At 44.9% G+C, this 121,896-nt stretch overlaps 2 protein-coding genes across 2 annotated transcripts; both read right to left on the bottom strand.

The window, feature by feature from the left end:
- Positions 1-4,346: 4,346 nt before the first annotated feature.
- Positions 4,347-100,176, bottom strand: agmo (alkylglycerol monooxygenase). The gene is made up of 13 exons (XM_083989786.1): positions 99,752-100,176; positions 92,196-92,326; positions 90,315-90,466; positions 75,376-75,479; positions 74,608-74,703; positions 71,544-71,610; positions 71,159-71,224; positions 68,514-68,593; positions 68,004-68,138; positions 66,355-66,471; positions 63,519-63,601; positions 61,384-61,489; positions 4,347-4,885 (listed from the first exon to the last, which is right to left on the bottom strand). Exons 1-13 carry the CDS (start codon positions 99,869-99,871, stop codon positions 4,805-4,807), a joined length of 1,338 nt encoding a protein of 445 aa, XP_083845912.1. The 5' UTR covers positions 99,872-100,176; the 3' UTR covers positions 4,347-4,804.
- A 3,533-nt stretch (positions 100,177-103,709) lies between these two features.
- Positions 103,710-113,913, bottom strand: meox2a (mesenchyme homeobox 2a). The gene is made up of 3 exons (XM_083989793.1): positions 112,819-113,913; positions 108,123-108,295; positions 103,710-104,003 (listed from the first exon to the last, which is right to left on the bottom strand). The coding sequence occupies exons 1-3, from the start codon at positions 113,396-113,398 to the stop codon at positions 103,785-103,787; spliced, it is 972 nt and encodes a 323-aa protein (XP_083845919.1). The 5' UTR covers positions 113,399-113,913; the 3' UTR covers positions 103,710-103,784.
- Positions 113,914-121,896: the final 7,983 nt, after the last annotated feature.

Below are 121,896 nucleotides of genomic sequence, written 5' to 3'. Positions count from 1 at the left end.
GCAGGCTTTTGAGGAGTGTAAGAAGTTGCTAACAAGTGACAAGATTTTCCTGCACTATTATTCTAACCTACCCCTCACTCTGGCTTCTGACTCCTCAGCTTATGGTATAGGAGCTGTCATTCAGCATGAGAGGCCAACAGGAGAAACCCGTCCCATGGCTTAGGCATCACGGACGCTATCCCCTGCTGAGGACAAATATTCTCAGATTGAAATAGAAGGACTGGCATTGCTTTTTGGAGTCAAAAAGTTCCATCAATATTTATGGGGAAGGAAATTCAAGCTTGTCACTGATCATAAGCTTTTGCTGACTCTTTTTGGAGAACACAAAAGCCTGCCCACCATGGCTGCTGCCTAGATTCAAAGATGGGCAATCATCCTCTCTGCTTATGACTATTGCATTGAGTACTGTGCTTCAGAAAAACACAGCAATGCACACGGACTGTCAAGGGTTCCTTTACCTGACACAAGCGATGTAGGGACTGAAGCCATAGCGCAGAACATTCATGCATGTTCTATGAACTGAACATTTGATGCAAGTGCCAGTGGATGCTGATCAAGTTGCACGTGCCACATGCACAGACAGTGTGCTAGCCAAGGTTCTGAAATACATTACGAATGGTTGGCCTGATGATGTGGACAATAGTCTGAAACCCTTCCACACACGCAGATATGAACTGTCAGCTGAACGTGGATGTGTACTCTGGTGCACCAGGGTGGTTTTGTCTGAGAAGCTCAGAAAAGTTGTGTTGAAAGAGTTGCATTCTAGTCATCAAGGAGTTGTGAAAAGCTCTGGCACGCAAATATGTATGGTGGCCTAAGATTGCTGCAGTCACAGTTCGCAGAAAGCAGTACATGCAGAAGTTCTATCATGACCAGCGGCCAGTGAGCAGATCTTTCTCTTTGCAAAATACGGCAGGGGGGGGGGGGGATTCCTGGAGTTATAGAGCACCAAACAGGACCAGTGTCCTACAAAGTGCAAGAGACAGACACAGACATAACATACAGGAGACATGGGGATCAGTTGAGATCCCGTGTCACAACTGATGGACTCATTTTGGATACTGACTGTACAACCTCTAATACTGACACACCCACGCAGCCAAGTGTGCTCCAAGACAACGTGTCAGCCGGTGCTGATCTTCTGCATATGGACAGTGTAGAGGTGCCAGCAGCATCTCCAATGCTGCGCCGCTCAGTCAGAGAAAGGAAGCTGCCTGAGTGCAATGTGCAGATTGTTCTTTACAAGCAGGTTGACACTTGGACTAAGTTGGTCAATATAATAATAATGTAACTACTGTTTTCAGTTCAGTATAGCTTTGTTACATTATACCTGTCTTAAAAAGGTACAGAATAAAATAAAAAAAAAGCAAGACAAGGGAGCTTGTTAAATTAACTTGTATGAGTTTGTATGGTAATACAAGGCACTGATATTTTAAGTCATGGTGTAACAAAAGTGTACTTTCATTTAAAAAAAAAGGGGGGGGGGGGGGGGGGGGTGATGTATCAGATTTTGAGTTTTGTATTCTGTGTGACCGTTGTGCCGTTGTTATCAGTGTACCAAGGAATGCTGGGATATGTATGTGAAGTTCCGGTTTTGCACGAGCTGAGTAAAGGTGCCATGTGCAGTAAGAGTCACTGCGTCCTGTTTGTTATTAGGGAAATACACAACACTAACACTATTATTTTCCATTATGCAGTAATGACTTGACCAAAAATAAATTCAAGTGGGTGTATACAGTATATATTTAAGGTGTTCTATTTCAATTTAAACTGATTCTACTGGATATTTGTTTCCATATGAACTATATAAGGTGTCATCATGAAATATGCTATTATTTAATGTATTATAAAAAAAGAGTAGCACTTACCCAAAGTTACTTGCTTAGGTTGCAGTAAGATTGAACTGGTCAACATTCTTGTCACCATTGATAATGGGCTGTGGAGACTTGATTATGTTAATGTTTCACTTTCTTTCATTTGGGACACCTCATACATTTGGTGATGTATTCTGCTGACTATGCATGCTATAGTCACATATTTGGTATCACTGGATTCTGCACAAATCCATCTTTCAAACAAGCCATGATATGTGTTTCTATGACAATCCCTGGCTGAGCAACTACAAAGTAAATGAGAATATTCTGCATAGATATTCTTTTTTTGTATGTCCGCTTATTTAAAGCAAGTGTTTATAGGTCTCTATATGTTACACACATCAAGATATTCACATCCAGTTTTTTCTAATAGGTAAAGGAACTTCCTGGCCACAATTATGTCAAGTTTCAAAGCTGTCAGAGCTTGTGTTATTAATCTACATGAGTTTATGTGTCTTAACTCCCATACGGCCAGGCTGTATTTTTGTTCTTTTTTAAGTTTGGGGTGTATGACAATATGTATCAATTTAACAATGTTTGCAGTAAAATATTTTAACCTAAGAATCCATTTCATATATGGGAGACCTTGGAGATGAGGAAAAACATTGTTAGATTTTGTTCTACCTCCGGTAGGGGTATCTCAAAAACTAAAGCCCTTTTTGACAGTTTGTCACTAGCCTACAAAGGGAGACACTAAAATACACAAGGGAAGACACAGGTGGTGCAATCAGCACAGGTGAGACACATTAGGTAATCACAAGCAGGGAGCAGGAGCACACAGGACGACAGTACAAAATAAAACAGGAACTCAACAGGGACCAAAAGACACAGGAAGACAGGATACAGAACTTCAAAATAAAACAGGAAACAACTTAACTCAAGAGGGGAGCACATGACAGGTGTGAGCTATTTTTAGAACGGCCAAGCTGAGCCGCAAGCTATGCTACGGAGGCTAATGGGATTTATCTTGGTTTTCAAACTCATCAAATACACAATCCAACAACTCCAAAACGCTCTGGTGGACAAGCTGTAACCTGCACATTCACCACGTTATGAGATGATAACAGAACGTTACCAGACAGAGTTGTTTTAGAGGTAAATTCATGCAAAACCGCTGATGCTCCCGTCGTGGACAGTTTTTCAGCAAGCAGTCTCTGCATTACCTCTAAACAACTCTGTCTCGTAACGTTCCGTTATTATCTCATAGCGTGGTGAATGTGAAGGTCACAACTTGTCCACCAGAGCGTTGTGGAGTTGTTGGATTGTGTATTTGATGAGGGAAACCAAGAAATCCCATTAGCCTCTGTAGCGTAGCTCTGAGCAGCTCGCGGCTCTGCTCTGCCATTCTAAAAACAGCTTGCACCGACAATTAAAGGTAATGAACCTACTCCTAAAACTATAGGGATTATGGCAATGGGGCAATTTGGCAAACTATCCCTTCCCTCATTTAAAAAACTAGAATCCACAAATAAGCTGATTAAGTCACTTTGTACAGTGTTTGCACAGTGTATCAAAAGTTACTGCCAGTGCCCACACTCCCCTTTGCCTCCATTTTCTAAGCACATACTGTAGTGATAACGGACACAATCCGCCATAATGAGACACAGAGCATGTTTAAACCATCTGGCCGCGCCCCCAATCTGTGATGTCACAGCAGGTGACTCAATACCCAGGTTTCCCTTACAGTTCCACACACAACATGGAGATGATCTGGTTCTGCCAACTGTTCTCCACAGACTGTGCGATGATGAACATGTTTGATGAGGTGTCGGCTGTTATTTGACTGAACCCTCTGCTCCGTTAACGATCTGCACATATGTACGGTGGAGCAAAACCATCTGTGACTCATCAGGAACATTCACACCTGCTTCTGCTCTTTATTCGTCCCTGGTATTTTCATCTCATCAATATTAAACAATGTCACACCGGTATTTAATATTATTGCACTTGAATGATAACACCATGTGGATGTTATGTAACTGCACATAATTGGCAGCTTCCAGCGGGAAAGGTGAAGGTAGAAGGGGAGACATGGTGCTGTGTGTGATCACTGGTTTTATGTGTAATCTGCATAATGTGCTTTAAATTATACGGGTTATTTGTCTTTATAGAGTCAACACCTGTCAAAAAAAAACTCAGGTCAATTTAGAAATTCACCTCCTCTTCCTCTGATGTTACATCCTTCTGACTTCAGTGTATCAGTGGATTTCCTTGATGAACACATGAGCGGCGTGAAGCTGATTTAAATGAGGATGATGGTGGAGGAGAACAGCACCATCTGCTGTGGACTGATTGTCACTCCCACACATGATCCGGAGGTTGGAGGATGAACTGGTGTGAATAATCTTCCAGCTCAGAGCTGCCACGCTGCACAGCCTCCAGGCTTTCATTTACATTTTTATAAATTCTCTTATCCTCAGTCTGTCTGGCCTTTGTGCATTATCTAAGGAAATCACAAATGGAGACTGGAAATCAAACATTACTAATGTTTTATTGCAACGAGATGCAGAAAATAACAGTGTTGTGCAATGTCACAATCAAAAGGAAAATCACAGTTTAAACAGTATTTGCTCTACAAGAGGTATATATTGTTTTGTTAATGTGCACAGGGACTAGTGTTGAATATAAACATGCAGAGTGATTAGTAAATTAATCATCAGTGCAGCTTTTCTGTTATAACCTGGATTTTAACACAGGAAATTCTATATCATTTGATATAAAACTGTTGAGCACTTTGCCTTTTCCAAAGACAAAGTCATAAAGAGTCTCTAAAAAAAGCTGAAACAACCATTTTGTTGCAATTCTCCAGCAGAAGCTGATGGATGCCACATGTAAATGAGGCTGTGCAGTGTTAATGGTGATTAAAAGACGCTACTGTGGAATTATATCCACTCAGATTCCCGCGGCCATCAGTCGCCTCGTGTCCAGACTCAGTCCACCTTCTTCTTGATGCTGAGCAGCTGAGTGACGCTCTGCAGAGCCCAGTACAGCAGAGAGAGGGAGACAAAGGCCTGGGCAAGGGACAGAGAGACAGACAGAAAAAGAGAAAGAGAGAGGGTCAGAGGTTTAATGTGAACGTGTCTGAATCACAGTTAATGGCTGTGATGCCTCGTATAGGGAAGGGAAGATGTGGCTCTGCTGAGTCTGAGGTCGTCATGTGATCAGCATCGTGTCAACATGTTGGATTATCAGATATTTACATTTCATTTCACAAATCTGTCTGCAACTGAAGATTGTTTCATCATCGATTAATCTGCTAATTATCTCACTTTAACCGATTAATCCATTCAGGCTTATTAGTGTGAGAAAATGCTTTAAATGATCATTTCACATATAAAAAATGTGAAGTGACAGTTTCCCAGTAATCAGAGTTTTTGAGTTTACTGCCACAGACACTGAGGAACCAGTGCAAAGTTGTTTCATTTAGTTTTTCTGCTTTTGAAAATACTTAAATGACTCATTGTTTAATAAATTAAATGCATCTCAGTTGACTTATTGTTTTAGCTTTAAATATCTGGTAAGTGTGACCACAGAGACTAGCACCTTATTACACCTTAAACAGGAAATGTGAATTTGATTGATGCATTAACCCATTCACAATGCATAATATTAATATTTTTTATTAAATGCCTAATTGATCATAGTGTCTCTTCTATTCTAGACTTCTTAAACTGACTGCCCTGAAAGAAATGTAAATTTCATCGTTATCAACATCTAGGCCTACAGAGAAAATGTTTTATCATGGGTGTTAATGACTTAAATTGAAGGATTCATTCAACACCTCTCTAAACACACACATCTGACATCCTTCATGTTGCACCCCGTCTATATTTGTTGACACTGACTTGATATTTTCTCTCCTCTCTTTGAGTTTGGTGACTGGTTTGAGCTTAATTGGAAAATGCAAAATGTGAAAAAAAGAAATATTCCCACTGAGTAAATAAACATGGATAAGAAAGAGCCAAAAGAAAAAAAACAAATAAAAGTGCGACAGGTATAATTTACGATCAGTGAACACAGAGGAAAACACTGTGAGCCAATCTGTAATTGAAAGAAAACAGTGAGACCCCTCAGATGCCGCCGGTCCCGGGACGACGTAGAAAGTGGACCCGGGGGTCAAGGAGCGGGTCCCTCTCCCCAGATGCTCTCACGACGGGGTCAGAGGGGTCGCTGCCGTGGGGGACCTTCGCTATTCGCAGAGAGGAACAGAAACAGCCCTGGCCTCCTTCGCCTCCACCCCCCCCTGCTGCGTTCTGGCCCATAAACTGCATCCTACAACGCAACTCAAGCCAAAACCAGACCGCTGTCCATCACGGACAAAAAAGCCTGATGGGAAAAAAAGTAATGTTTCCTCCTGGACACAACAGCTGTTTTCCTCTGAGAGCAAGCAAGAGAGAGAGAGAGAGAGAGAGAGAGAGAGAGAGAGGAAGAGAGAGAGAGAGAGAGAGAACAACACACACCTCCTCTCTCTGGCTTTTCTACCTGCTCTGAAAGCACATCTACCTCCACTGAGGGAGAATAAAAGCTCGGCGAAGGACGAAACAAAGGAGAAGAAGGGATTTGTAAAAAGGATTCATGACATGTCCGCCCTCCTTTTTTTAGTGGCCCTGATCCTTTAATTGCCGACCGTACGTTTCCTTCTCTTTGTTGGCACAGACGTTACAGAAACATCCCTGTGTAATTTATACAGTTTTAAACTCCAAACCAACCAGCAAACAGATAAATCACAGCATAAACCTGTGTTCAGAGCAGAGGTGGAGTTTAACTTTACAGCACACTCACTTTCTTTAGACTTCTACCCCTGCACATGTTACAAAAACTCATGGGATTATAAAATGTAACATATTCTTATCAAAATTCCTGCTCAGTTAAAATTATCTGCACATCAAAAATGTTGAAATGATACAGAAAAGTATTAGCAAAAATAATATTCACCAACTTTGCTAATGAAAAACGTAAAGTGTCTGTCCTATCTATCTATCTATCTATCTATCTATCTATCTATCTATCTATCTATCTATCTATCTATCTATCTATCTATCTATCTATCTATCTGAGAAGTATTAGAACCAGTGGTATCATTTACAGCTAAAAAAGATTATATTGATAAAGTAGAAGAGTTGAGAGTGGATGTTTCCACTCTTCTTGCATTTTAATGTTGTCTTGTGCTGACAGCAGGGTGATGCCTATGGAGGCTAACTTTACCTCCATCAATTTAATCTGTCATTTCTTGTGATTTTGGGATTTGGGGTTTTTGTGGGCGTGGCTTAGTCCCGTGGACAATGTGGGGCTGTTTTTTCATCTTCTGGACATTTATGCGTTGAATATAATCGCAAGTTGTTTGACGGGTGAGCTTGTTGCTTCAGTTTCAGGTAATTTGTGATATTACGCATATTACCACACTCACATGAAAATCTATGAGAACACCTGCGCATTAGAGAATTATGTTGACAGTCATTTTCTCTAAGGTGTTAATATGCAACAGCAAATACACGAGCAACTCACATCGTCTCAGATCGGTATTAGCTGTCTGACTAATCTTTTAATTAGTTTAATTCATTTATTTTTTTATTCGTAGTTGCACATTGATGCTGGTTTGTGATGTGAATGTAATCAAGTAAAAAATGTCTTTGTACATGTGTTGTGTTTGTCAGTGTTTTAATGTTGTGGCAAGTCTTCTCAGATTTTACTTTCTATTTAATATATTTATCACTGTTCTTTTCTTTTCATGCACTGACAGAAGCTGGTGAGAAACTCTGTATGGAAATATTTAGGAAATTTACAACGTAGTAAATCTTAAATCCTGTTAGAAAACATACAAAGTTAAAAGTTAAGTTCATAAAAAGCCAGTGTGGATGAAACTTGAAATAAAATAAATAAAGCAGCAGTAACTGAGGCTGTGGAGGAATTATTGTTCTAACTTCTCCATCAGGTTTACATGAGCTTGAGGGTAATTGATTTACCTCACAGAGAAATGAAAAATAAATCCCAAAATTCAAATTGTATTGACATTTGTCTTCCGCTACAACTCTAATGGAGAAACCCGCTTCACAACCTGCTTGTCCTGGTTCAGTCCACTCAATCCAGCTTCAACACGAAGGCTACAGGTCTGAATTCCCTGAAGGAAAAACAGATGGACGATTACAAATACATGAAGTTGTGTCGTGTCCGTCTCGGAGACAGATTGGGATCGAGAGTTTTGGCAGAGCCTCGCAAATCACATTTCACTCACACAGACTGAAACATGACAGAGGTTTCTATCAAAGCCGCATGTCCAGGGCACCTATTTTTTCACTGTTTCCATTTCTCCTCATTTGCCCCACTACTATGCGCTACATTTTAATGGACTCTGTAGGAAATCCATGAGGAACAGATTACACAGTGGAAGGAAGCGGGTTTGATCGTCTACAAATAAGCACTCCGGCCAGACAGCAGTGGCTCCCAAAGTGGAGATCTCAGCGAATCAGCTCACACTCACTTGGTTTTGGGCAGAAGGTACTTTGTTAGTGGGAGTAATACAAAAAGCCACAAGGACTTTTCTCTCCACTCAGAGGCTCTTTCTCAGCACCGGACAGATCTGCTTCGGGTGAAAATGGTCGCACCGAGGTTGACAGTCCAGTGCCTTGCTCAATGTGAATCCACTCACAGGTGTTTCAAAAAGTAAATGCTGACAGTGTTGACCTGTCTAACTAACTCTTCTGTGTAGAATAGTTCTTATATCTGGATAAATATTGGATGGTTTGACATGAAATTTACCCTTCAAGCTCCACAGAGGACGAATTGTTTACTTTTCCTCTCACTTTTCATCTGTCCTGCTTGTCTAACACACTGACTAACCAACTTTAGCTAACATGCTAAACAAAAGGTTAACCTGTAAAAAATGAAAGAAATAATAATAATAAATTCATACAGCAGCTTTCACTAAAGGTATAATGTGTAGGAATTCCCCCCATCTAGCGGTGCGGTTGCATATCTGAACGTATTCTTGATGTTGCATTCATGTGAAATCGGGCAGACGTCAGACAGACAACAGACGCTGCATGTAACAGGATAAACAAGCATCTATGTAAACAAGTGGTCCGCCAGCACGAGGTAAAACAATACAGGCCTGACAATATGTTGTCATGGTGATGTGGTATTGTTTACCTGACCCACGTTTTACCGTCTTTCTCCCGTGGAGTAAAATGACATCCGGTTGGTTTGCCGACGGCCGTCTGCACCTGAATGCAACATCAGTGCCCCCGTCCTCTGGTGAGTTTCTATGGTTACCTACGGTCACGCTGCCACTCAACGTAAAACATGGCGATGCAACATGGCCGCCTCGGTTCGGTGCGTCGCCCACTTATGTATTTGTAACGACTTGTAACAAGTCATTCTAAGGTACGAGAAAGCTTTCATTTGTATGCGGGTCAGTGAAATACTTATTTATGAAAGATATACAGGTAATACTCAGAAAATTAGAATATCGTGAAAAAGTTCATTCACTTCCCCATGATTGCGAACTGTACTGAACCAGACAGAGAGCTTTTAAAGGCTCAGGAACCCTTTGCAGGTGTTTTGGATTAATTGGCTGACAATTTGAGCTACAACATTGAACTTTTTCACGATATTCAAATTTTTTGAGATTCTGATTTTGGGGTTTTCATAAGCTGTAAGCCATAATAATCAAAATTCTAACAAATAAAAGCTTGAAATATCTTGCAATGCCTGTTATGAGTCTAAATAATATATTCATTTCACCTTTTAAGTTGAATTACTTAAATGAATGAACGTTTTCACGATATTCTAATTTTCTGAGTATTACCTGTATTTGATTTTTGCTAATAAAAAGCTAAATAAGTTACATACTGGGGCTTTAACTAAATTACAATACAAAATTAAAGCCGCAAGCGGCTATGACGGGCCCTCGTTCCACGCCACTCGGCGTCCCCGCTGCCCCCGGGCCGCTCTTCGAAACCCCCGCGCGCAACCGGACGTGGGCGGCTGCGTCGAGGGCGGTCCCCTCGTCGAACACGTGAAGTTTCGAGCAAATCGGACAACGTACGATGGAGTTACGGCAGGTTTACGGTTCGTCCACCAGGGGGTGGTAACGGGATGTGGGCCGTTGCGTACGGGGTCGTGACCTCATCACACATGTGAAGTTTCGAGCTGATCGGACAATGTCGATGCAAAACACGACATTTCCTGTGTCCACAAGGGGGCGTCTTGAGCGAGCTAGCGTACGATCAAATGGAGGCGTAGAGGGCGGGCCTCTGATCATGTACTGAAATTTTGAAGTGACTACGATCAAGTATGTGGGCGTGGAAGGCAAACGTAATAGCATGGCGACTAAACGAGCTGTTGGCCAACTTTGTCGCCCCCTAGCAGCCACGCCGTTTGACGTAGAGAAAAGCTTTTAATAGTGTTTGACCAGCTTGGTCTCCTGATGATCTGTAGCGAATATGAAGTCAATCGGGCAAAATCCGTGGGAGGTGGCAGTTCACGATGGAGCGCTATTCCTGTCGCCTCCACAAGGGGGCCATTAGCCGTAGCGTCATAGCGTTCATGAAATACTTTCACCAACTTGTTCGGCATGTTTTAGAAGTGGAATGAAGTTGATGGGGTCAACGATGTATTTTTAATGAATTTTAGCGCACTTCCTGTTACCACCGGGGGGCGCTATGAGTGACGTAGGAAAATAATATGTCGGATCGTTCAGGGTCACGCCCTCATCATGTGCACCAAGTTTGAAGCAGCTGCGATCAAATCTGTGGGCGTGTTAGCATTTAAACCTTTTTAGCTGACTCGTGGGACTTGGCCGTGCCCTAGAAGCCACGCCCTTTGAGCTACACACCTGCGGAGCACAAGCCGTAATCAGCTTGGTCTGGAGATGTTCTCGACCCAATTTGAAGTCAATCGGGCGAACTCCCTCGGACGAGTTCGTTTTGCGTCAAAGAAATGCTAACCAAAATGGCCGACTTCCTGTTGGGTTTAGGGCGTGGCTGCAATTCAATTTTTTGTATGTTTGGGTATGATACAGGTGTGTGTCGAGTTTCGTATGTGTACGACAAAGTAAGCGAAATTTGTCTATGGAAAATTTCGGAAAAACTTCAAGGGGGCGCTATTGAGGCATTTAGCCACGCCCATGGGAAACGACTGTATCCGCTGAAAGAGCTCGCCATTCTTGACCTGTGGATGAAATTTCGTGAGGACACGACTTCGTTAAAGCCACGAAAAAGGCAAACGTAATTGTACGATAAAAAATCGCCAGTCGCCGCGGCGGCACACGGACGCCGTTCGTCGTATCTTCACAGTGTTCATAATGTAGCTTCAGCAACTGATTCTGCATGTATTAGAAGTGGAATGAAGTTGATCGGGTGAAGTATGGATTTTTAATTAATTTTTGCGTACTTCCTGTTACCACCGGGGGGCGCTATGAGCCAGGCAGGAAGTCGATACATCAAAACGTTCAGGAAGGAGCCAACGTCATGTCCTTTGAATTTCAAGTGGCTACGACGAAGTATGTGCGCGTATTTGGCAAACGTAATTTAAATTGGGAAGATACACATTCGCCGCGGCGGCACACGGACGCCGTTGCTCGTAGGGTCAAAGTGTTCATGATGTAGCTTCACCATCCGGGTCTGCATGTACTAGAAGTGGAACGAAGTCGATTTGGTCAACTACGTATTTTTAACGAATTTTTGTACGTTTCCTGTTACCACCGGGGGGCGCTATGAGCGACGTAGGCAAATAATATGTCGGATCGTTCAGGGTCTCTCCCTAGATTTTTGCACCAAGTTTGAAGCGTCTACGATCAAGTATGTGGGCATGAGAGCCGTTCGTATTTACATGGCGAGCACCGAAACAGTCGCCAAACTTCGGGGCACGCCAGAGGCCAAGCGCTTTGAGCTACAGACCTGCGGAGCACAAGCTAAGCTCAGCTAGGTCTGACGATGTTCTGGACCCAATTTGGAGCCGATCGGGCGTAACCCCTCGGAGGAGTTCGTTTTGCGTAAACCAACTTTGAAGCAAAATGGCCGACTTCCTGTTGGTTTTAGAGTATGTCATTTTATGAAATTTTTTGAAGATCTCGGGTTGATGAATACGTTTACCAAGTTTCGGACAAATCGGTGTCGCAGACCCTCATTCCCTATGCGCGGTCTAGGGGGCGCTGTGGTGCCATTTGGCCACGCCCACATGCGAGACCACCACAGAATCGCAATTTTCGGGCTTCCCCCCCTGCGTCTAAAATTTGGTGAGTTTTCGAGCATGGCAAAGGGGTCGAAATCGCGTTTTAAGATGGGGAAGCATAAAAATAATAATAATAATTAAAGCCGCAAGCGGCGATGGCGGGCCCTCGCTCGCCCATGCCACCGCGGGGCCTGAGGCACGCCGGGGCCGTGGCGCGGAGCAGAAATGGAGAAAAAACCCGGAAGGAGGCCAAAAATGCAATGTTTCGTTCACCCACCAGGGGGCAGTCACCGCATGTGGTCTGGTGCGTTCAGGGGCCGCCCCTCATCACTCGTGTGAAGTTTGGAGTGAATCGGACAAAGCATGAGGGAGTTATGAGCAGTTAAAGGTTCGTCCACCAGGGGGCAGTAATGGGATGCGTGCAGGTGTGTTCAGGGTCAGCCCCTCATCACACATGTGAAGTTTCTTGGAAATCGGACAAAGCATGAGGGAGTTATGAGCAGTTAAAGGTTCGTCCACTAGGGGGCAGTAATGGGATGCGTGCAGGTGTGTTCAGGGTCAGTCCCTCATCACACATGTGAAGTTTCGTGGAAATCGGACAAAGCATGAGGGAGTTATGAGCAGTTAAAGGTTCGTCCACTAGGGGGCAGTAATGAGATGCGTGCAGGTGTGTTCAGGGTCAGCCCCTCATCACACATGTGAAGTTTCGTGGAAATCGGACAATGTTGATGCAAAAAATGGCACTTCCGGTTTCCACTAGGGGGCCACATGAGCGACACCCCTATCAGATGGAAGAGGTCTCCACCCTGGACCTGTCTATCAATTTTCATGATGATACGAGTTCATTAAAGCCATCAAAAAGCCAAACGTATTTTCATGGCGAGGAATTGATGGTAGCCACGCCCCCACAGGGACGCCATTACTCGTAGCTTCACAGTCTTCATAATGTAGCTTCACCAACTGGTTCTGCATGTTTTACAAGTGGAATGGAGTTGATGGGGTGAACTATGTATTTTTAATGAATTTTTGTTCACTTCCTGTTACCACCGGGGGGCGCTATGAGTTACGTGGGAAGTTAATATATCGGGACGTTCAGGGCGAAGCCATCATCATGTCCAGCAAGTTTGAAGTTGATTGGAAGAAGTATGTGGGCGTGAGAGCCAATCGTATTACATGGCGAGCACGCCAAAGTTAATTGAGCGCTGGAAGCCACGCCCTTTGACCTACGGACTCACGGAGCACAATATAAGCTCAGCTAGGTCTGGAGATGTGGTGTACCTAATTTCAACTTGATCGGGCGAACGCTTTGGGAGGAGTTAATTTTAGGCGGGAAAAATCAAAACCAAAATGGCCGACTTCCTGTTGGGTTGAGGTCAAAAGGTCAAGAGGCTTTTTTGCATATCTGGGTATAATACATATGTGTACCGAATTGTGTTTGTCTACGCCAAAATAAGCGAAATTGTCTATGGGACTTTTTAAAATTTGTAGGGGGCGCTATTTCGCCATTTCGCGTCGGACATGCGCGACGACCCAAAAATATCGAATTTCGGATGAGGCCGGAGGGACATGCAAAGTTAGACAACTATTCCAGTTTGGGAAAGGGGCGAAATTGGGGAAAGAAAAGTCGCGTGAATAATAATAATAATAATAATAAGAATAATAAACATTACAATTTCAATATAGCATTTTTCCCCCTGGGTCTTCCATACCACATGATTACTTCACTACTTGATTACTTTGGGGTCACTTGCACTTTGGGGTCACGTGCACGTTGGGGCATGAACGAATTACAATAGGGCTTTCGCTCTGCGACTTGCAGTCGCCGCTCGGGCCCTAATTAAAGCCGCAAGCGGCTATGACGGGCCCTCGTTCCACGCCACTCGGCGTCCCCGCTACCCCCGGGCCGCTCTTCGAAACCCCCGCGCGCAACCGGACGTGGGCGGCTGCGTCGAGGGCGGTCCCCTCGTCGAACACGTGAAGTTTCGAGCAAATCGGACAACGTACGATGGAGTTACGGCAGGTTTACGGTTCGTCCACCAGGGGGCGGCAACGGGATGTGGGCCGTTGCGTTCGGGGTCGTTACCTCATCACACATGTGAAGTTTCGAGCTGATCGGACAATGTCGATGCAAAACACGACATTTCCTGTGTCCACAAGGGGGCTACTTGAGCGAGCTTGCTTTACGATGAAACGGAGGTGTAGAGGGCGGCCCTCTGATCATGTCCCTAAATTTTGAAGTGACTACGATCAAGTATGTGGGCGTGGAAGGCAAACGTAAAAGGCATGGCGACTAAACGAGCAGTTGGCCAACTTTGTCGCCCCCTAGCAGCCACGCCGTTTGACGTAGAGAAAAGCTTTTAATAGTGGTTGACCAGCTTGGTCTCCTGATGATCTGTAGCGAATATGAAGTCAATCGGGCAAAATCCGTGGGAGGTGGCAGTTCACGATGGAGCGCTATTCCTGTCGCCTCCACAAGGGGGCCATTAGCCGTAGCGTCATAGCGTTCATGAAATACCTTCACCAACTTGTTCGGCATGTTTTAGAAGTGGAATGAAGTTGATGGGGTCAACTATGTATTTTTAATGAATTTTAGCGCACTTCCTGTTACCACCGGGGGGCGCTATGAGTGACGTATGAAAGTAATATGTGGGATCGTTCAGGGTCACGCCCTCATCATGTGCACCAAGTTTGAAGCCGCTGCGATGAAATCTGTGGGCGTGCTAGCATTGCAAAGTTCTTAGCTGAATTCGGGAACTTGGCCGTGCGCTAGCAGTCACGCCCTTTGACCTACACACCTGCGGAGCACAAGCCGTAATCAGCTTAGTCTGGAGATGTTCTGTACCCAATTTGAAGTCAATCGGGCGAACTCCCTCGGACGAGTTCGTTTTGCGTCAAAGAAATGCTAACCAAAATGGCCGACTTCCTGTTGGGTTTAGCGCGTGGCTGCAATTCAATTTTTTGTATGTTTGGGTATGATACACGTGTGTGTCGAGTTTCGTATGTGTACGACAAAGTAAGCGAAATTTGTCTATGGAGAATTTCGGAAAAACTTAAAGGGGGCGCTATTGAGGCATTTAGCCACGCCCATGGGAAACGACTCTATCTGCTGAAAGAGCTCGCCATTCTTGACCTGTGGATGAAATTTCGTGAGGACACGACTTCGTTAAAGCCACGAAAAAGGCAAACGTAATTGTACGATAAAAAATCGCCAGTCGCCGCGGCGGCACACGGACGCCGTTCGTCGTATCTTCACAGCGTTCATAATGTAGCTTCAGCAACTGGTTCTGCATGTATTAGAAGTGGAATGAAGTTGATCGGGTGAAGTATGGATTTTAAATGAATTTTTGCGTACTTCCTGTTACCACCAGGGGGCGCTATGAGCCAGGCAGGAAGTCGATATATCAAAACGTTCAGGGAGGAGCCAATGTCATGTCCTTTGAATTTCGAGTGGCTACGACGAAGTATGTGCGCGTGAATGGCAAACGTAATTTAAATTGGGAAGATACACTTTCGCCGCGACGGCACACGGACGCCGTTGCTCGTAGGGTCAAAGTGTTCATGATGTAGCTTCACCATCCGGGTCTGCATGTATTAGAAGTGGAACGAAGTCGATTTGGTCAACGATGGATTTTTAACGAATTTTTGTACGTTTCCTGTTACCACCGGGGGGCGCTATGAGCGACGTAGGCAAATAATATGTCGGATCGTTCAGGGTCTTGCCATAGATTTTTACACCAAGTTTGAAGCGTCTACGATCAAGTATGTGGGCATGAGAGCCGTTCGTATTTACATGGCGAGCACCAAAACAGTCGCCAAACTTCGGGGCACGCCAGAGGCCAAGCGCTTTGAGCTACAGACCTGCGGAGTACAAGATAAGCTCAGCTAGGTCTGACGATGTTCTCTACCCAATTTGGAGCCGATCGGGCGTAACCCCTCGGAGGAGTTCGTTTTGCGTAAACCAAATTTGAAGCAAAATGGCCGACTTCCTGTTGGTTGTCGGGTATGTCCGTAATGAGATTTTTTGAAGATCTCGGGTTGATGAATATGTTTACCAAGTTTCGGACAAATCGGTGTCGCAGACTGTCATTTCCTATGCGCGGTCTAGGGGGCGCTGTGGTGCCATTTCGCCACGCCCACATGCGAGACTACCACAGAATCGCAATTTTTGGGCTTCCCCCCCTGCGTGTTAAATTTCCTCCGTTTCCCGGCTTGGGAAAGGGGTCGAAATCGCGTTCGAACTCGGGGAATAATAATAATAATAATAATTAAAGCCGCAAGCGGCTATGACGGGCCCTCGTTCCACGCCACTCGGCGTCCCCGCTACCCCCGGGCCGCTCTTCGAAACCCCCGCGCGCAACCGGACGTGGGCGGCTGCGTCGAGGGCGGTCCCCTCGTCGAACACGTGAAGTTTCGAGCAAATCGGACAACGTACGATGGAGTTACGGCAGGTTTACGGTTCGTCCACCAGGGGGCGGTAACGGGATGTGGGCCGTTGTGTTTGGGGTCGTGACCTCATCACACATGTGAAGTTTCGAGCTGATCGGACAATGTCGATGCAAAACACGACATTTCCTGTGTCCACAAGGGGGCGTCTTGAGCGAGCTAGCGTACGATCAAATGGAGGCGTAGAGGGCGGGCCTCTGATCATGTACTGAAATTTTGAAGTGACTACGATCAAGTATGTGGGCGTGGAAGGCAAACGTAATAGCATGGCGACTAAACGAGCTGTTGGCCAACTTTGTCGCCCCCTAGCAGCCACGCCGTTTGACGTAGAGAAAAGCTTTTAATAGTGTTTGACCAGCTTGGTCTCCTGATGATCTGTAGCGAATATGAAGTCAATCGGGCAAAATCCGTGGGAGGTGGCAGTTCACGATGGAGCGCTATTCCTGTCGCCTCCACAAGGGGGCCATTAGCCGTAGCGTCATAGCGTTCATGAAATACTTTCACCAACTTGTTCGGCATGTTTTAGAAGTGGAATGAAGTTGATGGGGTCAACGATGTATTTTTAATGAATTTTAGCGCACTTCCTGTTACCACCGGGGGGCGCTATGAGTGACGTAGGAAAATAATATGTCGGATCGTTCAGGGTCACGCCCTCATCATGTGCACCAAGTTTGAAGCAGCTGCGATCAAATCTGTGGGCGTGATAGCATTTAAACCTTTTTAGCTGACTCGTGGGACTTGGCCGTGCCCTAGCAGCCACGCCCTTTGAGCTACACACCTGCGGAGCACAAGCCGTAATCAGCTTGGTCTGGAGATGTTCTCTACCCAATTTGAAGTCAATCGGGCGAACTCCCTCGGACGAGTTCGTTTTGCGTCAAAGAAATGCTAACCAAAATGGCCGACTTCCTGTTGGGTTTAGGGCGTGGCTGCAATTCAATTTTTTGTATGTTTGGGTATGATACAGGTGTGTGTCGAGTTTCGTATGTGTACGACAAAGTAAGCGAAATTTGTCTATGGAGAATTTCGGAAAAACTTCAAGGGGGCGCTATTGAGGCATTTAGCCACGCCCATGGGAAACGACTGTATCCGCTGAAAGAGCTCGCCATTCTTGACCTGTGGATGAAATTTCGTGAGGACACGACTTCGTTAAAGCCACGAAAAAGGCAAACGTAATTGTACGATAAAAAATCGCCAGTCGCCGCGGCGGCACACGGACGCCGTTCGTCGTATCTTCACAGCGTTCATAATGTAGCTTCAGCAACTGGTTGTGCATGTATTAGAAGTGGAATGAAGTTGATCGGGTGAAGTATGGATTTTTAATTAATTTTTGCGTACTTCCTGTTACCACCGGGGGGCGCTATGAGCCAGGCAGGAAGTCGATACATCAAAACGTTCAGGAAGGAGCCAACGTCATGTCCTTTGAATTTCAAGTGGCTACGACGAAGTATGTGCGCATATTTGGCAAACGTAATTTAAATTGGGAAGATACACATTCGCCGCGGCGGCACACGGACGCCGTTGCTCGTAGGGTCAAAGCGTTCATGATGTAACTTCACCATCCGGGTCTGCATGTACTAGAAGTGGAACGAAGTCGATTTGGTCAACTACGTATTTTTAACGAATTTTTGTACGTTTCCTGTTACCACCGGGGGGCGCTATGAGCGACGTAGGCAAATAATATGTCGGATCGTTCAGGGTCTCTCCATAGATTTTTGCACCAAGTTTGAAGCGTCTACGATCAAGGATGTGGGCATGAGAGCCGTTCGTATTTATATGGCGAGCACCGAAACAGTCGCCAAACTTCCGGGCATGCCAGAGGCCAAGCGCTTTGAGCTACAGACCTGCGGAGCACAAGATAAGCTCAGCTAGGTCTGACGATGTTCTCTACCCAATTTGGAGCCGATCGGGCGTAACCCCTCGGAGGAGTTCGTTTTGCGTAAACAAAGTTTGAAGCAAAATGGCCGACTTCCTGTTGGTTTTCGGGTATGTCTGTAAAGCGATTTTTTGTAGATCTGGGGTTGATGAATATGTTTACCAAGTTTCGGACAAATCGGTGTCGCAGACCCTCATTCCCTATGCGCGGTCTAGGGGGCGCTGTGGTGCCATTTGGCCACGCCCACATGCGAGACCACCACTGAATCGCAATTTTCGGGCTTCCCCCTCTGCGTTTAAAATTTGGTGAGTTTTCGAGCATGGCAAAGGGGTCGAAATCGCGTTCAAACGCGGAGATCCAAAATAATAATAATAATAAACATTACAATATCTGGTGTTTTCGCTGCCAGGTCTATGCAGTACTTGGTTACTTGCTTGCTTACTTGTTGTTACTCGTCGGCTGGCACGTTGACTAATGTGCATGTCGAATTACAATAGGGTCCTCCCTGTGACGTTGTCACTGGCTCGGGCCCTAATAATTAAAGCCGCAAGCGGCTGTGACGGGCCCTCGTTCCACGCCACTCGGCGTCTCGCTATCCCCGGGCCGCTCTTCGAAACCCCCGTGCGCCACCGGATGCGGGCGGCTGCGTCGAGGGCGGTCCCCTCGTCGAATACGTGAAGTTTCGAGCAAATCGGACAATGTACGATGGAGTTACGGCAAGTTTACGGTTTGTCCACCAGGGGGCGGTAACGGGATGTGGGCCGTTGCGTTCGGGGTCGTTACCTCATCACACATGTGAAGTTTTGAGCTGATCGGACAATGTCGATGCAAAATATGGCATTTCCTGTTACCACCAGGGGGCGCTATGAGTGACGAATTAAATTAATATGTCAAATCGTTCAGGGTCACGCCATTATCATATCCAGCAATTTTGAAGCTGCTGCGATCAAATCTGTGGGCGCGATAGCATTTAAACCTTTTTAGCTGAATTCGGGAACTTGGCCGTGCCCTAGCAGCCACGCCCTTTGACCTACACACCTGCGGAGCACAAGCCGTAATCAGCTTAGTCTGGAGATGTTCTCTACCCAATTTGAAGTCGATCGGACGAACTCCATCGGAGGAGTTCGTTTTACGTCAAAAAAATGCTAACCAAAATGGCCGACTTCCTGTTGGGTTTAGGGCGTGGCTCCAATTCAACTTTTTGTATGTTTGGGTATGATACAGGTCTGTGTCGAGTTTCGTATGTGTACGACAAAGTAAGTGAAATTTGTCTATGGAGAATTTCGGAAAAACTTCAAGGGGGCGCTATAGAGGCATTTTTCCACGCCCATGGGAAACGACTCTATCCGCTGAAAGAGCTCGCCATTCTTGACCTGTGGATGAAATTTCGTGAGGACACGAGTTCGTTAAAGCCACGAAAAAGGCAAACGTAATTGTACGATAAAAAATCGTCAGTCGCCGCGGCGGCACACGGACGCCGTTCGTCGTATCTTCACAGCGTTCATAATGTAGCTTCAGCAACTGGTTCTGCATGTATTAGAAGTGGAATGAAGTTGATCGGGTGAAGTATGGATTTTTAATGAATTTTTGCGTACTTCCTGTTACCACCGGGGGGCGCTATGAGCCAGGCAGGAAGTCGATACATCAAAACGTTCAGGGAGGAGCCAACGTCATGTCCTTTGAATTTCAAGTGGCTACGACGAAGTATGTGCGCGTAATTGGCAAACGTAATTTAAATTGGGAAGATACACATTCGCCGCGGCGGCACACGGACGCCGTTGCTCGTAGGGTCAAAGCGTTCATGATGTAGCTTAACCATCCGGGTCTTCATGTATTAGAAGTGGAACGAAGTCGATTTGGTCAACTACGTATTTTTAACGAATTTTTGTACGTTTCCTGTTACCACCGGGGGGCGCTATGAGCGACGTAGGCAAATAATATGTCGGATCGTTCAGGGTCTCTCCATAGATTTTTGCACCAAGTTTGAATCGTCTACGATAAAGTATGTGGGCATGAGAGCCAATCGTATTTACATGGCGAGCACCGAAACAGTCGCCAAACTTTGGGGCACGCCAGAGGCCAAGCGCTTTGAGCTACAGACCTGCGGAGCACAAGTTAAGCTCAGCTAGGTCTGACGATGTTCTCTACCCAATTTGGAGCCGATCGGGCGTAACCCCTAGGAGGAGTTCGTTTTGCGTAAACCAACTTTGAAGCAAAATGGCCGACTTCCTGTTGGTTTTCGGGTATGTCGATACTGAGATTTTTTGAAGATCTCGGGTTGATGAATATGTTTACCAAGTTTCGGACAAATCGGTGACGCAGACCCTCATTCCCTATGCGCGGTCTAGGGGGCGCTGTGGTGCCATTTGGCCACGCCCACATGCGAGACCACCACTCAACGCTAAGTTGCCACAGGCCCCACGTGCGTGCAAAATGTCGTCCGTTTCTCGGCTTGGGAAAGGGGTCCAAATGGCGTTCGAAGTGGACAAAAAAGAATAATAATAATAATTAAAGCCGCAAGCGGCTATGACGGGCCCTCGCTCCACGCCACTCGGCGTCCCGCTCCCACGAACCCCCGGTAACCGCTTCCCCCGGGGCGCTCTTCGAAACCCCCGCGCGCCACCGGACGTGGGCGGCTGCGTCGAGGGCGGTCCCCTCGTCGAACACGCGAAGTTTCGAGCAAATCGGACAACGTAAGATGGAGTTACGGCAAGTTTACGGTTCGTCCACCAGGGGGCAGTAACGGGATGTGGGCCGTTGCGTTCGGGGTCGTTGCCTCATCAAACACGTGAAGTTTCGAGCAAATCGGACAATGTACGATGGAGTTACGGCAAGTTTACGGTTCGTCCACCAGGGGGCAGTAACAGGATGTGGGCCGTTGTGTTCTGGGTCGTTACCTCATCAAACACGTGAAGTTTCGAGCAAATCGGACAATGTACGATGGAGTTACGGCAAGTTTACGGTTCGTCCACCAGGGGGCAGTAACGGGATGTGTGCCGTTGCTTTCGGGGTCGTTACCTCATCACACACGTGAAGTTTCGAGCAAATCGGACAATGTCGATGCAAAATATGTCATTTCCTGTTACCACCGGGGGGCGCTATGAGTGACGTCTGAAAGTAATATGTCGGATCGTTCAGGGTCACGTCATCATCATGTGCACCAAGTTTGAAGCCGCTGCGATCAAATCTGTGGGCGCGATAGCATTTAAACCTTTTTAGCTGAATCGCGGAACTTGGCCGTGCGCTAGCAGCCACGCCCTTTGACCTACACACCTGCGGAGCACAAGCCGTAATCAGCTTAGCCTGGAGATGTTCTGTACCCAATTTGAAGTGAATCGGGCGAACTCCCTCGGAGGAGTTCGTTTTGCGTCAAAGAAATGCTAACCAAAATGGCCGACTTCCTGTTGGGTTTAGGGCGTGGCTCCAATTCAATTTTTTGTATGTTTGGGTATGATACAGGTGTGTGTCGAGTTTCGTATGTGTACGGCAAAGTAAGCGAAATTTGTCTATGGAGAATTTCGGAAAAACTTCAAGGGGGCGCTATTGAGGCATTTTGCCACGCCCATGGGAAACGACTCTATCCAGTGAAAGAGCTCGCCATTCTTGACCTGTGGATGAAATTTCGTGAGGACACGACTTCGTTAAAGCCACGAAAAAGGCAAACGTAATTGGACGATAAAAAATCGTCAGTCGCCGCGGCGGCACACGGACGCCGTTCGTCGTATCTTCACAGCGTTCATAATGTAGCTTCAGCAACTGGTTCTGCATGTATTAGAAGTGGAATGAAGTTGATCGGGTGAAGTATGGATTTTTAATGAATTTTTGCGTACTTCCTGTTACCACCGGGGGGCGCTATGAGCCAGGCAGGAAGTCGATACATCAAAACGTTCAGGGCGGAGCCAACGTCATGTCCTTTGAATTTCAAGTGGCTACGACGAAGTATGTGCGCGTAATTGGCAAACGTAATTTAAATTGGGAAGATACACATTCGCCGCCGCGGCACATGGACGCCGTTGCTCGTAGGGTCAAAGCGTTCATGATGTAGCTTCACCATCCGGGTCTGCATGTACTAGAAGTGGAACGAAGTCGATTTGGTCAACTACGTATTTTTAACGAATTTTTGTACGTTTCCTGTTACCACCGGGGGGCGCTATGAGCGACGTAGGCAAATAATATGTCGGATCGTTCAGGGTCTCGCCATAGATTTTTGCACCAAGTTTGAAGCGTCTACGATCAAGTATGTGGGCATGAGAGCCTTTCGTATTTACATGGCGAGCACCGAAACAGTCGCCAAACTTCGGGGCACGCCAGAGGCCAAGCCCTTTGAGCTACAGACCTGCGGAGTACAAGTTAAGCTCAGCTAGGTCTGACGATGTTCTGGACCCAATTTGGAGCCGATCGGGCGTAATCCCTCGGAGGAGTTCGTTTTGCGTAAAATAAATGCTAACCAAAATGGCCGACTTCCTGTTGGTTTTTGCGCTTCGCACGAAACAAATTTTTTTCATGTCTGGGTATGATACATATGTGTACCAAGTTTGGGCAGCCTGCGGGAAAAAAAATTTTGATCCCTATGGCCGGGGGTCAAAAGTTCTAGGGGGCGCTGTTGTGCCAATTTGCCCCGCCCACAAACGGCGATAGCATCAGACGTCAATTTTCGCAAGACCCGACGTGTGTCCCAAGTTTCGTCCGTTTCTCGGCTTGGCAAAGGGGTCAAATTGGGGTTTAAAGAGGGGGAATAATAATAATAATAATAATTAAAGCCGCAAGCGGCTATGACGGGCCCTCGTTCCACGCCACTCGGCGTCCCCGCTACCCCCGGGCCGCTCTTCGAAACCCCCGCGCGCAACCGGACGTGGGCGGCTGCGTCGAGGGCGGTCCCCTCGTCGAACACGTGAAGTTTTGAGCAAATCGGACAACGTGCGATGGAGTTACGGCAGGTTTACGGTTCGTCCACCAGGGGGCGGTAACGGGATGTGGGCCGTTGTGTTTGGGGTCGTGACCTCATCACACATGTGAAGTTTCGAGCAAATCGGACAATGTACGATGGAGTTACGGCAAGTTTACGGTTTGTCCACCAGGGGGCAGTAACGGGATGTGGGCCGTTGCGTCCGGGGTCGTTACCTCATCAAACACGTGAAGTTTCGAGCAAATCGGACAATGTACGATGGAGTTAGGGCAAGTTTACGGTTCGTCCACCAGGGGGCAGTAACGGGATGTGTGCCGTTGCGTTCGGGGTCGTTACCTCATCATACATGTGAAGTTTCGAGCAAATCGGACAATATCGATGCAAAATATGTCATTTCCTGTTTCCACCGGGGGGCGCTATGAGTGACGTAGGAAAATAATATGTCGGATCGTTCAGGGTCACGCCCTCATCATGTGCACCAAGTTTGAAGCCGCTGCGATCAAATCTGTGGGCGTGATAGCATTGCAAACTTCTTAGCTGAATTCGGCAACTTGGCCGTGCGCTAGCAGCCACGCCCTTTGACCTACACACCTGCGGAGCACAAGCCGTAATCAGCTTAGTCTGGAGATGTTCTCGCCCCAATTTGAAGTCAATCGGGCGAACTCCCTCGGAGGAGTTCGTTTTGCGTCAAAGAAATGCTAACCAAAATGGCCGACTTCCTGTTGGGTTGAGGGCGTGGCTCCAATTCAATTTTTTGTATGTTTGGGTATGATACAGGTGTGTGTCGAGTTTCGTATGTGTACGACAAAGTAAGCGAAATTTGTCTATGGAGAATTTCGGAAAAACTTCAAGGGGGCGCTATTGAGGCATTTAGCCACGCCCATGGGAAACGACTCTATCCGCTGAAAGAGCTCGCCATTCTTGACCTGTGGATGAAATTTCGTGAGGATACGACTTCGTTAAAGCCACGAAAAAGGCAAACGTAATTGTACGATAAAAAATCGTCAGTCGCCGCGGCGGCACACGGACGCCGTTCGTCGTATCTTCACAGCGTTCATAATGTAGCTTCAGCAACTGGTTGTGCATGTATTAGAAGTGGAATGAAGTTGATTGGGTGAAGTATGGATTTTTAATGATTTTTTGCGTACTTCCTGTTACCACCGGGGGGCGCTATGAGTCAGCCAGGAAGTCGATACATCAAAACGTTCAGGGAGGAGCCAACGTCATGTCCTTTGAATTTCAAGTGGCTACGACGAAGTATGTGCGCGTATTTGGCAAACGTAATTTAAATTGGGAAGATACACATTCGCCGCGGCGGCACACGGACGCCGTTGCTCGTAGGGTCAAAGTGTTCATGATGTAGCTTCACCATCCGGGTCTGCATGTACTAGAAGTGGAACGAAGTCGATTTGGTCAACTACGTATTTTTAACGAATTTTTGTACGTTTCCTGTTACCACCGGGGGGCGCTATGAGCGACGTAGGCAAATAATATGTCGGATCGTTCAGGGTCTCTCCATAGATTTTTGCACCAAGTTTGAAGCGTCTACGATCAAGTATGTGGGCATGAGAGCCGTTCGTATTTACATGGCGAGCACCGAAACAGTCGCCAAACTTCGGGGCACGCCAGAGGCCAACCCCTTTGAGCTACAGACCTGCGGAGTACAAGTTAAGCTCAGCTAGGTCTGACGATGTTCTGGACCCAATTTGGAGCCGATCGGGCGTAATCCCTCGGAGGAGTTCGTTTTGCGTAATTGAAATGCTAACCAAAATGGCCGACTTCCTGTTGAGTTTCGGGCTTCGCCATAAGAGGATTTTTTGTTCAACTCGCATTGATAAATATGTGTGCTGACTTTCGTCCGCTTTTATTAACGTCATTTTTTTCCCTATGGGTTTTTGAAAAGTTTGTAGGGGGCGCTATTTTGCCATTTGGCCACGCCCACATGCGAGACCACCACTCAACGCTAAGTTGCCACAGGTCCCACGGGCGTACAAAATGTCCTCCGTTTCTCGGCTTGGGAAAGGGGTCGAAATGGCGTTTCAAATCGGTAAAAAGGAATAATAATAATAATAATTAAAGCCGCAAGCGGCGATGGACGGCCCTCGCTCGCCCATGCCACCGCGGGGCCTGAGGCACGCCGGGGCAGTGGCGCGGACCAGAAATGGAGAAAAAACCCGGAAGGAGGCCAAAAACGCAATGTTTCGTTCATCCACCAGGGGGCAGTCACCGCATGTGGTCTGGTGCGTTCAGGGGCCGCCCCTCATCACTCGTGTGAAGTTTGGAGTGAATCGGACAAAGCATGAGGGAGTTATGAGCTGTTAAAGGTTCGTCCACTAGGGGGCAGTAATGGGATGCGTGCAGGTGTGTTCAGGGTCAGCCCCTCATCACACATGTGAAGTTTGGAGTGAATCGGACAAAGCATGAGGGAGTTATGAGCTGTTAAAGGTTCGTCCACTAGGGGGCAGTAATGGGATGCGTGCAGGTGTGTTCAGGGTCAGCCCCTCATCACACATGTGAAGTTTCGTGGAAATCGGACAATGTTGATGCAAAAAAATGGCACTTCCGGTTTCCACTAGGGGGCCACATGAGCGACACCCCTATCAGATGGAAGAGGTCTCCACCCTGGACCTGTGTATCAATTTTCATGATGATACGAGTTCATTAAAGCCATCAAAAAGCCAAACGTATTTTCATGGCGAGGAATTGATGGTAGCCACGCCCCCACAGGGACGCCATTACTCGTAGCTTCACAGTCTTCATAATGTAGCTTCACCAACTGGTTCTGCATGTTTTAGAAGTGGAATGAAGTTGATGGGGTCAACTATGTATTTTTAATGAATTTTAGTTCACTTCCTGTTACCACCGGGGGGCGCTATGAGTTACGTGGGAAGTTAATATATCGGGACGTTCAGGGCGAAGCCATCATCATGTCCAGCAAGTTTGAAGTTGATTGGATGAAGTATGTGGGCGTGAGAGCCAATCGTATTACATGGCGAGCACGCCAAAGTTAATTGAGCGCTGTCAGCCACGCCCTTTGACCTACGGACTCACGGAGCACAAGATAAGCTCAGCTAGGTCTGGAGATGTGGTGTACCTAATTTCAACTTGATCGGGCGAACGCTGTGGGAGGAGTTAGTTTTAGGCGGGAAAAATCAAAACCAAAATGGCCGACTTCCTGTTGGGTTGAGGTCATGAGGTCAAGAGGCTTTTTTGCATATCTGGGTATAATACATATGTGTACCAAATTTTGTGAGCATTGGACAAAGTTAGCAAAATTCCCTATGGGAATTTTTAAAACTTGTAGGGGGCGCTATTTCGCCATTTCGCGTCGGACATGTGCGACCACCACAAAATATCGAATTTCGGATGAGGCCGGACGTCCTACCAAAAATTCACGCATTTTCGAGTTGGGGAAAGGGGCCAAATTGGGGTTTAAAGACCGCAAGAATAATAAATAAGAATAATAATAAACAGCGCGATTTCAATAGCCCCTCGGGCGAGTGCTACTCGCCGCTCGGGCCTAATAATAATTAAAGCCGCAAGCGGCTATGACGGGCCCTCGTTCCACGCCACTCGGCGTCCCCGCTACCCCCGGGCCGCTCTTCGAAACCCCCGCGCGCAACCGGACGTGGGCGGCTGCGTCGAGGGCGGTCCCCTCGTCGAACACGTGAAGTTTTGAGCAAATCGGACAACGTGCGATGGAGTTACGGCAGGTTTACGGTTCGTCCACCAGGGGGCGGTAACGGGATGTGGGCCGTTGTGTTTGGGGTCGTGACCTCATCACACATGTGAAGTTTCGAGCAAATCGGACAATGTACGATGGAGTTACGGCAAGTTTACGGTTCGTCCACCAGGGGGCAGTAACGGGATGTGGGCCGTTGCGTCCGGGGTCGTTACCTCATCAAACACGTGAAGTTTCGAGCAAATCGGACAATGTACGATGGAGTTAGGGCAAGTTTACGGTTCGTCCACCAGGGGGCAGTAACGGGATGTGTGCCGTTGCGTTCGGGGTCGTTACCTCATCATACATGTGAAGTTTCGAGCAAATCGGACAATATCGATGCAAAATATGTCATTTCCTGTTACCACCGGGGGGCGCTATGAGTGACGTAGGAAAATAATATGTCGGATCGTTCAGGGTCACGCCCTCATCATGTGCACCAAGTTTGAAGCCGCTGCGATCAAATCTGTGGGCGTGATAGCATTGCAAACTTCTTAGCTGAATTCGGCAACTTGGCCGTGCGCTAGCAGCCACGCCCTTTGACCTACACACCTGCGGAGCACAAGCCGTAATCAGCTTAGTCTGGAGATGTTCTCGCCCCAATTTGAAGTCAATCGGGCGAACTCCCTCGGAGGAGTTCGTTTTGCGTCAAAGAAATGCTAACCAAAATGGCCGACTTCCTGTTGGGTTGAGGGCGTGGCTCCAATTCAATTTTTTGTATGTTTGGGTATGATACAGGTGTGTGTCGAGTTTCGTATGTGTACGACAAAGTAAGCGAAATTTGTCTATGGAGAATTTCGGAAAAACTTCAAGGGGGCGCTATTGAGGCATTTAGCCACGCCCATGGGAAACGACTCTATCCGCTGAAAGAGCTCGCCATTCTTGACCTGTGGATGAAATTTCGTGAGGACACGACTTCGTTAAAGCCACGAAAAAGGCAAACGTAATTGTACGATAAAAAATCGTCAGTCGCCGCGGCGGCACACGGACGCCGTTCGTCGTATCTTCACAGCGTTCATAATGTAGCTTCAGCAACTGGTTGTGCATGTATTAGAAGTGGAATGAAGTTGATTGGGTGAAGTATGGATTTTTAATGATTTTTTGCGTACTTCCTGTTACCACCGGGGGGCGCTATGAGCCAGCCAGGAAGTCGATACATCAAAACGTTCAGGGAGGAGCCAACGTCATGTCCTTTGAATTTCAAGTGGCTACGACGAAGTATGTGCGCGTATTTGGCAAACGTAATTTAAATTGGGAAGATACACATTCGCCGCGGCGGCACACGGACGCCGTTGCTCGTAGGGTCAAAGTGTTCATGATGTAGCTTCACCATCCGGGTCTGCATGTACTAGAAGTGGAACGAAGTCGATTTGGTCAACTACGTATTTTTAACGAATTTTTGTACGTTTCCTGTTACCACCGGGGGGCGCTATGAGCGACGTAGGCAAATAATATGTCGGATCGTTCAGGGTCTCTCCATAGATTTTTGCACCAAGTTTGAAGCGTCTACGATCAAGTATGTGGGCATGAGAGCCGTTCGTATTTACATGGCGAGCACCGAAACAGTCGCCAAACTTCGGGGCACGCCAGAGGCCAACCCCTTTGAGCTACAGACCTGCGGAGTACAAGTTAAGCTCAGCTAGGTCTGACGATGTTCTGGACCCAATTTGGAGCCGATCGGGCGTAATCCCTCGGAGGAGTTCGTTTTGCGTAATTGAAATGCTAACCAAAATGGCCGACTTCCTGTTGAGTTTCGGGCTTCGCCATAAGAGGATTTTTTGTTCAACTCGCATTGATAAATATGTGTGCTGACTTTCGTCCGCTTTTATTAACGTCATTTTTTTCCCTATGGGTTTTTGAAAAGTTTGTAGGGGGCGCTATTTTGCCATTTGGCCACGCCCACATGCGAGACCACCACTCAACGCTAAGTTGCCACAGGTCCCACGGGCGTACAAAATGTCCTCCGTTTCTCGGCTTGGGAAAGGGGTCGAAATGGCGTTTCAAATCGGTAAAAAGGAATAATAATAATAATAATAATAATAATAATAATAATAAACATTTGCATTTCGGGGTTTTTTGCGCCAGGTCTATGCAGTACTTGGTTACTTGCTTGCTTACTTGTTGTTACTCGTCGGCTGGCACGTTGACTTATGTGCATGTCGAATTACAATAGGGTCCTCCCTGGGACGTTGTCACAGGCTCGGGCCCTAATAATAATAATAATTAAAGCCGCAAGCGGCTATGACGGGCCCTCGTTCCACGCCACTCGGCGTCCCCGCTACCCCCGGGCCGCTCTTCGAAACCCCCGCGCGCAACCGGACGTGGGCGGCTGCGTCGAGGGCGGTCCCATCGTCGAACACGTGAAGTTTCGAGCAAATCGGACAACGTACAACGGAGTTACGGCAGGTTTACGGTTCGTCCACAAGGGGGCGGTAACGGGATGTGGGCCGTTGTGTTTGGGGTCGTGACCTCATCACACATGTGAAGTTTCGAGCTGATCGGACAATGTCGATGCAAAACACGACATTTCCTGTGTCCACAAGGGGGCGTCTTGAGCGAGCTAGCGTACGATCAAATGGAGGCGTAGAGGGCGGGCCTCTGATCATGTACTGAAATTTTGAAGTGACTACGACCAAGTATGTGGTGGTGGAAGGCAAACGTAATAGCATGGCGACTAAACGAGCAGTTGACCAACTTTGTCGCCCCCTAGCAGCCACGCCGTTTGACGTAGAGAAAAGCTTTTAATAATGTTTGACCAGCTTGGTCTCCTGATGATCTGTAGCGAATATGAAGTCAATCGGGCAAAATCCGTGGGAGGTGGCAGTTCACGATGGAGCGCTATTCCTGTCGCCTCCACAAGGGGGCCATTAGCCGTAGCGCCATAGTGTTCATGAAATACCTTCACCAACTTGTTCGGCATGTTTTAGAAGTGGAATGAAGTTGATGGGGTCAACGATGTATTTTTAATGAATTTTAGCGCACTTCCTGTTACCACCGGGGGGCGCTATGAGTGACGTAGGAAAATAATATGTCGGATCGTTCAGGGTCACGCCCTCATCATGTGGACCAAGTTTGAAGCCGCTGCGATGAAATCTGTGGGTGCGATAGCATTTAAACCTTTTTAGCTGAATTAGGCAACTTGGCCGTGCGCTAGCAGCCACGCCCTTTGACCTACAGACCTGCGGAGCACAAGCCGTAATCAGCTTAGTCTGGAGATGTTCTGTACCCAATTTGAAGTCAATCGGGCGAACTCCCTCGGAGGAGTTCGTTTTGCGTCAAAGAAATGCTAACCAAAATGGCCGACTTCCTGTTGGGTTAAGGGCGTGGCTCCAATTCAATTTTGTGTATGTTTTGGTATGATACACGTGTGTGTCGAGTTTCGTATGTGTACGACAAAGTAAGCGAAATTTGTCTATGGAGAATTTGGGAAAAACTTCAAGGGGGCGCTATTGAGGCATTTAGCCACGCCCATGGGAAACGACTCCATCCACTGAAAGAGCTCGCCATTCTTGACCTGTGGATGAAATTTCGTGAGGACACGACTTCGTTAAAGCCACGAAAAAGGCAAACGTAATTGTACGATAAAAAATCGTCAGTCGCCGCGGCGGCACACGGACGCCGTTCGTCGTATCTTCACAGCGTTCATAATGTAGCTTCAGCAACTGGTTCTGCATGTATTAGAAGTGGAATGAAGTTGATCGGGTGAAGTATGGATTTTTAATGAATTTTTGCGTACTTCCTGTTACCACCGGGGGGCGCTATGAGCCAGGCAGGAAGTCGATACATCAAAACGTTCAGGGAGGAGCCAACGTCACGTCCTTTGAATTTCAAGTGGCTACGACGAAGTATGTGCGCGTATTTGGCAAACGTAATTTAAATTGGGAAGATACACATTCGCCGCGGCGGCACACGGACGCCGTTGCTCGTAGGGTCAAAGTGTTCATGATGTAGCTTCGCCATCCGGGTCTGCATGTATTAGAAGTGGAACGAAGTCGATTTGGTCAACTACGTATTTTTAACGAATTTTTGTACGTTTCCTGTTACCACCGGGGGGCGCTATGAGCGACGTAGGCAAATAATATGTCGGATCGTTCAGGGTCTCTCCCTAGATTTTTGCACCAAGTTTGAAGCGTCTACGATCAAGTATGTGGGCATGAGAGCCGTTCGTATTTACATGGCGAGCACCGAAACAGTCGCCAAACTTCGGGGCACGCCAGAGGCCAACCCCTTTGAGCTACAGACCTGCGGAGTACAAGTTAAGCTCAGCTAGGTCTGACGATGTTCTGGACCCAATTTGGAGCCGATCGGGCGTAACCCCTCGGAGGAGTTCGTTTTGCGTAAACCAACTTTGAAGCAAAATGGCCGACTTCCTGTAGGTTTTCGGGTATGTCATTTTATGAAATTTTTTGAAGATCTCGGGTTGATGAATATGTTTACCAAGTTTCGGACAAATCGGTGTCGCGGACCCTCATTCCCTATCCGCGGTCTAGGGGGCGCTGTGGTGCCATTTGGCCACGCCCACATGTGAGACCACTACTGAATCGCAATTTTCGGGCTTCCCCCCCTGCGTCGAAAGTTTCATCCGTTTCTCGGCTTGGGAAAGGGGTCGAAATCGCGTTCAAACGCGGAGAAGAATAAGAATAATAATAATAATAATAATAAACATTACAATATCTGGGATATTTTGCGCCAGGTCTATGCAGTACTTGGTTACTTGCTTGCTTACTTGTTGTTACTCGTCGGCTGGCACGTTGGCTAATGTGCATGTCGAATTACAATAGGGTCCTCCCTGGGACGTTGTCACAGGCTCGGGCCCTAATAATAATAAACATTACAATATCTGGGATATTTTGCGCCAGGTCTATGCAGTACTTGGTTACTTGCTTGCTTACTTGTTGTTACTCGTCGGCTGGCACGTTGACTAATGTGCATGTCGAATTACAATAGGGTCCTCCCTGGGACGTTGTCACAGGCTCGGGCCCTAATTAAAGCCGCAAGCGGCGATGATCGGGCCCTCGCGACTCCGCGCCACCGTGGGGCCTGAGGCCTGGTGAGAAGGGAGAAAAACCCTGGCAGGAGCAAAAAAACGCAATATTTCGTTCATCCACCAGGGGGCGGTAACCAGATGTAGGCAGATGAGCTCAGGGGCGGACCTTCATCACACACGTGAAGTTTCGAGCAAATCGGAAAAAGCATGAAGGAGTTGTGATGAGTTGATGGTTCATCCACTAGGGGGCCGTAATGGTATGCGTGCAGGTGTGTTCAGGGTCAGTCCCTCATCACACATGTGAAGTTTGGAGTGAATCGGACAAAGCATGAGGGAGTTATGAGCTGTTAAAGGTTTGTCCACTAGGGGGCAGTAATGGGATGCGTGCAGGTGTGTTCAGGGTCAGTCCCTCATCACACATGTGAAGTTTGGAGTGAATCGGACAAAGCATGAGGGAGTTATGAGCTGTTAAAGGTTCGTCCACTAGGGGGCAGTAATGGTATGCATGCAGGTGTGTTCAGGGTCAGTCCCTCATCACACATGTGAAGTTTCGTGGAAATCGGACAAAGCATGAGGGAGTTATGAGCTGTTAAAGGTTCGTCCACTAGGGGGCAGTAATGGGATGCGTGCAGGTGTGTTCAGGGTCAGTCCCTCATCACACATGTGAAGTTTCGTGGAAATCGGACAATGTTGATGTAAAATATGCCACTTCCTGTTTCCACTAGGGGGCCACATGAGTGAGATCACATATGAGCATATGGAGACGTTGAGGTCATGACCCTGGACCTGTGTACCAATTTTCATGTTGATACGAGTTCATTAAAGCCATCATAAAGCCAAACGTATTTTAATGGCGAGGAATGGTCGCCGCGTCGCCACACGGACGCCATTACTCGTAGCTTCACAGCGTTCATGATGTAGCTTCACCACCTTAGTCTGCATGTTTTAGAAGTGGAATGAAGTTGATGGGGTCAACTATGTGGCATCAGAACACGTTAAGGTAAAACCTGGCCACTTCCTGTTACCACCGGGGGGCGCTATGAGTGACGTAGGAAATGAATATATCGGGACGTTCAGGGCGGAGCCATCATCATGTCCAGCAAGTTTGAAGCTGATCGGATAAAGTATGTGGGCGTTAGAGCTGTTTGAAGGTGAAATGGCGAGCAAACGAAAAGTCGCCAAAATCCTCAAGGCCCCAGAAGCCACGCCCTTTGACCTAGAGACCTGCGGAGCACAACTTTTGATCAGAGTGGCATCTCGGTGGTCTCTAGCCAATTTGAAGTCAATCGGACGAAATCCCTCGGAGGAGTTAGATCAAACAGGTCAAAATTTCAAATCAAAATGGCCGACTTCCTGTTGTGATTTCACCATGACATTAAGAGGCTTTTTTGTCCGTCTTGGCAACTTACACATGTGTACCGATTTTCATGTTCCAACTCCAAAAAAACCCCTATGGGGAGGGGTTTTTTAAAATTTCTAGGGGGCGCTATAGAGGCATTTGGCCACGCCCATTTTTAACGACTTCAAAATATCAAAATTTTCGCGAGGTCGGATGTGCATGCCAAAATTTACGCGTTTTGGGGCATGTTAAAGCCCCCAAAAAGGCGATTTTAGGGAGAATATAATAATAATAATAATAAACATAGCAGAAACAATAGGGCTTTCGCTGGGCGACAGCAGTCGCCGCTCGGGCCCTAATTAAAGCCGCAAGCGGCTATGACGGGCCCTCGTTCCACGCCACTCGGCGTCCCCGCTACCCCCGGGCCGCTCTTCGAAACCCCCGCGCGCAACCGGACGTGGGCGGCTGCGTCGAGGGCGGTCCCCTCGTCGAACACGTGAAGTTTTGAGCAAATCGGACAACGTGCGATGGAGTTACGGCAGGTTTACGGTTCGTCCACCAGGGGGCGGTAACGGGATGTGGGCCGTTGTGTTTGGGGTCGTGACCTCATCACACATGTGAAGTTTCGAGCAAATCGGACAATGTACGATGGAGTTACGGCAAGTTTACGGTTCGTCCACCAGGGGGCAGTAACGGGATGTGTGCCGTTGCGTCCGGGGTCGTTACCTCATCAAACACGTGAAGTTTCGAGCAAATCGGACAATGTACGATGGAGTTACGGCAAGTTTACGGTTCGTCCACCAGGGGGCAGTAACGGGATGTGGGCTGTTGCGTTCGGGGTCGTTGCCTCATCACACATGTGAAGTTTCGAGCTGATCGGACAATGTCAATGCAAAATATGGCATTTCCTGTTACCACCGGGGGGCGCTATGAGTGACGTATGGAATTAATATGTCAAATCGTTCAGGGTCACGTCATCATCATGTCCAGCAAGTTTGAAGCCGCTGCGATGAAATCTGTGGGCGCGATAGCATTTAAACCTTTTTAGCTGAATTCGGGAACTTGGCCGTGCGCTAGCAGCCACGCCCTTTGACCTACAGACCTGCGGAGCACAAGCCGTAATCAGCTTGGTCTGGAGATGTTCTGTACCCAATTTGAAGTGAATCGGGCGAACTCCCTCGGAGGAGTTCTTTTTACGTCAAAGAAATGCTAACCAAAATGGCCGACTTCCTGTTGGGTTTGGGGCGTGGCTCCAATTCAACTTTTTGTATGTTTGGGTATGATACAGGTGTGTGTCGAGTTTCGTATGTGTACGACAAAGTAAGTGAAATTTGTCTATGGAGAATTTCGGAAAAACTTCAAGGGGGCGCTATAGAGGCATTTTGCCACGCCCATGGGAAACGACTCTATCCACTGAAAGAGCTCGCCATTCTTGACCTGTGGATGAAATTTCGTGAGGACACGACTTCGTTAAAGCCACGAAAAAGGCAAACGTAATTGTACGATAAAAAATCGTCAGTCGCCGCGGCGGCACACGGACGCCGTTCGTCGTATCTTCACAGCGTTCATAATGTAGCTTCAGCAACTGGTTCTGCATGTATTAGAAGTGGAATGAAGTTGATCGGGTGAAGTATGGATTTTTAATGAATTTTTGCGTACTTCCTGTTACCACCGGGGGGCGCTATGAGCCAGGCAGGAAGTCGATACATCAAAACGTTCAGGGAGGAGCCAACGTCATGTCCTTTGAATTTCAAGTGGCTACGACGAAGTATGTGCGCGTATTTGGCAAACGTAATTTAAATTGGGAAGATACACATTCGCCGCGGCGGCACACTGACGCCGTTGCTCGTAGGGTCAAAGCGTTCATGATGTAGCTTCACCATCCGGGTCTGCATGTACTAGAAGTGGAACGAAGTCGATTTGGTCAACTACGTATTTTTAACGAATTTTTGTACGTTTCCTGTTACCACCGGGGGGCGCTATGAGCGACGTAGGCAAATAATATGTCGGATCGTTCAGGGTCTCGCCATAGATTTTTGCACCAAGTTTGAAGCGTCTACGATCAAGTATGTGGGCATGAGAGCCTTTCGTATTTACATGGCGAGCACCGAAACAGTCGCCAAACTTCGGGGCACGCCAGAGGCCAACCCCTTTGAGCTACAGACCTGCGGAGTACAAGTTAAGCTCAGCTAGGTCTGTCGATGTTCTCTACCCAATTTGGAGCCGATCGGGCGTAACCCCTCGGAGGAGTTCGTTTTGCGTAAAATAAATGCTAACCAAAATGGCCGACTTCCTGTTGGTTTTTGGGCTTCGCACGAAACAAATTTTTTTCATGTCTGGGTATGATACATATGTGTACCAAGTTTGGGCAGCCTGCGGGAAAAAAAATTTTGGTCCCTATGGCCGGGGGTCAAAAGTTCTAGGGGGCGCTGTTGTGCCAATTTGCCCCGCCCACAAACGGCGATAGCATCAGACGTCAATTTTCGCAAGACCCGACGTGTGTCCCAAGTTTCGTCCGTTTCCCGGCTTGGCAAAGGGGTCAAAATGGGGTTTAAAGAGGGGGAATAATAATAATAATTAAAGCCGCAAGCGGCTATGACGGGCCCTCGTTCCACGCCACTCGGCGTCCCCGCTACCCCCGGGCCGCTCTTCGAAACCCCCGCGCGCAACCGGATGTGGGCGGCTGCGTCGAGGGCGGTCCCCTCGTCGAACACGTGAAGTTTCGAGCAAATCGGACAACGTACGATGGAGTTACGGCAGGTTTACGGTTCGTCCACCAGGGGGCGGTAACGGGATGTGGGCCGTTGCGTACGGGGTCGTGACCTCATCACACATGTGAAGTTTCGAGCTGATCGGACAATGTCGATGCAAAACACGACATTTCCTGGGTCCACAAGGGGGCGTCTTGAGCGAGCTAGCGTACGATCAAATGGAGGCGTAGAGAGCGGGCCTCTGATCATGTACTTAAATTTTGAAGTGACTACGATCAAGTATGTGGGCGTGGAAGGCAAACGTAATAGCATGGCGACTAAACGAGCTGTTGGCCAACTTTGTCGCCCCCTAGCAGCCACGCCGTTTGACGTAGAGAAAAGCTTTTAATAGTGTTTGACCAGCTTGGTCTCCTGATGATCTGTAGCGAATATGAAGTCAATCGGGCAAAATCCGTGGGAGGTGGCAGTTCACGATGGAGCGCTATTCCTGTCGCCTCCACAAGGGGGCCATTAGCCGTAGCGTCATAGCGTTCATGAAATACTTTCACCAACTTGTTCGGCATGTTTTAGAAGTGGAATGAAGTTGATGGGGTCAACGATGTATTTTTAATGAATTTTAGCGCACTTCCTGTTACCACCGGGGGGCGCTATGAGTGACGTAGGAAAATAATATGTCGGATCGTTCAGGGTCACGCCCTCATCATGTGCACCAAGTTTGAAGCAGCTGCGATCAAATCTGTGGGCGTGTTAGCATTTAAACCTTTTTAGCTGACTCGTGGGACTTGGCCGTGCCCTAGCAGCCACGCCCTTTGACCTACACACCTGCGGAGCACAAGCCGTAATCAGCTTGGTCTGGAGATGTTCTCTACCCAATTTGAAGCCAATCGGGCGAACTCCCTCGGACGAGTTCGTTTTGCGTCAAAGAAATGCTAACCAAAATGGCCGACTTCCTGTTGGGTTTAGGGGGTGGGTGCAATTCAATTTTTTGTATGTTTGGGTATGATACAGGTGTGTGTCGAGTTTCGTATGTGTACGACAAAGTAAGCGAAATTTGTCTATGGAGAATTTCGGAAAAACTTCAAGGGGGCGCTATTGAGGCATTTAGCCACGCCCATGGGAAACGACTGTATCCGCTGAAAGAGCTCGCCATTCTTGACCTGTGGATGAAATTTCGTGAGGACACGACTTCGTTAAAGCCACGAAAAAGGCAAACGTAATTGTACGATAAAAAATCGCCAGTCGCCGCGGCGGCACACGGACGCCGTTCGTCGTATCTTCACAGCGTTCATAATGTAGCTTCAGCAACTGCTTCTGCATGTATTAGAAGTGGAATGAAGTTGATCGGGTGAAGTATGGATTTTTAATTAATTTTTGCGTACTTCCTGTTACCACCGGGGGGCGCTATGAGCCAGGCAGGAAGTCGATACATCAAAACGTTCAGGAAGGAGCCAACGTCATGTCCTTTGAATTTCAAGTGGCTACGACGAAGTATGTGCGCGTATTTGGAAAACGTAATTTAAATTGGGAAGATACACATTCGCCGCGGCGGCACACGGACGCCGTTGCTCGTAGGGTCAAAGTGTTCATGATGTAGCTTCGCCATCCGGGTCTGCATGTATTAGAAGTGGAACGAAGTCGATTTGGTCAACTACGTATTTTTAACGAATTTTTGTACGTTTCCTGTTACCACCGGGGGGCGCTATGAGCGACGTAGGCAAATAATATGTCGGATCGTTCAGGGTCTCTCCCTAGATTTTTGCACCAAGTTTGAAGCGTCTACGATCAAGTATGTGGGCATGAGAGCCGTTCGTATTTACATGGCGAGCACCGAAACAGTCGCCAAACTTCGGGGCACGCCAGAGGCCAAGCGCTTTGAGCTACAGACCTGCGGAGCACAAGCTAAGCTCAGCTAGGTCTGACGATGTTCTCTACCCAATTTGGAGCCGATCGGGCGTAACCCCTCGGAGGAGTTCGTTTTGCGTAAACCAACTTTAAAGCAAAATGGTCGACTTCCTGTTGGTTTTAGAGTATGTCATTTTATGAAATTTTTTGAAGATCTCGGGTTGATGAATACGTTTACCAAGTTTCGGACAAATCAGTGTCGCGGACCCTCATTCCCTATCCGCGGTCTAGGGGGCGCTGTGGTGCCATTTGGCCACGCCCACATGCGAGACCACCACTGAATCGCAATTTTCGGGCTTCCCCCCCTGCGTCGAAAGTTTCATCCGTTTCCCGGCTTGGGAAAGGGGTCGAAATCGCGTTCAAACGCGGAGAAGAATAAGAATAATAATAATAATAATTAAAGCCGCAAGCGGCTATGACGGGCCCTCGTTCCACGCCACTCGGCGTCCCCGCTACCCCCGGGCCGCTCTTCGAAACCCCCGCGCGCAACCGGACGTGGGCGGCTGCGTCGAGGGCGGTCCCATCGTCGAACACGTGAAGTTACGAGCAAATCGGACAACGTACGATGGAGTTACGGCAGGTTTACGGTTCGTCCACCAGGGGGCGGTAACGGGATGTGGGCCGTTGTGTTTGGGGTCGTGACCTCATCACACATGTGAAGTTTCGAGCTGATCGGACAATGTCGATGCAAAACACGACATTTCCTGTGTCCACAAGGGGGCGTCTTGAGCGAGCTAGCGTACGATCAAATGGAGGCGTAGAGAGCGGGCCTCTGATCATGTACTGAAATTTTGAAGTGACTACGATCAAGTATGTGGGCGTGGAAGGCAAACGTAATAGCATGGCGACTAAACGAGCAGTTGACCAAATTTGTCGCCCCCTAGCAGCCACGCCGTTTGACGTAGAGAAAAGCTTTTAATAGTGTTTGACCAGCTTGGTCTCCTGATGATCTGTAGCGAATATGAAGTCAATCGGGCAAAATCCGTGGGAGGTGGCAGTTCACGATGGAGCGCTATTCCTGTCGCCTCCACAAGGGGGCCATTAGCCGTAGCGTCATAGCGTTCATGAAATACTTTCACCAACTTGTTCGGCATGTTTTAGAAGTGGAATGAAGTTGATGGGGTCAACTATGTATTTTTAATGAATTTTAGCGCACTTCCTGTTACCACCGGGGGGCGCTATGAGTGACGTAGGAAAATAATATGTCGGATCGTTCAGGGTCACGCCCTCATCATGTGCACCAAGTTTGAAGCCGCTGCGATCAAATCTGTGGGCGTGATAGCATTTAAACCTTTTTAGCTGACTCGTGGGACTTGGCCGTGCCCTAGCAGCCACGCCCTTTGACCTACACACCTGCGGAGCACAAGCCGTAATCAGCTTGGTCTGGAGATGTTCTCTACCCAATTTGAAGCCAATCGGGCGAACTCCCTCGGACGAGTTCGTTTTGCGTCAAAGAAATGCTAACCAAAATGGCCGACTTCCTGTTGGGTTTAGCGCGTGGCTCCAATTCAATTTTTTGTATGTTTGGGTATGATACACGTGTGTGTCGAGTTTCGTATGTGTACGACAAAGTAAGCGAAATTTGTCTATGGAGAATTTCGGAAAAACTTCAAGGGGGCGCTATTGAGGCATTTAGCCACGCCCATGGGAAACGACTCTATCCGCTGAAAGAGCTCGCCATTCTTGACCTGTGGATGAAATTTCGTGAGGACACGACTTCGTTAAAGCCACGAAAAAGGCAAACGTAATTGTACGATAAAAAATCGTCAGTCGCCGCGGCGGCACACGGACGCCGTTCGTCGTATCTTCACAGCGTTCATAATGTAGCTTCAGCAACTGGTTCTGCATGTATTAGAAGTGGAATGAAGTTGATCGGGTGAAGTATGGATTTTAAACGAATTTTTGCGTACTTCCTGTTACCACCAGGGGGCGCTATGAGCCAGGCAGGAAGTCGATATATCAAAACGTTCAGGGAGGAGCCAACGTCATGTCCTTTGAATTTCGAGTGGCTACGACGAAGTATGTGCGCGTGAACGGCAAACGTAATTTAAATTGGGAAGATACACATTCGCCGCGGCGGCACACAGACGCCGTTGCTCGTAGGGTCAAAGTGTTCATGATGTAGCTTCACCATCCGGGTCTGCATGTATTAGAAGTGGAACGAAGTCGATTTGGTCAACTACGTATTTTTAACGAATTTTTGTACGTTTCCGGTTACCACCGGGGGGCGCTATGAGCGACGTAGGCAAATAATATGTCGCATCGTTCAGGGTCTCGCTATAGATTTTTGTACCAAGTTTGAAGTGTCTACGATCAAGTATGTGGGCATGAGAGCTGTTCGTATTTACATGGCGAGCACCGAAACAGTCGCCAAACTTCAGGGCACGCCAGAGGCCAAGCGCTTTGAGCTACAGACCTGCGGAGTACAAGATAAGCTCAGCTAGGTCTGACGATGTTCTCTACCCAATTTGGAGCCGATCGGGCGTAACCCCTCGGAGGAGTTCGTTTTGCGTAAACCAACTTTGAAGCAAAATGGCCGACTTCCTGTTGGTTGTCGGGTATGTCCGTAATGAGATTTTTTGAAGATCTTGGGTTGATGAATAGGTTTACCAAGTTTCGGACAAATCGGTGTCGCAGACTGCCATTTCCTATGCGCGGTCTAGGGGGCGCTATGGTGCCATTTGGCCACGCCCACATGTGAGACCACCACAGAATGGCAATTTTTGGGCTTCCCCCCCTGCGTGTTAAATTTCATCCGTTTCTCGGCTTGGGAAAGGGGTCGAAATCCTGTTCGAAGTCGCGGAATAATAATAATAATAATAATAATAATAAACATTACAATATCTGGGATATTTTGCGCCAGGTCTATGCAGTACTTGGTTACTTGCTTGCTTACTTGTTGTTACTCGTCGGCTGGCACGTTGACTAATGTGCATGTCGAATTACAATAGGGTCCTCCCTGGGACGTTGTCACAGGCTCGGGCCCTAATAAACATTACAATATCTGGGATATTTTGCGCCAGGTCTATGCAGTACTTGGTTACTTGCTTGCTTACTTGTTGTTACTCGTCGGCTGGCACGTTGGCGAATGTGCATGTCGAATTACAATAGGGTCCTCCCTGGGACGTTGTCACAGGCTCGGGCCCTAATTAAAGCCGCAAGCGGCTATGACGGGCCCTCGCTCCACGCCACTCGGCGTCCCCGCTACCCCCGGGCCGCTCTTCGAAACCCCCGCGCGCAACCGGACGTGGGCGGCTGCGTCGAGGGCGGTCCCCTCGTCGAACAAGTGAAGTTTTGAGCAAATCGGACAACGTACGATGGAGTTACGGCAGGTTTACGGTTCGTCCACCAGGGGGCGGTAACGGGATGTGGGCCGTTGTGTTTGGGGTCGTGACCTCATCACACATGTGAAGTTTCGAGCTGATCGGACAATGTCGATGCAAAACACGACATTTCCTGTGTCCACAAGGGGGCGTCTTGAGCGAGCTAGCGTACGATGAAACGGAGGTGTAGAGGGCGGGCCTCTGATCATGTACTGAAATTTTGAAGTGACTACGACCAAGTATGTGGGCGTGGAAGGCAAACGTAATAGCATGGCGACTAAACGAGCAGTTGACCAACTTTGTCGCCCCCTAGCAGCCACGCCGTTTGACGTAGAGAAAAGCTTTTAATAGTGTTTGACCAGCTTGGTCTCCTGATGACTTGTAGCGAATATGAAGTCAATCGGGCAAAATCCGTGGGAGGTGGCAGTTCACGATGGAGCGCTATTCCTGTCGCCTCCACAAGGGGGCCATTAGCCGTAGCGTCATAGCGTTCATGAAATACTTTCACCAACTTGTTCGGCATGTTTTAGAAGTGGAATGAAGTTGATGGGGTCAACGATGTATTTTTAAAGAATTTTAGCGCACTTCCTGTTACCACCGGGGGGCGCTATGAGTGACGTAGGAAAATAATATGTCGGATCGTTCAGGGTCACGTCCTCATCATGTGCACCAAGTTTGAAGCAGCTGCGATCAAATCTGTGGGCGTGATAGCATTTAAACCTTTTTAGCTGACTCGTGGGACTTGGCCGTGCCCTAGCAGCCACGCCCTTTGAGCTACACACCTGCGGAGCACAAGCCGTAATCAGCTTGGTCTGGAGATGTTCTCGACCCAATTTGAAGTCAATCGGGCGAACTCCCTCGGACGAGTTCGTTTTGCGTCAAAGAAATGCTAACCAAAATGGCCGACTTCCTGTTGGGTTTAGGGCGTGGCTTTAATTCAATTTTTTGTATGTTTGGGTATGATACACGTGTGTGTCGAGTTTCGTATGTGTACGACAAAGTAAGCGAAATTTGTCTATGGAGAATTTCGGAAAAACTTCAAGGGGGCGCTATTGAGGCATTTAGCCACGCCCATGGGAAACGACTCTATCCGCTGAAAGAGCTCGCCATTCTTGACCTGTGGATGAAATTTCGTGAGGACACGACTTCGTTAAAGCCACGAAAAAAGCAAACGTAATTGTACGATAAAAAATCGCCAGTCGCCGCGGCGGCACACGGACGCCGTTCGTCGTATCTTCACAGCGTTCATAATGTAGCTTCAGCAACTGGTTCTGCATGTATTAGAAGTGGAATGAAGTTGATGGGGTGAAGTATGGATTTTTAATGAATTTTTGCGTACTTCCTGTTACCACCGGGGGGCGCTATGAGCCAGGCAGGAAGTCGATACATCAAAACGTTCAGGGAGGAGCCAACGTCATGTCCTTTGAATTTCAAGTGGCCACGACGAAGTATGTGCGCGTATTTGGCAAACGTAATTTAAATTGGGAAGATACACATTCGCCGCGGCGGCACACGGACGCCGTTGCTCGTGGGGTCAAAGCGTTCATGATGTAGCTTCACCATCCGGGTCTGTATGTATTAGAAGTGGAACGAAGTCGATTTGGTCAACTAAGTATTTTTAACGAATTTTTGTACGTTTCCTGTTACCACCGGGGGGCGCTATGAGCGATGTAGGCAAATAATATGTCGGATCGTTCATTGTCTCTCCATAGATTTTTGCACCAAGTTTGAAGCGTCTACGATCAAGTATGTGGGCATGAGAGCCGTTCGTATTTACATGGCGAGCACCGAAACAGTCGCCAAACTTCGGGGCACGCCAGAGGCCAACCCCTTTGAGCTACAGACCTGCGGAGCACAAGCTAAGCTCAGCTAGGTCTGACGATGTTCTCTACCCAATTTGGAGCCGATCGGGCGTAACCCCTCGGAGGAGTTCGTTTTGCGTAAACCAACTTTGAAGCAAAATGGCCGACTTCCTGTTGGTTTTAGGGTATGTCATTTTATGAAATTTTTTGAAGATCTCGGGTTGATGAATATGTTTACCAAGTTTCGGACAAATCGGTGTCGCGGACCCTCATTCCCTATGCGCGGTCTAGGGGGCGCTGTGGTGCCATTTGGCCACGCCCACATGCGAGACCACCACTGAATCGCAATTTTCGGGCTTCCCCCCCTGCGTCGAAAGTTTCATCCGTTTCTCGGCTTGGGAAAGGGGTCGAAATCGCGTTCAAACGCGGGGAACCATAAAAAGAATAATAAACATTACAATATCTGGGGTTTTTGCTGCCAGGTCTATGCAGTACTTGGTTACTTGCTTGCTTACTTGTTGTTACTCGTCGGCTGGCACGTTGACTAATGTGCATGTCGAATTACAATAGGGACCTCCCTGGGTCGTTGACACAGGCTCGGGCCCTAATAATAAGAATTAAAGCCGCAAGCGGCTATGACGGGCCCTCGTTCCACGCCACTCGGCGTCCCCGCTACCCCCGGGCCGCTCTTTGAAACCCCCGCGCGCAACCGGACGTGGGCGGCTGCGTCGAGGGCGGTCCCCTCGTCGAACACGTGAAGTTTCGAGCAAATCGGACAACGTACGATGGAGTTACGGCAGGTTCACGGTTCGTCCACCAGGGGGCGGTAACGGGATGTGGGCCGTTGTGTTTGGGGTCGTGACCTCATCACACATGTGAAGTTTCGAGCTGATCGGACAATGTCGATGCAAAACACGACATTTCCTGTGTCCACAAGGGGGCGTCTTGAGCGAGCTAGCGTACGATCAAATGGAGGCGTAGAGGGCGGGCCTCTGATCACGTACTGAAATTTTGAAGTGACTACGACCAAGTATGTGGGCGTGGAAGGCAAACGTAATAGCATGGCGACTAAACGAGCTGTTGGCCAACTTTGTCGCCCCCTAGCAGCCACGACGTTTGACGTAGAGAAAAGCTTTTAATAGTGTTTGACCAGCTTGGTCTCCTGATGATCTGTAGCGAATATGAAGTCAATCGGGCAAAATCCGTGGGAGGTGGCAGTTCACGATGGAGCGCTATTCCTGTCGCCTCCACAAGGGGGCCATTAGCCGTAGCGTCATAGCGTTCATGAAATACTTTCACCAACTTGTTCGGCATGTTTTAGAAGTGGAATGAAGTTGATGGGGTCAACGATGTATTTTTAATGAATTTTAGCGCACTTCCTGTTACCACCGGGGGGCGCTATGAGTGACGTAGGAAAATAATATGTCGGATCGTTCAGGGTCACGCCCTCATCATGTGCACCAAGTTTGAAGCAGCTGCGATCAAATCTGTGGGCGTGATAGCATTTAAACCTTTTTAGCTGACTCGTGGGACTTGGCCGTGCCCTAGCAGCCACGCCCTTTGAGCTACACACCTGCGGAGCACAAGCCGTAATCAGCTTGGTCTGGAGATGTTCTCTACCCAATTTGAAGTCAATCGGGCGAACTCCCTTGGACGAGTTCGTTTTGCGTCAAAGAAATGCTAACCAAAATGGCCGACTTCCTGTTGGGTTTAGGGCGTGGCTGCGATTCAATTTTTTGTATGTTTGGGTATGATACACGTGTGTGTCGAGTTTCGTATGTGTACGACAAAGTAAGCGAAATTTGTCTATGGAGAATTTCGGAAAAACTTCAAGGGGGCGCTATTGAGGCATTTAGCCACGCCCATGGGAAACGACTCTATCCGCTGAAAGAGCTCGCCATTCTTGACCTGTGGATGAAATTTCGTGAGGACACGACTTCGTTAAAGCCACGAAAAAGGCAAACGTAATTGTACGATAAAAAATCGCCAGTCGCCGCGGCGGCACACGGACGCCCTTCGTCGTATCTTCACAGCGTTCATAATGTAGCTTCAGCAACTGGTTCTGCATGTATTAGAAGTGGAATGAAGTTGATCGGGTGAAGTATGGATTTTTAATGAATTTTTGCGTACTTCCTGTTACCACCGGGGGGCGCTATGAGCCAGGCAGGAAGTCGATACATCAAAACGTTCAGGGAGGAGCCAACGTCATGTCCTTTGAATTTCAAGTGGCTACGACGAAGTATGTGCGCGTATTTGGCAAACGTAATTTAAATTGGGAAGATACACATTCGCCGCGGCGGCACACAGACGCCGTTGCTCGTAGGGTCAAAGCGTTCATGATGTAGCTTCACCATCCGGGTCTGCATGTACTAGAAGTGGAACGAAGTCGATTTGGTCAACTACGTATTTTTAACGAATTTTTGTACGTTTCCTGTTACCACCGGGGGGCGCTATGAGCGACGTAGGCAAATAATATGTCGGATCGTTCAGGGTCTCGCCATAGATTTTTGCACCAAGTTTGAAGCGTCTACGATCAAGTATGTGGACATGAGAGTCATTCGTATTTACATGGCGAGCACCGAAACAGTCGCCAAACTTCGGGGCACGCCAGAGGCCAAGTGCTTTGAGCTACAGACCTGCGGAGTACAAGTTAAGCTCAGCTAGGTCTGACGATGTTCTGAACCCAATTTGGAGCCGATCGGGCGTAATCCCTCGGAGGAGTTCGTTTTGCGTAAAATAAATGCTAACCAAAATGGCCGACTTCCTGTTGGTTTTTGGGCTTCGCACGAAACAAATTTTTTTCATGTCTGGGTATGATACATATGTGTACCAAGTTTGGGCAGCCTGCGGGGAAAAAAATTTTGGTCCCTATGGCCGGGGGTCAAAAGTTCTAGGGGGCGCTGTTGTGTCAATTTGCCCCGCCCACAAACGGCGATGGCATCAGAACGCATTTTAATCGAGACCCGACGTGTGTCCCAAATTTGGTGAGTTTTCGCGCGTGGCAAAGGGGTCAAATCGGGGTTTATTGACGAGGAATAATAATAATAATAATAATAAACATTACAATATCTGGTGTTTTCGCTGCCAGGTCTATGCAGTACTTGGTTACTTGCTTGCTTACTTGTTGTTACTCGTCGGCTGGCACGTTGACTAATGTGCATGTCGAATTACAATAGGGTCCTCCCTGTGACGTTGTCACTGGCTCGGGCCCTAATAAACATTTGCATTTCGGGGAATTTTGCGCCAGGTCAGTGGAGTACTTGATTACTTGCTTGCTTACTTGTTGTTACTCGTCGGCTGGCACGTTGATTTATGTGCATGTCGAATTACAATAGGGTCCTCCCTGTGACGTTGTCACTGGCTCGGGCCCTAATAATCATAAACATTACAATATCTGGGGTTTTTGCTGCCAGGTCTATGCAGTACTTGGTTACTTGCTTGCTTACTTGTTGTTACTCGTCGGCTGGCACGTTGACTAATGTGCATGTCGAATTACAATAGGGTCCTCCCGGTGACGTTGTCACTGGCTCGGGCCCTAATAAAGACAAAAGGAGAAACAACAACTTAAACAAAGAAATAGTAAAACCCTGTTACCAAACAATGTTACAGTATGAAAAGCCAAAACGGAGAACAATATAAAATGTAAAATACATGCATCAGATGGTTATCTAGAGGGTTAAAGAGGCGACAGGTGACATTAAGGCAGGTGGCCCCTCGCACTCTGAGCCAAGAGACACCAAATGGACACATGCAAGTACTGGCCTTAGGACCTGGACGGACGTGACGATGACTATACTGTGTTTTATTTCAAAAGGTATTTTAATAGGAGTTATGCCTTTGTTTGAGAGGACAGTGAGTAGACGGTGTAATGACACCACACAACAGGGAGTTGAACCTGGGACCTTTTGCCATTTCATCAGGGCATCATGGCTCATGTGGTGTGGGCCTGGACTACATCATTATCAGGTCACCTCCTATATAGGCCTACATATTGTGATATAACTAATAATTAATTAAAATCATAGAAACATGTTCAAAGACACAATTAGTGTGAAAGCTTGATTTAAAAACTACTAAAAAGGAGATTTCAGAGCCAGTTCACAATCTGTTTACACAGGAATCTGATTTCCTGTAGCATGTTCCATGTGGTACTTTATCAGTACCACATGAGAATCTCAGCTGATTCTGAGACAAGTGTTGCTTTAGCTGCACAAACAGCTGCTGCATGTTGACAACATGCTCCTTGTTGTGTATGTTTGAAAAAAAAAAAAGGAGTTAACACTGTTTTTGAATTTCTTAAAAAACTTCAAACATGGCCAGAAATAAAAATGCGAGAGAGACGTCGACCATCTGCGGCTCAGGCACAAAAATATCTACGGCGCTGCTGACCTTCAGGAGAACGACGGTCCAGCTCGACATTAACCAGAGCCGTGTCAGCTGCTGTTGACGGACATGAAGCATCGAGCAGATACGTTAAACACCCCAGGGTGCTTTCTGTGCCCCCGGTGACCGTCTCCCAGGCTTCAGTGGGTTAACGTGGCAGAGCCTCGCCGCTCTCCGGCGCAGCTGCACTCGTGATTGAAATGAAAACAAGGCAGAATGGCTGCTGTCAGACGTGTGATATATGACCTGTAATGGGATGTTTCCAGAGCTCCCTCTCCATATGGCTGCCTACAGTCCACCAGACCTGGCCTGAACTGTATCGGAAAATAACTCTGAGCTTTTCTCTTTTAACCTGACAGCAGCGAGGAGAGGGAGGGGGAGGGGGAGGAGCCTGCTACATCTGGACACCGCTGAATTGATAGAAGAAAAATCAACAAGAAATATTTGTTGTTTGATCCAGAACACGACTCACACATTGTTCACTGATCTGTGAGTGATGCAACACAACGATGGAGTAGGAACCAGCTCAGCCTGTAATTTCACTGTTTGGAGCTTTTATCCTTTAGAATAATTTAGCACTTTTACATTTAATATAGCCTATGTTTTTTTTTTTTTTTTTTACTTTATGTTGCCAAAAAATCAGAGGACACAAAGCTCCTTGTCATGTGACCACATGTTTGGGTTAAAATCTGATTCTTTAAAAATTTAACTCATTGTTCGTGTGTTATATTTCTGTGGTATTTTTCACCCTTTATTTCAGACAGGACACAGAGAAGCAGGAAACAGGGGGTCAGGGTGGCTATGGTCTGCAGGACAACATCATAGTGGCCGTTAACCAGGGACCTCTGCTCAGAGCTCCACCTGGCTACAGCTCCCACTTCTCAATGTTTTATAAAGGAAAAGAAGATCATAATGTACAGTGATTCAAATATTTTTCATAATAAATCAACATTTAAAAGGTTGCAGAGAATTAGTACTCAGATCTGCCGCTCTGCTCAGGTTGCCTTCTGTTTCACTCATACACTGTCTCAATTCACGTACTTACATTAACACAAATACGGCAACATGCAGTGCCAGGATGAAGGACGGACGCCATCTTGGCTACGTCGCAGCGGGAGAGGAACCATCAATCGACCATTTATCTTCAAACTTATGAAAATAGCGACGACGTTGTGTTGACACTGACGGCAGCTTAATATTGTGGTCGCGTGACGGAGGTGTCTCTCACAGCAAAGTGAAACTGTTTATTCTAAATTCAAGAGGGCAAAGCAGCCGGCAGGTGGCCGACAACTGCGGTCGCACTTTACATTCATCATTTTCCAGTGAGCGGACAATGGCAGCGTTTCATATGGGATAATACTAACCAGCTGAGAGTCACACCTGCGAGTGTACACAGTGTACTGACATGTGAGAGTACACAGAAGTGACGCAGAAACCAGCTGGTCAATTATAGTGGAGAATTTAGCAAACAAATTCCAACCAAGTTTCTGAAAGCAAAGCAAAAGAGAGTACTAGCATTAGCATTAGCATTAGAGTGACCAGGACACAGGGACGTGCACAGACTTTTTGGAGGTCAGGGGTGAAAAAAAAAAGGGCATACAGCGCGTCCTCACCGCTGAAGACACTTTAGCACGCATTTTTCAACAATTCGGCCAATATTTGACAATATAATGACAATATAATCCGCTGTTACTTGACTCAAAAAGTCCCGTCACAAAATAATACACCTGTTAAAGGGATAGTTCAACATTTTGGCAAATTAGCCCATTGCCATAATCCCTATAGTCATAGCAGTAGGTTCGTTACCTGTATTTGTCAGTGCGAGCTATTTTTAGAACGGCCAAGCCGAGCCGCGAGCTGCTCAGAGCTATGCTACGGAGGCTAATGGGATTTCTTGATTTCCCTCATCAAACTCATTAAATACACAATCCAACAACTCCAAAACGCTCTCGTGGACAACCTACTGCTATGACTATAGGGATTTTGGCAATGGGCCAATTTGCCAAAATGTTGAACTATCCCTTTAAGGTTTACGTTTTATAGCTCACATGTTTTTTTAGTCCATCAACTAGTTGGAAAAAAGCTGTTTATCTGGAAGTAACGAAGTAATTTGACGTATGAGCATTTTATAAAAAAGTAACACAATAGTCACTTTTCCTGGTAATCAGTTACTTTTATAATGTAGTAATTCAGTTACTAACTCAGATTTTGGGGAAAGTAACAAGTAACTACTGTATAGCCAATAACCTTTTTAAAGTTGCTAAACACTGATGTACACACACACACACACACACACACACACACACACACACACACACACACACACACACACACACACACAGCATGCACAGTCCAGATATTACACAGCAAATATACTTTCAGCCCCCGTACAGATCCACGTGCACACACACACCATTCTCTAAAAGCGGCTACACCTTCACAGGACCTCCACCTGCACGTACACACCGAAGCGTGCACCCTCACACAATGCGAGCGCACAAAGAGTGACTTCCTGTCCGTTCATTATGAGCAGATATACAGTCTCTGAGCTGGGCTTGTTTGAGCAGACTCAGGAAGGATACGCTGAGCAGGTTAACGTCCCACCAGAGAGTCGGTTTAGTGCCGGCTCTGTAGCACAGCCATGAGAAATATCACCGTCACACTCCCACGCACACAGACACACACACATATGCATACACACACACAGTGCAGCCAGTCAAAACACGTGAAACTTCAGTCGGTGCGCGGAGAAAGTGTAGCAAAGCTCAAAGAGGTCTGATTATATGCCGATTTAGAATGATACAGGTGTTTAGAGGTTTTCCCTTTTCACATCTGGTATTTCTACTCGTTTACCATGTGTCTGCTCGAGGGTCACATGTAAGGTCCGCGACGACTCATCCAGACCATTACGCCTCATTGAAAACACAAGACAAATCCCTGAGAGTAACCGTTTTCATATCTGTTCAATGCACTTCAGACCACAGCAGCTTGGCACGGCTTCAGCCTCAATAAGAGAAGTCTTCACCTCATCATTAACCACAGATCCCCGGGTGGCTGCGCTGGCGGACCTGTTGCTAAAGAGCGCTGCGAGTCGGACGGAAATTTGGAAGGCAGGGTGACGGGCATGGGTCCAAAATACAAAGAGGGTGGAGAGGACAGGAAGTTACATTTACTTTTATAAAAATCAAGCCCCTGTTTGTGTTTTCACGGAGCAGAGAGAAGACGTCTGGGTCCACGGTGGATTAGTTCAATGGGATCTCTCAGAGACGCAGCACAGATGGATGAGTCTCCGAGGGCCTGTAAGAGGTGTATCTTTACCCCGACTCCTTTCATCCAACGGGGATATTTATAAAAACATTCCTACTGTAGAGTTTGAAGCCAACTGTTCTTGAAGCCATTCTGTGTTCCTCGCCACATGTGTGGCATTCTGGGTAGGAAGGTCCTAAAGAGGCAGCAATCAACGATGCCGATTCGGGGTAATGCAACACAAATGGCGGCGGCTGTAATCAGCTCAAACAAAAGGAGGAGGAATGTCCCATCTCTGCCAGCTTGGGGGTCCAAGGTGTTAGCACAACAAACAGACTAAATGAAGATCTACTGCCCAATTTCAGTTTATTTGACCAAGACGGTGAAATGCAAAATCTGTGCCAGGATCAGGTCAACACGTTAAAAAGACTAAAAATTTCCATCAAAGATAATAATTGAGCTGCAAAAGTGCAAGAAAGGGACACTGTCCAAGAAAGTGTGTGGCTGAGCTCTGCTGCTTCAATAAAAGAAAATATCTGTTCCCAGAGCCGGGTCAGGACCTCGGTGAGGAGCGAATCAGTCGCCTTAAAGAGCAGTTCAGACAGAGGGAGCACAAAGTGTGTGGGCGGGCGTCTTAGCAAAGAGGGATAGCAAGGTCAGGTAGAATATATGGTTCACAGGAACACAGAGAGCACAGTGTGAGGAGCTCATATCACTGCTTCATAAATGCAAGAATTCCTCTGAACAGGAACAATAAAAGGTTCAGAATGACAGAACAATGTCAGGAAACGTGTCAGATATAAAACAGGTTACCATCACAGATGAGTTTTCAAGCACCGTTGGTTATTGTGTACAGATTGGACGCTGCAGGACCTGCCAGAACATCCCAATCAACAAAAAGCACGTCAAGAAGAAACCAGGAAAGGTCACAGTCGTCTATGTGAAAATATGTTTGTGATCTGATTGTTGGTGCATCAACAAGGAGCCACAAAGTCCACAGAGAGGACTGGAGAGATGGTTCAGATTTTAAAAAGCACGCAGCGGGTCCACATGCCCACTGAGGTTACGTCACTGTGAGGTTTTACACATGCACAGTGGAGTTGGTGGAGTCTGGCAACAGAACCAGGAAGTGGGCCAGAATATGTTTTAAGAGAAGGACCAATCTTGTCTGTTTCTGCTTCTAAATGTAAATTTACAGTATCTATATAAAACATGTAAATTTACAATCATTTACAAAAGGCAGGAGCCAGCAGGTCTTACAACCACTGGGAGAAACTAGGATTGAATGTCTTGCTAAAAGATGATGATATCACAGACAGTAAATAAAGATGGGCGTAGGGTGACATACTGTTGTGAATGTCTTTTTCCCACACTGTACGATATCACTTAAAGTCATTCTGTTGGAAAACCTCAATAAAAAGATTTGGAAAAAAAAAAAAAGATGGGCGTAGGGTTTCTGAGGAACACTTGAAGCTCAGAGTTAAGTGGGCTGCTCCATCATCTCCACCTCAACAGCACCTGACTCCACCCCAGCCATACCGGACTGATCCATAAGTGTGTGAGGAGGAGGGGAGCGTAGAGACCAGTCACTCATGTCGTCAACTATGCACAACTTTAAATCTTAATAAAATGTTAACAGGTGAGTTTTATAAAGATTCACTCTTGTACCGACGTTATGAAGGAGGAAATTAGCCATAGAGAGCAAAAACAGTTCTTTTGTACCAGGCTGTATTGGGAAAATACACTGAGGTTTTCCTTATGTGTTCTGTACCCTGTTTTAGCGTCTTCCCGTTTGAATCCTATGTAAGGTAAAAAAGTTCCCACTACACAGGCTGACTGGGGTTAATTTGGAAATGATATCCCTGCACTAGTTGTCTACTAGAGACAGTGCTGTGTTCATTTAGGGTGGGGTCATCTCACTGCTGTAGATTTGCTCCACACAACACTGTCGGACTGACGGAGGCTTGTGAAACTAAAGTTCAATTATTCATTATAGGCTTTTACACTTTTTGTAGTTATTTTTATTTATTTTATTTAGATTTTACAAGAGATAACTGTAGTGCTGCAACGAGGCCATTTTGAATAATACAAAGTTATTTGTTGTAAAATGTTCTGCCTTCAATACATATCTGACAGATCATTAGAAATCATCACAAAAATAACATGAGTATTGTCGATCAATTACTGGTTGTGGAGTAATGGGGTCATTCTCAAAAGTCAGTGATTTTCTGACTGAAAAGTTAATTCCGTTTTCACCTATTAAAGGGACAACGAGGAGTTTTGGAAAAGCGAAGTGTTTTCACACTACATTTATGAGCCTCCGCGCGCACCATGCAATTCTTTGACCGGCGCAAGACAGACTCATGTTTTCATTTATCAAGAATTAAAGTCAGAGGTTCGAAGACGATCACATACCGTCGTAGTTCCGACCATAAACGGCGATTCGGCGGCATTATTCTCATGACTCGCTATTCTCATGACTCGTCACGAAACCGAAAGTAAGGAAACGCTGGTCGGCTCGCCCAGCATTTCCGCCACCACTAATAATAACAAAATAACGATAGAGACAAACGATATATTCATCGAAAATGGGCCCATTAACAAGTGTGGGTAGCGTAGATTCATCCACATTAACGTGAGACTTTTTTATAACCAAATAAAAACTCCTTGTTGTCCCTTTAAATTTAATGGTAAGTATTCATTGGTATGTTGGCAATGTGACCAATCATAAGGGACAACTTGTATCATGACCCATTTAAGAAGCGTTTCACTGTTGGAGACAAACTCCAGTGACCGTCTCAACTGCAGCTTTTGGGACTCGTTGGCTCCACTTTGAACCCCAGGCGTCGATACCAGAGGAGGATGAGCTCCTCTCTGCTCATATAGTTGGACTGGTGCATCCTCATCTTCTCCCAATAAACACGTTCTCTAAGAAATGTGTTAGCTCAGTGGGGAATAAGACTATTGTTCAACTCTCTGGTGTGACAGTGGCTCTGCACCAGTTACGCGACCTTAGATCTGGTGTCCGTCCAGACTCTTGACCCCCTACGTCTCACAAGCCCCCTGGCAGCCGGGGACGTTTTCCAGCTCCGCTCTGGCGAGATGCTGTAGCTTCAACAGCACCATGATGAATTTCATTTCACAACAATATCAGACGTGTGATTATTAGCCAGTAAGCCAATGAGTGTGGTGGAGAGAGGGAGATTAATAAACTGAGTGCAGAGTGACGAAAGCTTGCGCTGGAATAAAGATGGCTAAATGAACACGCTAAAGCTTCACTCAGCAACTCCACTGATAGATTTTACAGTAAAAACCTTTGACTTATTTATATTTGAGCTTTATGAAAGTCTTTTATCATTAGTCATGTTTTCAATTTGTGAGCAGATGTCTTTGGAAATTGGCGTTGTAGGTCTGTGAAATCAGAGAAGAGAAAAGAAGACGAAGAAAGAAAAAAAAAAAGAGTAAGCAGAGGAGCTATCGTCAGGTTCAATCAGGTTCAGGCGCTGGCTCCGGGGCTGCGTCGTAAACCGGACCACTGTTGTGTTTTCACCCATGAATTAAAGCACAAATAGGAAGACAAATTCAGAAGAAAGTCAAACGCTGGCGGCAGAAAGTAAGCCCCGCGCAAAGCCAAACTAAATACTGCGGAAAACCCCCAAAGGGCCAGTTGCTGTGAGATTTCCATAGCTTTACCTGGCAAGTGGTTTGACAACATAAACCAAGCGGTTACTCTTTGACGGGCACGATCCCCTGCACATTGAGTGATAATATTTCACACTGTGTACGGTCGACCACCCCGCTGTTTACTCCAACGGAACAGTCCTACCCAGCATTTCTCTTTCAAATCCCTCCACTTTCTCCATGGGAGGAGATTTCCTTTCCTTTCCATTCCTGCGAGCTCTCAGATGATGTCATGCTCCCAGAGTTTCCATGGCTCCAAACAGGCCTGTTAACCTCAGCCTCCAGCTTCTTCTCGCTACCACACATTCCTGCTTCAAAATGATTTTTTGTGTGTTTTTTTTGCAACAAAAAGAGGCCGCTAACCTCGCTCACCTGAGATCTGCAGGGAGGAAACGACTCCATGAGATAACGCTGACCTCTCTCCCTTATCTGCCCCCTCCCTCCCCCCCTTCCTCCCCCCACTCCTGGCTGGCAGGATGGCCGGGGGAAAGGCAGGGAGGGGTTTTTGTGGTTATTGCAGACCGGTCAGGTGATGTGCCAGAGATAAAGCCACTTAGCAGTGAGATTGGGGCTTTTGTGTTTGACATGAACTTCATAATATTGTTGTGACCTCTTCTTCTGGCCCTCGAGCTTTCAGTCTTTCCTCTCGCAGGCTGACAGACGGGAGCTCTTGTGAGATTGGAAAACACTATCAGCACAGAGATGGAAAAATCAAGTGGGGTTTGAAAACAGTTTAGACAAATTCTTTTTGTATTTCGGATTCAAACGAATGGCATAGGTTTAAGATTTTCTCCTCATGTCAGACTTCTAAGTCCTGTCCTGACCTCTTTTATTACAAGGAAACATCTCTGTCATATTCTAGATGCTGAATTCTAAAAGCTTCTTGGGTTTTTTTTATTATTCTATTTGGGTTATTTTTGATTTATAACTATTAAAAAAAAAGGAAAAGACTTGGAAAAGAACAGCAGGATGCCAAATAAAGTTTTTATTCCTGCTGGATCTTGACATCAGGAAGTAGAATCTAAAACGCGTTCCACAACAGGAACCTCTGAGAAGCTCGAGTGAAGGCGGGCAGGTGGATTTTTATAAGCTCTCCTCTTAAATTACTGAGACTTCAGCAGCAGTTAAAGACCTTTTTTTTCTTTCTGAGAATCAGTGTTTAATTACTCTCTGATACAAAGCGTCTACGTTCTGCTCCGCAGCATGTTTCCCTGAGCCTTCAGGCCAAACCAGGGGCCCACACACACACACTAACACCACCACGTGTTACATCATCACAGTAATACCACACATGTGGACACACAAACAGACAGGAGGGGGTGAACCCATAACACCAGGCGTTACACTGCAATCAAAGTACAGCAGCTCTGTTAGCGTCCTGAAGCTAACCAGATAAATCACTGTCACATGGGCGCTTATTTGAATAATTACTGTTTCTACTATTCTGTCAACCCCATGTACACGTAGAGAAAGATGAAATATTGATTAACCTGCTGCCACCTGATCCTCTGGTTGATTTTTTAATTGCTGCTATATATATATATATTTTTTTTTTTTCTACATATTTTATTGGCTGCTGCCTGGTCCTGTATATCGATTCTTCATTATCAGACTCATCATCCTTCTATATCATTTTTATCTGTTCCGAAGTTCCAACTCGGCTTGTGTTTTGGTTGATAGAACCTTTTTATTTTATGAATAACTAATTAAAAACTGTTGAAAATTTAAAAAATAACACCACACAGGCATTGACAGACCACTAATGGATGATATTATGCAAAAAACTCGATTTTGAAAAAAATGGAGATAGAACCTTATAATTCTAAGCTCACGTTTTCCAGTTGTTGTTTTTTTTGTTTTGTTTTGTAATTCTCTTTTTCTCTCATCTATCAATCAATTTCAATCAATCAATTTGTTTATTTCGGGCATGTCCATTAAATCATCATCATCACACTTCATCAAGTAATACAATACACATGGCCGAAAGGGAAAGCGGGAGAAGCAAAAGCTTATCTAGTCCCGCCCCCATTACCCACAGAATAAAATCTTTATCGTAATCTTTTCTTTTCTTTTGCTTTTTACATTTTGATCTAAAAGACACACTATAGCTATTCTTGAATGTATGTATTTAAATGTTTAGTGTCTTATAAGCCCATGTGGGCTGGGCACAAAAGGAAATGTGCATGACACTTACATAAAAGTAATCAATCAATCAATCAATCAATCAATCAATCAATCAATCAATCAATCAATCAATCAATCAATCAATCAATCAATCAATCAATCAATCAATCAATCAATCTAGATCTGCTGCTATATTGATGCATCTATTTCTCATCTACTGCTTCCTTGTATATGTCCCATGTACTGTCTTTACACTGTCTGTGGATATTGCTCTGAATTATGTCATTGTTTTCCCTTTTGTTTTCTATCTTGATGTGGTCTATGTGAATTAGAATTGTCCAGGCTCTGTGGACAAATAAAGTTTTTTTTTAATTCAATAGAACTGATCTAAAATCCTCAATTTGCATTTATGTGACATATTCTGAGAGGCTTGTAATGAAACCTCTCCTAGAGCTGATGTTTGACTGACAGAACATAATTAACCACTATTGATAACTGATTGAGTCATTTCCGATGCGGAGCTGCTTGTCTGTTTTAAACGACTCCTCGAGGACCGGCCGTCATCCGCAGACATCTGCAGAAGTTATTTTGTGATATGTAATAGAACAAAAGATTATCGAGAAAAGGGATTTCCAGAATCCACAGTGAAAATATTGATTAGTCATGTCTGTTGAAGGTTAGCATGACCAACAGGAGCATATCAGCACAGTCTGCAGACTGGAGGTGGGGGGAGAAAATCAAAGTGAGGTTTTAGGTTCTGGTTCTGGTTCTAGTTAAATAACCTGTCTGAAGCTTCTAGACAGAAACTACGACTTGGACAGACGCCAGTAACGCTTGAATCTGCCAAACTATGTCATACTGCTTAGTATTATACTAATGCTGTGTGTACTAGTGTGTGGTCTCTTTGGTTGGACTTTAAGTGATGTTGCTTTGAAGTTCTGAAACACTGATGCCAAACTAACACAATATCCACACTTAACTAAATGTAGATCTACCTCTAACATGTGCATGTGCAGTCGCCGTGATCTGTTGGTACCACATTCAGTTCACATGTACTGTACACACCCCGCTTTGTTCACTTGGGTTCACTCCAGACTCACACTCACAGCTCGTCCAACAACAGCAGGAACTAAAACGAGCCACAGGGTCGTGAAAGAAAGTGTTGAATAAATCCATGACATTATTAATAGGATCAATAAAATATAATGTTGCTATAAAATTAGCTATTATTTGTGATTAAATCTCATTTCCACAGTAAAATGGAATATCATGGTCACAATCCTGATTACAAATACTTACATTCTTCATCTAAGTTAGTTAATAAACCCACTCACATGAGATTACAAGACACAAACACAGAACACCTTCTTCTGATTTTACTAATATCAATAGATGCACATAATAAATTAAGATACAAAACACATGACCACTATTCATACAAGTGGAAAATTTAAGAAAACGTGTCAGATGAATTACACAAGAGCTTATTTTCTCATCTCCCATGTTTTCTCTAGGTAACAGACTACTCCCCGTGTAAATAACCAACTTAATCTTTGTGTATCTTCCATGTGTCATATATCAATATCGACTTTTATTTGACTAAACAGAACTCTGTGTAATTCCACATAAAAAAGGCAATAGAAAAATAAATGACAGTCTTTTTCCTCTCCCAGCCAAACAACACATCTGACAAATCTGCTTTTCCTCTTCTAAACCTATCACTGTCTCGTTTCCACCAGCGCAAAGGGATCTTTGTTTTAAATCCTGACACTGGCTAACATATCATCATCATCATCAAATCTTAATCTTAAGCAAATAACTTTCTCAGCGCTCCATCTTCACACTAATCCAGTTATCAGTTGGGTGCATCTGATCAACAAAACCAACACAAGCTCCAGCTATAACCCCATGCAACCCCCCCCCCCCCCCCCCCCCCACCCCCCCCCCCCACACACACACACACACACACACTCGTTCACACACTCTTGGTACCAGCCTGGTTCCCGTCTGCTGTGCAGCAGCCTTCATGAGGCCTTCATGTGAGCCGCACAGACGTGGTGGGTTTGGGTGGGGGGTGAGTGGGCGGCTGGGAGCGACAGGCAGCCCTGGTTTACAGGTCAAGCCTGCAGCTTTACAAGGGAAATCTCCAGAGCCACTATAAATACCACTGTGAGCTTTAAGGGTGCAGTATATCACACCACTGGGTTTGAAGGACCACAAACCGACCTAGTTTTTGTAGTTTTTTTTTTGTAGTCCCCCCCACTCCTTGCTTTGCTTTTCCCAACTGTACAGCCGCATGAGCCTGAATACAATTAAACATGAATTTCCCCTCCTCCATTTTCAAGTGACTGTTAATTGATTGGCTCGACTTCAAAACTGCAACAAAGACCTGGCCGTTCACCTCACGCGTCAGAGCCATATATCACTGAAGTGCCTTCAAGCTTGGGGGGCGGTTTCACTTCTTTCTTTCTTTCTTTTTTATCCCCTTTTGTTCCCCCCTTTGCTGAACAAAGGGCACAAATATGTCAGGAACCATTTCAAGTCAAATCGTGAGGATTTTTCAACGAGCTCCACCTGCGAGCCGAGACGTTTATTCACTTCGATCTGATGTAGTGCGACTTGAAATGAGGCCTAATGATCCGCTCGCGGAAACTGCTGCATGAAAGTTACGGGCGCTGTCAAAGTGACACGGCCGCGCAGCATGTGCAGCATAAATCAAGACAGGTGAAGCTGATTGGATACGCACTTCATTTGAGCTTTTAAAAAATTATAATTCATTCAGTTTTATTCCGTTTTACGGTGAGAAAGAGGAAAAAAGGGAGGAAAAGTGCAGAGCTGTCTCGTCTGAACACCTGAGGAGCGCAGATGTGGAGTCGGAGGACAATAAAAGCAGCGGCTCGGCGGCTCACGTGCGAATCTCATCAGCCGGTGCTAGTTAGCGGCAGACGGCACTAATTGGTTCCAGAAGTGCTGCTCTGGTTCACACTGGCTGAAATGGCAAAATGGCAAAGCAGTGAGGGGAGGGTGGGGAGAAACACAGAGAAACAGAGAGAGAGAGAGAAGTGGGGGGTTATGGGTGGAGGTGGGTGGGAGAAAAAAAAAAAAAAAAAAAAACGTAATGAGGGGTCAGCAGCCATCTACAGTGGAGCTGCCAGAGCCAGAAACGCAGGCCAATTTTATGGTCAATTGGGCGACGCATCTGGACTCATAGATCACAGAGCTGTGGGACTGGACTTAGCACCCAGCGCGCACATATTTCACACACACAAAGCAGACCACACAACACACACAATTAAAAGGCAAAACACACACACAGACACATTAGGGGAACGTGATGCTGCCAAGGAATCGTATGATGATTCTCATAATGTCAGACTTCACCGTTTCCCCAGAGAAATGTAAACGTCACAATGTAAAGATCTCGGTGTGTTATTCTGTACAGTCGTCACACTCGTTTCATAATGACATAGTGCTATTTATATGAAAATGACTCCACTGGTTCCCAGAGTTTGTTTAATTAACTTTCCAAGATGTGGTGGTATTTTTTTCAATACGTTTCCCACAATACACTGCAACAAGACAAAAGGCAGAGGCCTGCATTTCATAACCAGCCCAACATACACATGCACACACACGCAGATTTGGCCGAGTGGGGCTTGTTGTGGGTTGACTTGTGTGTGTAAACTGCTATAAAATCTGGAGTTGAGCTTCAGCGTTGCACAGACTGAACAGTAATCTGGACATAAACTGATTCTCTGGTTCACGCTCAGCTATATTTTAATGGAGGGTGGCAGACTGTGAGCCAAACTGTGTGTTAACCAAGATGAGAAAAAAAAACTAGTTCCACAATATGTCATTACTGTATACCACAGTGAAAAAATAAAAATTAAATAGTTTTGGAAACAGTTTTGAAAGGACATTGAAAGGTTTTCATGCTCAGTTCAGGTCCATATTTAGCAGCATTGTGTCTAAATCATGTCGGAAAGTAGCACGTGTGTTGAAATGAAGGGAAAACTTAAGCAATCCTACATGAAGATCATGTGATATGATCAAAAAGATGCGGCATATCCACTAAATGTACCTCGAGTAAAGACATTGTTTTGTCAATTGGTGTTTCCTGAGTCAAAAGGGACAGGATGTGCTCCGAAAAAAAAAACCAAAACATAAAAAGCATGTGCTGATGAAGATCATGTGTTGTGATCAAAAGCCCTGAAGCAGCGACTAAATGCAACATGACGTTAAGACCGTTCCTTCAAATCCTAAATCCAGTCTGTTATTAGCGCTTTGAAGTCGGAGTTGAAGTCGGGCTCATGACCACAGTGTTACGTCCATGTTAATCATCGTGTCGCTGAAGCGCCACCTGTAGGACGAGCACCTAATATCTGGTTTCTATGACGACATCAGGAGCTTTCCCTGGCAACCGGCGGTATCCGCAGCTGAAATAACAAAACTCTGCTGTTGCTAATTGACTCCATGAGTTTGGCCAAACTGCTAAATTCAGACTTTGGTGCTGTTGTCTGTGGAGTGTGGGCTCTGCGGCCTGGGGTCTGTCGTCTTTAAAACTCAGCCAGAGATGGCTTCCTTTGAGAAGAGACACCACCGGGTAACATTTTGACGTTAAATAAAGAATATACAATGATTTTTTTACTCCACTCCACACGACAGACGGCGAAAAGACATGATAATAACTACATATTATCACATTATATTGTTTTATACTGGATCAGGACCTCCAGGATTAGCTCATCCTGTTAGTCTGTGAGGCTAAAGCTAAACCCTACAGCTGTCAACACTTACTCAAAGGAGCCCTCCATCTATTTTACACATCGCACTCTGTTTATAGGTCTAGTGCATATGTTGTATATGTCTGCATGAAGACACATTAGACACCCACTTACCTCGGTGGGAACAGCCAGCGAAGGCAGCAGGGGCTTCATGAAGCTGTATCTCTGCATTGTCACCATAACGACACAGCGCAGCATCTCCAGGACGCCCGCTGTCGGCCTGCACATGAGGAACACAACATGGGATTACACAACGCCGAGTCTCGGGTCGATATCTTCACCCTACGCTCAACTCGTGGCCTTCATCTGAAATTATTTGCTGCATTGACGTGAATTTTCATTCATTCTCCAGAGCTGATTGAGTTCAGATAGATTTGACCCCAGAGGAGAATCGTCGTCTGTAAGGATGGTAGACACTGTACCTGATGTTTCTGTCTTCACAGCTTTTATGACATGATTATTTTTTACCGTTAATCTGATTTACTTTTTCATTTCTGATTAAGTTTCATCAGCTCAGCGCAGTCTGAGACCTCTGTGACAGCTGAAGAACTGGAAAAGATATCTGCTAACCTGACAGATACCAGCTGATTAACACCAACACGGAGCCTTCAAGCTTATTCAGGGGATCAGTTCTTCACAACCTTTACACCCTGTCAGACTTTAAAGCAAAGTGAGGTTGGATATGATTGAATGGTCCTACTTTGATTTAATCATTCTTCAGGCCTAAAGAGATGAAAACATTTCATGAAAAGAAGATGAAATGATTAGATGGCTGTAGAAAACATGTTTGAAGAAGATGAGATACTTTTTTCTCTGAAACCTTTAAAATCACTTCATCACTTAGCAATGTCCTAATTTCAGTTGGTTTCCATCAGATGTGGTCCCCCATTCATTTCTACAGTATGAGAGCGGGAGTTGATTTAGCAACAGCAACATCTATCTTTGTGTTTAGACAAGAGGTAACCTATTACAATCCTCCCCTGACAACGCTTCATCTTCAGGGCAGATTGGGGGCTGGTGTGAGAACTAGCTAGCTGGTTAGCATGCAAGAAGAATAGCAGAAGAAGAAGTTTTCCTGCACCTGGGGATAACTGTTATTAAGTAAAGGAATGACGTTCGATAATGAACTCTCAAGGTTTCTTAGACTGGTGAGTAAACAGCTGTTAATTCTAACATTAGCTAAATAAGGACTTGTAGCCTGTTTACATTTTATATCAATATTATTTATTTAATTTTTCTGCCATTTAACAGAACCAACTAAAATATATTTAATTTACAAAGTCCAGCAAATCCTCACATTTGAGAAGCTAACCTGTAAATATTTTGTATTTTTGCTTAAAGCAGAAGTAAGCAATCCGGTCGTTTTGGCTAATTTCTTGTCAGCCGATGGAGTTAGCAGTCCCCGCCCTCATCCCTACATCACCACATTCACGCGCATCCCTTGGCTGCACACACAGAGAGGACCGCCCCTTTATGCCGTTCTCTCTCCTTATTGGATAAAGGTTGTAGGATACAAGGAAAGTTTTCTCCTCGTCTTACAGCAGAGCAGAGTGACTGACAGACCCGTGTTTCGGACCAAACACTCTATGTAAGTGATTGCTGTCGGAATATATAACTGTTTAAGACTTATATTAACACAAACATTCCGCTTACTTCTGCTTTAAATATTTATATCTTTCGACGGCAATCACTTCTATAGAGTGTTTGGTCTGAAACACGGGTCTGTCAGTCACTCTGCTCTGCTGTAAGCCGAGGAGAAAACTTTCCTTGTATCCTACAACCTTTATCCAATGAGGAGAGAGAACGGCATAAAGGGGCGGTCCTCTCTGTGTGTGCAGCCAAGGGATGCGCGTGAATGTGGTGACGTAGGGACGAGGGCGGGGACTGCTAACTCCATCTGCTGACAGGAAGTTAGCCAAAATGACCGGATCGCTTACTTCTGCTTTAACAAATTAAAAACAATAAAAAAAATCAATCTTGTCAAATATTCTTGTGCTGAGTGACTAATCATGTCAGCACCATCAGTAGAGGTATGTTCTTTTGCTTCGTTCCCATCTTATTAACCACCTCATGACCCTCAGATTTATGTTAAATCCCCTTGGAGAGTTTCAGCCCACAGGTTGAGAACCACTGACATAAATAATCAGAGTTTGAACTCTCTTCCCATTTCTACATTTTTCCACTCTTCAAATCAAATATGCAAATGTTTCAGATGCTTAAAGAGAGATAAGTACAAAAACAAAAGTCACCTCTGGTCGATGATGAAACCCAGGGCTGTGAGGGTAAGCAGGACGTAGCTGGTCATCCCCAGAATGGTTAACTGGGACAGCATCTAGGATTGGAGATACATTTGCACACCATGAGAAATGTGGTTGGGAAAAAATACATTAGAATTTAAACCTTAAATCAATATCATGGCTGGTTAAGTTACGATCACTGGAGACCTTACTGGGAGAGCAGTCATAAACCGCACGGCTGTTCGACTGTTTACTTCACAATGCCAACCAAAACATGTCTGACCTTCAGAATAAGTGTACTGGCACGTACAGTATCCTGCAGCAGAATGCACACCGCCTCTTACTTTACACTGACATGCCTAGTTTACATAGACGCTCTAATCATCCCAGATGGGTCTTGACGGGGGACTTGACCACAGTGGCAGAGACTGCAGTTTGAATCCCGACAGCCCCAAAAAACCGAGCCAAAACAACCAAGATGGGAGCAGAAATCCCATGCAGATTCTCACTGACCTTTTCCGAGCTACGTGGGGACGCGCACACACAAACAGACTCGCACAAACATACAAAGTACAGAACGTGATGTACGGTCTAATTCGTGTTCTCTAACCTACGGCCTTGGCTGCGGGTCAGCAGCTGGAAGCCCGGTGTCTCCTGAGGATGCCGTGGGCTGTCAGCTTAGGTTTAGATTTCTCCGACACTCAATACAGAACCTAACAGCCAAATCTCACTGACTCGCTCCCATACCATACAGACCCAGAGGGCCTTATATAGCAAACATAAAATCAGCCCATCAACAGGATGCAATATAGCAGCGTTTCTTTATGTTTATCCAAGATTAATAATCCATAAGAAGTCCAACATCTGAGCCGTCACATGGGAACACAGAAGGATGATATGATTAAGTTTTCCGTGAATCAAACGAGGGAGGGGTCGGGATGGGGGGGAAGTTTTGGGCTCGATCCATCTATCAGACAGAAGGAACTAAACTCACTGCAGCCTGTCAAAGCTTATTAAAGCGGAGCGATGGCTGCGTTCAAGTTCAAAGGCTACAGATACAGTTATTTTTAGTAAGAGGTGTAATCAGTAAAGAATTATCTTGGTATCAAAGGTTATGTGAACTTATCTGTGTTCAATAACCCGAGGGGCAGACAAAGACTAGACACATGAGATTTTTTTTTTTTTTGTTATTTGTTTTGTTTGACTATCGATCACCCGGGGGGCCCGTTGCCCAGACGATATGCTCCAGTGAAAAATCCTCCACAGATCCCTCAGTGTGGTCAGGTGCAGTCACGGTTTATGGCACTTTTTTAACAGACACACAGGGAGGGAGGAGGAGGAAGGGCAGGGGGGTGGGGAGGGGTTGTGCCCTTTTTTTTTCCCTCTTTCGTGCTAATTTTTAATGTGATCAAGTGTCAAACTGTGGTAATAGCAGCAGAGGACAGAAGTAAAAGTTAACATCTGGTGGCAGCGCTGTGCCGTGAGCGGCGCTCTGATTGTGTTATTTCGCCGTCCCCGGAGACGCAGCAGATTAACTCATTACTCAGGACGTTATTACGACCAAGTTCACGAAGGCTCACTGAGAAAACGCAGTACCTCGGTAAACTACACGGACAAAACACATCCTGTGCTTTTGATAGCAGATTTACAGTCTTTATTATGGGTTTTTCCTTCTTGCTGCTAATGCTAATATCGGAGCCTTTCCTCTGCAACATGTCACTGACACAGAGCTGAAAGTCTTTACTTGGTCAATTCCCCACTCTGCCTCTAATAGTAACTGTTTTAGAAACCTATAATAAAACATACACGCTGGCCTGCTGATGATGTAATTGAAGAGTAGCTTCACTTGTTTGAAATAACCATGTTTTCATGGTTGCGAATTAACGCAAAGCCCATAAATTGTCCGGCAGTGTATCATCAATTGTCAAGCTAAATAAGTGGCTAGCGAACATGTGGGTATAAATATATAACGGTGACATGATTTATTGTTGGGCCAGAGTGCTCACTTTGTTATTTTCCCTCCAAGTCCTGATTGCTGCATCCTGAAGGCTATTTGGGTTGGGAAATGGTTGACTCGACAATTAAGGCGTTTGTGTTCACTGCTGGACCACCAGCTGGTGTTTCATTCGCCGAGAGGGAGGGGAGCCCTCGACCCTGGAGGGGAAGTGTGTGCATGTGTGTGTGTGAGAGAGAGAGAGAAAGGGGGGAGGGGTGGGTGGGGGGACCACAACTGAAGGAGCACCATGAAGGTAGCGATCACAAAAAGACAGGCCGTTTTATTTGGGAGTTTGAAGGGGCTGGGCGTGACAGCACTTTTTGGCTAACCAAAACTATGCCTAGGGAAAAACGCCTTCCAAAGATAACTGCTGAGGAGACCTGCTTCTTTTTTTTCTTCTTTTTTTTTCCTGGAGGAGGAGGAAGGGGCTCCTTTGGCTCGTCGAGTGGAAAATAATAGACAAAGGTTGTTCTAAAGGGGAATGCCGATCAGTCATTCTGTCATGATGTTAGGCCGAGCTAGTCTTTTCCTGCTGGCTAAGTAGAGGACTCTGCTCGACCGTGGACCAGCCACAACAAACTGCATAATTGGGTGAAATAATGTTGGCAAACAAACACGCAGCGCTCAGTCTTAAATTAAGGACCTGGGACCACCTTGTCATACTTTATATGAGGGATTACAGTAGCCTAAACATAACGGTGGCCGGTGTGTGACCGGTGAGTTCAGTCACTAACCCAAAACAGGCCTGAGAGGTCTGCCTGCAGAGAGGCACACTGCCTTTTTTTGCTTTTGAGTGACACCTTGAAGAAACTAAACGTCGGCTCCTTTTTCCTAACGCGACAGATAACGTACCGTCTTGTTTTCAAACAAGTCGTGGTAGCTCTTCAGCACCAGCAGGAAATGTAGGACCACGTAGACTTGTAAAAGCAGCGACCAGCTGGGATCGTGAGGCACTTCCTTTCCAGTAACCTGCACAAGAAAAATAAAGCATGTTTAATTCCCAAATCCCCTAATTCTTGGAGTAATTTTCTGGACACATTCTCACACTTGCTGTATAAACAACAGCAACTGATTCAAGAGGAGCCTCACATGAGAAACAGCTCAACTTTTTTAGTGCTTTTAAATCTTCTGACATGACAAATGTTAATACGTCAAAAGAACGGTATGAATATGTCTTGTGATGATTTAAAGACTTTTTTTATTTGTCTCATCCTTTTGTCCTTTTGCTGAGTGTTCATTTATCTCTGTAAAGAAAATCCTTTCCGAGTGTTAATATGTCAACACATTACAACAGAGGAGAGATGAGGAAAACAAGGGAAACAATAGAAAACACAGTGTCAGTTTTTCCTTTTTTTTATTTTAACAGAACACATTCTGAGGCCAAAACCAGCTTGGACTGGCCTCTTTCAATCCTCAAGTCTTGTCTACCTCTTGTGTGTTTTATTTTCTTTGTAACAAAAAAGAGCTTTTCTGTCACTCCAGCCTCCAACATGCATGAATTTCAAGACTGGTGAAAATTAGCTTGTTGTGCTCCGTCTACAAAGCCGTGCAGGATTTATTGGGTGTAGCGGTTTCCCCCAAACACTTGAGGAACATATGAGTCCTTCTGTAAGAATTCCCTGAGTCACTTGACCTGCTTTTGTCTACAGCCTTTGCATCCAGAAACTATAAGTGACTGGGCTTGTTGGCTGCATGTTAAAACTCTCACCCCTTTTTTTGGGAATGAGAAAATAAAAACAAAACAAAACAAAAAAAACACCCAACGTTCAGGGGGTTTTCCCAGGATCCTGAAGGACCCAACCACCACATGTGGGTTCCCCCCGCATCCCATCCCGACCCTGTAGGTATTCCAGCCTGCTGCTCTGCTTTGTCTCAAAGAGCCAAGACACGTTCGAGCCCTCTGTCCTCCTCCTCCTCCTTCACTCCCCTCTCTTTCCTTCCTTTCTTTCTTTCACTCAGATATCAATGAGCAGACGTCCACACGAAGCCTTTCAAGATATTTCAGTTAAATTCCAGCTTGGTCCATGTTTAGAATCACCCTGCTGTGTTTAAGGGGCCAATTTAATCGTAAAGGCAAAGGGGATTTTTTTTTTTCAAGTGTGAAGCATGAGGGACCTAAATATGTGACACCATCAGCGTTATTTCAAAGCTAACCACTGGGGCATTCAACTGGAGCCTGTATTTCTTTCTCTGCACACAGACACATGCACATTTACACTCGACTTGCATGCGGTTTTAATCCCGCAGACTGCATTTAAAGACGGTGAAAATGAACTTATTTTGTTCCCTCTACAAAGACTTTATAGCTTTTTATTTGATGTGGCAGTTCCTTGTAAAAGTTGTAGAATATGTGAATCCTTCAAATGAGGAATGCTCTGAGTCATTTAGGCCTCTGTGTTTTCACTGTGTCAAAATGATGGGTAATGAGGCCTGAGGGCATTATATGGTGAAAATATGCCCCTCTTCCAGGGGCGATGGAAACAAAGGATAGGTTTACAAACCTTGGGATTGCCTGCGTGGTCGCCCAGCCGAGATTTACCAGGTTTCCAGCTTGGACCTTTGAAGAACACTGACAGTTTGTTGCTGATAGCCGTGTAGGTGTTGGACCTTCTCCACAAATAAAAATAGTAGTGTAACTAAAATAGGAGAAAGAAAAATACACAATCAAACGCTACATTTAACTGATCAGTGTTAACTAAGAAATTAATCCTGAGGAGAAATGTTTCTGCTTTCATTGGGCAGGACGTTGCTCATGCTCTACTCTGCTCTGCCAGTTGTGAGGGGCAGCGAAAATAATCATAACATCCACCTCCTTGGCATTTGGTTTTATTGGCCTCCTTCACCTCAGCTGGCCAGTTTGTTTAGAGTGGAGTAATAATGTTATGGTTACAAAATGGCCACTCGGCCAACAAGGGAAACATGAGCTCACGTCTCATCTGCTGGAGGTGTTTATGCTCGGACCGAGGTGAGCGGCTCGACTGATGGCCGATGGCTCAGGGGGTAGGACTGACCTGAACGTAGAGGATTTCAAACGTCCTGATGGGGTACACCAGGCCGTACACCACTTTTTCTGACTCCAGAGCAAAGGTGCCTAAAGAGAAGATGCACAGTTTCACATCATTTTTATTTTCACTATGAAGCACAGTGAACCAGCTGGGTGCATGCCTAGGTAGGTGTAATGTATTACTTTAAATTATGACTTCTGCAGCACTAAGTCTTCAGCCCTGAATGTGCTGCACCTGGTGCAACTTTAATGTTTAGTTTGGAGTGGGTGTTAATTGGAAAGTCAGACTATAGTATCCATGGTGATAATGACAGAAAAAATGTTGATGACACAGCCAGGGAGAAGAGCGCCGATGGCAGTGTGTCCTGGTTACAGAATAAATAACACGAACAAGACAAAACCCAGTGTCTCTGTCAAATCCAAGTCTTTTCACTTGGCTCCTGCGTGAAACGTCAGACCCTTAAAGGGATAGTTCAATATTTTGGCAAACTGGCCCATTGCCATAATCCCAATAGTTTTAGCAGTAGGTTTGTTACCTTTATTTGTCGGTGCAAGCTATTCTTAGAACGGTGGAGCAGAGCCGCGAGCTGCTCAGAGCTACTCTACGGAGGCTAATGGGATTTCTTGGTTTCCCTCATCAAACTCATCAAACTCATCAAATACACAATCTAACAACTCCAAAACGCTCTGGTGGACAAGTTGTGACCTGCACATTCACCACACTATGAGATAATAACGGAACACAGCAGTTTGAAAAAGAGCGTCTTGCTCGAAACGTCACGTGCTAATAAATCCTTGTCTAAGGGAGCTTCTTTTGGTGTGCGGATTTTTTTCATATTTTTTCATCTTTTTAGTGTTCCCTCCTTTGATCCTGCACCCATCCCAAGTGGGCCTTTTTGGATGTGCGTGTTTTTTCTTACAAGTTTCTCTAGTCTATATGACTTAAAATGTGTTGGATCACTATATATTTCACACTAACTTGCAATCGGGCAGCCTTGAAGTGGTAAAGAGTTCATACAACAAGACTAAGACCGAAAGTCACTCCTAATTCCATGTCCTGTGCTCTCATAAGCTTTAGCTAGTTGGTAATTAACCAAATATTCAGCATGCTAGATATCTGCTCAGCATATGTGTCAGGTCAGTGAACCTCAGTAATTGTGTCTTGATGGATGGATATCAGAATCCATCTGCGACATCAACATCAGGCTTGAAATTGTGCAGTCTGATCGTGGCATAACTTTACATCATAAGTTTGCTGCTGAAAACCAAAACAATGCGCTCAAGGATGCTTAAATGAAAGAAAAGGCAAAAACTTTTACCTTAGAGATCAAATATAAAACATGCTCCTTCTCAGTATTAAATACATCTCCTAGGATCAACCTTTTCAAACTGCACCCATGCACAGAGACAAACAACTGGCCCAAGGGATTTCTGGGTAATGTAAACTTCAAAATTTAATCAGTAACCTCTAGCTGACGTTTGATGCAAACTTGCTGAGTTCTGTATAAAAGCTAAAGGCTAAAGTCTACAGTCACAGTTTCCCTCCAGTTTGATGTAATAAATGGTGACACCACAACTTTTGGTTTCCCCTCAATGACAAGTAATGACAGGGCAGACATGAGAGACAGCAGTACAGATGCTATATGAAAATCAGAATCAGTGCTAATAACTTATTTCAATATTTCAGTTCAAGTTTCAGTAGCCTGGACTGACACAGGTGACAGTAAATTTTAGGAGCAGTTTTACATCATAAGTCTGCTAACATTTGTTTATGAGTCATAAATGTTACACACTCAAACCTTCATGTGCAAGGTTTTATGGATACGTAATTCAACACATCACTAATAATAAAAATAAAAACAAACATTAATTTTACATGACTAACTTGAAATATATAACTGGCACCTTGTAAATGTCTGTGCAACAGCACCTCCACTCCTGTCTTCTACACAGTGTATGATCAAAAAGAAAATGGTAGCAGTTAAAGCTCCATAGATGTTTGTGTTAAAGCTCCATATAGTATAAAGGTAGATGTTTGTATTAAAGCTCCATACAGTATCAAGGTAGATGTTTGTATTAAAGCTCCATACAGTATAAAGGTAGATGTTTGTGTTAAAGCTCCATACAGTATAAAGGTAGATGTCCATGTGTAGTGTAATTATACAGCAGCTCTAGGTTCTATATTCATACTGTAAAAGTATCAAAGCCTCAGTCCACAGATAAATACACACAGTATTCAGAAACTGAGACTTAAAGCCAGCCATCAGGACTTCTGTAACTTTGTGATGTCACAACAAAGCAGTCACCAAGCCCCGCCCATCTTTATTGTCCATCTTACACATGCAGGATTTGGTTTCTTTGAGTGTTTTACTTGCAATCTGCTTTTCTTATGATATCACTCAGAAATTAGTCAGCCAATCATAAGAAAGGCTCAGAACCTCCTCTCTTCTGATTGGCTGTCACTGACCTGCTGCTACTAGAGCATCTGAGAGAAGCCTGAGAGAAATGTGAAACTACACAGAGATGATTTTGGGTTCATAATACCACAAATATCTTCTCATGGATCAACACCTCAAAATAAAACTCAGTCACACTGTAATACTCACAAAAATGCAAATGCAAAAAATAAAAGCCAAATAAACTTTTTCTTACCGAATAATCTGTCCCAAATGATGAGAATGCCTCCGTAGTTCTTGTCAATACAATAAAGGTTCCTCCCTGTTGAGATTAGTATAAGTGAGATTACCACAGAAATGTTATGAATTCTCAAAACATAAGCCCACATCCATGGACCCAGTGGCCTCTGTCATTCCATTATCTCAGTGACATGTTTTCCCAGACCAGACTGGTCAACCTGCCAACTGGACTGGACAAAATTAAACATCAACACAATCAGACATGGCCAGTTATCGACCTCTCAGCCTTTATCAGACCTTTGATGGTGGTGTGCCAGCTGAACCATGGAAAACCTCTCAGTTAAACATTGTAAAATAAGAGGAATAGCTGGTCACTTGTTTATAAACCTATGAGATCTTACCATGATGAACTCTGTGATGTTTTGGGGTGTTGAAGACCCACTCCAAAGGTCCAAGGTCCTGGATCAACTGGAGAAAAACAACAGGACATGCACGTTAGACCTATGAAATAAAATATCTCAAATCTGGGTAGAGTTACCACATATACTGTATGTTAACAATTTCTATAACTCTCAGCCTGCAGCTGTTTAGCAGAAATTCACACACTTCAAGCTGTGATTGTTCAAACATCCCACCTGCAAATCTAATACATGTGCATATATCAAATTTCTATATATAGTGAATATGTAACCATAAAATTAAAACAAATATGTAAAAATGACACATTGTACCTAATAGAAATGGAAAAAATCCATATATTGACATAATATCTAGCTCACACTTATGTGTGTTTATGTAAGCCTATGTTTGCTTATCGTGTTGCCTAGGGGTCCCCAACCACCGGTTCCGGGCCACAAGATTTTTATTATACAGTATACATATATATATTGTTGGCCAGTTGCAGGTTTTCTCATGCACAGGCAGGCCCACAAGCTAACCATCGCAAAGAAGAGTCAAAAACAAACATTGCTGTCCCATGTGTGATAAAATAGGTGACATATGTGACAACATCACTCTTCATGTGGGCACATGTCAAAATTTGATGTGGGATGTGGAGGTGAGAGGAGACAGAGCTTGAACTTATCTTTTAAGCTCTTTTTACATGATTTTTCTTAATTATTAATAGAAATATTTCACATTTACAATTGAAATCAACAATACAATACAAAATAAAAAAATTGCTGCCTCAATTGGCCAGGTCGCTTTTGAAAAAGAGATTCTACATCTCAATAAGCTTTACCTGGTTAAATAAAGGTTTAATAAAAAATAAAAAAAATAAAAAAAACTTCTTCCAGTACAGACTGTATAAAAATATGCATCACTATCCCCATATTCAAATAATATGTGTCACCTTCCTCTCTCTAGTGATATGAACCAGTTTTCTTTACAAATTCAATTCTGGACCAGTGTTGGTAGTTAGAAGCCAATCAGGTGGTCAATAAAAGTCTAGATGTGACTGAGGCACATGCATGTCAATAGGCTGTAACTTTCCTGAACTGAAAGTGTTGTTTGGACATTGAGACCTCTGGGTGATGGACGCCACTTGGACTCCTTTTAGGTTCAAAACCAGGGGTAATTAACCGAAAGATTGCTGTGAATAGTTGCTGTTAGGTGCATTATTGGATATCTGTCCTGTTTAAAAGGTGATAGCTGTGGCCCTTTCCTGCAGAGAGCTGCCAATATCAATCTAGTGTCAGAAGAACTACAATGGTGGGAATGAGGAGAAGTGCTGCTAACACTTTTGGTAACGGTTAAAGCCATTAACACACACAGAGAAAACATACATATGTATAGACTCAACATCATGCAGCTGAACGCACCACAAGTTCAGTCTGCGCATAAACCCAACATGAATCATTTTCTTCTTATTGATATCAAACAGATGCAGCAGTGACTCATTAGAGATTACAGAGGTCACACTGAGCACATTTCACACAGTTCAAGTTTCTCTTGCGAGATATTTCTGATGTTTCTCATCAATACGACCGACCCCTTAATCTGGAGAAACGTGTGCGGCTGGACAGAGTTTTCTCAGTGATTCATTATTTCCATGTAATGGCTGCGTCTGGCAGCCGAGCGTGAGAGTTTTATCTTGAATGAAAAGGGGGTCTCCACCACTTCACTGCGGCTCTGAGGCTGCAGCGAATGGTGTGCCAATAAATTACGTGACATCAAAAAAAAAAAAAAAGCCCATAAAGGAGGCATAAATTACATCCCCTCAGAAAATTGTGACTATTATGACTGTTTTCACTAATAGTGCACTAAAAGATGGAAGGCGTTCCAAATCCATTCATTCCCTCTAACGATCGTGGGGATTGTAAAAGTGATACTCCCCGTCACTTTAAAGGCAGACAGAGTGGTCATGCTTCTGTTTGGAATATTTCATAAAATCTCATTATTTTTTATTGAATACAGGTTCCACTGCAACACTGAGTCTACAAAGGCTCTACTCTGCAGACGGATTAGTATTGGCACAGGGAGAAAGATAAATTTACAGACTGTGTTTTTTTTTCAGTCAGATTAACTGTGCACGGCAACAGTGAGTGGAGGAGGGGATTGATCCAGCACCAGAGCTACGGCCTGGTCTGGACTGTGTTTGATTCACATCTGTGGATCTGGGTCTCCCAGACTCGGAAACTAAGAATAATTCACACTTGATCATGATATTTCAACTTTGATCATATGAAACTGCTGATAAGATGCTATCAGAGCGATGACTTCAGTGGCTTGGTTCATCTGACAAGCTTTTAAGATCTCATCCAGCCAGTACCACGACCTTCAGATCAATGTCCTCTATTTAACTATTCTTATTTATCAGTGTGTGTGTGTTTTGGGTGGATGTATTTTAATTTTCTCTTTTACTTCATTAACCTGTGGCTATCCTACACAAGTTTACTACTACTAGTATGGAGGCATTTGGATGTTTCATAATGTGTGTTTTGGACGATTCAAAAGTGAACTCTATCCGCGGCTATTATATGTAAATCCGTTGCCAGTCGGACCCCACCCCTGGAACTCCTAAAGCGTTTTGATGACTCTGAAAGTTCTCCAAACCCTTCCTTGGCATGACGGTGAGAAGACAATTGGTGAATTATTGATTTTGGGTGAAGTATCCCTTTAAGAAAATGCATCAATAAATCTATAATATCTTTTTACATTCACATTTGTAGGATTAAGCTGATGCTCCCATTCGGAGCCATTGATAAACTGGATTCTCAGTCAATGTGGACTCTGTGCAGCTGTTAAATGCTTTCCCAGGTACAACAACACCTTTCATGCTCCCTCCAGTGGCGCCGTTGTTTTAACCAACACACCGTAACATCGAGACAGCGCGTCTCTCATCGCTGTACAAATGTACCGTGTGTGACATTCTGTCAAATTCAGGTAGTCCAAATTATTTCAGTGTTTTTCCACGGCCGCGGCCGAAGCGATGACAGAGCCTATGACCTGAGTTTTTACATTTACCTCTGTGTGGATCCAGAACTGGTAGAGCAGGTTTAACTGTAGGTGAACAGCGAAGATGGACGGAGGAACAGCCACAGCCATGGGCAGGTAGAAAATCTGAAGAGAGGAGGAAAAAATCAAGACACAACACATCTGACAACATCTACTGTGACATCCTCAGGCTGGACCACTGCTCCCTGGCTTGCTTTAAAATTCCTCTTTTATTAACATGTTGCATAATAAACAGACACGAGGCGAGTTTATGTGCAACAGATGGGACGTTTCCCACCCTCAAAATGTTAACTTTGATTTACACACACAGTAACGTCACTACATAGCATTTCCCACATCACTGCTAATGTGTGGATGCTAGTGGAAGACGTTCTATATCGCCTGTAAGTAGGGTTAGGGTTTGAAACCTCATAATATAGAAACTACGTGTCATCAATCTGCATTCTGCCAATCTGTCATGTGACTTTGCAGAAGGATTGTCTTTTATTGAAGACATAAATCTTTATAGACAAATAATTACATTTCTTGAAAAGCCCTCAAACACCTGAGCACTATAGTTTTTTAATGAAACAAGAGTAAATAGTGCTGTATTTTCACTTGTGGATTACTACACATCTGGTGCACGAGTGAGCAACAGGTCAGTGTGGGTGGGATTGATTCAAAATGCGATTATCTTTGTGGCGGGACCTGTAGAGTAGCACCAATAAATTTGATTTATTGTCAATCAATTGATTGTATTTGCTGACTTGTTCTTTAGGAGAGGAGATTCGACCTTACCCATGATGTGAACTGCTGGGTGAGGGACTGCCTGAGGGCCGTGGTGAGGTTGTAGTACTCTGAACTGTGGTGAACCTGGTGGGCAGCCCACAGGAGGGACACCTCTAGACACACACACAGACACGGGTACAGTACATCATAAAACACGATTCCAAGAGTCCAGATCTCATAAGAGGTTATCACTTCATTCACCTTCTTATGACTCTGAGGTAACAGCAGCCATATAACTTTCTACACATGATTCATGTGCAGGTCTTGAATGTGAACACACGTCTCCTTTACATCACGCACACATGCTCAGCTGACCTTACCTCACACACACACACGCTGAGCTGCCTTTACATCACCAGGACAAATGATTTATGTCAACAATCAACTCTGCTTCTTCCCCAGATGAGTAACTAGACACTTTCATCCCACAGACGGAGCCATTTTGGTCTCACTCCTGGCCAACCATGATGAAAAGTCAAGTCTGAGCTGTCCACTTGAGGGGGCTGGATTGGGGGCGGAGGAGGGGGGGTTCAGGCTATTATGATGGCGGGAGTATTCGGGTGCAGCTGGTAAGCATCCAACCTGATGTCCCAGTGCTCCAGTTTACATTCCTCTGCTGTGTTGTGATACTTGCTACATTAATATCTGTGTTACACTTCATTTTAACATCCAAAGGGAACATGCTTGTTAAATTTCACTGGATCTCCGGGCCGTTTCCGGACCACCCCGTCTGGTCTGTGCTTTTTGGCTCCTCTGGCCCATTTTGGCTTCTGCAGCCATACAAGAGAGAACAGTAACCTTCAAATATTGCAGAACCACAAAGCTCCATATAGACGACGTACGGTAATGTGTTCAATATAATAAAATCAGCCCAAGTTATTAAATGAGGTTTGAGTTTCATGCAGCGGCCTTGGTATATGTGATGACGGGGATTTGTCATTAAAAGATCAACTATCAAACAATCAAACTTTAATTATAGAAGAGTCTCTGCAGATGCACACAACTTTATTTTTAGCTCGATGACGTTTGTTTTAGTTTATCTGAAGACTTTTCAGAGTTTTAATATCCCACGTGTCTTAAAAGAAAGCTACAGCCCATTAGATTAGCTTAACAACTGAAAACTGCGAAATGGCTAGCCTAGCTTTGCCTGAGAAAAACATGCTCCAATTAACTTGTTCAACGAGTTTACAAACCAAAGTGTAAAGCAAGAATTAGCTGTTTTATGAGTGATATCTGCTTCGCGAATGTGTTTTTATAAAAGATTATGTGCTCTGCGGGTTCTAGTGTTTTTACTGCTCCCTGCTATGAAATAGTCAGGCACAAAACTTCCTGTAAAAACAGTGTACTGTCATATTTATGCTTCAATTTTTATGGATTAAACAAATATAGAGCATGATCAGGTTTCAGAGTTGGGGATTGGCTGATTACGTTTCATTTGGACAGAACTCGGCTAGGTGTTTGCTTCCAGTCTTTGTGCTAAGTGAAGTTAACCAGAACGCAAATAACAATCCCTTTAACCTAGTGTGCAAGCACATAAATCCATTCACACACAGACACACTTATTAACGCACACACACGGTAACAGCTTGACCCGGTGTGGGATTTCTCCCTCTCCATTTTGAGGAATCATTCTCAAAGCCACATCTCCCAACTCCTCCTCTCTCACTGTTTCATAAACTTGTGAATTGCATCGAGGTTGGCAGTCGTTAAAACCCCAACGGGTGGAGGCGTCCGCCGCACCTGAACAAACACTCAGCTGAGAAGTGAAGGTGAGTGTTGTGTAAGCGGAGCGGAGGAGCGCTGAGATCCACCCGAAGACGTTTCCAATCAGTTAAACGGAGGTGGAATTCCTCAACTGTTTGGGGAAACCCCGAAGAGCTCCGAGTGAAAACTACCACTTCCGAGCAATAGTCCACACCTCGCTTATTTAACGGGGGTTATTGCTGGATTTCAGCAGGTGTGAGAGAATAAATGTCACGGGGAATGTTTTTGGAAGTGTCATATTCAGTGTTAAACGGTGTATTTTGGATGGGGTGGAAATGGAAGCAACAGGGTAAGGTTTTATTTCAAACTTTATTTGCCCTCTCAACGCAACTGACAGACGGTCAGGAGAGGAGGGGAAACAAGGAGAGGGGAGACGACTGAGTGCAGCAGCAGTCAAGAACAAAAATTATGACGTTCCTTCCGCTCTGAACCATGGGGGATTCAGAGATGAACTGTCTCGCAAAGAGACATATTCGGAGGATAATCCAGCCTTTGTTTAATTCCAACAGCCTGAGTCTTTTGCTTTTTCGCGTCTCACTGGACTAGTGCTTGGCAGGGTCCAGGACTAAGGGCGGTTAAGATTGATGCTTGTTGTCATTGATAGGAAGTAGGAACCGCTAGGCTTCACTGCAAGCCCATGTCCTCATCTCTGGACTCGGCGGGACACTGCATAGTTTGGCAGGGTTTATTCAGGAGGGAAGCCCCGTTAATGGTGAGAACCAATGCCACAGAGTCTGCGTTCCCAGCAAGAGCAGAGAAACGCTGAGGACGGCACTTCCAACTGGCCTCAAGCGAGCCGCAACTCATGATTTCTCAGGAATAACAAGAAGGTGATGGACAGTTGTGACGGTTGATGCAAGACTGTCATCATGGTGGAAAGGGCAGCATTAGTGCATCATTCAAATCCTAATAATAAGCTGTGATGATGTTTACCTGACGAGGACCTCTAGTGGCCCTTCCAGTTACGGCTGTTGTCTGGACTGCAACAACGTTATAGTCAACAAGGCGACATTCACAAAAAGTTGTTGCTTTACATAAAATTAATAAAAGCTATTCATGCGAACAGTTGGTGAAGACACTGAAAGACAATTGAGGATGACAAACAGCCTATTTTATTGTTCATTCAGGACGACTTGTTGCTTTTAACCATGGCTACAGAAAATGCTGGCTGCTGCATCCATTTAAACTCGTGAGAAATCTCAAATGGTTCAAGAAAAGTCTAAATATTCCAGAATTTGTAGAACGTCTTAGCTACAGAAGATTCTAGCTAACGATTAAGCGGATGAGTTAAACTATACCTATAGTATTATGACAGATGGGGTGGTTTATCCAGGTTTTCAAATATCTGATTGGGATTAATGCTGCAATCACATGGAATGTAGAGCTTAGCTCAACACTGTGTTCAGCTAATCAGTAGCTACTGTAGCTAGCAGCTAGCTCATAACTAAATCCATAAAGTATACCTGCAGCTGTCCCAGCCAAAGCTCTCTCTGATCCTGTCACCTCACTAACCTCACTAACACCGTCTGTTACTGTTGTTGTTTTGTTACTGTCTCATTTATGGTTGTCTAGTATCACTATTTTTACTTTTAGTGTCTCTGTCCTTACTTAACTTGTTGTATGTCACTGTACGTCAAACTAACTGTCATTCTGTGGTATGTTACATTATGTCTTTATTCTTTATTGTTTTGTGTCACTGTTGTTGTATGTGCTTTTATTGTCTATATTTGAATGTTACTCCCCCTCTCCCTTCCCCTTAGGAGGTCTTTCACCTCCTACCAGGCCATTGCCTTAATAAGAATGTATTCTTAGCAATTCTTGCCTGGTAAAATAAAGGTTTACTACTACTACTACTACTACTACTACTGTAGGAGCAGTTACCAGTTTATGAAAAAAAGACTTTAAGGTTGTTATGTGTGTATGCTGATTTACAAAAACATCTGTAGCAGCATCCATCCCCATCTGAAACTAGTTTTCATTGGGCTAGGTAGTTAGATAGCAGCTCTATCTAAAGCTAGATAACAGTTGGATCTACTAGGAATGAAACTCATTGATTTCTTTCTATTCTAATTCTTGTTAGTTGTGATTAAAAGTGTGATTCTTCTAGAAATTCAGCAATAATAATTTCTTAATAGCAATGAGCACTTTAGTGTTTTGGGGTGGTGGCAGAATCCACAAGGTCAGATACTATTAGGAGTTAATTTATATGTTTATTTTTGAGGTAATTTGGTTGCATTGGCTATTTAAAAGACTGTTTTTCAGCTTGAAAGTTGAAGTATTATTGCTTTTACACCTCCCACAGTACCAAATCCTATGCAAAGAAAAAAAAAATTCCCTACTGTCCCAACACTCTGAATAACAACAAAGAGGGGCTGGCTGGCAGCAGGGTGACGCAATACGCTACATTTTCAAATTGAGTTGTTGAATCACAGCATGACACATAATCAAGACCTATAAGTCATAATCAGTCATGTTAACATGACTGAGTTAGACTTTAACGGAGTCTGTTTACGTCCACCTCAGCCCTGTCAGGAGCAGTGCTTACATAACCAGAGTCGTATAAACGCAGGAACCAAAGTCCTATTGAGCCCCATAAATCCAGCTCCAGTAGGGGCCTGCAGTAAGTGCCAATAATTATCAAACTGTACCTTGAATAATGCTGCTATAAAAAGAAAGTATGAACAGACAAAAGAAAAATAATCAGCGTGGATGGAGATCCAAATCAACTATTTCGAGCCACTCAAAGCTTATGAAATGCTTTTACAGGCACATCAATCAGCTGCCTAAATCATCACCCTCAGCGACAAACTCCTGGCACCAACCAGCCACGTCCTTCATGTGCAGCCCTGCAAGTGGTGGGCTGCCCCGTCAGTCACGGAGGTAATGGGCTGTGAACGGCCCTCCAGTGTTTGGATTGGAGGGCTCTTGGATGGGGTGCCAACCCAAACAGGGAGCGCTGGACTCGGTGGGACGGTCAGCCAACTCCCCTCCGCTGCTGCCATACTTCATGCTGTCCACACAGCTCAGTCACACGCACTAAACTAAACACACTCACCCTGGTCAGGGCCACTTACAGCTCTCACAAAGAGGGTGTAAAAACTATGTGTAGAAAAGTGACGGCTGAGGTAAAATAGCTTTTCTCTTATACTTTAGAATTTAAATCTATTCCAATTGATTATATTACATATTAAACTTACTTTATTGCTCTGTTGCAGACTGATGACACACACTAGAGATTCAAACTGTCGCCACTTTATCAGGAACACCTGCTTATTCATGTAAGTACCCAACCAGCCAATCGTGTGTGTCAGTACAGGTCCCGTATTGGGCAATTACTAAAAAAACAGCTACTAGTTAGTTCTTTCAAGAAATACTTGAACTACAACAAACTACTACTTATAAAAAGTAATTAGTAACTTAGGAAAGTAACTTTTCCATTGGTTTTTACTAGGGATGGGCGAGTACCAATATCTGTATGGCCTTATTTCAAAGTATCTCTTCTCGTAAAGACTGCCAATACCAGCCGCCGATTCTCAAGGCAAAAAAACCCCCCCAAAAAAACAGGGTTTCCGCTATGTACATTAATGCAGCCGACGTTGAAAGTCAAACCTCTCTACAATTCTCTTATTAAGGGACCAACTCTGCAGAAGTGTGTTGATTGGTTTGGTGCTTCAGAAGATTAGAATGACTGGTCTTTATTGTGGTTAAAGTTTTCACACCTGCACATAGACAACAGATCACCACTGTGTCCGAGAAGGGAGAAACAATGTTTGTATTTCCAGGGCAATAAACTCAGGCCCGACTGGTCCACCATTGTGTGGGTTTGGAGTGCTGTGACCTTGCCCACCAAGCCAGGCGATCAATGATTATAAACACTGTAATCCTGTATGGCTATTTCCACATAAAGTAACAAGTAATGAGTCCATTCAAATGGTGATTATTGTTATTGTGTTATTTAATTTGAAAAATCCACCAGTTACACTTCTCATTACAACCAAAAGTTGTGGATTACAGTAGATGTGTTAGTTATGTGTTGCCCCCCAACACTGTACAGGTCCGAGGCTCCAGTTAATGTTCATTGACCTTGCTGATGAGAGGTCAGCCTGGTTGGCAAACACCCACAGGCTTTTGTCCATATTCATCCTACACATCCACACTGCAGCTCTGTGGTCGGTGGAGGTCGGTCCTCAGCGGTGGAAACCTCGTCTGTCAACACTGTGGACAGACGGAAGCCGGTCGGTTCGGCGAGCGGAGCACACGAGGGCAGCAGACAGCCGGACTGTGGCCTCTGCTGAGCTCTGCGACCCTCCCCAACCATCACAACACTCTTCTGCTCTCCATTTTCTACACAGGCCCAGTGGACGTTATCCCTTTGTGATGACTCGGTTCAATCAGACCAGTCTGTTTCTGTCTCCCTCTCTCTCCCTCTCTTTTATCACACACAGCAGACAGAGAGTGAGAGCACAGTGACCTATAGATCACTGTTGATGTTATCTCTGCCTCCCATGAGGCCTTTCACTTGCTGTCTTCTGCTGCCGTGAGCCAGACCCCCACATCCTGACCAAACCACACCGACTGAACCAGCAAACTAAGCGGGGGCCCGGATTCTTTTGTCAGCCCTGCAACCTGCACTGTGCCAGGAACTTGCCGTCAGAGTGAAGATTTATGGAGCCCCCGGCCTCCTGGGGGCCGGCTACCCCCGCAGCCCCCCCCCCCCTCCCCAAAAGCCCCCACACCCTCCACCCTGCCACACATCCAGGAGAAGCTCCTCTTTAAACAATAACATCCACGTCGGCCGCGTCTCCTTGGGGATGGAGGACAACGGAGGAGAGCAGAGGAGCGCCGAGCACATCTGTTTGTCTGAACAGCTGCAGCTGTCTGCAGGACTCGGGGGGGCGTGGCCACCAGGTAACGGCCACAGAGGATGTAGGAGGGGGGCGGGGCTACAAGAGCAGTAGGCAGGAGGAGTGACCAAACTACATTTTTATCCACGATGCAGCACTTTTGCTGTATAAATCACTTATTTCAGTGCAAAATGCGCGAACCATGTGGGGCTTGCATGATTTCATAATCTCTGCATTTCAGTTGCAATAAAGTCACATACTGTGTATCTTCACAGAGAGTTGAAAATGTTGCATGTTCACTTCACCCAGGAGCAGCCATGTCTCCCCTGTTGCCTCGGGATCGTTATGAAGTGACGTAATTTGGCAAAGTGAAATGTCATGAGTAAGAGAGAAAATAAAAAATAGCCCAATGATTAAAAATAATTATGCTTATGCTGCTTATGCTAATGTTGAAATATTGAATTGTCTAAGTGTCTGGGACAAAGGGATGTAATGTTAGTGACAGCTGTGTGTGTGTGTGTGTGTGTGTGTGTGTGTGTGTGTGTGTGTGTGTGTGTGTGTGTGTGTGTGTGTGTGTGTGTGTGTGTGTGTGTGTGTGTGTGTGTGTGTGTGTGTGTGTGTGTGTGTGTGTTAACACATAAGACAACCTAAGAGATACAAATGTGAGGACGGGGTGTTTTCCCCCCCCCCATCAAATCACACTTTTTCCAGCTCCCACAGTTTTAGCAAATTCCCACAATTTCACTGCATAAAATTCTCAATTTTTAGGAAAACCTGCCTCATAATCGAGGGTTTTTGTCTGCAACAATCACAAAAAAAAACTCTGTATTTTTCTGGAAGGACTGCCTAATTAACATCTGAATGAGGATCAAATACAAATGTATGGAGATGGAGAGCGTCTGTCACCACAACAATTAAAGTTAATGGAGAACAAAAAGGCAACATACGATGAACAACAGATACTGTCATCATAACATTATTATGTGTGTGTTATCAACACAACATCAATATTTCATTGAATTATCTTTACCTCCCCTGGCACAGTACAAGATCTACATGTGAATGTAACTGGGGGAACTAGCAGCTTGTTCTCTCAGGTAGAGAGCCTGTAGAGAGTCAAAACAAGACCAATGAAATATCATGCACAGTGACTTTATTCTCTAAGGACACAACACAGAGCCACACAGCAGTCTATAGCTCAGGGTTGAGCCCACTGACCAGTGGTTGCAGCCCCTTCTTAAACTCAATTCCAGTCAGATGATCTCTCCAAGGTAATAATCAACAATCAGGGTGCAACACTCAACGGATGTGTGTCCCACAGGTGATGGTATATTAAACCCCATTTGTTCCTTTAACTATAGGAATTTATAACCCAGTTTAGTCTAAAAAAGACCAAACAGAGTTCATCCTATTGTCCGTACTCTTTCCAAGGTTTGCTGCAGTCAGGGTTCAGTCGGTTACCTCACATGTACTTCTAACTACAGGTTACTACAGGGCTAAAACTACAGAGACTAAGACTTCATCAAAGAATAATTCACTAATTACCACAGAGAATGCTAAAATCAATAACATTTCCGGTTTCTACCACAGTCCACATCCTGCTAAAACCCAGATTAGTTCATGAGACTTGTGGAGCTTTGGTAGAATAATCCCCCAAATTCCATTATTGTCATATCATCCTCTTTTTCTCTGTGACTAACAGCTGACTCGGTCACACTTGAACTCCGGCTTTAACAGGAAGTGCATCGCATTAAAAGAGCAGTAACAGCATCTCATGAGACCTCCGAGTGTCTCTCTGATGTTCCTGAGCTATAAGTGTAACACAGCAGCAGCAGCAGCAGCAGCAGCACTTGGTGTGGTGAGACGACTGCAGCTCAACTCCATTACCTCACATATAATCAGAGTATGGACAGCTGACTTGCTGATTAATGGCTTCAGCCTGGCTGGCATGCCTGGATATAGATGCTGCACCCGGACTAGAGCTGCTATTAGTGGTGCTTGCCATATGAGGTTAGAATAAACAGAATCAACAGGCCTGTCAACAACATGGCCGCATCTGAACCGAGTCGGCCTCCTGCTCACCCAAAACCCATCTGGTTCCAGGCTGGTTCAGAATAGAGGAGCTGTGAATATATATATAGTCAGTCTGATGGGGGGAGAGGAGCTGAAGGGGGGGGGGGGCGGGGGGGGGGGGGGAGACAGACGTGGGGGGAAGTTGGAATTTGGGTTTCTGTTTTTGTCAGTCACCGGGTTATTAAACTAAGGTGTTTACAGAAGGCTGTTACACATATACCACTGGTTAAATATTTAGTCAGGGTCACGATATGCCAGAGGTGAAGGTACCTGCTAGAAATCTGCCTGCAACCAGTACATTTACATTTTTGTGTCTTGAAAAGCAAAATAAAAACGGTGAAAAATGCAACAACCACCACTTGTAGAGCATCGACCGAGGGGCCACCAATTTATAGAGTTCAAGCAAATACAGCAGATACGAAGGGTTAAGATAAAGCAGCGCTTCATCTGAGTCACTGTATACACAAAGGTCATTCAAATGTTTGAGATTCCACCTTGGCCTCAACTCTAACCGCGGCTGGTATTTGTCTATATATGCAGATTCAGATCCCCGATGCCAAGTGCGGGGCCGCGAACACAGCCGAGCTTCTGCATAGAGTTTGCTAATATCTCTGCCGATGGAGAATCCTGAAGGGGCGTTCCAGGGCCTGAGCGTCTGACTCTGCAGCCTGGCGTGGAGCTCACTTTCCCCTCCATCGGGACCGCTGCTATCTCCAAGATCACAGCGTCTGGCTCTGGAGAGCGGAGCCGAGGCGGTAATGTCTCCTCGGCGAAGAAGGCATCGGCACAGACGACCGAGCGAGCGACCGCCTTTCAAAGTACTTTCCACTTAATTATCTCCGAGCTGTCCTTTCATGTGGAAGTGCAGAGAGGGGAAACTAGGGGAAAAAAAGCAGGGCCATAAAACTGGTCAAGCTGAAATTGATATTTTACACTGAGGCTAATAAGGGTTCGGATTTCCCAGCAGAGGATGTCACTTTGCCTCTTTTTGCAGTTTTCTATTGTGACTTTTCCGTATTATGTAATCGGGAGATTTACGGCTCTGATGTCTGATGACAATAGGATTACAGATGCACGGTTCCTGCTGCTTTCATGTCTCCGAGATATGAGCGTAATAAAACAAGGCAGGCCCTCCTAAAGCATTGTTACATGACAATTTGACACTCATTAAACTGCTCTTTGGCCACATCCTACATGCGTCTCATTCCTCGCTGCTTCATTACAGGCAACATCTATCCCACACACTGGAATATTTTGGTTGAACCTTTGCTTCTGGAAAGAGCCGGAGGTCAGATCCTGGTTGACCGAGACGACCTCGGCCCGACCAGAGTGAGGACTGAGGACCGTGCCGGCTCGGTCCTGCGGTCGGGCCGGGCCGCGTCCCCCCTTTTGGTAACGAGGGGAAAAGCTTATACATCCTGAAGCGAGAGCTCTGCGGCCACAGCTCCAGACAATTATCTGCTGCGACCCCACAATGTTCCATAATAACAACCCCAACGGGCTGGAAGAGGAGGAAATGAAAGTAAGTGGAAACTTTTTTTTTTCTTTTTCATAAAAGAAAAAAAAGATTCTGCAGCTCAGAAATAAAAGAATTCCAACCAAATAAACCGAGCAGATATTCGATACCGTGAGCGTCACCGCTCTGCATCGTCAGACAATGAGGGCAACTCCGGGAACACACACATCATTAAATTCCCTTTCAGGTTTCGCCGAATATTACTCAGCAGACAAGTCACCATGGCGATGCTAAAAATAAGTTGCACACATGGAGCATTAACCCTCAGAATGTCAGCTCGTGCTGCTCGTGCTGGTTTCCTGGATTTGGAGACAAACGCGGAGCTTTATTGACACGAGGACAGAGACGCAGCAACTGATCCACATCAGTTTACTGCCAAGGACACCAGCCCAGTGTTTAACTACCAAGACCCTGCTTGACTCTTACACTGTGATAAAATGCACCATATTCAGCAAGACAACAGAAACACACAGGTTCAATCTAACAGGAAACATGCACACGGCAGAAACACTAAACAAACTGAATTAGTGATGAAATCAAAATGTTGTGGTTCAAACTGGATTTGGTGCTTGTGTAAAGAGTAAACGATGAGGAAAAATAAATGAATAAGAACACACAACAGTGAATAAAATAAAGAACGTTCTGTTTCTATCTCTACTTCAGTTTTCTGTTTCCAAGGTTTTTTTTAAAAAAAAATTGTGAAATCATTCAATGGCCAGTCAAAAGAAAAATGCAACCTTTTGAATAATCAATAAATCAATTGTTTCCAGGTACAAATGCCAATAATGAGATTGTTGTCCATCTAGTGATCAACCAGTAGTCAACCAATCAGAGGGAATAAGACATCAGACTGTGACAAGCATGTTTTTTATTTAGCCATTTATGATTTTTTAATGAATTAAAGGGACTACGAGGACTTTCAGAAAGCTTAGGTGTTTTCAAACTACATTTCCCATGAGCCTCCGCGCACACGGTGAAATTGTTGGACCGGCGCAAGATGGACGAAAGCAAAAGCATTTGCCAAGAATGTTTTCATTCATGAAGAACGAAAGTCGGAGGTTGGAAGACGATCAGATACCATCGTAGTTTCGACCATAAACGATGCCAACTAGCGATCCGGCTGCATTATTCTCCTGACCCGCTGGGCAGCGTCCGGGAAACCAGGAAATGCTGGGAGAGTCAACCATGAAAAAATTATATAAAAATAACTATAAAGACAAAACGATCGATTTAAGTGTTAACAAGTGTGGGTCATGTCTATTCATCCACATTAATATGAGACTCTTTTATAACCAAAAGCAAACTTTTTGGGGTATCTTTAAGAGATAAATTAGCATATGAATCAACCATAAAAAATACCTTATCTTGATTGGTGACAATATTAAGGGCTATTTCCCAATAACGTAATGTTATTGGGAAATTGGGAAACATGTCAGCATGTTTGAAAATATATATTTGTTTTCTTCCTGTATTACAAGTGATGTTCACAGGAGCTATACAGTGAATTAGATACAAGATAAGTGGTTTTAAAATGTTACATGATTATGCTGCATTTTAAATGTAAATGTAATATTTTATTTGATGTTGAAATGGATGGATAGGTGGATGATGGATGGGTGGATGAATAGATGGTGGGTGGACAGTGGATGGTTGGAAGGATGGATGGATGGATGGATGGATGGATGTGGAAGTGAATGAAAAAACTGTATTCAAAGATAGGTGAAAACCCAGTCGTCATGGAGACGGGGTGACGTGATGTTATCTAAATATGGAGACAACACATTTTCAGACGGTTCCTCCTGGAGGAAATCACTTACTCGTTTGTTCACATGAGCCGAGCCAGAAACGATTGTGTAACAACAACAGAGCTTGAGAAACAAGTTAAAGCCCAGTTTACTGAGCTCGGTCTCCAGTGGTGGAGCGAGGCCTGGCAGGTGTTAGAGAGAGAGACAGAGAGATACAGATACAGAGAGAGTGGTCAGCTTAGTCAGGGCCACAGGAAACACAGAAACACCAGCAACACAGGGATCAACAGGTGATGAGTGTTTAGAAAGAGCAGCCGAGGGTCAGGAGAGGAAAGTCAGGAAACCATCGGCAACACAGACTCCCAGGAGGAGGATGAGGAGGAGGAGGGGGAGGAAAAGACGTGAGAGAGTGTCTGAGAAGCCTCGGGACACATTATGTGTTTTCTCACTTTGTAAATTAAGATTAAGTTAAGTTATCATCACTGTTTTCCTTCTAGACTGAACACACAACATTATCATTCATGTTATTCACTTTGTTAAGACGTTTCTGACCAATAAACTTAAAGCAGAAGTAAGTAATTTGTGTTAATATAAGTCTTAAATAGTTCTATCTTCCGACAGCAATCACTTACATAGAGTGTTTGGTCTGAAACACGGGTCTGTCAGTCACTCTGCTCTGCTGTAAGCCGAGGAGAAAACTTTCCTTGTATCCTACAACCTTTATCCAATGAGGAGAGAGAACGGCATAAAGGGGCGGTCCTCTCTGTGTGTGCAGCGAAGGGATGCACGTGAATGTAGTGACGTAGGGACGAGGGCGGGGACTGCTAACTCCATCGGCTGACAGGAAGTTAGCCAAAACCACCGGATCGCTTACTTCTGCTTTAATCAGACAAAGCTACTGAACCATTCTCAGATCTTTCACAGGTGAACTGATTCATCAGCTAATGAAATTAACAATGAGAATAATCATCACTTTTGGCCTCAGAATGATGTCACTTTATCCAGCTGCAAGGTTTTTTATGTTCATGTACAAAAAGAAACTGGGTCAGACCAGAGTCCCTGCAGAGAGAACCTGTGCAGTAATTGCACATGATGACAATAACACCACATCACATGAACTCTGCCAAGTCGGTGGGAGCTAACAATGCCCTCTGGAGCACACAGAGTGTTGGAGCGGAGGCGTCCTGAGGTGACGGTGAGGTGACGGTGAGGTTCTCCGTCACCTCAAAATCATGTAGGCCACTTGCCGTGGAGCTGCGGCAGTTGCTTTAAATAAATAGACAAAATAAAATAAAAAAACCCAGCTTCTGTCGAGGCCAAGCTCTAATGTCAACACAGCGGCAGTGGACTTTCATCCAAAACTATGCGGACCAGACGTCGGGCAGGCTGGATGTGCCACTGACACAAATAAACACGAGCGCAGGCCACAGATAAATACCTCTTTTCCGGTGTGCTGCGCTGTGCGGCGGGGCAGCTGGGCATCTGGCACGCGCATCAGCCAGCGCACATGGAGGCAGTCGTTTTATTTTGTAAAGACGGTCGAGGCCGAACGCTCTATCCGGTAAATATTTTTCATTTCAGTTTTTTTTTTTTATATTGCTGCTGTCAGTGCCGTGATGCTGCAGGATGTTCGGCGCTCCAGAGCCGTGACTATATACAGCCTGTTGCTGTGACAGCGGCGGGTTCAGACCACAAGTCCTCTGGAGACCACGGCCTCTCACATCTGCACAGCTCTGAAGCAGCTGGATGTAACTCAAAAATAATTGCTTCCTCTCTCTGCGACGTCCAGGAAAGCATGATGTGTGTGCTATCTTCACGACTCCTTCCTGCAGGGATGGCAACTAAATCAACATTTTTACAACCATTTATCATCGGGCCGGCTTTGTAGTTCCCGTGTTGGTTTTATCTTAGAGGCACATGAAAGAGGAGGATGGGTAGCCGGGCGCTGGCGGGCGGTGGGGATATATTGGCAAAGTAATCTCACTTTTACTTACTTTACAGCGAGAACACAAACACAACACTTCCTTCATTCTTGTAGTCTGGATGTGTAAAAGCCTCGGGAGTGCAGCTTAAATAGAACGGCTTCAAACACAGCGAGCGTGCGTCTGGTCAGTGGAAGAGCAGGAGGAGGAGGAGGAGGAGGAGGAGGAGGAGGATTATGCTGTAGGGTCGGTTTGGAAAGTTTCTACTGACATTTTGATTCTTTTTCCACCAGGGAAAGTGGTCACTATTCAAATCCGTAGTAACCGCCGTGAATCTGGGCTGACCGCAGCCGCCACGCTCCATGAAGGAGCAAACTTCAAAGCTGTCACATCCACCTTTTAAAGGGATAGTTCAATAGTTTGGCAAATTGGCCCATAATCCCTATAGTTTTAGGAGTAGGTTCGTTACCTTTAATTGTCGGTGCAAGCTATTTTTAGAACGGCGGAGCAGAACCGCAAGCTGCTCAGAGCTACGCTACGGAGGCTAATGGGATTTCTTGGTTTCCGAGAACGAGTTGTTTTCGAGGCAAATGCAGACTGCTTGCTGAAAAACTGCCCCCGACGGGAACGTGCATCAGCGGTTTTGCATGAATTTACCTCAAAAACAACAAGTCCCTTAACGTTCCATTATTATCTCATAGCGTGGTGAATGTGCAGGTCACAACTTGTCCACCAGAGCGTTTTGGAGTTGTTGGATTGTGTATTTGATGAGAGAAACCAAGAAATCCCATTAGCCTCCATAGCGTAGCTCTGAGCAGCTCACGGCTCTGCTCCGCCGTTCTAAAAATAGCTTGCACCGACAATTAAAATTTACGAACCTACTCCTAGGGATTATGGGCCAATTTGGCAAAATGTTGAACTATCCCTTTAAAGCCTGCAGGGAGAGGGTGCTGGTTTGTGTTTAATACACAGGGCAGAAACCACACAGCAGTGACACTAACTGACCACTTCACCAAAATCAGATAGAAAACAACAGTTTGCCCCCTTTTTCTGTGCGGTGTGTGTGAGTGCGTGGTGCTGGTACCGTGAGCGAAGCGGTGCACCCAGTAGTAGCAGAAGTCCACCCCCAGGAAGGTGAACCACCAGGTCCAGGCCGAGTCCCAGGGCAGCTCCAGCAGCCGGTACCGCTCCCACACGTACGCGTACGCCGTCAGCTCGCAGCCTCTCATCAACAACCTGCGGCAGGGAAACGGTCAGAGCCATCACAAATGTACTGTGTGTTTTGCTTTAACAGCCTCTACTGTACCATCAAACACCACTGTTCTACTCTCCATCCAACTGACTCTCAAAAATAGTTAGTAGACCACGCTGGCCGGACGCCTAGTCTGTCTTTTTCAGCTCTGTAGCTGTTTTCCATTTCAAGGGCTTCGTCTGTGGAAGTCAAATTTCAAGACAGAATACATAATAATGTGGGAGCACGGTCCTGTCCATGCAACAGATATTTTGCCTTCTTTTAAAATGGTCTTAAGGACAAAATGTCTTGTTTCTTGACTCACAATAATGCTACAGTACAGTGTATCCTCTATATGGCATAAATACAGTACATTTAAATCAGTGTAGGAAAATACTAATTATAATGAAATTTTCTTGTGTGCTTTCCATAATAATGGCACCAAAGCAGAAAACGTGTAGAAATGCTGTGTGATCAAGAGCATGTGGTCCCAAGAGCACAACGCGCTGCAGCTTAAGAAAACACTAAAGACACAAATGCACTACAAATTAAAAAACAATTTTAACAATAAATACGCTGCAAAAACATACCAGAGATGTTCCTGAGGACACAAATAAGTGATGGACCAGGCAGGGACAATAGCACAACATTTACAATGACAGTACCAGGTCCGTCTAAATTTGTACAGTAGCATGTTTGGTCTTTTTTTTGCAGGTGTTTTCTTAAGTGGCAGTGCATTGAGCCCTCAGGGCCACCGTACTCAACTGATCTTTGACTGGTCTATGTCTGAAAAACCATATGTTGCTCATAAAAGAGGTTTTTGCTTTAATTTCTGACAAGAGCATGAATCAAAAATTTTACCATATCTTCTCCTACGGAGATCTGTGGACAGTGGTTGGACACTGATCAGAAAGACTTTGGAGAGAAAGTCCACTTTAAAGGGGCTGTTGAAAGGGGTTTGCTATTGCTACAGTACATAACTAGCGTTAGCATTGACAGCTGTTCAGTCTGGCCAAGAGCTTCAGCTATTGTTGTGTTTACAAGCCAAGAGGTTATAATACATCTCAGCAGCTACTTTTCAGGGCAGCCTGGACACTACAGTGACTCGGTATCGGAAAAGTGACGGCACCAGCCAGCTGGACTCTCCACTCTTACTGTGCAATGTGGAACCACTTATTTAAAACTTTCTTCACATTTATCTTAAGGGCACTTTAAATTGTTAATCACATCACATCCTCTTTCCTGTTTTAGTTGATCTGTACATCTTTACTTTAATGTTTCTATTATTGTTATGGTTTTTATTTATTCTACATATTTTTCTAGCCTTTATTATTGTTTGATTTCTTGTACTTTTCTGTTTCCTGACACTTTTATGTTCAGCTCAACATTATTGTTTCTTTTGTCTCTGACATTTAAATTTTTCTCTTTCTCAGCTACATTAAAAATGAGGTCTCTACCTCAGTGTATTCATGAGTTAAAATAAATGTAATAAATGAATGAATGAGTTTTATTTGTGAGTAAAGTACAGATGATAATTTAGATGGATACATCTTTTGTTAAATGGACTTCACTACCCATAAGGCCATGGGGCGGACAAGGCTGCAACCTGAATCTTGCAGGTGCCATATATTTGAATCAGAACACTAAAAACAGCTGTGATAAAGATAACAATGTCCGTGTCCCAAGTGCTGCGGTCCTTGTGTCTCACACACTGTGACCTGATTCCACACTCACATTGGGAGTCTGGAGATCATTCCGGCTGATATGGAGGTGAGTCCATCGCTGATGGTGACGACGGCGGCTCCTGTCTTCAGCAGGCCCACCACCATCTCCAGGAGGATCAGCCCTACAAAGACAGGAGTGGCCTGCACACACACACACACACACACACACACATACACACACACACAGGGAACCATGATTCAGCACAAATTACACAGTATGAAAACAAGACGGTTTCAAGTCCGCTGTTTTTTTTACCAGTTGTGTTGAGCTCGACTGTTTGTTTTGGCCGATCAGCTAAAAGCCTGCAGGACTTTCATGTCTGCTGATCCATGATGTTTGTTTCACTGTGCGAGGCTGGAGCAGCGGGTCTAAAGCCACAACGTACTGGCAGATCAGAGATCACAAACATTTGTCTGCACTGAAGGCAGAAATGATCTCATCAGGGCGAACAAAACACACAGATGGTTGTGTTATGAAATTCTTCGTATTTGCACGGTACCAAACTCATGGATTGTGCACATATTTTCTTACCGCTACTTTTATTCTTTATTTTGATTTGATTATAAAATCACAATGCATATTATATCAAGGAACTTTATGGGGTCAAGACCTGACTTTGTCATAGAGACAAACCCAACAGTTCCCTCAAAGAGCAAACTGAGAAACATCTGTAACATCAAGCCTGCGTTAGCCTGTTAGCCTACCTACTGTAGATAGCAGAATAAACTTTCTGGACCAACAAACACCTGGGTCCTTAGCCCCATATGCACATCTGGGCAGATTCCAGCTGTTATATCCTCCAGTATGGACTGACAGCTGGAAGATTTGATACGTGTGTGCCAGAACTGGTCCAGATGTGAAAGTACTGTAGCATCCGGCAGTTGGGCTGGATTTATTTAGCTATCTGGATAAGGAACTAACAATACAAATACTGACATGTAGCTAACAGAAAGCTAACATGCTATCAGGCCCTTAAGTCTGAGAACACAATCTAGTCATTGTTAATTATCTTCTTCATTTATATTTTACCCACAGTCCTTTCCTGTTAGCTCCCAAACCCTCCCTCTAGAAGGCTGCAGCTATTTGGCTCTGTATTGTGAATTCCCATTTCCCAAATAGTTAAAAATGGAGACCATAACATTAATTATATCTTCAGTCAGTTCAGTCACAATTTCCAGGAGCTTTTGTTGTTGAATTTGGGAGTTGTATGCCGTGTCATGCTGAATTCATGGACACCACCAGAGTGTTTCTGCTGAGATGTGCCTTGGGAGTCGTAGCTAACGTCTCTATATACATTTTTATGTACACGGGCTTGTACCTTTGACTTTATATGCAGGCACGAGATATGTTATAGTTGCTCATGTTGTACTGAGAGTCTGACGGGGTTTAATGTCCATCCAAGCCTTGGAGAGCTCGAAGTAAAAAAAGGGAGAGTTTCCCTTCTGGGATCCTGTCCTCCCAACATAAATCAGCCCATTCCATCCAGTTCAATGTGAAAACGTTCAAGATTTTAAAAAAGGCACAAATCTCTACAGTTTTTGAGAGATGGCGCGACAATAAAGAAGAAATCAAAACTTCATGTTCTTATGTCAGTTTCACGCTGTAATACATCAGTCTTATTTTATTAAACATCACACGTTGCAGATTCTTCAGCATCACATTCTTTAAACACACGTTGCAGCAACATGGATGAAATATGTGATGGACAATTCATTTCCATTAGCAGCTAACAAACTGAAATGAAAGGGAATACATCTTACTTTTCACTAGACTCGCTGATCTTTGCCTACAATAGTTCAACTCAGTGGGCATGACAGGCACCACAGCAGTTGTTCATGTTTAACAAAAATATATATTAGGCTATATTAACTATTTTAACTATTTATATTAGGCTATTGATAAGTTACATGTTAAGCAGCGGAGCACAAAAGTCCATACTCATTGTCACTGTGACGTCTGACAACAGAAAGTTACAACAACGTAACTGAGGCGTCTGTTACATTGTTCAACAAAGCATTTGAAATTACACTTGTTTCCACTGTTGGCTATTCATTGACGTTATGGGAAAGTCCCAGACAGTAATGTTCTCAGCACAACAAGAGGCTCAGTTGTGAAGGTATGTGTCTGACAGGAAAACACAGCTGGACATGGCTCTCCTGTATTTATTTTCTTAAACTTTAAGAATATATCTAGGCTATATATAATAATATGAAAGTAATCGAGCAGTATCGATTGATAAAAATACTGAAATTGCTAAAAAAAAAACAATACGCCCATCTGTGAAAGATACATAGATTCTATTGTCATCAAAAAAGTTTGGCAGTCATCCTCATGACCACCATGTCGAAATACATTTAAAGGTATATTTCAACATTTTGGCAAATTCGACTATTGCCATAATCCCTATAGTCTTTGGAGTAGGTTCATTACCATTAACCATCGGTGCAAGCTTTTAGATTGGCAGGGCAGAGATGCAAGCTCTGCACGGCGTCGGGTATTTTCACCTTTCCCTCATCAAACTCATCAAATACACAATCCAACAACTCCAAAACATGCTATGAAATGATAATGGAACGTTATGAGACAGAGTTGTTTTGGAGGTAAATGCGTAACCGGAACTACATCCCAGACACGGCTGCTCGGCAGAGTGATTTACTGTAAAACGCGCAAGTAGTTCCGAGTATTTGCTTCCTGTGTCGTAATGTTACATAATAATACGTTATTATCTCATAGCGTGGTGAATGTGCAGGTCACAACTTGTCCACCAGAGTGTTTTGGAGTTGTTGGATTGTGTATTTAGTTTGATGAGGGAAATGTGGACATACCGTGCACCTCTGTGGCGTTAGCTGAGCAGCTCACGTCTCTGCACCGCTGATCTAAAAACAGCTTGCACCAACAATTAAAGGTAATGAACCTACTCTTAAAACTACAGGGATTATGGCAATACACCAATTTGTCAAAATGTTGAACTATCCCGTTAAAAACTGTCTAAAATCAGAAGAATTTATAGTCAGGTTAAATGTAGTGGCGTTTTTGCACAGGTACGGCAGCAATGGACGACATTTAGTAACTAGATGTGACAAAACAAATGGTGAGCACTAACAAAACAGTCAGCGACAGGCCTCCAGTTCTAACTGTGCTGGAAACATGTAATAACCTCTTAATGGCTCTGTCCAACATGGAACTAATTAGAGAGGGACGGGGTTAGAAAACGGGTCAGGACTGAGGCTGAGGCTGCAGGTTAGCGTTAGCTCCGAGTGTCTGCAGCCCAAAACTGGGACACATGGCCCCCGCTCCGCCAAGAGGGAGGAGGGCGTGACGGGACCTCAGAGGAGCACATCTGCAGGTTGGGGAGGGAGGAAAGGAAGTGTGTGTGTGTGTGTGTGTGTGTGTGAATGGTAAGTAAGAGTGACTGTGCATGGCGGTGTGTGTGCATGTCCACATGTGAATGCTTCCACTTTAGCATGCAGGTGTGTGACGTGACTGTGTGTGTGTGTGTGCAGGCAGAGGCGAGAGCACCAACAGGGACACGCGATCACACGCAACGCTCCAACATCTGGCAGCCGACTGCCGAGCCGCAGCTAACAAATGGCCTCGCAGGCAGCGCAGGCAGACCTCCTCCAAACCCTCTGAGACGGAGATTATCCTGCTGGACCGGGGCCTAAGACCCTCCCTCCCTCCCTCTCTCCTGTCCAGCAGATAGTTTTACCTCAGACTATTCTTCAGCAGTGCAGCTCAGGCTCATGTTGTGCGTGGAAGTGGTCGTGGAAAGAACTTTGTCTTTGTTATTGTTTTGTTTTTTCTTTCTGACCTGCATCTGTGACCTTTTCCATCTCTGTCTCCATTTTTCCTTTATTTAAATGTTTTTCTCTCTGTCCCTTTTGATCATGCAATGAAAATGTCTTTCCCTGCCTTTTTTTTTTTTATCTCTGTACAAACAAACTAAAAATCACACTAGGGGGAAGTCTTTTTATTTTATACTGCAGCATACTTGGGCCTGTTTGTTGTGGTATCTAATAATTTTATTTTATTTTCTTCTAAATTCAACCTTACATGACATTTGTGGACCAGATGTCTTTATTCCCCCCCCCCAAACAGACTTTCCTTTTCTTTTCTTTTTTTTATAAGGTTGCGGACGACTAATGTTGGCCGAAGGCTTGTAGCCTGACAATAGACTTTTATCACTGCTGTCTGAGTTATACTGTGTTTACGTTCACTTCACCGAAAAGCTGAGAGACCTGGCAATAAACCCGCAGAAGTCATAAGTCCACACAAGTCCAAAATTAGAAGATTGTGTTTTGTTTTGTTTTGTCTAATTAATTTGGCCTGGTGGGATCAGAGAACAACAGTCGCGCAGGATAATTAATGACACATCACAAACTGTAAACAGTGCTGAGTCACAAGCTCCTCTCACACACATACACACACACACACCCATGCTAACTTTTATCACCGCCAAGCCCTGCAGCAATAACAAATTTGTTTAATCATGTTTGGTAGTGGATTATAAGGACTCCTGCTGTGGGGGTAATTGTTCTCCTCCCCTGATGTGCCCCATAAAACCTCATAACAAACATGTGCTGGTAAACCTGCACCAGACATCGGGCGTAGTAAAAAAGGAAAACGAGACACCGTAAAGTGACAGTGAGGAGCGATGCTTTTCAGTCTCTATTAAAGCCATGACGTGACGTGGACTGAGCGAGGTGATGGACTTGACTGCGCTGTGGTGATGGTGACATGTTTTCAGTCATCATCAGTGTGGCCGGGTGGTGGACATCTGTACAGATTTAAACTATTGTTTTCATGACTCATTAATCTGCTTGTTATTTTCTCTATTTAGTGATTGATTGTTTTGTCTAGGGAACAGTGGGACATGCCTGTGCAGCCAGAGGAGATATTCTGTTTATTATAATATGACAAAAACACATCCCAGAGCTGCATTTTATATTCATTTGCAAGACAACCAAAAGTTATATTTGAAGTTATCTGGCAATGCGTAGCTGGTTGCTTGTCATTAGCTGCTAACAAACTAAGATGAAAAGGAATAACTTTTACTGTCAGATAGATTCAGTGATTTTTGCCTACAATAGTTCAACTGAGTGGGAATTACATGCACCGCAGCAGTTGTTCATGTTTAACAAAAATATAGTTATTTTAACTATTTGGGCTATCAAGCTGCAGAGCACAGAAGTCAATACACTCACTGTCACTGTGACGTCTGATTACAGGAAGTACAACAACGTAACTGAAGCGTCTGTTATTGTTTAATAAATGCATTTGAAATTACACTTGGTTTCCACTGCTATTTATTGACGTTAATGTTCAACAATAGGCTCAGCCTCAAACCTTAACCTTGAAAATGTATCTGTAACATAAAAGTAATGGAGCACTAGTTCATATACTAATGAGATTGATAAGAATATTGTAATTACTAAAAATGCCCATCTGTTAAAGTTACACAGACTCTATTGTCATTAAAAGAAGTTTGGCAGTCATCCTCATGACCACATTTGTTGAAATACATTTAAAAACGGTCTAAAATCATAAAAGCTGCATTGCATATTCATTTGAAAGCCAACTTAAAGTAATATTTTAATTTATCTGGCAATGTGTAGCAGGTTGATAGTTTGCTAGAGGCTAGAGGTAAAGCTAGGGGAGGACGCCACAGGGCAAATGTGCTGGAAGGATTTGATCTGATCTGAGCTGATCTGAAAACTGATCGGCTTTTCTCTCTCAAGGAAATTAGCTCTTTACATTATATTGATGACAAGGTGAGGTGTTGAGTGCTATATTCATAATGCCTCTGCAGGCAGGCTGACTGTTAGCCTTGTCATAGCCTATAGCTGCCTAAATCACAAACCATTAGCCCAGCAAGTAATAGCTACACAGTGACAAGTGGAGATATGATAAATTAATAATAAGCATTAGTCCTGTCAGAATAAACATGTTAATCACCATCACTGATAAACAACAAAACAGAATGCATTAAGAATAATGGTGGTAAATGACTGAAATACATTGTTACTAATATGGAAAAATAAAAAAGTAAATTAGCCTTGTCTTTTTATCAAAGTTAATGATTTTGCACTCTTTCTCTCCCCTATAGGACACATGCTGACTTTTTTTGTCCTCATAGGCAGAGATCTTCCTGTAACCCCACCCCATGTTTTAGCCCAAAGTTACACCCTTGCTTTGGAAAATGCCCCAAAATAAAAAAAAATATATATACTTTTTTCTTCATTTACAAATCTGCTAAACCTTCAACGAAACACAACTGATGACGACAACGACAGCCGTTGAGTTATCACAATAGGGGCTTACGAGTGTTGTGTAGGTAATCCATCTCCCACTTGATGCAGCTCTAGTCAAACAAGTTTGTGTGAACGCTTTGGCCTCAGTTGCTCTGCAGTACCACGTGTTTAGACAACAGTTTACATCACAGCTGCACAACTAATCACTATGTGATTGAAAATTACAACACGGCCAAATGAAATATCCAAATCACAGGAGCTGTTTGTTTGGTACAGTACAAGACCCCACAACAATCACAACATCTGTTTTACACTATTAAAGTCAAAATGAAAAGTAAAAGTGAGTATTTCCACTGAAATCTGCAGCCCCAGCTTACATACATGTATTGTTTAGTTTTATATTAAAGCCTGTTGACATTTGTCAGAAAATGTGGGCTACTTTATATCTGACATGTCAACCAGAGTCCTGACACATTTACACAGCCTTTGCATCTATAATCCAATTCAAATCTGATAAACATGATAATCAAATCAAACCCCTCCCTCCTCGCCTCCACCCTGGCTGCAGGTCAGTCGGCAGTGGCACCCTCACACTGCACTTACATAACTCAGGCACGCAACACAAAGAAACTAATGTGTAAGTGTAAATGGTCAGTGTGTGTGTGTGTGTGTGTGTGTGTGTGTGTGTGTGTGTGTGTGGGTGTTGGGTCATTTAGTCTCTTGTGTCTCATTTGCACAAAGATTATCCAAGTTCTGTGCAAGCCAGAATAAATAAAGCATAACCAGACTTATTCAGCAGGTTAACACAAGATCACAGAACAAATCTGCCCATGCATGTCATTATTTTATATTTCTTCTCAATTTTTAAACGATTTAAGATAAAATAAGGTCACGAGTTGATTTAGACTTCTGGGATGGAAAAGGCAAGGCAAGGCAATTGTATTTGTATAGCCAAACAGTTTGTCTCAAAGGGCTTTAAAGAGGTTGAGTAACTTTCTGAAGAGCAAACCTCCTATTGTAACAACTTAAGGACATTTTTATTATTTTTGCACATTATATTGAATTATCAGAGCTGTTTTGTTGCCTTAAAATAGACTATCTCACTAGAGATCTGTTGTTCCACTAAAGCTTAAAAAACCAAAGTCTGTTGGGTCTTATTTGAAAGTGGTCCATCCATCCTGATACAGGAGTTTTCATTTATTCTGCTGCAGTAAATAACAGTGTGGGTGGAGTGGGACTGAGGGAGGACTAGTTTGACATTTGCACAACTAAACAACACCTATTAGAAGTGAGCGCGAGAGATGCGGCACCCACCTGCTGCACATAGGGAGGCACGTCCTCCAGCCTCTCAAACGAGGACTCATTCGGTGTGAGCATCAGGAACATGGCCCGGGCCGCCGTGGGCGCCGAACCGAGCCCCGCAGCTTCCGCCATGGACGGGTTCCCGGGGTGTGGGTTGGGTCACGTGAGCTTCCGTACGTTACCTGTGCAGGTAGAAGACTACTGACGCTGCTGACGCTGCAGCCTCACGAGCTCAGCAGCTCACGTCTCTTCTGTGCGCGGGCTCTAACAGAGAGTGTTTTTGTCTCTTCTTCAGTTAAAGTAGGTCAGTTGCGAAACGGGAGAGCGTGTCAGTCAGCTCCGGAGCGGAGTTCTCACACACAGGAAGCCGAGTGTGTGTGACTGTGGAGCGGCCGCAGGGTCCGGTTACTCCCACTCCGACTGTTTACTGTCTACTACCGCGGCTCTCAGAGCAGCAGGTTCATTTACCTGTGCTGGGCCCATAGAGGCTGGGCCAGAGCCAGCTGGGGCACGACCAGGTGTCACGTCCCGGTGGCGTCATCTCGCGAGAGTTGGTGGTTACACAATAGAGTGCAGTTATGGTTATGGTTTCGGGTGTCCCAGCATTTTGGATTGTAATGTAATGGCTGAAGGTTTTTTTTTCTTCTTCTTTGGGATGTCCACTTTGTGTTGTTTTTTGTTTAAATTACACATGTAAAAGCCCAACTGGAGTTGAGAATGAGCTATAAACTCTGTGCATCACACCTTTCAAATCCCATTTCTAATCTTTTTTAAAGGAGAATTCTGCAAGTCTGATGGCCTCTCTGCTGTTCTGCTAACCCCCCAGCCACGTGCATTTGTTTTTCACAGAGCCAGCAAGAAAGCAATCCATGGAGCGGTGGACAACGTTACATATCATATACGATATATGTGTAGTCTAATCTGTCACAAGAGATTACGGGTTAGGTTTGTGTCATAGTGCTGCTGAGACAAGAGCTGGGACACCGGGTCGGAGGCTCTGATCCTGTAAGGTTGGTTTTCAGCCAAGAGACACTAGGTGGAAGGCAGAGAGCCTCCATTCTCCCTATAACAAGTTACATGTCATTTATTAAACCATCACACAATTACTCTGAAGCTGTTTAAATAAGCATAGTTAAACTAGAAATCATGCATAGTTCCTCTTTAATTTCATTGTACCTGTCAAAACAAACTAAACTAACATACTGGTGGGATTGGCAAATAAATTTGTTGATGCTTACATTACAACTTTAAAGGAGCTGTTATAGGTTTTGCTAGCCAACTTCAAATATCAGACTGCAAGTGAAATTTTACTTGTGTAGGAGAGGTAGCTTTCAATACACAGAGGTTCTGCTTTTATATCTATCGCTGTGAGAATCAGTTGTAAATTGAATTCTAAAGTTACAGAAACTTCTAAAACATTACATTACTTGCTTAACCTCCAAGTGTAATTATAGTCTTGCTTTCATGCAGACTAAAGAAATGAGATAAAACATGTTAATTAAAGAGAAAGAGAGTTATTTACCAATGCTTCCAGTCATGTGCTAATGAACTGCTACCTGCAGCAGTATTTAATAGATATACAATATAAAGGTTCTATCAGTCCTCTTCTCTGCTCACCACCAGAGGGAATCACTAGCTAGAGTATTTTCCAAAATGTAAAACACTTGCTTTTAATATCAGACCTGAAATTAGCTTCTGAAAAATCCACCATGTGGAAGTTTTTAGTTGTGAGTGTGTCAAGTCCTCTGAGATTGATAACATTCCCAGAAAATAAAATATACAGAGGACATTAAGTGTGTGTGTCGTCAATGAAAGCCACAGACCTGGTGCTCATAGCGAAGAAGAGTTAAGAGAGAGAGAGAGACCCATAATCAGATCAGGTTTGTCAGACCAGATGGAAAAGTCACTGAGGGGAGAAGGAAAGACGAATAACAACAAAGGGAAAAAGTTCTGAACAGGCTGAGGGAAACTCTTTTGGTACATGAATGACAAAAAGGCCATGTTTAAAAAGGTCTATTTTATATACTGCTGATCTGCCCTTTAGACACATTTACCTCATATACCCTTAAATACCTTTACACTGTCAGTTCATTAATAATAACTGTTATCAGACTTCCATAGAGATTGTGATATACTGTAATAACATGCTGCTGGTAATTGTGATGTGACGACTTAATGGCTTTAGAGGCTAATGTTGGTCTTGACCCTGTCCGGTGTTTGATATGGGAGCTTTGATGAAAGGGCAGCGAGAGGCCAGTAGCATGATGGCTGCCAAACAGTGTTGGACTTGTTCCAGTCAGGTGTAAACACATCTGATGTCCTACATGGTGAAACCGCACATTACGTGAACCACTTCATTTCTTGTGCAAACTGGTGGATAATACAGTTAGAGTATTATGAGAGGCTTCATCCTTTGACACACTTAGATATCCGGTAGATTAGCCCTGATTACACAGCTGAGTATCTGCACAAAGACAGTTTAAAGGTATGTTACGTCAGGTTGTTAGAATCTATTAGCGGGCCCAGTTCAGTGATGATTGCGTAGCTCTGCATGATAACAGTAGTGCTGTATTTCCATGGGAATCTAGGTGTAACTGACCATCAGATGACCACTGGTGAAGGTTTGGAGGGATGTTAAAAAAAAACAACACTATTTTAAATGTATACAGTTTGAGGCCAACTCGCTTAGTTGTTTTTGGTGTTTCTGTATTGACTAGTTGAAAATCAATATAGTCAATAATCACCACGGGTTAAGTAACAGCCATATTTGGAGTGTTGTGTGAATTAAAGGTTCATACTGTGCTTAGTTGGATCATGGAGGTCCAGTCCTCCACAGTTTGAGCTGAATACTAGCTGCAGCGTGGACCACATTCATCCCGTGGATCGCTTCAGGGAGCAGGGAAAAAAAGAAAAACGACAAAGCTCACATGGCGTGTGAGGTGCCTCCTCAAACAAATTAGAATGCACAATCATAATGTGGTGAAAGACGAGATCAAGTCATGAAATTATTTTCAACTGGATTTTGTAACGAAATACGATCCTTTGCGGGTTCTCTCTCCGAGTCTTGGCAGGAATCCTGACCTTAGCCCGAGGCAAAGGTGAATTTAGCATGCGGCCCCATCACCAGCTTTCTACACTCTGTGCAATGTTTAATTCATGTCAGCCTCGCTCCATGAAACACAAATACATCAGCCTGGACTCATCTGGATGGATGGACGCGCAGATGGAAAGACATGAAATCATAAGAAATTCCATTTACCACTGGTTAAATTTTATTCAATTGAAAACCGTCCCGAGAAAAAAAGATTTAATAAAAATCCTTTTTCTTTTTTTTTCGGGGTTTCAGATTTGTTTACAAAATGTCATCACCAGGCAGAAAATTAAAGAACTGTCAGTGTTTATTACTGCGTGAGCTGAATAGTGTGGGTATAAAATTATTGTTAAGGTAAGACAATACTGAGGAATATTTACAGATCATTTATATTAGCTAGGCAAATTTGATCTCCTGGCACTTGATTTGATCAATAACTCAATTACATTGTAATTTACATTTTATACAGTAGAAACTGACTGAGGCACAGACTGTGTGCTCAACAGTGCAAATCAAAGCCGCAGCCTGCCTCTCTCAAGGCACACAACATGGAATGTTTACAACAGTTTGACTAAATATGATTTTCCCAAAAATTTCTGTAGCCAAAAACGTCACATTTCAATATTTATAATATTCTTTTTTTTTTTTTTGGCATTTATAAAAGGATTTTTTTTTTTTAACCAATGGTATTTTGAAAATCTTCACCGTCTTGCTTTATGTGCTCACTTGTTGAAATATACACTTTGCCTGCATGACGACTGTTTTCTCTAACACACATCATTCCACTGTACATTTGTACACTTATTTAGCATCGTTGTATGACGATGGCGAATCAGCAAACAGCAGTCCTTCTAAGGACAGTCCTGAGGCAGAGGCAGGGCCTGTACTCGGAGGGGGGTGGGGGCGAGGGGTGAGGGGGGCGGGGACCGGGACGGGGACGGGTGTGTGTGTGCATCATAAGTGGGCGTGCTCGGAGCTCTGGTCGCTGTCGTGACTGTCCTCGTTGGCTAAGGAGTCCGTCGAGTGGTGCAGCGCCGCGATGCCCGAGAACTCCGACGGCAGCAACGTCCCCTTTTTCACGTTCACCAGTTCTTTCTCCCGGGCCGCCGCCCCCTGCTGGCCGCCCTTCACCCGTTTCCACTTCATCCTCCGGTTCTGGAACCACACCTTTACCTGGCGTGGTGAAGCAGACAGAGGAAAGGGTCAAAACCACATGAGACATGATAAATAACCATAATAACCAAGAAAGCTAGTGAGGGAGGCTTTGCAGCAACTTTTAGAGAAAAGTTTGGCAGCTTCTTCTTCAGCAGCAATTCTCTGTGCATGCACTGTTCCATCTGCCACTTGGCGTCGACCTGTTTTTCCCTGACTCAACAGACTCCACCGTATTTACGTCTCTCAGATTGATGATTAAGCTGTTGCTTAAAACAGTTTGCACGTCAAGTAGCAGCAGAAGCTCCCCGAGTGTCGACACATGCGCCGGAGGGGGAGGGGGAGGGGGAGGAGGAGGAGGGGAGATGGGGGTGAGGGTGGTGTGAGGGTGGGTTTATTTTTGGGGAGTGTCATTCCGAGGGGACCGGGCCGGTCACATGGTGAGGAAGTTAGTTGACAGCACAAACGTTTGTCTTACACGTCAGGGGCGTACGCCGTGCTGAGTATCACCTCGGATTCTTTACAAGCCTCGGGGCCTTTTCTGAGAGCAGGAGGAAGGGGAGGAGGGGAGGAGGGGGAGGAGGGGGGGGCTGGTACTGGGACAGGGGAAGGAGGGGTAGGGGTGTGTGTGTGTGTGCGTGTGTGTGTGTGTGTGGGACTTCAGCAAGGGATCGCTTATTTATGCCAGGCTCTAATGTCAAACCAAACATGTGATCCTCGGGGCTTACGTGCACACTCCGGCTCACAACACCACCGCTACCGACTCCTGACCTCTCTGGCCGTTTTAACCCTTTCAGCTTCGATGCGCAGCTCGGAAAACCTCCGCTTATACGGCGCGACACACACACACTCACACATACACTCCAAAAAAAGAAGCCACCCCAGTGATGATGAAAGCCACAGCGAGCCCTGCACTGCCCTGTTTCAAGTTTACAGGACAGAAATCACAGCTAGACAGCTAAGCTTAAAAAGCAGGCTAAATTTAGTCCGGGGGGATGACGAGCAGGTTAGTCACACCAGTTGTTTAATCAGCATTTTGCTGACTGTATTTCACTCTGTAATTCACCCTGGGGTTTAAACGTTTAGATGCTGTTACATGTAACTCGAAGTTTTAGAACAACATTCAAATTGTGTGGTTTTGATGGAGCTGTTACACACAAACACACTTTTACTCTTTCTTTCCCATTCTGGTCCAAACAAACCTACAAGGATGTAGCTCCGCCTTCTTGTCATCTTTCATATACGGCTGCAACTAACGATTATTTTCATTATGGATTAATCTGTCGATTATTGAAACGATTAATCGATTAGTTGTTTGGTCAATAAAATGTTTAAAAATGCTGAAAAATGTCAATCCTCATCCATCCTCAAATGTCTTGTTTTGTCCACAAACCAAAGAGAGACTCTGTTCCTTTATGACAATAAACAAAGAAACCAGAAATATTCACATTTAAGAAGCTGAAATCAGAGAATTTGGACTTTTTTTTCCAAACCGATTACGGTATTCAATTATGAAAATAGTTGACGATTAATTTAACAATCTATTATTGTTCAAATACAGCTCTACTTTTATAATGCTCCACCTTTTAAGGGATATAAAACCTCCATCAGGCTTCTTCAGCGTAAATCAGGCGCCGTGGCCAATATTTACCTCACTATCTCCTGCTGTAGAATTTCTCCCCCTCCGACAAAACTGAGGTCACACACACACACATACACACACACAACTTCTGCTGCATGAGCTGTAGAAATTTCACGCACATTTAATGGCGCTTGGAGCCCACCAAAAAGAGATTAATTGCGACGGTCTGGGAGACGGCTGAAGTGGAATTATGGTGGCAGTGTGTGAGCTCGGTGGCCCTGTGGAGTTAAATGGAGCTTTGCCTGACGTGCTGGTATTTAGATGTATTCCCTTAATGTTTTTTTTTTTTTTTTTCAGTTTTGTAATATTAAGCAGAAGCAGATGATCACTTACACAGTCTGATATCACTTTTCATGTCACAGTTTCCAGTTACTTTCTGGATTGATGAGTAAGATCTTAAATGTGACCCAGCAGGTTTACAACTCACTTCGCTCCGAGCGCTCATTAAAACACACCTGCGGACCGTTTCATTCAGCGGGGAGATTCCTCTTTGTGACGTTTTTATCCGACGCTCCTCACGCACCACCACCACGAGTGGATCCTGTGTATTTTTAGCCCGGTTGGCCCCATCTGGGGCGGAGAGAGGGGGGGGGGGGGCTGAACCTCAAACTCTGAACCCTGACAACGCAGCAAAATGAATCGATAGTCTGCCGGGGGCCAAGACGTGCTGATATCACGTTGACTGCATTTACTGAAGAGCAGCAGTGATGGAGCAACAGTTTCCTGTGGTTATAAAGACGTTTCTGAAGGATTCAAACTCTCAGCTCGTCTTTCCTCTTCATCACAACCCTCATGAAATTAAAGTTAGGATTATTTATCATTCCTTTCTTGTGTATCTCAGCTCCTTTACCTCACACAAAGCACCACAAACTAGACTGCACTATGAATTGTAACTGACATGTCCTCCTGACATGAAGCGACAACAATAACATCATCAATTCTATATTAATTTTAGTCGAAATGTAAAGTAAAGTGACCTTTCACACTGAAATCACATATCGCAACATTTGCCCATAGAATCGCATGTGTCTTAAATTGGAGCTATACAAATACTGTGGCATGTAAAAGTTTGGGCAGCCCTGGTCCAAATGTCTGTTAACGTTAACAGTTAAAGACGTGGAAGATGAAATAATCTCCAAAAGGCATGAAGTTAAACATGAAACACTCTTTTGCAATATTTTAATCAATATCAATGTGTTGTTGTTGTTGTTGTGTTATTTATTTGTTTTCTTTAATTTTGATAAAGGGAAACAGAGCAGCAGCCTGCAAGAGAATGAGAAACCCAGGAGACTGGAGCTCTCAGATAACTGACCAAGGTATCAGACAAGATATTTACTAACTAACTAACTATGCAGGGTGACCAAAACTTTTCATTTTCTGTCATTTGGAAAATGAAAAAGATAATATAAAATAAAAATATATTGTTTAAAATTTAAAGGGGATGTTAAAAAAATGTTAACAAAAAAAATAAAATGTAAAAGGAATGTGTCATCTGTAACTTTATGCCTTTTGGAGATGATTTCATCTTCCACTTACACACACATGTACCTTAACAGACATTTTGACCAGGGCTGCATGCTACTGTAAACCTGCCTCGCCTACAGAGCAGGTTCCTCACCAGGTGACATTATAATAATAGAAGAAGGTGTAACCAAAAACATCAATGATGACTCCACTTCCATGTCCCTGTTAAAGGCAGCATGCATAAGAAAAAAGGGAGTCACCTGATGCTAAGTGGAAAGCAGAAAGGTTTACTTTAGCAGACGGTTCATGTGAATTAATCCGCAGAGTTTGTTGTTTTTTATGAACTTTGTTAATCCAATTATCAACACATCTTAAATGTAGCGTGACATAAGAAGGGTTTAAAGACATGGTGTGTAAGGTTTCACACCTGCGACCCTGGTGAGGAGGAATCACCTGGAGCGCTCCACTCTGTTGTTCACGTTCAGTCCATCACGCCGCAAAATATCACTGGCAATGTGTCAACTAAGTGTGACTTACAGCTTCCAAGCGGGTGTCAGAGAACAACGGGCTCAACTGCGTTTCCTTCCTCCAACCATTTGTCTCCTGTTATTTATTTCATGTGCCTGCACTTTTTTTCTTTTCTTTCTTTTTTTTTTTTTTTTTACAGCGGTGCGGCCCACGCTCTGAGACCAATCTGAGTTAGCAGGAGCAGTGTGGAGAGAGGAAGTGACTTGCTAGACAGCACTTCCTTCAGGCCGTCTCCCTGTCTTGACTGTGGCCCGCCTGAAAGAATAGACAGGAACATCTGGAATATGATAGTCCCGTCACACGGCCACATCTGGAGCACAATAGCCCCTCGCGCCGAAGTTACAAAAACACAGTAGCGGGGCCGAGGAGCCCTGTCGCTGTCCCGAGGCCACCTCTGTTTTCACAACATGGCATTAATGTGCTCATGTGGGGGTGGGAATGGGAGGGAGGGGGGGTAATAACATCTGAAGCTAAGGGGAACAAGCAGCTGTGGGTAAGGCACATACTTGTCTTTCAGTGAGGTCGAGATTGACGGCGATCTCGTAGCGCCTTAGTCTGGTTAGGTAGTTGTGGTGGGCGAACTCGGCCTCCAGCTCTCGGATCTGCTCCTTGGTGAACGCCGTCCTCTCCTTCCTGGGCTTGCTGCTCACGTCTGACTTGTAATTCCCGTCCTGGGACTCTGAAACCAAACACCACACAGGTTTCAGCTCCACTCGGAGGCAGATTTATATGCAACACACACACAAAAAAACAAAAAAAAATAAAGCAAATCTTATGTGGCAGGTGCGAGTCAGCGGGGGGAGAGAAAAGGAGGTAAGGTAAGGGAAACAATGGGAGCTGTCAATCACACTTTATTGTTCAGTCATTGTTTATGAACGCTTTAAGTGGCTGGAAAGACTCACGGGCGGCTGCACATGTGTGCCTGACTGTGGCAGCTGTGCAGTTACAATAAGCTGGCTTTTACACTGCCAACATGGATTTAATTTGTCTTTGTCTTAAAAGGAATCTGCTTCTACAGAAACACTTTTTAAATAAGAAACAAAGCAGCCACGTTTCTAACCTCCTTTGCTCAGTTTTGTATCTTTAAGGACATGGTTAAACAATCATTTCTGTGATCAGAACAGAACAGTTCTAAAAAACAAAAAAAATAAGAACATTATAACAAATTATCCAGTAATATAATAGTATGTATTCTGTGGAAATCTAATGCTCCGATGAAATTGAGGGAATAAAAACTAATACATGTGTGTGCACCAAATACAGTTTGAATGGATTTTCTGAAGAGACTGTGGGAGATATAAATATATAAAGAAATAAAAATCCCCACAATGTGTCATCTCCACTTCAGCTCATCACCCCGGAAAATACTTTTTTTTTTGTTTTGGCTTTTCCCGAAGAAAACTTTCCGAAAGAAAACACGCACGGTTAATTTACCCTGCAGAACTTTTCCTATTGTGAGCAGCCCTCGGTGGTTTCGCTGTTGGGCACGCTTCAGTTGCACATTGCACTCGAAAAGGCAGCGGCAATCGCATGCAAATTCATCTGCGGTCCTGTTCTGTAGAGTGTGTTAATGCGAGCGGGGCCTGCGTCAGGCCAAACTGTAAATAGTTGTGCTGCAGTCTGAAGTCTGTGCGGCCACGTCACGTCTCCTCACCTATAGGCCGTCTCTCCGTGGACGGACCCCTGTCGGCTGGCTTTCTCTGCCAGAAAGAGGATCTTCCTTCTAATTAAGTGTTTTTTTTGTGTTTTTTTTTCCAGATTGAAATAACTCCCTTGAGAGGCCGAGGAGAAGATGAGGGTAAATTGAAACTGCTCTACAAAAGTTATATTTGTATGGCACTTCCACAGTTTGAAAGCCAAGGACAAACAAAACAGATATATAAACTGCAAGAATTCCCACACAAATTTTATGAAATGAAACAGATCATTGCTTGACCCGCAGCCTGTGTCCGGCTTCCCCCCCCCTTGACCTTGCCTCTCCCTCCCTGTAATTTCTAACCGAGCAGCTCCAAACAGTGTGTGGCTGATTGAAGCGTATTTACCCTCTTTCTCTCCCTCTCTCTCGTTCTCTCTGGTAAACACAGACACTGTGTAAAGAGAAATAAAAGAATAACACAGCCAGCTGCTCTCAGACCAGCAGCCCTGGAGTTAAAACGAGCGGCGGGCTTTTATGACACAGCCACTAACACCGCAGCAATTAGGTCCCCGCTGTAACTTTCATCTCTCCACAAAAAAGGGAGAACAATATGAGGAAAAATACAAACGTTGTTTAGGGTTTCCCACGTGGGCCAGGGGCTCGGTGCAGGGGGGGGTCGAGGGGGGCAGTGACCCCGGACACTCAAAATGCTGATGCTCTTCACCGTGTTTCTCAAAAAAAAAAAAGAAATACATCGGCGCATCCGCAGAAAAAAAAAAGAAAAGGCTGGCCGGCGGCGAGAAGCTTTCAGCACCTCACGCCTCCTTTTTTTTTTTTTTTTTTTACAACACCGCCTCAGCAAAATAAGACTTCAAGCACCTTTTATTGTTCCACCAGAAAATCCAGTAACTTTTTTAAAAGGACGACCACTCCCTCAGACAGCGCTGCTCTTTTTTCTATGCAAATATAACCCAGATAGACACGCTTGCAGAGGGCCCTTGAAAAAAAAAAAACGAGAAAATGAACAGGTTCTCCCCCAGAAACCAGACACCCCCCCCCCCCCTCAAAAAAAAAAAAAAAAAAAAATAGCAGGGAGGTGGCTCATCTCATCTCGTTAGCCCACCCTGTGGCCCTTCCTTGAGGAAACAATCACAACTGAGTATTAGGAGCAGAAATCTGAGAAGCTTCATATTTGAGAAAAAGAAAGTGAGGGAGGGGGGGTTCAACCTGAGCATGGAAATGAGCTCTCAGGTTTTGTTATTGTTTCTGTATCTAAATTCAGGTTTCGCTTAAGTTTCTGGTCCAGATGGTGAAACCCAATCGGGGCTCTATCTCATGCAACTGGCAGCGCTGTGATATTTAGACAGCTGATTGAGTCAGCAACCAAGCCCCCCCACCCCCCTCCACCACCACCACCAACCTCCCCTTCTCTAATAATCAGCATGATTGGTGTTAGCGTGGAGAGAATGTACAGCACATGTAATGAGTGCTGCAACTATTGTTACAAGGGACGAGGGATTTGGAGGCTGAGGGTTGTTGCTTTTTTTGTTTTTTTTTCTCCAAATAATTTGACAAAAGAGGAGAGGAAATAGGAGGTGGTGTGCTGAATTTGAGGATTAGAGATTCTATTGCAACATTTTTTTTTTGCCTGTAGTATAAAGGGACGCTCAGCACAAACTGAACCGTGGGGATTGAAAGCCGAGCCGTGCTCCAGCCTCCTGAAAAGCTGCGATGGTGCTGGCACGTTAGTACGCTGCCTGACTCCTTTTTCCCCTTGTTTTTCAGATCATAACATCTGGAGTTCCTGTTAAATCAGTGAGTAATGAGGATTTGACCTGCTCTTTATAGCGTTTGGTGTTATTACAAATACATGTCTCCAGTGCTGTTACACTGTCCATCCGTTACGGCCGGTTAAGAGTCAGTCTCGTAATATTTCTGCAGTGGGTTGAGAGGGCGGGGAGGGTGGGGGCGACGCTGGCTTCCCCCTGAGATGATCACCAGCATCCCGGGTGCAAAAAAAAAAAAAAAAAGCTCCTTATGCGCCACTTGTATCAGTCGGTGGTTTAGAATGCTGCGTACAAAGAGGCCTTTAAAGGCTGTAGGATCAGCGGCGAGGGCCCGCAGCCGATCCTCACATGGACAGAGAGAGAGAGAGCGCCCAGCACACTTTCCCTGGAAAACTAAGAACTCTCACTAATATCACGTTCCCTGAGAGAACTCCCGCGACCCGGCCCCGGCAGTTTGTCATGCCGTGATTGATTATTGTGGCGACTGCAGGTTGGAAATGTTGTGCAGGTCATCAGGGAGGCGTTACCTCCTCCAGTACAGTCTCTAGAAGAGGCTGTGTTTTTTTGTTTTTTCTCTAACTCTCTATGTACAATATATTATCATTATTATTAACACAGAAGTTGTGTAATTCTGTGTGTCTTAAGAGCTTTTAAAAACAGCTGCATTATTTATGGATAGAAACTGGCCGGGGATTCTAAAGAGCACGGTCGGGACACCTGCGGCTGCCTCAAAGTGCCAAGTCGCAAATTCAACTGAATCGCAAATTAACTAAAAACAGAGAAGTGGCCTTGAAGTTCACGGTGCAGGTGCACGTCACCGTAGAGAACCTACACTCTGTCTGCTGAATATATGAAAGTAAACCTGTGTAATAAATCTTTCCGACTCTCTTTTAAGCTCTTTTCAGAGGAATGTGCTGGAATATTTACTCGGGAGAGAGAAATAATTTATAACCCATGAGAAAAAAACCATAAAACATCTGATTTATTTATTTTCCTTTCATGTTGAAATAAATAAGATAAATCCATGTGGTGTTCGGTCAGGCTATATACACTTGGAAATGACATCTGCAATCAGCGCTTTGAACTGAGCGCTGATTTTGTCAAATGTGACACACACTGGTTTTACTTTGGTTAAAGCTGAGGTGATTTATTTTAACCACAGGGTTTAGACGAAGGAGAAAAGCCGGAGAGCCCTCGGTGTGTCGGGCGTTAAGCGCGGCGCGAGGCTCCGGTGTGTTCTTTTACAATCCCTGACGTTAATTCTTTAATGTGAGGCTGATTTTCTGCCCTCAGAAGAGTGTCGCAACAAAACCAGATGTGATATTTAAACAAAACATGGCAGCAGTCAGATGTGCCCACACAGCTATGATGTGGCCTCTGCTCCACGCTTCGCTCTGCCTTGCTGCAACACCCTGGCTGCGCGTCAGCCAACACCTACAAACTGCTTTTTCAGACAGCTGTTTTTTTTTTGTTTTGTTTTTCTATCCGAGCTGCAGAATCTCTGCACTTATGTGCTGTTGAAAGATTTAGAATGACAAGTACAGATGTTTGTGTTATTCTTCTGCTCTGCTTGGAATTTCTTATAGCACCGATATTTATGAGATGATGTTTATCTAACGAGAAGTCCGAGCAGAGACGTGCCGGGAAGAATTTCACATTAAGGCTCTGGTGGTGACGTCTGTCAAAAGCAGATTGTTTTTTTAATCAGATTGGCAGAGGAAGAGAATCATGCTCCGAGGTTGAGAAGTAAAAGTCGACGTGGGTGTGAGCTCCTCTTACCTGAACTGTCACTTTTCCTCTTGCTGTTCCTCTTCTCGGCCTCAGCAGGTGACAGAGTCTGTCTGCCAAAGTCTGCAGGCACACAGGAGGCCCCCGTGGGGGTGCTGCCGCTGCCCAGGGTGGGGGTGCTGGCGCACATGCTGGGCCCGCCGGGGTGACCCAGGTCGGGGGGCGAGGGTCCGCTGTCGTGGGATGAATGGGAGTGCGGGTGGCAGAGGTTGTGGCGTGCCGCTGCCCCGCCGCCGCCGGGCGAGGGCATCTGCGGTATATGCCAGGACGCGTGGTGCTGAGGCGGGTGGTGATGCTGCTGCGACGGCAGGTGGCCGCGGTGGGGGTGCGGGTGGTGGGGGTGGTGGTGGTGCTGCCCGGCGAACAGGCCGGCGTCGTCGCCCGGGTAGCTGGAGATGATGCAGGGCGCCGGCGAGGAGGTGGAGGAGGAGGAGGAGGACGAGGCCAGGTCGGGGTAGGAGACGTGGTCCGAGCGTCCGTGCAGAGTCAGGGGCGACTGGGTGAAGGCGGGATGCAGGGCCTGCGCCGGGGCGTGGGGGCTCCGCAGGCATCCGAACAGCGTGTGATCCATCGCGTGCAAAACACAACACGCACACACACACGCGGCTCCTCCGGGGAAAGGTGAGAAGGGCAAGCGAAAAAGGGTAAAAGTTAACTCAATCAACCAAGAAAGAAAAAAAAAAGAAAAAAGATCACAAGCACATATCCAAGATGCTTCTCCTTTTCCCTCCTCTGACAAACTCTCCCCCCCCCAAAAATAAAACTTTTTTCCTTCAATTCAAATAGTCAGAGCAGAAAGCAGAGTGTGTTTTGAAACGGGTGTCCTGTGGTAATCCGGAGCGTGCGGCCAGTTGCCAGGCTGTACAGGATAAACAGTTAGCCCAGGGTAAAGCTTCAGCAGAGCCTCTCGGATGTCAGGAGGAACAGGGGACTGGAGCTGGGAGCTGTGAAGGAGGTTCCTAGGAACTGCAGAACGAGGGGAGCCGGCGGAGGGGATGTTATAAATAGGGTGTAACGTGAGAGGGAGGCTGGGTCACAGACTGCATACGCGCTACTGACCACATACATATGATCGCCCTCCAAAAAGCACAGCAACAATAAATCTGTACTATTAAAATGGCTGAGCCTCAGGAAAGAAGGCAATTTATTTTGGACTTGGATCTGACCTCCGGTGGCCATCTTTTTTTTTTTTTTTCCCCTGCAAGAAAACAGCCTTAATGGTTCATGGGTGTGGCTTAGGAGTGGGGGGTGAGGGGGAGAGAGTGAGGGAGGGGAGGTGAGGGAATGTAGAGAGATGGAAGGAGAAGGTGGGGGGGGGCGAGGTGTCAGGGGTTAACTCAGCGTGTCGCCCTGTCTTTGTCAGCTTTGACCCCTTTAAACACAGTTTGTCTAGAGGAAAAAAAACCTGCTGCTTCGAAGTCGCCCCCCCAGACCCCCCCCTCCCCTCCCCTTCTTCGCGCTGGGTGTCGCCTGCGTCTGTGATGTGGAGTTCAGGTTCATCACCGTGTGTCTCTGAAAAGGAACATGAGAAATAATAATTACAAAATAAAAATATTGATCGCAGGGCAACAGGATCTCGTCTGACATGTGGTGTTAATATTTTGTCATCCACGCAGGCCACCTACTAATCCAACACAGTCAGTTTTAATTTAATTTAAGCAATCATTGTGTTTCTTATTTTAAAATGAAGCATCATTAAATCAATAAACACAAACAATACAGGTGCAAATATCACCTTTGATATGAGGTCAAACAGGTCACCAGCTCTTATTTCACACAAGCTGCTTCATTTACTACATGTGTCCACTGTAACGGGACAAATTGAAATATAATCATTATAAAAGTTGATGTTTGAAATTCTTATTTTCAATGAGTTCAAACAGACAGAAAAAAAAAAATATATATATCTGCAGCTTGTGGAGTGGAGTGGCCGGAGGAAAAAAATCCCAGAAATCCCCAGAGTTTTTATATAAGACAAAATATTTCAACCACCCCCGACCTGAAAACCCACCCACCCCAAACACTGGTGTCACATGTTGTCGGTCAGTGTCTCACTCAAATCAGCTTTGGCCATAAAAGTGTCATTTTCCAGAGGTGACGTAGCCAGTTAACAGCTGGGAGAGCAAAGACTCCGTCACCAGCTTCTTTTATCCCTGTCTCATCATTATCACCATCGTTGATATTGTTATTATCATTCTGTAGGGTTAGGATCTAGACCAAGACCCTGCTAGAAATAAATATACTTTCCATCGGATCATTTAAATAATTTCTGATGCAAAAAATTAGGATATTAACTGAAAGAAAATATCAGTTTTTGTCTCTGAAATTGTGTAATTTATATAGTTAAGATCATACATGTATAGTAAATAAAAAGTCATTCATGTTGTATTCAAATGTTAATGTATTAAAAATAAGGAATCACCTGACACTTATTCCCTTCCTCTCTAAATCCTTGGAGTCAGAACGCCAACAGTCAGTCCGTCTGTAACACAATGGCAGAAAGGTACAGTGAATGCAGCGCAGATCAAAATGGAATAATATACTACACAAAATGAATATTAAGATCCGTTTCAGAGTTTCCGTGGCTCACACAGGTTTCACAGATGGACGGTCACAATAAGCTGGCGCTGGTGGGGACCGGCGCTGGACGACACAGGGCTGTGCCACAGGCGCTGTGGGCCGCCGGAGAAAGGAAATTAATTCCTCTTTGAGGGAAAATGACTTTAACAGATAGCATGGCCGAGGCAGGCTGTAACTTTTGCTGCCGTTGCCCCCCCCCCCCCCCCCCCCCCCCCTCCTCTCCACACCCCCACTAGCACCAGTCCCTCCAAAGCCTGTGAACGAAGGCAGCAGCAGCAGCAGAGGCAGAGGCAGAGCAGCTGAGGGAAAAAGCACCTTAGGTGAGTGAGTGTCAAACTCTTCTACTGTTTACTTTACAAATTAAGGCTATTAGCAGGTTAGCCCGGGCCATATATATATGTATATATATAAATATATATATTTGCTCGGGGCCTCGAGCAGGTATTAATGTGCACGTGTTTCCAATCCTGTCGCTGGTCTCAGAGCAGTGACAGCCTGTGGCGTGGGTGTTTTCAGTCTTCTCCCCTTGTGTGCAATACGAGGCAAAATCTCCCATTGTGTGAACAAGTGTGAGTGTGTTTGGGTGTGAAATAGAATTATATTAATATATTGGGCCCAAGCTGGACTTTTATTATGAAAATATGACGTGCCCCCCCCCCACCACCACCACCACCACCCTCTGTCATTTTGTTCATTTCCAGTCACAATTCATTTTCTCTACACATTTAATCTTATTTGAAAATGATCTTGCTTGTCACTCAACACAGGTGCAGCCTCTAAGAGCCACTAACCCCCCCCCCCCCAAATAAATGCCATTATTCTGGATTCAGTGGAGAATTCTTTGTGTCCCGTGATGGTGTAAATGTTGTTTCAGATGCTTTTCCAGTCGGAATTGAACAAAATCCAACTGGAAACTTTTTATTTGGACTTGGAAATACCCACATTTGAAGATATGTGAATACTGGCCTGAGCCATCGGTGTCATAAATCTAAAAGTACCTGTGCTGGCCTGCTGGAGCACATATTTGTTGAACCCTATTATGTGATGACATGTGAGATGAAAAGAAGAATAAAAAAGGAGGTGAAGAGGTTATAAAGGTGAGTAGGTGTAACTCATAAAGAGCCTGAGTCGGAGGGGAAGGGAAGGCGGGGCCGGCCGACCGCCGCCGCCGCCGCCATCGCCATCGTGTGTTGTGCTGATGGAGGTAAACCTGCTGCTCCAACCTGTGGCTGCAGCAAACACACAGCTCAGTGCCGCTGTGGCACCAAAACAAACGTGCAAACTGCCACTTTACCCTTTCCTTTCTCCAACATGAACTTTTAAAAAACACGGTGGTTTTACTGCCTGATCTGGGTTCGGCCTTGATTGGAAAATAAGCAACTTTCCCCTCCTGGATTAAAGGGGCTTTGTGTTTGTGCAGAAACAGCGACTGTGATCAGAGGAAGTTGGAACGGTGGTGCCTCCTCTGTGTTCATGTGTATTTAAAAGCCGTGAAACATTTTTAAAAACTCTCTCTTTACGACTCATAAGCACTGACATTAATAAAGGCCTTCTAACACACTACACTGTGGCTGTAAACTGATATAAATGTTTATTTATGCATTTGTCAACAACTATAACTCCTCCTGTGCAGCCATAAATGGAGCGCGCTCCCTCAGAAGCTCATAATATATATTTTAATCTACATAATAATTGCTGTATATTAATACAGCCTCAAAACTCCCTTATAGCTTCTCTATAATTACACCTCAGTGCATTATAAACCACTTATTACGTGTTTAAGGTAAATGACGTGAGTAAAAGCTTTAATGATAATGGTAAAAAAAATAATCTAACGGTATAATAATAATACAGTTATGGGACTGAGCGTATGAAACAATATGATAAAGTTTTATCCCTTTAGATGTTTTCGTTGCCGCTCGCTGCACACACTCTCTACACACACACACACACACACTCTGCAAACTTTAACAGCCCCGGATGTGTAATATGCTTTACTGCAGACAGCTTTGATGTCGCTCTCGGCTTCAGTAGTATAATACCAGCATTTAAGAAGACCCAGTGTGTGTGTAATCATTATTAGACGTTTTCCTCCTCTTTCTTTCTTTCTTTCTTTTTTTTTTTTTTCTTTAATTCTCCGGCTAATATGGAAACATTTCAGAGCGTGTAACACTCACTCAGCCTCTCTGGTGATATACAGCAGCACGCAGCCAAGTGCAGTAAGATTAGAATTGACGTATTCTGTTGCGGCCGTAAACCTAATATATCCAATGTAAGAGCGTTGGCACAATAACAGATGTCATCTTTGAGTTGGGCCTCCTGTTTCTGTTTCTGTTGACACGTCTGAATTTAAAGGAAAATTTAACTCTCCTCTGACGGGAGATTTTCACCTTTTAAAACCTGACGTCTGCACCTATAAAACTTTGAATTTTTAAATCGTACATTTTAATTTAAAGGCTTTCTGCGTTAGGCCAAAAAGTTCAAAAATATATGTAAATATTTGGGATAAATATTCATACATTCAGAAGAGAATTTCATCTTATTTATTAAAAACAACCTTTTAAAATCTGGTGTGTCTTCATCATGACACAGTAGTGGAACATCTAGCTCCAGGGATAATTCAGTCCTGGGTTTGATCTGTGACTAATAACAGAGCAGGGACAGTGACAGTGCAGCGGCGCTCGGGCGAACATCTGCGGCCTTGCGTGGAAACTGTCGTCGCCCCGCTCGCTTCCCCCCTTTCTCGAACCCTCCGCCGCAGATTTACGGCCCCCGCTGTCAGGAATATTGTCCGTGCGGACGATAGCAGGATGTCAAGTGATATATCACGAAGCGAGACAGTGAATGTTGTCTCCGTTTACAGCTCGATCACATGAGGAGAACAGCAGCCCTCTCGGGGAGTGACAGCGCCGACGCATAAAGGAAGGTGGGGGGGAATGTTGACAGCTCCGAACGCGTTTGTTTTTCTGAATCTCATTTCCTCCGGCTTGAAATAGACAAAGCCATGTGTGTTTACTGTGCTGCAGATTCAGGAGACTTAATTATTCTGCGTTTGCATGAGAGTAAAAAAATTAGTTGTTTAAAAAAATGTGTTGTCTTTTGGTTTTTTAAAATGTTACATTTGTGTTTCTTCTTTAAATCGTGGCTTTATTCAATTTATTCTATCATAAACTACTTATCAAATATGAATTAGAATTGAATCAGCTGCTTAGGAGCTATGAATTAACTCATGGGGAGCCTCGCAGGATCATCTTTTATAATTTACAGCTAAATCAAGCTGTGGGAGGAGAAAAATAAATCTCACTTTGTTTATGAACTACTTTGAATAATTTTTCATGGACACGGAGGCAAAAACGGTCTGATTTTCCTCCGGAGCAGAGATGGAACAGCTCTAATCTGACATCTTCATAAAAATGTGTCATCCGAGTCTGTTTTGGGGCCCTAATAGAGTCATTTAACACACTTGCTGCTCTTAGGTGGCCATTTTCTATGTCTGTAATGGCCGCGGACAGCCGGGCGGTGAGATCATCATCTATAATGGGGGGGGCGGGCGGTTGGAGCTGCCTGGTGTGATGGTTCCCCCCCTCTCCCGCCGGTTTGAAGGCACTGGAGCCTGAGTTTAGACGTGGTGTGATGCTGTGCAGGGCCTCGCACTAGAAAAGTCAGACCACACCTCAAACAGCCCGGGGTCGCCGCACTAAAACCTCCATTTAGATCTGGACCCGGTACAACCGCACCAGCTCCAGCCAGCCGCCAGCCGCCGTGCTAGGCCCAAGACTACATTTGTAAAAAAAGAAAAGAAAAAAAAAAAAAAACGCCCTCCTTTCATTTCGCCCCCTTTACACTCCTCGCCGTCTTCAAGCGAGGCAGAATAAGTGCCAGGCTGGTGGAGGTGGTGGAGGGGGGCTCCAGACTTCTTGATTTGTGAACGGGGCCATTAGTGACTTTTATATGTTCGATTGAATGGCCCGCCCGCCCACCTACCGCTCAACCAAACCCACCCGGCGCGCTCCACTTCCTGCTCCACACACACATGGTTTGGTCCAATGGCGGCGGAGGGAGCTGTGGCCATATTGCATCACTCCGGCGTCCCTCTCTGATGGTCCAGCTTTCGACATGCTGTTCCAATAAGGCGAATCATTCAGAAGAGTGAAGTCAACCTTTTATGATTTAACGGCTTCCTTCTCTCTTTAGGTTCCAGGGGGTTTCTGGACGCTTCCCAGAGAATTTGTTCTGTTAAGTTACTGTACAGGGGACCGGCCCCGCTCTCTGACTAATGTTAAGTCAATGTGTTAGGGCTGGTGTATCTCAATAACATTTAATTCAGACTCGGGCCCCGTCGGTTCGATACACGCTACGGACGTCGTCATGCGGTTACGACGGGCTGGTGATGGTGTTTGATTTGCAGCTCTGTCTCCAGGAGATGATGCTTCTGCACAACCGATTCAGCAACAACAACGTTACGATTCTTCATCTTTTTTTTTCTGTTAACATTATGAGGAAATGTTCTTCATCAACGTTTTTCTGGCGAGCGGCGACAACGATGATAATGAAGGAACGCTTCGATGTATTTCACTGATTTTCTGCCAAAACATCAGATCAAAGCAGCTACAGCGTTATTAAACTTTAGGGGAATATTGTCTTGGTTTAATACAGAAACGTCCACAGTCACTATGTGTTTATTGACATTTAACTGAAACCAGGATCTTTCCCCTAACCTTTAGCAGAGCGCTGCGCGGTGGAGTCAGGATACAAACCCTGACCTCTGCTGCTGCGGTCCAACGGTCCAGCAAGTAGGCTACTGCCTGCTTTCTAGGAAAACTGTTTAGTGACATAACCATAATGTCCAGGTTGTGATTTGTCATGTCTGTACTTTCAAGGTCCAACAGGGGCAGATGTGATTCACTAATCATATATGAGCGGTCTACTGGTCACCTCTCTGAACTTTACACCTGCTGGTGTTCTGCAGGACTCACTCTGCTGTGTTGGTTTGGTAATAGGAGCAAAGTGTGGTGCAGGTGGAGGGGCAGGTGCAGGTGCAGGTGTGGGCATGTCTGTGCTTGACTGACACCTCACGCGCTCTCCTGATTGTCAATTTACACCTTTATCCTTCTTATCAGTACAGTCACATGACCTCCAGCACCATTTCACCCAGTTGGATAACACAGACTGACTGTAGAGCATTTCTATTCAGTTGACTAAATAGCACCCATTTCAGATTTTAGAGCTGCAAAAATTGATCAATTAATTGAACAATAATTGATTATTAAATTAATGGTCAACTATTTTGATAATCGAATAATCAGTTTGAGAAGTTTTTTTAAGAGAAAAAGTCAAAATTCTCTGATTTCAGTTTCTTAATTGTGAGTATTTCTGGTTTCTTTGTTCCTTTATGACAATAAACTCACTATCTCTTTGGTTTGTGGACAACACAAGGCATTTGAGGACGTCATCTTGTGGTTTGAGAAACACTGATTGACATTTTTCAACATTTTTTAACATTTTATTGACCAAACAACTAATCGACAGATTAATCGATAATGGAAACGATCGTTAGTGGCAACCCTCTCTGATTTCGTGGCCGTCCTCTGCTCTCCCTCTCCCTCCTACTATCACTTGCATTAGCGGGTCTTTAAAACTCATTATATATATTAATAGTTGCTGTTTCTCTACTCAGATTGCTTTGGCGCTCTTCTGGGGGAACACAGTTATAGGCCCACCTGGGTTTCTGTCATCTGCTGTTCAGTTTTTTGGAGTACTAAAAGTAATACGACTACTCCTAATACTACAACCACTACTATCTCCGTTAATAATAAGACTATAAATAAGCTCTGCCAGTGGAAACGGAGCTAGAGGACATCATCTGGCAACGACGCAAACCAAAACCTGAGCAGACAGGCCTGAGTGTAAAGAGAAACCTCATTCTATGACAGCAGACGAAGAAGTTCAGTGAGGTGATGCTTCACAATTTGTCGTAATTTTTAAGAACCGGCATTTATTCACATGCAGGTTGAAACTTATATCATGTAAAACTCAATTTCACTGTGGGTGGTTATAGTTACATGTTGATAAAGTCGGTGTCTGAGGTATATGCTGTGATGAATCACTGACCATTAATGTGATCTCACTCTGCTGATGCAGCTGTGGACTCTAATCATGGTCTTTGAGAGCTTTTTCCACCATGACATGCAGAAACCCAATGGGCTGACTTTTTTTTTTTTTTTTTTTTTGGCCAAATTTAACAACAACATGGGTATTGGCACCATTCAAGAATAATTTTGGTTGAGCAGCCTTCACTAACCTGATGAGAAAAAATCTCATTCTGGGGCTGGCCAGACAGCGATCCATGATGTGTGTTACTGCTGAAGCTCTAGTGACCTGAGGACAGCTAAAGGTTGCTGCAGTCTGCCTGAGGTCATGGAGGTGCGGCGTGCAGCAGGGGAACAGTGACCTCTACTGGCAGGTCATGAGAGGAGTGTGTGTGTGTGT

This window comes from Trachurus trachurus, assembly GCF_905171665.1.
Source record: "Trachurus trachurus genome assembly, chromosome: 16".
Classification (NCBI taxonomy): Eukaryota; Metazoa; Chordata; class Actinopteri; order Carangiformes; family Carangidae; genus Trachurus; species Trachurus trachurus.
This window is presented reverse-complemented; position numbering and strand designations above follow the sequence as displayed.

Bases quoted from the DNA above. Each gene is read 5' to 3' on its own strand.
- meox2a (XM_083989793.1), bottom strand. From the start codon at position 113,398: ATGGATCACACGCTGTTCGGATGCCTGCGGAGCCCCCACGCCCCGGCG. The intron at 108,296-112,818 runs GTAAGAGGAGCT...GTTTGGTTTCAG, and splicing joins GAGGAAAAGTGACAGTTCAG to AGTCCCAGGACGGGAATTAC. The intron at 104,004-108,122 runs GTATGTGCCTTA...TCACCACGCCAG, and splicing joins TCGACCTCACTGAAAGACAA to GTAAAGGTGTGGTTCCAGAA.
- agmo (XM_083989786.1), bottom strand. From the start codon at position 99,871: ATGGCGGAAGCTGCGGGGCTCGGTTCGGCGCCCACGGCGGCCCGGGCC. The intron at 75,480-90,314 runs GTACCAGCACCA...GTGTGTGTCTAG, and splicing joins GGTGCACCGCTTCGCTCACG to AGGTGTCCCTCCTGTGGGCT. The intron at 68,594-71,158 runs GTAAGAAAAAGT...TCTTCTCTTTAG, and splicing joins CATTTGGGACAGATTATTCG to GCACCTTTGCTCTGGAGTCA.